Here is a 144,179-nt window from a genome sequence, read left to right as displayed (position 1 = left end):
TTCTCATACTTGTTGAGCAGATCCTGGGATTTTTCTGGTTTGGAACACGTAGTAATGTGGTACCACACTGAAACTGTCCACTAAACCTGGGTTCGGCCAATATTTTAGAGGATAACTCATGTTAGGTCTAGGCCAGGCCTGGGATATGCCCCCATCAGGCTCATACTTTCGCATATTACTCGTTCTTGTTGGCCAGATTCTGGGCTTTTTTTGGTTTGGATCACGCAGTAATGTGGTACCACACTGATACAGTCAATTAAACCTGGTTTCCATCAATATTTTAGAGGATAACGCATGTGAGGTCTGGGTTAGGCCTGGGATATACCCTCACCAGACTCATACTTTCGCATTCTTCACATACTTGTTGAACAGATCCCGGATTTTTTCTGGTTCGGATCACGTTGTAATGTGGTACCACACTGAAACAGTCCATTATACCAAGTTTCGATCAATATTTTAGAGGATAACTCATGTTAGGACTAGGTCAGGCCTGGGATATGCCCTCATCAGCCTCATACTATCGCATATTTCTCATACTTGATGGCCAGATTCTGGGCTTTTTTTGGTTTGGATCACGTAGTAATGTGGTGCCACACTGAAACAGTCCATTAAACCTTGTTTCGATCAATATTTTAGAGGATAACACATGTCAGGTCAGGGTCAGGTCTGTGATTTGCCTCCATGGGGCTAATACTTTCGCATATTTCTCATACTTGTTGGCAAGATCCTGGGCTTCTTCTGGTTTGGATCAGGTAGTAATGTGGGACCACACTAAAACAGTCGATTAAACCTGGTCTCGATCAATATTTTAGAGGATAACGCATGTTAGGTCTGGGTTAGGTCTGGGATTTGCCCTCATCAGTCTCATACTGCCTCATTCTTCACATAGTTCTTGAACAGATCCTGGGTTTTCACTGCTTTGGATCACGTAGTAATGTGGTACCACACTGAAACATCCCATTAAACCTGGTTTCGATCAATATTTTAGAGGATAACGCATGTTAGGTCTAGGTTAGGTCTGGGATTTGCTCTCATAAGGCTCCTACTTTAGCATATTTCTCGTACTTGTTGGCCAGATCATTTGCTTTTTCTGGTTTGGATCACGTAGTAATGTGGTACCACACTGAAACAGTCAATTAAACCTGGATTCGATCAATATTTTAGAGGATAACGCATGTTACGTCTTGGTTAGGCCTTGGATTTGCCCTCATCAGGCTCACGCTTTCGCATTCTTCACATACCTGTTGAACAGATCCTGGGCTTTTTCTGGATTGCATCACGTAGTAATGTGGTACCACATTGAAACAGTCGTCTAAACCTGGTCTCGATCAATATTTTAGAGGATAACGCATGTTAGGTCTAGGTTAGGACTGGGAATTGCTCTCATCAGGCTCGAACTTTCGCATGTTTCACATACTTGTTGGCCAGATCCTGGGTTTTTTCTGGTTTGGATCACGTGGTAATATGTTACCGCACTGAAACAGACCATTAAACCTGGTTTCGATCAATACTTTAGAGGATAACGCATGTTAGGTCTATGCTAGGTCTGGGATTTGCACCCATCAGGCTCATACTTTCGCATATTTCTCATACTTGTTGAACAGATCCTGGGCTTTTTTTGGTTTGGATCACGCGGTAATGTGGATCCACACTGAAACAGTTCATTAAACCTGGTTTCGATCAATATTTTAGAGGATAACGCATGTTAGGTCTAGGTTAGGTCTGGGATTTGCTCTCATCAGGCTCATACTTTCGCATATTTCTCATACTTGTTGAACAGATCCTGGGTTTTTTCTGGTTTGGATCACGTAGTAATGTGGTACCACACTGAGACAGTCGGTTAAACCTGGTTTAGATCAATATTTTTGAGGATAACGCATGTTAGGTCTGGGTTAGGCTTGCGATTTGCCCTTATCAGGGTCATACTTTCGTATATTTCTCATACTTGATGGCCAGATTCAGGGCTTTTTCTGGTTTGGATCACGTAGTAATGTGGTGCCACACTGAAAGTGTCGATTTAACCTGGTTTCGGTCAATATTTTAGAGGATAACGCAAGTTATGTCTGGGATAGGTCTGGGATTTGCCCTCATCAGGCTCACACTTTCACGTTTTTCACATACTTGTTAACAGATCCTGGGTTTTTTCCGGTATGGATCACGTAGTAATGTGACACCACACTGAAACAGTCGATTAAACCTGGTCTCGATCAATATTTTAGAGGATAACGCAAGTAATGTCTGGGATAGGTCTGGGATTTGCCCTCATCAGGCTCATACTTCCGCGTTTTTCACATACTGGTTGAACAGATCCTTGGCTTTTTTTGGTTTGGATCACGTAGTAATGCGGTACCACACTGAAACAGTCCATTAAACCTGGTTTCGATCAATATTTTATAGGATAACGCATGTTAGGTCTAGGTTAGGCCTTGGATTTGCCCTCATCAGACTCATACTTTCGCATTCTTCACACACTTGTTGAACAGATCCCGGGCTTTTCTGGTTTGGATCACGTGGTAATGTGGTACCACAACGAAACAGTCGACTAACCCTGGTCTCGATCAATATTTTAGAGGATAACGCATGTTAGGTCTAGGTTAGGACTGGGAATTGCTCTCATCAGGCTCGTACTTTCGCATGTTTCTCATACTTGATGGCCAGATTCTTGGTATCCTCGGCATTGGATCACGCACTAATGTGATACCACACTGAAACAGTCAATTAAACCTGGTTTCAATCAATGTTTTACAGGATATCGCATGTTAGGTCTGCGTTAGGTCTGGGATTTGCTCTCATCAGGCTCATACTTTCGCATATTTCTCATACTTGTTGAGCAGATCCTGGGCTTTTTTTGGTTTGGATCACGTAGTAATGTGGTACCACACTGAGACAGTCAATTAAACTTGGTTTCGATCAATATTTTAGAGGATAACGCATGCTAGGTCTAGGTTAGGCCTTGGGTTTGCCCTCATCAGACTCATACTTTCGCATTCTTCACACACTTGTTGAACAGATCCCGGGTTTTTTCTGGTTCGGATCACGTAGTAATGTGGTACCACACTGAAACAGTTCATTAAACCTGGTTTCGATCAATATTTTAGAGGATAACGCATGTTAGGTCTAGGTTAGGTCTGGGATTTGCTCTCATCAGGCTCATACTTTCGCATATTTCTCATACTTGTTGAGCAGATCCTGGGATTTTTCTGGTTTGGAACACGTAGTAATGTGGTACCACACTGAAACTGTCCACTAAACCTGGGTTCGGCCAATATTTTAGAGGATAACGCATGTTATGTCTAGGTTAGGCCTGGGATTTTCCCTCATCAGACTCATACTTTCGCATACTTCACATACTTGTTGAACAGATCCTGGGTTTTTTCTGGTTTGGATCACGTAGTAATGTGGTACCACACTGAGACAGTCGGTTAAACCTGGTTTAGATCAATATTTTTGAGGATAACGCATGTTAGGTCTGGGTTAGGCTTGCGATTTGCCCTTATCAGGGTCATACTTTCGTATATTTCTCATACTTGATGGCCAGATTCAGGGCTTTTTCTGGTTTGGATCACGTAGTAATGTGGTGCCACACTGAAAGTGTCGATTTAACCTGGTTTCGGTCAATATTTTAGAGGATAACGCAAGTTATGTCTGGGATAGGTCTGGGATTTGCCCTCATCAGGCTCACACTTTCACGTTTTTCACATACTTGTTAAGAGATCCTGGGTTTTTTCCGGTATGGATCACGTAGTAATGTGACACCACACTGAAACAGTCGATTAAACCTGGTCTCGATCAATATTTTAGAGGATAACGCAAGTAATGTCTGGGATAGGTCTGGGATTTGCCCTCATCAGGCTCATACTTCCGCGTTTTTCACATACTGGTTGAACAGATCCTTGGCTTTTTTTGGTTTGGATCACGTAGTAATGCGGTACCACACTGAAACAGTCCATTAAACCTGGTTTCGATCAATATTTTATAGGATAACGCATGTTAGGTCTAGGTTAGGCCTTGGATTTGCCCTCATCAGACACATACTTTCGCATTCTTCACACACTTGTTGAACAGATCCCGGGCTTTTCTGGTTTGGATCACGTGGTAATGTGGTACCACAACGAAACAGTCGACTAACCCTGGTCTCGATCAATATTTTAGAGGATAACGCATGTTAGGTCTAGGTTAGGACTGGGAATTGCTCTCATCAGGCTCGTACTTTCGCATGTTTCTCATACTTGATGGCCAGATTCTTGGTATCCTCGGCATTGGATCACGCACTAATGTGATACCACACTGAAACAGTCAATTAAACCTGGTTTCGATCAATGTTTTACAGGATATCGCATGTTAGGTCTGCGTTAGGTCTGGGATTTGCTCTCATCAGGCTCATACTTTCGCATATTTCTCATACTTGTTGAGCAGATCCTGGGCTTTTTTTGGTTTGGATCACGTAGTAATGTGGTACCACACTGAGACAGTCAATTAAACTTGGTTTCGATCAATATTTTAGAGGATAACGCATGCTAGGTCCAGGTTAGGCCTTGGGTTTGCCCTCATCAGACTCATACTTTCGCATTCTTCACACACTTGTTGAACAGATCCCGGGTTTTTTCTGGTTCGGATCACGCAGTAATGTGGTACCACACTGAAACAGTCCATTAAACCTAGTTTCGATCAATATTTTAGAGGATAACTCATGTTAGGTCTAGGCCAGGCCTGGGATATGCCCTCATCGGGCTCATACTTTCGCATTTTTCACATACTTGTTGTACAGATCCCTGGGTTTCTCTGGTTTGGATCACGTAGTAATGAGGTACCACACTGAAACAGTCAATTAAAACTGGTTTCGATCAATATTTTAGAGTATAGCACATGTTAGGTCTAGGTTAGGCCTTGGATTTGCCCTCATCAGGCTCACGCTTTCGCATTCTTCACATACCTGTTGAACAGATCCTGGGCTTTTTCTGGATTGCATCACGTAGTAATGTGGTACCACATTGAAACAGTCGTCTAAACCTGGTCTCGATCAATATTTTAGAGGATAACGCATGTTAGGTCTAGGTTAGGACTGGGAATTGCTCTCATCAGGCTCGAACTTTCGCATGTTTCACATACTTGTTGGCCAGATCCTGGGTTTTTTCTGGTTTGGATCACGTGGTAATATGTTACCGCACTGAAACAGACCATTAAACCTGGTTTCGATCAATACTTTAGAGGATAACGCATGTTAGGTCTATGCTAGGTCTGGGATTTGCACCCATCAGGCTCATACTTTCGGATATTTCTCATACTTGTTGAACAGATCCTGGGCTTTTTTTGGTTTGGATCACGCGGTAATGTGGATCCACACTGAAACAGTTCATTAAACCTGGTTTCGATCAATATTTTAGAGGATAACGCATGTTAGGTCTAGGTTAGGTCTGGGATTTGCTCTCATCAGGCTCATACTTTCGCATATTTCTCATACTTGTTGAGCAGATCCTGGGATTTTTCTGGTTTGGAACACGTAGTAATGTGGTACCACACTGAAACAGTCCATTAAACCTAGTTTCGATCAATATTTTAGAGGATAACTCATGTTAGGTCTAGGCCAGGCCTGGGATATGCCCCCATCAGGCTCATACTTTCGCATATTTCTCGTTCTTGTTGGCCAGATTCTGGGCTTTTTTTGGTTTGGATCACGCAGTAATGTGGTACCACACTGATACAGTCAATTAAACCTGGTTTCGGTCAATATTTTAGAGGATAACGCATGTGAGGTCTGGGTTAGGCCTGGGATATACCCTCACCAGACTCATACTTTCGCATTCTTCACATACTTGTTGAACAGATCCCGGGTTTTTTCTGGTTCGGATCACGTTGTAATGTGGTACCACACTGAAACAGTCCATTATACCAAGTTTCGATCAATATTTTAGAGGATAACTCATGTTAGGACTAGGTCAGGCCTGGGATATGCCCTCATCAGCCTCATACTATCGCATATTTCTCATACTTGATGGCCAGATTCTGGGCTTTTTTTGGTTTGGATCACGTAGTAATGTGGTGCCACACTGAAACAGTCCATTAAACCTTGTTTCGATCAATATTTTAGAGGATAACACATGTCAGGTCAGGGTCAGGTCTGTGATTTGCCTCCATGGGGCTAATACTTTCGCATATTTCTCATACTTGTTGGCAAGATCCTGGGCTTCTTCTGGTTTGGATCAGGTAGTAATGTGGGACCACAATAAAACAGTCGATTAAACCTGGTCTCGATCAATATTTTAGAGGATAACGCATGTTAGGTCTGGGTTAGGTCTGGGATTTGCCCTCATCAGTCTCATACTGCCTCATTCTTCACATACTTCTTGAACAGATCCAGGGTTTTCACTGCTTTGGATCACGTAGTAATGTGGTACCACACTGAAACATCCCATTAAACCTGGTTTCGATCAATATTTTAGAGGATAACGCATGTTAGGTCTAGGTTAGGACTGGGAATTGCTCTCATCAGGCTCGAACTTTCGCATGTTTCACATACTTGTTGGCCAGATCCTGGGTTTTTTCTGGTTTGGATCACGTGGTAATATGTTACCGCACTGAAACAGACCATTAAACCTGGTTTCGATCAATACTTTAGAGGATAACGCATGTTAGGTCTATGCTAGGTCTGGGATTTGCACCCATCAGGCTCATACTTTCGCATATTTCTCATACTTGTTGAACAGATCCTGGGCTTTTTTTGGTTTGGATCACGTAGTAATGTGGTACCACACTGAGACAGTCAATTAAACTTGGTTTCGATCAATATTTTAGGGGATAACGCATGCTAGGTCTAGGTTAGGCCTTGGGTTTGCCCTGATCAGACTCATACTTTCGCATTCTTCACACACTTGTTGAACAGATCCCGGGTTTTTTCTGGTTCGGATCACGTAGTAATGTGGTACCACACTGAAACAGTCCATTAAACCTAGTTTCGATCAATATTTTAGAGGATAACTCATGTTAGGTCTAGGCCAGGCCTGGGATATGCCCTCATCGGGCTCATGCTTTCGCATTTTTCACATACTTGTTGTACAGATCCCTGGGTTTCTCTGGTTTGGATCACGTAGTAATGAGGTACCACTCAGAAACAGTCCATTAAATCTGGTTTCTATCAATATTTTAGAGGATAACGCATGTTAGGTCTAGGTTAGATCCGGGATTCGCTCTCATGAGGCTCATACTTTCGCATATTTCTCATACTTGATGGCCAGATTCTGGGCTTTATTTGGTTTGGATCACGTAGTAATGTCGTACCACACTGAAACAGTCGATTAAACCTGGACTCGATCAATATTTTAGAGGATAACGCATGTTAGGTCTTGGTTAGGTCTGGGATTTGCCCTCATCAGTCTCATACTGCCTCATTCTTCACATACTTCTTGAACAGATCCTGGGTTTTCACTGCTTTGGATCACGTAGTAATGTGGTACCACACTGAAACATCCCATTAAACCTGGTTTCGATCAATATTTTAGAGGATAACGCATGTTAGGTCTAGGTTAGGTCTGGGTTTTGCTCTCATAAGGCTCCTACTTTAGCATATTTCTCGTACTTGTTGGCCAGATCATTTGCTTTTTCTGGTTTGGATCACGTAGTAATGTGGTACCACACTGAAACAGTCGTCTAAACCTGGTCTCGATCAATATTTTAGAGGATAACGCATGTTAGGTCTAGGTTAGGACTGGGAATTGCTCTCATCAGGCTCACGCTTTCGCATTCTTCACATACCTGTTGAACAGATCCTGGGCTTTTTCTGGATTGCATCACGTAGTAATGTGGTACCACATTGAAACAGTCGTCTAAACCTGGTCTCGATCAATATTTTAGAGGATAACGCATGTTAGGTCTAGGTTAGGACTGGGAATTGCTCTCATCAGGCTCGAACTTTCGCCTGTTTCTCATACTTGTTGGCCAGATCCTGGGTTTTTTCTGGTTTGGATCACGTGGTAATATGTTACCGCACTGAAACAGACCATTAAACCTGGTTTCGATCAATACTTTAGAGGATAACGCATGTTAGGTCTATGCTAGGTCTGGGATTTGCACCCATCAGGCTCATACTTTCGCATATTTCTCATACTTGTTGAACAGATCCTGGGCTTTTTTTGGTTTGGATCACGCGGTAATGTGGATCCACACTGAAACAGTTCATTAAACCTGGTTTCGATCAATATTTTAGAGGATAACGCATGTTATGTCTAGGTTAGGCCTGGGATTTTCCCTCATCAGACTCATACTTTCGCATACTTCACATACTTGTTGAACAGATCCTTGGTTTTTTCTGGTTTGGATCACGTAGTAATGTGGTACCACACTGAGACAGTCGGTTAAACCTGGTTTAGATCAATATTTTTGAGGATAACGCATGTTAGGTCTGGGTTAGGCTTGCGATTTGCCCTTATCAGGGTCATACTTTCGTATATTTCTCATACTTGATGGCCAGATTCAGGTCTTTTTCTGGTTTGGATCACGTAGTAATGTGGTGCCACACTGAAAGTGTCGATTTAACCTGGTTTCGGTCAATATTTTAGAGGATAACGCAAGTTATGTCTGGGATAGGTCTGGGATTTGCCCTCATCAGGCTCACACTTTCACGTTTTTCACATACTTGTTAACAGATCCTGGGTTTTTTCCGCTATGGATCACGTAGTAATGTGGTACCACACTGAAACTGTCCACTAAACCTGGGTTCGGCCAATATTTTAGAGGATAACGCATGTTATGTCTAGGTTAGGCCTGGGATTTTCCCTCATCAGACTCATACTTTCGCATACTTCACATACTTGTTGAACAGATCCTGGGTTTTTTCTGGTTTGGATCACGTAGTAATGTGGTACCACACTGAGACAGTCGGTTAAACCTGGTTTAGATCAATATTTTTGAGGATAACGCATGTTAGATCTGGGTTAGGCCTTGGATTTGCCCTCATCAGACTCATACTTTCGCATTCTTCACACACTTGTTGAACAGATCCCGGGCTTTTCTGGTTTGGATCACGTGGTAATGTGGTACCACAACGAAACAGTCGACTAACCCTGGTCTCGATCAATATTTTAGAGGATAACGCATGTTAGGTCTAGGTTAGGACTGGGAATTGCTCTCATCAGGCTCGTACTTTCGCATGTTTCTCATACTTGATGGCCAGATTCTTGGTATCCTCGGCATTGGATCACGCACTAATGTGATACCACACTGAAACAGTCAATTAAACCTGGTTTCGATCAATGTTTTACAGGATATCGCATGTTAGGTCTGCGTTAGGTCTGGGATTTGCTCTCATCAGGCTCATACTTTCGCATATTTCTCATACTTGTTGAGCAGATCCTGGGCTTTTTTTGGTTTGGATCACGTAGTAATGTGGTACCACACTGAGACAGTCAATTAAACTTGGTTTCGATCAATATTTTAGAGGATAACGCATGCTAGGTCTAGGTTAGGCCTTGGGTTTGCCCTCATCAGACTCATACTTTCGCATTCTTCACACACTTGTTGAACAGATCCCGGGTTTTTTCTGGTTCGGATCACGTAGTAATGTGGTACCACACTGAAACAGTTCATTAAACCTGGTTTCGATCAATATTTTAGAGGATAACGCATGTTAGGTCTAGGTTAGGTCTGGGATTTGCTCTCATCAGGCTCATACTTTCGCATATTTCTCATACTTGTTGAGCAGATCCTGGGATTTTTCTGGTTTGGAACACGTAGTAATGTGGTACCACACTGAAACTGTCCACTAAACCTGGGTTCGGCCAATATTTTAGAGGATAACGCATGTTATGTCTAGGTTAGGCCTGGGATTTTCCCTCATCAGACTCATACTTTCGCATACTTCACATACTTGTTGAACAGATCCTGGGTTTTTTCTGGTTTGGATCACGTAGTAATGTGGTACCACACTGAGACAGTCGGTTAAACCTGGTTTAGATCAATATTTTTGAGGATAACGCATGTTAGATCTGGGTTAGGCTTGCGATTTGCCCTTATCAGGGTCATACTTTCGTATATTTCTCATACTTGATGGCCAGATTCAGGGCTTTTTCTGGTTTGGATCACGTAGTAATGTGGTGCCACACTGAAAGTGTCGATTTAACCTGGTTTCGGTCATTATTTTAGAGGATAACGCAAGTTATGTCTGGGATAGGTCTGGGATTTGCCCTCATCAGGCTCACACTTTCACGTTTTTCACATACTTGTTAACAGATCCTGGGTTTTTTCCGGTATGGATCACGTAGTAATGTGACACCACACTGAAACAGTCGATTAAACCTGGTCTCGATCAATATTTTAGAGGATAACGCAAGTAATGTCTGGGATAGGTCTGGGATTTGCCCTCATCAGGCTCATACTTCCGCGTTTTTCACATACTGGTTGAACAGATCCTTGGCTTTTTTTGGTTTGGATCACGTAGTAATGCGGTACCACACTGAAACAGTCCATTAAACCTGGTTTCGATCAATATTTTATAGGATAACGCATGTTAGGTCTAGGTTAGGCCTTGGATTTGCCCTCATCAGACTCATACTTTCGCATTCTTCACACACTTGTTGAACAGATCCCGGGCTTTTCTGGTTTGGATCACGTGGTAATGTGGTACCACAACGAAACAGTCGACTAACCCTGGTCTCGATCAATATTTTAGAGGATAACGCATGTTAGGTCTAGGTTAGGACTGGGAATTGCTCTCATCAGGCTCGTACTTTCGCATGTTTCTCATACTTGATGGCCAGATTCTTGGTATCCTCGGCATTGGATCACGCACTAATGTGATACCACACTGAAACAGTCAATTAAACCTGGTTTCGATCAATGTTTTACAGGATATCGCATGTTAGGTCTGCGTTAGGTCTGGGATTTGCTCTCATCAGGCTCATACTTTCGCATATTTCTCATACTTGTTGAGCAGATCCTGGGCTTTTTTTGGTTTGGATCACGTAGTAATGTGGTACCACACTGAGACAGTCAATTAAACTTGGTTTCGATCAATATTTTAGAGGATAACGCATGCTAGGTCTAGGTTAGGCCTTGGGTTTGCCCTCATCAGACTCATACTTTCGCATTCTTCACACACTTGTTGAACAGATCCCGGGTTTTTTCTGGTTCGGATCACGCAGTAATGTGGTACCACACTGAAACAGTCCATTAAACCTAGTTTCGATCAATATTTTAGAGGATAACTCATGTTAGGTCTAGGCCAGGCCTGGGATATGCCCTCATCGGGCTCATACTTTCGCATTTTTCACATACTTGTTGTACAGATCCCTGGGTTTCTCTGGTTTGGATCACGTAGTAATGAGGTACCACACTGAAACAGTCAATTAAAACTGGTTTCGATCAATATTTTAGAGTATAGCACATGTTAGGTCTAGGTTAGGCCTTGGATTTGCCCTCATCAGGCTCACGCTTTCGCATTCTTCACATACCTGTTGAACAGATCCTGGGCTTTTTCTGGATTGCATCACGTAGTAATGTGGTACCACATTGAAACAGTCGTCTAAACCTGGTCTCGATCAATATTTTAGAGGATAACGCATGTTAGGTCTAGGTTAGGACTGGGAATTGCTCTCATCAGGCTCGAACTTTCGCATGTTTCACATACTTGTTGGCCAGATCCTGGGTTTTTTCTGGTTTGGATCACGTGGTAATATGTTACCGCACTGAAACAGACCATTAAACCTGGTTTCGATCAATACTTTAGAGGATAACGCATGTTAGGTCTATGCTAGGTCTGGGATTTGCACCCATCAGGCTCATACTTTCGGATATTTCTCATACTTGTTGAACAGATCCTGGGCTTTTTTTGGTTTGGATCACGCGGTAATGTGGATCCACACTGAAACAGTTCATTAAACCTGGTTTCGATCAATATTTTAGAGGATAACCCATGTTAGGTCTAGGTTAGGTCTGGGATTTGCTCTCATCAGGCTCATACTTTCGCATATTTCTCATACTTGTTGAGCAGATCCTGGGATTTTTCTGGTTTGGAACACGTAGTAATGTGGTACCACACTGAAACAGTCCATTAAACCTAGTTTCGATCAATATTTTAGAGGATAACTCATGTTAGGTCTAGGCCAGGCCTGGGATATGCCCTCATCAGCCTCATACTATCGCATATTTCTCATACTTGATGGCCAGATTCTGGGCTTTTTTTGGTTTGGATCACGTAGTAATGTGGTGCCACACTGAAACAGTCCATTAAACCTTGTTTCGATCAATATTTTAGAGGATAACACATGTCAGGTCAGGGTCAGGTCTGTGATTTGCCTCCATGGGGCTAATACTTTCGCATATTTCTCATACTTGTTGGCAAGATCCTGGGCTTCTTCTGGTTTGGATCAGGTAGTAATGTGGGACCACAATAAAACAGTCGATTAAACCTGGTCTCGATCAATATTTTAGAGGATAACGCATGTTAGGTCTGGGTTAGGTCTGGGATTTGCCCTCATCAGTCTCATACTGCCTCATTCTTCACATACTTCTTGAACAGATCCTGGGTTTTCACTGCTTTGGATCACGTAGTAATGTGGTACCACACTGAAACATCCCATTAAACCTGGTTTCGATCAATATTTTAGAGGATAACGCATGTTAGGTCTAGGTTAGGTCTGGGATTTGCTCTCATAAGGCTCCTACTTTAGCATATTTCTCATACTTGTTGGCCAGATCATTTGCTTTTTCTGGTTTGGATCACGTAGTAATGTGGTACCACACTGAAACAGTCAATTAAACCTGGATTCGATCAATATTTTAGAGGATAACGCATGTTACGTCTTGGTTAGGCCTTGGATTTGCCCTCATCAGGCTCACGCTTTCGCATTCTTCACATACCTGTTGAACAGATCCTGGGCTTTTTCTGGATTGCATCACGTAGTAATGTGGTACCACATTGAAACAGTCGTCTAAACCTGGTCTCGATCAATATTTTAGAGGATAACGCATGTTAGGTCTAGGTTAGGACTGGGAATTGCTCTCATCAGGCTCGAACTTTCGCATGTTTCACATACTTGTTGGCCAGATCCTGGGTTTTTTCTGGTTTGGATCACGTGGTAATATGTTACCGCACTGAAACAGACCATTAAACCTGGTTTCGATCAATACTTTAGAGGATAACGCATGTTAGGTCTATGCTAGGTCTGGGATTTGCACCCATCAGGCTCATACTTTCGCATATTTCTCATACTTGTTGAACAGATCCTGGGCTTTTTTTGGTTTGGATCACGCGGTAATGTGGATCCACACTGAAACAGTTCATTAAACCTGGTTTCGATCAATATTTTAGAGGATAACGCATGTTAGGTCTAGGTTAGGTCTGGGATTTGCTCTCATCAGGCTCATACTTTCGCATATTTCTCATACTTGTTGAGCAGATCCTGGGCTTTTTTTGGTTTGGATCACGTAGTAATGTGGTACCACACTGAGACAGTCAATTAAACTTGGTTTAGATCAATATTTTTGAGGATAACGCATGTTAGGTCTGGGTTAGGCTTGCGATTTGCCCTTATCAGGGTCATACTTTCGTATATTTCTCATACTTGATGGCCAGATTCAGGTCTTTTTCTGGTTTGGATCACGTAGTAATGTGGTGCCACACTGAAAGTGTCGATTTAACCTGGTTTCGGTCAATATTTTAGAGGATAACGCAAGTTATGTCTGGGATAGGTCTGGGATTTGCCCTCATCAGGCTCACACTTTCACGTTTTTCACATACTTGTTAACAGATCCTGGGTTTTTTCCGCTATGGATCACGTAGTAATGTGACACCACACTGAAACAGTCGATTAAACCTGGTCTCGATCAATATTTTAGAGGATAACGCAAGTAATGTCTGGGATAGGTCTGGGATTTGCCCTCATCAGGCTCATACTTCCGCGTTTTTCACATACTGGTTGAACAGATCCTTGGCTTTTTTTGGTTTGGATCACGTAGTAATGCGGTACCACACTGAAACAGTCCATTAAACCTGGTTTCGATCAATATTTTATAGGATGACGCATGTTAGGTCTAGGTTAGGCCTTGGATTTGCCCTCATCAGACTCATACTTTCGCATTCTTCACACACTTGTTGAACAGATCCCGGGCTTTTCTGGTTTGGATCACGTGGTAATGTGGTACCACAACGAAACTGTCGACTAACCCTGGTCTCGATCAATATTTTAGAGGATAACGCATGTTAGGTCTAGGTTAGGACTGGGAATTGCTCTCATCAGGCTCGTACTTTCGCATGTTTCTCATACTTGATGGCCAGATTCTTGGTATCCTCGGCATTGGATCACGCACTAATGTGATACCACACTGAAACAGTCAATTAAACCTGGTTTCGATCAATGTTTTACAGGATATCGCATGTTAGGTCTGCGTTAGGTCTGGGATTTGCTCTCATCAGGCTCATACTTTCGCATATTTCTCATACTTGTTGAGCAGATCCTGGGCTTTTTTTGGTTTGGATCACGTAGTAATGTGGTACCACACTGAGACAGTCAATTAAACTTGGTTTCGATCAATATTTTAGAGGATAACGCATGCTAGGTCTAGGTTAGGCCTTGGGTTTGCCCTCATCAGACTCATACTTTCGCATTCTTCACACACTTGTTGAACAGATCCCGGGTTTTTTCTGGTTCGGATCACGTAGTAATGTGGTACCACACTGAAACAGTTCATTAAACCTGGTTTCGATCAATATTTTAGAGGATAACGCATGTTAGGTCTAGGTTAGGTCTGGGATTTGCTCTCATCAGGCTCATACTTTCGCATATTTCTCATACTTGTTGAGCAGATCCTGGGATTTTTCTGGTTTGGAACACGTAGTAATGTGGTACCACACTGAAACTGTCCACTAAACCTGGGTTCGGCCAATATTTTAGAGGATAACGCATGTTATGTCTAGGTTAGGCCTGGGATTTTCCCTCATCAGACTCATACTTTCGCATACTTCACATACTTGTTGAACAGATCCTGGGTTTTTTCTGGTTTGGATCACGTAGTAATGTGGTACCACACTGAGACAGTCGGTTAAACCTGGTTTAGATCAATATTTTTGAGGATAACGCATGTTAGGTCTGGGTTAGGCTTGCGATTTGCCCTTATCAGGGTCATACTTTCGTATATTTCTCATACTTGATGGCCAGATTCAGGGCTTTTTCTGGTTTGGATCACGTAGTAATGTGGTGCCACACTGAAAGTGTCGATTTAACCTGGTTTCGGTCATTATTTTAGAGGATAACGCAAGTTATGTCTGGGATAGGTCTGGGATTTGCCCTCATCAGGCTCACACTTTCACGTTTTTCACATACTTGTTAACAGATCCTGGGTTTTTTCCGGTATGGATCACGTAGTAATGTGACACCACACTGAAACAGTCGATTAAACCTGGTCTCGATCAATATTTTAGAGGATAACGCAAGTAATGTCTGGGATAGGTCTGGGATTTGCCCTCATCAGGCTCATACTTCCGCGTTTTTCACATACTGGTTGAACAGATCCTTGGCTTTTTTTGGTTTGGATCACGTAGTAATGCGGTACCACACTGAAACAGTCCATTAAACCTGGTTTCGATCAATATTTTATAGGATAACGCATGTTAGGTCTAGGTTAGGCCTTGGATTTGCCCTCATCAGACTCATACTTTCGCATTCTTCACACACTTGTTGAACAGATCCCGGGCTTTTCTGGTTTGGATCACGTGGTAATGTGGTACCACAACGAAACAGTCGACTAACCCTGGTCTCGATCAATATTTTAGAGGATAACGCATGTTAGGTCTAGGTTAGGACTGGGAATTGCTCTCATCAGGCTCGTACTTTCGCATGTTTCTCATACTTGATGGCCAGATTCTTGGTATCCTCGGCATTGGATCACGCACTAATGTGATACCACACTGAAACAGTCAATTAAACCTGGTTTCGATCAATGTTTTACAGGATATCGCATGTTAGGTCTGCGTTAGGTCTGGGATTTGCTCTCATCAGGCTCATACTTTCGCATATTTCTCATACTTGTTGAGCAGATCCTGGGCTTTTTTTGGTTTGGATCACGTAGTAATGTGGTACCACACTGAGACAGTCAATTAAACTTGGTTTCGATCAATATTTTAGAGGATAACGCATGCTAGGTCTAGGTTAGGCCTTGGGTTTGCCCTCATCAGACTCATACTTTCGCATTCTTCACACACTTGTTGAACAGATCCCGGGTTTTTTCTGGTTCGGATCACGCAGTAATGTGGTACCACACTGAAACAGTCCATTAAACCTAGTTTCGATCAATATTTTAGAGGATAACTCATGTTAGGTCTAGGCCAGGCCTGGGATATGCCCTCATCGGGCTCATACTTTCGCATTTTTCACATACTTGTTGTACAGATCCCTGGGTTTCTCTGGTTTGGATCACGTAGTAATGAGGTACCACACTGAAACAGTCAATTAAAACTGGTTTCGATCAATATTTTAGAGTATAGCACATGTTAGGTCTAGGTTAGGCCTTGGATTTGCCCTCATCAGGCTCACGCTTTCGCATTCTTCACATACCTGTTGAACAGATCCTGGGCTTTTTCTGGATTGCATCACGTAGTAATGTGGTACCACATTGAAACAGTCGTCTAAACCTGGTCTCGATCAATATTTTAGAGGATAACGCATGTTAGGTCTAGGTTAGGACTGGGAATTGCTCTCATCAGGCTCGAACTTTCGCATGTTTCACATACTTGTTGGCCAGATCCTGGGTTTTTTCTGGCTTGGATCACGTGGTAATATGTTACCGCACTGAAACAGACCATTAAACCTGGTTTCGATCAATACTTTAGAGGATAACGCATGTTAGGTCTATGCTAGGTCTGGGATTTGCACCCATCAGGCTCATACTTTCGGATATTTCTCATACTTGTTGAACAGATCCTGGGCTTTTTTTGGTTTGGATCACGCGGTAATGTGGATCCACACTGAAACAGTTCATTAAACCTGGTTTCGATCAATATTTTAGAGGATAACGCATGTTAGGTCTAGGTTAGGTCTGGGATTTGCTCTCATCAGGCTCATACTTTCGCATATTTCTCATACTTGTTGAGCAGATCCTGGGATTTTTCTGGTTTGGAACACGTAGTAATGTGGTACCACACTGAAACAGTCCATTAAACCTAGTTTCGATCAATATTTTAGAGGATAACTCATGTTAGGTCTAGGCCAGGCCTGGGATATGCCCTCATCAGCCTCATACTATCGCATATTTCTCATACTTGATGGCCAGATTCTGGGCTTTTTTTGGTTTGGATCACGTAGTAATGTGGTGCCACACTGAAACAGTCCATTAAACCTTGTTTCGATCAATATTTTAGAGGATAACACATGTCAGGTCAGGGTCAGGTCTGTGATTTGCCTCCATGGGGCTAATACTTTCGCATATTTCTCATACTTGTTGGCAAGATCCTGGGCTTCTTCTGGTTTGGATCAGGTAGTAATGTGGGACCACAATAAAACAGTCGATTAAACCTGGTCTCGATCAATATTTTAGAGGATAACGCATGTTAGGTCTGGGTTAGGTCTGGGATTTGCCCTCATCAGTCTCATACTGCCTCATTCTTCACATACTTCTTGAACAGATCCTGGGTTTTCACTGCTTTGGATCACGTAGTAATGTGGTACCACACTGAAACATCCCATTAAACCTGGTTTCGATCAATATTTTAGAGGATAACGCATGTTAGGTCTAGGTTAGGTCTGGGATTTGCTCTCATAAGGCTCCTACTTTAGCATATTTCTCGTACTTGTTGGCCAGATCATTTGCTTTTTCTGGTTTGGATCACGTAGTAATGTGGTACCACACTGAAACAGTCAATTAAACCTGGATTCGATCAATATTTTAGAGGATAACGCATGTTACGTCTTGGTTAGGCCTTGGATTTGCCCTCATCAGGCTCACGCTTTCGCATTCTTCACATACCTGTTGAACAGATCCTGGGCTTTTTCTGGATTGCATCACGTAGTAATGTGGTACCACATTGAAACAGTCGTCTAAACCTGGTCTCGATCAATATTTTAGAGGATAACGCATGTTAGGTCTAGGTTAGGACTGGGAATTGCTCTCATCAGGCTCGAACTTTCGCATGTTTCACATACTTGTTGGCCAGATCCTGGGTTTTTTCTGGTTTGGATCACGTGGTAATATGTTACCGCACTGAAACAGACCATTAAACCTGGTTTCGATCAATACTTTAGAGGATAACGCATGTTAGGTCTATGCTAGGTCTGGGATTTGCACCCATCAGGCTCATACTTTCGCATATTTCTCATACTTGTTGAACAGATCCTGGGCTTTTTTTGGTTTGGATCACGCGGTAATGTGGATCCACACTGAAACAGTTCATTAAACCTGGTTTCGATCAATATTTTAGAGGATAACGCATGTTAGGTCTAGGTTAGGTCTGGGATTTGCTCTCATCAGGCTCATACTTTCGCATATTTCTCATACTTGTTGAGCAGATCCTGGGCTTTTTTTGGTTTGGATCACGTAGTAATGTGGTACCACACTGAGACAGTCAATTAAACTTGGTTTCGATCAATATTTTAGGGGATAACGCATGCTAGGTCTAGGTTAGGCCTTGGGTTTGCCCTGATCAGACTCATACTTTCGCATTCTTCACACACTTGTTGAACAGATCCCGGGTTTTTTCTGGTTCGGATCACGTAGTAATGTGGTACCACACTGAAACAGTCCATTAAACCTAGTTTCGATCAATATTTTAGAGGATAACTCATGTTAGGTCTAGGCCAGGCCTGGGATATGCCCTCATCGGGCTCATGCTTTCGCATTTTTCACATACTTGTTGTACAGATCCCTGGGTTTCTCTGGTTTGGATCACGTAGTAATGAGGTACCACTCAGAAACAGTCCATTAAATCTGGTTTCTATCAATATTTTAGAGGATAACGCATGTTAGGTCTAGGTTAGATCCGGGATTCGCTCTCATGAGGCTCATACTTTCGCATATTTCTCATACTTGATGGCCAGATTCTGGGCTTTATTTGGTTTGGATCACGTAGTAATGTCGTACCACACTGAAACAGTCGATTAAACCTGGACTCGATCAATATTTTAGAGGATAACGCATGTTAGGTCTTGGTTAGGTCTGGGATTTGCCCTCATCAGACTCATGCTTTCGCTTTCTTCACACACTTGTTGAACAGATCCCGGATTTTTTCTGGTATGGATCACGTGGTAATGTGGTACCACGCTGAATTAGTCAATTAACCCTGGTTTTGATCAACATTTTAGAGGATAACGCATGTTAGGTCTAGGTTAGGTCTGGGATTTGCTCTCATCAGGCTCATACTTTCGCATATTTCTCATACTTGTTGAGCAAATCCTGGGCTTTTTTTGGTTTGGATCACGCGGTAATGTGGATCCACACTGAAACAGTCCATTAAACTTGGTTTCGATCAATATTTTAGAGGATAACGCATGTTATGTCTAGCTTAGGTCTGCGATTTGCTCTCATCAGGCTCATACTTTCGCATGTTTCTCATACTTGTTGAGCAGATCCTGGGATTTTTCTGGTTTGGATCACGTAGTAATGTGGTACCACACTGAGACAGTCAATTAAACTTGGTTTCGATCAATATTTTAGAGGATAACGCATGTTATGTCTAGCTTAGGTCTGCGATTTGCTCTCATTAGGCTCATACTTTCGCATATTTCTCATACTTGTTGGCCAGATCCTGGGTTTTTTCTGGTTTGGATCACGTGGTAATATGTTACCACACTGTAACAGACCCTTAAACCTGGTTTCGAATCAATATTTTAGAGGATAACGCATGTTAGGTCTAGGTTAGGTCTGCGATTTGCTCTCATCAGGCTCATACTTTCGCATATTTCTCATACTTGTTGAGCAGATCCTGGGATTTTTCTGGTTTGGATCACGTAGTAATGTGGTACCACACTGAAACAGTCAATTAAAACTGGTTTCGATCAATATTTTAGAGTATAGCACATGTTAGGTCTAGGTTAGGCCTGGGAATTGCTCTCATCAGGCTCGAACTTTCGCATGTTTCACATACTTGTTGGCCAGATCCTGGGTTTTTTCTGGTTTGGATCACGTGGTAATATGTTACCGCACTGAAACAGACCATTAAACCTGGTTTCGATCAATACTTTAGAGGATAACGCATGTTAGGTCTATGCTAGGTCTGGGATTTGCACCCATCAGGCTCATACTTTCGCATATTTCTCATACTTGTTGAACAGATCCTGGGCTTTTTTTGGTTTGGATCACGCGGTAATGTGGATCCACCCTGAAACAGTTCATTAAACCTGGTTTCGATCAATATTTTAGAGGATAACGCATGTTAGGTCTAGGTTAGGTCTGGGATTTGCTCTCATCAGGCTCATACTTTCGCATATTTCTCATACTTGTTGAGCAGATCCTGGGATTTTTCTGGTTTGGAACACGTAGTAATGTGGTACCACACTGAAACTGTCCACTAAACCTGGGTTCGGCCAATATTTTAGAGGATAACGCATGTTATGTCTAGGTTAGGCCTGGGATTTTCCCTCATCAGACTCATACTTTCGCATACTTCACATACTTGTTGAACAGATCCTGGGTTTTTTCTGGTTTGGATCACGTAGTAATGTGGTACCACACTGAGACAGTCGGTTAAACCTGGTTTAGATCAATATTTTTGAGGATAACGCATGTTAGGTCTGGGTTAGGCTTGCGATTTGCCCTTATCAGGGTCATACTTTCGTATATTTCTCATACTTGATGGCCAGATTCAGGGCTTTTTCTGGTTTGGATCACGTAGTAATGTGGTGCCACACTGAAAGTGTCGATTTAACCTGGTTTCGGTCAATATTTTAGAGGATAACGCAAGTTATGTCTGGGATAGGTCTGGGATTTGCCCTCATCAGGCTCACACTTTCACGTTTTTCACATACTTGTTGAACAGATCCTGGGTTTTTTCCGGTATGGATCACGTAGTAATGTGACACCACACTGAAACAGTCGATTAAACCTGGTATCGATCAATATTTTAGAGGATAACGCAAGTAATGTCTGGGATAGGTCTGGGATTTGCCCTCATCAGGCTCATACTTCCGCGTTTTTCACATACTGGTTGAACAGATCCTTGGCTTTTTTTGGTTTGGATCACGTAGTAATGCGGTACCACACTGAAACAGTCCATTAAACCTGGTTTCGATCAATATTTTATAGGATAACGCATGTTAGGTCTAGGTTAGGCCTTGGATTTGCCCTCATCAGACTCATACTTTCGCATTCTTCACACACTTGTTGAACAGATCCCGGGCTTTTCTGGTTTGGATCACGTGGTAATGTGGTACCACAACGAAACAGTCGACTAACCCTGGTCTCGATCCATATTTTAGAGGATAACGCATGTTAGGTCTAGGTTAGGACTGGGAATTGCTCTCATCAGGCTCGTACTTTCGCATGTTTCTCATACTTGATGGCCAGATTCTTGGTATCCTCGGCATTGGATCACGCACTAATGTGATACCACACTGAAACAGTCAATTAAACCTGGTTTCGATCAATGTTTTACAGGATATCGCATGTTAGGTCTGCGTTAGGTCTGGGATTTGCTCTCATCAGGCTCATACTTTCGCATATTTCTCATACTTGTTGAGCAGATCCTGGGCTTTTTTTGGTTTGGATCACGTAGTAATGTGGTACCACACTGAGACAGTCAATTAAACTTGGTTTCGGGCAATATTTTAGGGGATAACGTATGCTAGGTCTAGGTTAGGCCTTGGGTTTGCCCTCATCAGACTCATACTTTCGCATTCTTCACACACTTGTTGAACAGATCCCGGGTTTTTTCTGGTTCGGATCACGTAGTAATGTGGTACCACACTGAAACAGTCCATTAAACCTAGTTTCGATCAATATTTTAGAGGATAACTCATGTTAGGTCTAGGCCAGGCCTGGGATATGCCCTCATCGGGCTCATACTTTCGCATTTTTCACATACTTGTTGTACAGATCCCTGGGTTTCTCTGGTTTGGATCACGTAGTAATGAGGTACCACTCAGAAACAGTCCATTAAATCTGGTTTCTATCAATATTTTAGAGGATAACGCATGTTAGGTCTAGGTTAGATCCGGGATTCGCTCTCATGAGGCTCATACTTTCGCATATTTCTCATACTTGATGGCCAGATTCTGGGCTTTATTTGGTTTGGATCACGTAGTAATGTCGTACCACACTGAAACAGTCGATTAAACCTGGACTCGATCAATATTTTAGAGGATAACGCATGTTAGGTCTTGGTTAGGTCTGGGATTTGCCCTCATCAGACTCATGCTTTCGCTTTCTTCACACACTTGTTGAACAGATCCCGGATTTTTTCTGGTATGGATCACGTGGTAATGTGGTACCACGCTGAATTAGTCAATTAACCCTGGTTTTGATCAACATTTTAGAGGATAACGCATGTTAGGTCTAGGTTAGGTCTGGGATTTGCTCTCATCAGGCTCATACTTTCGCATATTTCTCATACTTGTTGAGCAGATCCTGGGCTTTTTTTGGTTTGGATCACGCGGTAATGTGGATCCACACTGAAACAGTCCATTAAACTTGGTTTCGATCAATATTTTAGAGGATAGCACATGTTAGGTCTAGGTTAGGCCTTGGATTTGCGCTCATCAGACTCATACTTTCGCATATTTCTCATACTTGTTGAGCAGATCCTGGGATTTTTCTGGTTTGGATCACGTAGTAATGTGGTACCACACTGAAACAGTCAATTAAAACTGGTTTCGATCAATATTTTAGGGTATAGCACATGTTAGGTCTAGGTTAGGCCTTGGATTTGCCCTCATCAGGCTCACGCTTTCGCATTCTTCACATACCTGTTGAACAGATCCTGGGCTTTTTCTGGATTGCATCACGTAGTAATGTGGTACCACATTGAAACAGTCGTCTAAACCTGGTCTCGATCAATATTTTAGAGGATAACGCATGTTAGGTCTAGGTTAGGACTGGGAATTGCTCTCATCAGGCTCGAACTTTCGCATGTTTCACATACTTGTTGGCCAGATCCTGGGTTTTTTCTGGTTTGGATCACGTGGTAATATGTTACCGCACTGAAACAGACCATTAAACCTGGTTTCGATCAATACTTTAGAGGATAACGCATGTTAGGTCTATGCTAGGTCTGGGATTTGCACCCATCAGGCTCATACTTTCGCATATTTCTCATACTTGTTGAACAGATCCTGGGCTTTTTTTGGTTTGGATCACGCGGTAATGTGGATCCACACTGAAACAGTTCATTAAACCTGGTTTCGATCAATATTTTAGAGGATAACGCATGTTAGGTCTAGGTTAGGTCTGGGATTTGCTCTCATCAGGCTCATACTTTCGCATATTTCTCATACTTGTTGAGCAGATCCTGGGATTTTTCTGGTTTGGAACACGTAGTAATGTGGTACCACACTGAAACTGTCCACTAAACCTGGGTTCGGCCAATATTTTAGAGGATAACGCATGTTATGTCTAGGTTAGGCCTGGGATTTTCCCTCATCAGACTCATACTTTCGCATACTTCACATACTTGTTGAACAGATCCTGGGTTTTTTCTGGTTTGGATCACGTAGTAATGTGGTACCACACTGAGACAGTCGGTTAAACCTGGTTTAGATCAATATTTTTGAGGATAACGCAAGTAATGTCTGGGATAGGTCTGGGATTTGCCCTCATCAGGCTCATACTTCCGCGTTTTTCACATACTGGTTGAACAGATCCTTGGCTTTTTTTGGTTTGGATCACGTAGTAATGCGGTACCACACTGAAACAGTCCATTAAACCTGGTTTCGATCAATATTTTATAGGATAACGCATGTTAGGTCTAGGTTAGGCCTTGGATTTGCCCTCATCAGACTCATACTTTCGCATTCTTCACACACTTGTTGAACAGATCCCGGGCTTTTCTGGTTTGGATCACGTGGTAATGTGGTACCACAACGAAACAGTCGACTAACCCTGGTCTCGATCAATATTTTAGAGGATAACGCATGTTAGGTCTAGGTTAGGACTGGGAATTGCTCTCATCAGGCTCGTACTTTCGCATGTTTCTCATACTTGATGGCCAGATTCTTGGTATCCTCGGCATTGGATCACGCACTAATGTGATACCACACTGAAACAGTCAATTAAACCTGGATTCGATCAATGTTTTACAGGATATCGCATGTTAGGTCTGCGTTAGGTCTGGGATTTGCTCTCATCAGGCTCATACTTTCGCATATTTCTCATACTTGTTGAGCAGATCCTGGGCTTTTTTTGGTTTGGATCACGTAATAATGTGGTACCACACTGAGACAGTCAATTAAACTTGGTTTCGATCAATATTTTAGGGGATAACGTATGCTAGGTCTAGGTTAGGCCTTGGGTTTGCCCTCATCAGACTCATACTTTCGCATTCTTCACACACTTGTTGAACAGATCCCGGGTTTTTTCTGGTTCGGATCACGTAGTAATGTGGTACCACACTGAAACAGTCCATTAAACCTAGTTTCGATCAATATTTTAGAGGATAACTCATGTTAGGTCTAGGCCAGGCCTGGGATATGCCCTCATCGGGCTCATACTTTCGCATTTTTCACATACTTGTTGTACAGATCCCTGGGTTTCTCTGGTTTGGATCACGTAGTAATGAGGTACCACTCAGAAACAGTCCATTAAATCTGGTTTCTATCAATATTTTAGAGGATAACGCATGTTAGGTCTAGGTTAGATCCGGGATTCGCTCTCATGAGGCTCATACTTTCGCATATTTCTCATACTTGATGGCCAGATTCTGGGCTTTATTTGGTTTGGATCACGTAGTAATGTCGTACCACACTGAAACAGTCGATTAAACCTGGTCTCGATCAATATTTTAGAGGATAACGCATGTTAGGTCTTGGTTAGGTCTGGGATTTGCCCTCATCAGACTCATGCTTTCGCTTTCTTCACACACTTGTTGAACAGATCCCGGATTTTTTCTGGTATGGATCACGTGGTAATGTGGTACCACGCTGAATCAGTCAATTAACCCTGGTTTTGATCAACATTTTAGAGGATAACGCATGTTAGGTCTAGGTTAGGTCTGGGATTTGCTCTCATCAGGCTCATACTTTCGCATATTTCTCATACTTGTTGAGCAGATCCTGGGCTTTTTTTGGTTTGGATCACGCGGTAATGTGGATCCACACTGAAACAGTCCATTAAACTTGGTTTCGATCAATATTTTAGAGGATAGCACATGTTAGGTCTAGGTTAGGCCTTGGATTTGCGCTCATCGGACTCATACTTTCGCATTCTTCACATTCTTGTTGAACAGATCCCGGGTTTTTTCTGGTTCGGATCACGTAGTAATGTGGTACCACACTGAAACAGTCCATTAAACCTAGTTTCGATCAATATTTTAAAGGATAACTCATGTTAGGTCTAGGCCAGGCCTGGGATATGCCCTCATCAGGCTCATACTTTCGCATATTTCTCGTTCTTGTTGGCCAGATTCTGGGCTTTTTTTGGTTTGGATCACGCAGTAATGTGGTACCACACTGAAACAGTCCACTAAACCTGGTTTCGAACAATGTTTTAGCGGATAACGCATGTTAGGTCTAGGTTACGCCTTGGATTTGCCCTCATCAGACTCATGCTTTCGCTTTCTTCACACACTTGTTGAACAGATCCCGGATTTTTTCTGGCGTGGATCACGTGGTAATGTGTTACCACACTGTAACAGACCATTAAACTTAAAAAATTGCCACGTTAGGGCTAGGTTAGGTCTGGGATTTGCACACATCAGGCTCATACTTTCGCATATTTCTCATACTTGATGGCCAGATTCTGGGCTTTTTTTGGTTTGGATCACGTAGTAATGTGGTGCCACACTGAAACAGTCCACTAATCATGATTTCGATCAATGTTTTAGAGGATAACGCATATTAGGTCTAGGTTAGGCCTTGGATTTGCCCTCATCAGACGCATGCTTACGCTTTCTCCACACACTTGTTGAACAGATCCCGGATTTTTTCTGGTTTGGATCACGTAGTAATGTGGTACCACACTGAAACAGTCCACTAAACCTAGTTTCGATCAATGTTTTAGAGGACAACGCATGTGAGGTCTAGGTTAGGCCTTGGATTTGCCCTCATCAGTCTCATACTTCCTCATTCCGCACATACTTCTTGAACAGATCCTGGGTTTTTTCTGGTTTGGATCACATAGTAGTGTGGTACCACACTGTAGCAGACCATTAAACCTGGTTTCGAATCAATATTTTAGAAGTTAACGCACGTTAGGTCTAGGTTAGGTCTGGGATTTGCTCTCATCAGGCTCATACTTTCGCATATTTCTGATACTTGATGGCCAGATTCTGGTCTTTTTCTGGTTTGGATCACGTAGTAATGTGGTACCACACTGAAACAGTCGAATAAACCTGGTCTCGATCAATATTTTTGAGGATAACGCATGTTAGGTCTGGATTAGGTCTGGGATTTGCCCTCATCAGTCTCATACTTCCTCGTTCTTCACATACTTCTTGAACAGATCCTGGGCTATCACAGCTTTGGATCACGTAGTAATGTGGTACCACACTGAAACAGTCCATTAAACCTGGTTTCGATCAATATTTTAGAGGATAAACTCATTTTAGGTCTAGGACAGGCCTGGGATTTGCCCTCATCAGACTCATACCTTCGCATTCTTCACATAATTGTTGAACAGATCCCGGGTTTTATCTGGTTTCGATCACGTAGTAATGTGGTACCACACTGAAACAGTCCATTAAACCTAGTTTCGATCAACATTTTCGAGGATAACACATGTTAGGTCTAGGTTAGGTCTGGGATTTGCACACATCAGGCTCATACTTTCGCATATTTCTCATACTTGATGGCCAGATTCTGGTCTTTTTCTGGTTTGGATCACATCGTAGTGTGGTACCACACTGAAACAGACGACTAAACCTGGTCTCGATCAATATTTTAGTGGATAACACATGTTAGGTCTGGGTCAGGTCTGTGATTTGCCCCTATGAGGCTAATACTTTCGCATATTACACATAGTTGTTGGCCAGATCCTGTGCTTCTTCTGGTTTGGATCACGTAGTAATCTGGGACCACACTGAAACAGTCGATTAAACCTGGTTTCGATCAATATTTTAGAGGATAACGCGTGTTAGGTCTATGCTAGGTCTGGGATTTGCACCCATCAGGCTCATACTTTCGCTTATTTCTCATACTTGATGTCCAGATCCTGGGCTTTTTTTGGTTTGGATCACGTAGTACTGAGTAACCACACTGAAACAGTCCACTAAACCTGGTTTCGATCAATGTTTTATTGGATAACGCATGTTAGGTCTGGATTAGGTCTAGCATTTGCCCTCGTCAGTCTCATACTTCCTCATTCTTCACATACTTCTTGTACAGATCCTGGGATTTTTCTGGTTTGGATCACATAGTAGTGTGGTACCACACTGAGACAGTCAATTAAACTTGGTTTCGATCAATATTTTAGAGGATAACGCATGCTAGGTCTAGGTTAGGCCTTGGATTTGCCCTCATCAGACTCATACTTTCGCATTCTTCACACACTTGTTGAACAGATCCCGGGTTTTTTCTGGTTCGGATCACGTAGTAATGTGGTACCACACTGAAACAGTCCATTAAACCTAGTTTCGATCAATATTTTAGAGGATAACTCATGTTAGGTCTAGGCCAGGCCTGGGATATGCCCTCATCGGGCTCATACTTTCGCATTTTTCACATACTTGTTGTACAGATCCCTGGGTTTCTCTGGTTTGGATCACGTAGTAATGAGGTACCACTCAGAAACAGTCCATTAAATCTGGTTTCTATCAATATTTTAGAGGATAACTCATGTTAGGTCTAGGTTAGATCCGGGATTCGCTCTCATGAGGCTCATACTTTCGCATATTTCTCATACTTGATGGCCAGATTCTGGGCTTTATTTGGTTTGGATCACGTAGTAATGTCGTACCACACTGAAACAGTCGATTAAACCTGGTCTCGATCAATATTTTAGAGGATAACGCATGTTAGGTCTTGGTTAGGTCTGGGATTTGCCCTCATCAGACTCATGCTTTCGCTTTCTTCACACACTTGTTGAACAGATCCCGGACTTTTTTCTGGTATGGATCACGTGGTAATGTGGTACCACGCTGAATCAGTCAATTAACCCTGGTTTCGATCAACATTTTAGAGGATAACGCATGTTAGGTCTAGGTTAGGTCTGGGATTTGCTCTCATCAGGCTCATACTTTCGCATATTTCTCATACTTGTTGAGCAGATCCTGGGCTTTTTTTGGTTTGGATCACGCGGTAATGTGGATCCACACTGAAACAGTCCATTAAACTTGGTTTCGATCAATATTTTAGAGGATAACGCATGTTATGTCTAGCTTAGGTCTGCGATTTGCTCTCATCAGGCTGATACTTTCGCATATTTCTCATACTTGTTGAGCAGATCCTGGGATTTTTCTGGTTTGGATCACGTAGTAATGTGGTACCACACTGAGACAGTCAATTAAACTTGGTTTCGATCCATATTTTAGAGGATAACGCATGCTAGGTCTAGGTTAGGCCTTGGGTTTGCCCTCATCAGACTCATACTTTCGCATTCTTCACACACTTGTTGAACAGATCCCGGGCTTTTCTGGCTTGGATCACGTTGTAATGTGGTAGCACAATGAAACAGTCGACTAAACCAGGTTTCGATCAACATTTTAGAGGATAACGCATGTTATGTCTAGCTTAGGTCTGCGATTTGCTCTCATTAGGCTCATACTTTCGCATATTTCTCATACTTGTTGAGCAGATCCTGGGATTTTTCTGGTTTGGATCACGTAGTAATGTGGTACCACACTGAAACAGTCCACTAAACCTGGTTTCGATCAATGTTTTAGCGGATAACGCATGTTAGGTCTAGGTTAGGCCTTGGATTTGCCCTCATCAGACTCATGCTTTCGCTTTCTTCACACACTTGTTGAACAGATCCCGGATTTTTTCTGGCGTGGATCACGTGGTAATGTGTTACCACACTGTAACAGACCATTAAACTTAAAAAATTGCCACGTTAGGGCTAGGTTAGGTCTGGGATTTGCACACATCAGGCTCATACTTTCGCATATTTCTCATACTTGATGGCCAGATTCTGTCCTTTTTTTGGTTTGGATCACGTGGTAATGTGGTACCACGCTGAATTAGTCAATTAACCCTGGTTTTGATCAACATTTTAGAGGATAACGCATGTTAGGTCTAGGTTAGGTCTGGGATTTGCTCTCATCAGGCTCATACTTTCGCATATTTCTCATACTTGTTGAACAGATCCCGGATTTTTTCTGGTTTGGATCACGTAGTAATGTGGTACCACACTGAAACAGTCCACTAAACCTGGTTTCGATCAATGTTTTAGAGGATAACGCATGTGAGGTCTAGGTTAGGCCTTGGATTTGCCCTCATCAGTCTCATACTTTCTCATTCCGCTCATACTTCTTGAACAGATCCTGGGTTTTTTCTGGTTTGGATCACATGGTAGTGTGGTACCACACTGTAGCAGACCATTAAACCTGGTTTCGAATCAATATTTTAGAAGTTAACGCACGTTAGGTCTAGGTTAGGTCTGGGATTTGCTCTCATCAGGCTCATACTTTCGCATATTTCTGATACTTGATGGCCAGATCCTGGGATTTTTCTGGTTTGGATCACATAGTAGTGTGGTACCACACTTAAACAGTCCATTAAACCTGGTTTCGATCAATATTTTAGAGGATAACGAATGTGAGGTTTAGGTTAGGCCTTGGATTTGCCCTCATCAGTCTCATACTTCCTCATTCCTCACATACTTCTTGAACAGATCCTGGGTTTTTTCTGATTTGGATCACATAGTAGTGTGGTACCACACTGAAACAGTCGATTAAACATGGTTTTGATCAATATTTTAGAGGATAACACATGTTAGGTCAGGGTCAGGTCTGTGATTTGCCCCCATGAGGCTAATACTTTCGCATATTTCACATACTTGTTGGCCAGATCCTGGGCTTCTTCTGGTTTGGATCACGTAGTAATGTGGGACCACACTGAAACAGTCGATTAAACCTGGTTTCGATCAATATTTTAGAGGATAACGCATGTTAGGTCTATGCTTGGTCTGGGATTTGCACCCATCAGGCTCATACTTTCGCTTATTTCTCATACTTGATGTCCAGATCGTGGGCTTTTTGTGGTTTGGATCACGTAGTACTGAGTTACCACACTGAAACAGTCTACTAAACCTGGTTTCGATCAATGTTTTAGAGGATAACGCATGTTAGGTCTAGGTTAGGCCTTGAATTTGCCCTCATCAGACTCATGGTTTCGCTTCCTTCACACACTTGTTGAACAGATCCCGCATTTTTTCTGGTGTGGATCACGTGGTAATGAGTTACCACACTGTAACAGACCATTAAACGTGGTTTCGATCAATATTTTAGAAGTTAACACACGTTAGGTCTAGGTTAGGTCTGGGATTTGCTCTCATCAGGCTCATACTTTCGCATATTTCTCATACTTGATGTCCAGATTCTGGGCTTTTTTTGGTTTGGATCACGTAGTAATGTGGTGCCACACTGAAACAGTCCACTAAACCTGGTTTCGATCAATGTTTTAGAGGATAACGCATGTTAGGTCTAGGTTAGGCCTTGGATTTGCCCTCATCAGACTCATGCTTTCGCTTTCTTCACACACTTGTTGAACAGATCCCCGATTTTTTCTGGTGTGGATCACGTGATAATGTGTTACCACACTGTAACAGACCATTAAACATGGTTTCGATCAATATTTTAGAAGTTAACGCACGTTAGGTCTAGGTTAGGTCTGGGATTTGCACACATCAGGCTCATACTTTCGCATATTTCTCATACTTGATGTCCAGATTCTGGGCTTTTTTTGGTTTGGATCACGTAGTTATGTGGTGCCACACTGAAACAGTCCACTAAACCTGGTTTCGATCAATGTTTTAGAGGATAACGCATGCTAGGTCTAGGTTAGGCCTTGGATTTGCCCTCATCAGACTCATGCTTTCGCTTTCTTCACACACTTGTTGAACAGATCCCGGATTTTTTCTGGTGTGAATCACGTGGTAATGTGTTACCACACTGTAACAGACCATTAAACATGGTTTCGATCAATATTTTAGAAGTTAACGCACGTTAGGTCTAGGTTAGGGCTGCGATTTGCACACATCAGGCTCATACTTACGCATGTTTCTCATACATGATGACCAGATTCTGGCTTTTTTTGGTTTGGATCACGCAGTAATGTGGATCTACACTGAAACAGTCCATTAAACCTGGTTTCGATCAATATTTTAGAGGATAACGCATGTTATGTCTAGGTTATGTCTGGGATTTGCTCTTATCAGGATCATACTTTCGCATATATCTCATACTTGTTGAACAGATCCCGGGCTTTTCTGGTTTGGATCAAGTGGTAATGTGGTACCACAATGAAACACGACTAAACCTGGTCTCGAACAATATTTTAGTGGATAACGCATGTTAGGTCTGGATTAGGTCTAGGATTTGCCCTCATCAGTCTCATACTTCCTCATTCTTCACATACTTCTTGTACAGATCCTGGGTTTTTTCTGGTTTGGATCACATAGTAGTGTGGTACCACACTTAAACAGTCCATTAAACCTGGTTTTGATCAATATTTTAGAGGATAACACATGTTAGGTCTGGGTCAGGTCTGTGATTTGCCCCCATGAGGCTAATACTTTCTGATATTTCACATACTTGTTGGCCAGATCCTGGGCTCCTTCTGGTTTGGATCACGTAGTAATGTGGGACCACACTGAAGCAGTCGATTAAACCTGGTTTCGATCAATATTTTAGAGGATAACGCATGTTAGGTCTTGGTTAGGTCTGGGATTTGCCCTCTTCAGTCTCATACTTCCACATTTTTCACATATTTGTTGGCCAGATCCTGGGTTTTTTCTGGTTTGGATCACGTGGTAATATGTTACCGCACTGAAACAGACCATTAAACCTGTTTCGATCAATATTTTAGAGGATAACGCATGTTAGGTCTATGCTAGGTCTGGGATTTGCACCCATCAGGCTCATACTTTCGCATATTTCTCATACTTGATGTCCAGGTTCTGGGCTTTTTTGGTTTGGATCACGTAGTAATGTGGTGCCGCACTGAAACAGTCCACTAAACCTGGTTTCAACCAATGTTTTAGAGGATAACGCACGTTAGGTCTAGGTTAGGCCTTGGATTTGCCCTCATCAGACTCATGTTTTCGCCTTCTCCACACACTTGTTGAACAGATCCCGGATTTTTTCTGGTGTGGATCACGTGGTAATGTGTTACCACACTGTAACAGACAATTAAACATGGTTTCGATCAATATTTTAGAAGTTAACGCACGTTAGGTCTAAGTTAAGTCTGGGATTTGCTCTCATCAGGCTCATACTTTCGCATATTTCTCATACTTGATGGCCAGATTCTGGGCTTTTTTTGGTTTGGATCACGTAGTAATGTGGTGCCACACTGAAACAGTCCACTAATCATGATTTCGATCAATGTTTTAGAGGATAACGCATATTAGGTCTAGGTTAGGCCTTGGATTTGCCCTCATCAGACTCATGCTTACGCTTTCTCCACACACTTGTTGAACAGATCCCGGATTTTTTCTGGTTTGGATCACGTAGTAATGTGGTACCACACTGAAACAGTCCACTAAACCTGGTTTCGATCAATGTTTTAGAGGATAACGCATGTGAGGTCTAGGTTAGGCCTTGGATTTGCCCTCATCAGTCTCATACTTTCTCATTCCGCACATACTTCTTGAACAGATCCTGGGTTTTTTCTGGTTTGGATCACATGGTAGTGTGGTACCACACTGTAGCAGACCATTAAACCTGGTTTCGAATCAATATTTTAGAAGTTAACGCACGTTAGGTCTAGGTTAGGTCTGGGATTTGCTCTCATCAGGCTCATACTTTCGCATATTTCTGATACTTGATGGCCAGATTCTGGTCTTTTTCTGGTATGGATCACGTAGTAATGTGGTACCACACTGAAACAGTCGAATAAACCTGATCTCGATCAATATTTTTGAGGATAACGCATGTTAGGTCTGGATTAGGTCTGGGATTTGCCTTCATCAGTCTCATACTTCCTCGTTCTTCACATACTTCTTGAACAGATCCTGGGCTATCACAGCTTTGGATCACGTAGTAATGTGGTACCACACTGAAACAGTCCATTAAACCTGGTTTCGATCAATATTTTAGAGGATAAACTCATTTTAGGTCTAGGACAGGCCTGGGATTTGCCCTCATCAGACTCATACCTTCGCATTCTTCACATAATTGTTGAACAGATCCAGGGTTTTATCTGGTTTCGAACACGTAGTAATGTGGTACCACACTGAAGCAGTCCATTAAACCTAGTTTCGATCAACATTTTCGAGGATAACACATGTTAGGTCTAGGTTAGGTCTGGGATTTGCACACATCAGGCTCATACTTTCGCATATTTCTCATACTTGATGGCCAGATTCTGGTCTTTTTCTGGTTTGGATCACATAGTAGTGTGGTACCACACTGAAACAGACGACTAAACCTGGTCTCGATCAATATTTTAGTGGATAACACATGTTAGGTCTGGGTCAGGTCTGTGATTTGCCCCCATGAGGCTAATACTTTCGCATATTACACATAGTTGTTGGCCAGATCCTGTGCTTCTTCTGGTTTGGATCACGTAGTAATCTGGGACCACACTGAAACAGTCGATTAAACCTGGTTTCGATCAATATTTTAGAGGATAACGCGTGTTAGGTCTATGCTAGGTCTGGGATTTGCACCCATCAGGCTCATACTTTCGCTTATTTCTCATATTTGATGTCCAGATCCTGGGCTTTTTTTGGTATGGATCACGTAGTACTGAGTAACCACACTGAAACAGTCCACTAAACCTGGTTTCGATCAATGTTTTAGAGGATAACGCATGTTAGGTCTAGGTTAGGCCTTGAATTTGCCCTCATCAGACTCATGGTTTCGCTTCCTTCACACACTTGTTGAACAGATCCCGCATTTTTTCTGGTGTGGATCACGTGGTAATGAGTTACCACACTGTAACAGACCATTAAACATGGTTTCGATCAATATTTTAGAAGTTAACGCACGTTAGGTCTAGGTTAGGTCTGGGATTTGCACACATCAGGCTCATACTTTCGCATATTTCTCATACTTGATGTCCAGATTCTGGGCTTTTTTTGGTTTGGATCACGTAGTAATGTGGTGCCACACTGAAACAGTCCACTAAACCTGGTTTCGATCAATGTTTTAGAGGATAACGCATGCTAGGTCTAGGTTAGGCCTTGGATTTGCCCTCATCAGACTCATGCTTTCGCTTTCTTCACACACTTGTTGAACAGATCCCGGATTTTTTCTGGTGTGAATCACGTGGTAATGTGTTACCACACTGTAACAGACCATTAAACATGGTTTCGATCAATATTTTAGAAGTTAACGCACGTTAGGTCTAGGTTAGGGCTGCGATTTGCACACATCAGGCTCATACTTACGCATGTTTCTCATACTTGATGACCAGATTCTGGCTTTTTTTGGTTTGGATCACGCAGTAATGTGGATCTACACTGAAACAGTCCATTAAACCTGGTTTCGATCAATATTTTAGAGGATAACGCATGTTATGTCTAGGTTATGTCTGGGATTTGCTCTTATCAGGATCATACTTTCGCATATATCTCATACTTGTTGAACAGATCCCGGGCTTTTCTGGTTTGGATCAAGTGGTAATGTGGTACCACAATGAAACACGACTAAACCTGGTCTCGATCAATATTTTAGTGGATAACGCATGTTAGGTCTGGATTAGGTCTAGGATTTGCCCTCATCAGTCTCATACTTCCTCATTCTTCACATACTTCTTGTACAGATCCTGGGTTTTTTCTGGTTTGGATCACATAGTAGTGTGGTACCACACTTAAACAGTCCATTAAACCTGGTTTTGATCAATATTTTAGAGGATAACACATGTTAGGTCTGGGTCAGGTCTGTGATTTGCCCCCATGAGGCTAATACTTTCTGATATTTCACATACTTGTTGGCCAGATCCTGGGCTCCTTCTGGTTTGGATCACGTAGTAATGTGGGACCACACTGAAGCAGTCGATTAAACCTGGTTTCGATCAATATTTTAGAGGATAACGCATGTTAGGTCTTGGTTAGGTCTGGGATTTGCCCTCTTCAGTCTCATACTTCCACATTTTTCACATATTTGTTGGCCAGATCCTGGGTTTTTTCTGGTTTGGATCACGTGGTAATATGTTACCGCACTGAAACAGACCATTAAACCTGTTTCGATCAATATTTTAGAGGATAACGCATGTTAGGTCTATGCTAGGTCTGGGATTTGCACCCATCAGGCTCATACTTTCGCATATTTCTCATACTTGATGTCCAGGTTCTGGGCTTTTTTGGTTTGGATCACGTAGTAATGTGGTGCCGCACTGAAACAGTCCACTAAACTTGGTTTCAACCAATGTTTTAGAGGATAACGCACGTTAGGTCTAGGTTAGGCCTTGGATTTGCCCTCATCAGACTCATGTTTTCGCCTTCTCCACACACTTGTTGAACAGATCCCGGATTTTTTCTGGTGTGGATCACGTGGTAATGTGTTACCACACTGTAACAGACAATTAAACATGGTTTCGATCAATATTTTAGAAGTTAACGCACGTTAGGTCTAAGTTAAGTCTGGGATTTGCTCTCATCAGGCTCATACTTTCGCATATTTCTCATACTTGATGGCCAGATTCTGGGCTTTTTTTGGTTTGGATCACGTAGTAATGTGGTGCCACACTGAAACAGTCCACTAATCATGATTTCGATCAATGTTTTAGAGGATAACGCATATTAGGTCTAGGTTAGGCCTTGGATTTGCCCTCATCAGACTCATGCTTACGCTTTCTCCACACACTTGTTGAACAGATCCCGGATTTTTTCTGGTTTGGATCACGTAGTAATGTGGTACCACACTGAAACAGTCCACTAAACCTGGTTTCGATCAATGTTTTAGAGGATAACGCATGTGAGGTCTAGGTTAGGCCTTGGATTTGCCCTCATCAGTCTCATACTTTCTCATTCCGCACATACTTCTTGAACAGATCCTGGGTTTTTTCTGGTTTGGATCACATGGTAGTGTGGTACCACACTGTAGCAGACCATTAAACCTGGTTTCGAATCAATATTTTAGAAGTTAACGCACGTTAGGTCTAGGTTAGGTCTGGGATTTGCTCTCATCAGGCTCATACTTTCGCATATTTCTGATACTTGATGGCCAGATTCTGGTCTTTTTCTGGTATGGATCACGTAGTAATGTGGTACCACACTGAAACAGTCGAATAAACCTGATCTCGATCAATATTTTTGAGGATAACGCATGTTAGGTCTGGATTAGGTCTGGGATTTGCCTTCATCAGTCTCATACTTCCTCGTTCTTCACATACTTCTTGAACAGATCCTGGGCTATCACAGCTTTGGATCACGTAGTAATGTGGTACCACACTGAAACAGTCCATTAAACCTGGTTTCGATCAATATTTTAGAGGATAAACTCATTTTAGGTCTAGGACAGGCCTGGGATTTGCCCTCATCAGACTCATACCTTCGCATTCTTCACATAATTGTTGAACAGATCCAGGGTTTTATCTGGTTTCGAACACGTAGTAATGTGGTACCACACTGAAGCAGTCCATTAAACCTAGTTTCGATCAACATTTTCGAGGATAACACATGTTAGGTCTAGGTTAGGTCTGGGATTTGCACACATCAGGCTCATACTTTCGCATATTTCTCATACTTGATGGCCAGATTCTGGTCTTTTTCTGGTTTGGATCACATAGTAGTGTGGTACCACACTGAAACAGACGACTAAACCTGGTCTCGATCAATATTTTAGTGGATAACACATGTTAGGTCTGGGTCAGGTCTGTGATTTGCCCCCATGAGGCTAATACTTTCGCATATTACACATAGTTGTTGGCCAGATCCTGTGCTTCTTCTGGTTTGGATCACGTAGTAATCTGGGACCACACTGAAACAGTCGATTAAACCTGGTTTCGATCAATATTTTAGAGGATAACGCGTGTTAGGTCTATGCTAGGTCTGGGATTTGCACCCATCAGGCTCATACTTTCGCTTATTTCTCATATTTGATGTCCAGATCCTGGGCTTTTTTTGGTTTGGATCACGTAGTACTGAGTAACCACACTGAAACAGTCCACAAAACCTGGTTTCGATCAATGTTTTATTGGATAACGCATGTTAGGTCTGGATTAGGTCTAGCATTTGCCCTCGTCAGTCTCATACTTCCTCATTCTTCACATACTTCTTGTACAGATCCTGGGATTTTTCTGGTTTGGATCACATAGTAGTGTGGTACCACACTTAAACAGTCCATTAAACCTGGTTTCGATCAATATTTTAGAGGATAACGAATGTGAGGTTTAGGTTAGGCCTCGGATTTGCCCTCATCAGTCTCATACTTCCTCATTCCTCACATACTTCTTGAACAGATCCTGGGTTTTTTCTGATTTGGATCACATAGTAGTGTGGTACCACACTGAAACAGTCGATTAAACATGGTTTTGATCAATATTTTAGAGGATAACACATGTTAGGTCAGGGTCAGGTCTGTGATTTGCCCCCATGAGGCTAATACTTTCGCATATTTCACATACTTGTTGGCCAGATCCTGGGCTTCTTCTGGTTTGGATCACGTAGTAATGTGGGACCACACTGAAACAGTCGATTAAACCTGGTTTCGATCAATATTTTAGAGGATAACGCATGTTAGGTCTATGCTTGGTCTGGGATTTGCACCCATCAGGCTCATACTTTCGCTTATTTCTCATACTTGATGTCCAGATCCTGGGCTTTTTGTGGTTTGGATCACGTAGTACTGAGTTACCACACTGAAACAGTCTACTAAACCTGGTTTCGATCAATGTTTTAGAGGATAACGCATGTTAGGTCTAGGTTAGGCCTTGAATTTGCCCTCATCAGACTCATGGTTTCGCTTCCTTCACACACTTGTTGAACAGATCCCGCATTTTTTCTGGTGTGGATCACGTGGTAATGAGTTACCACACTGTAACAGACCATTAAACGTGGTTTCGATCAATATTTTAGAAGTTAACACACGTTAGGTCTAGGTTAGGTCTGGGATTTGCTCTCATCAGGCTCATACTTTCGCATATTTCTCATACTTGATGTCCAGATTCTGGGCTTTTTTTGGTTTGGATCACGTAGTAATGTGGTGCCACACTGAAACAGTCCACTAAACCTGGTTTCGATCAATGTTTTAGAGGATAACGCATGTTAGGTCTAGGTTAGGCCTTGGATTTGCCCTCATCAGACTCATGCTTTCGCTTTCTTCACACACTTGTTGAACAGATCCCCGATTTTTTCTGGTGTGGATCACGTGATAATGTGTTACCACACTGTAACAGACCATTAAACATGGTTTCGATCAATATTTTAGAAGTTAACGCACGTTAGGTCTAGGTTAGGTCTGGGATTTGCACACATCAGGCTCATACTTTCGCATATTTCTCATACTTGATGTCCAGATTCTGGGCTTTTTTTGGTTTGGATCACGTAGTAATGTGGTGCCACACTGAAACAGTCCACTAAACCTGGTTTCGATCAATGTTTTAGAGGATAACGCATGCTAGGTCTAGGTTAGGCCTTGGATTTGCCCTCATCAGACTCATGCTTTCGCTTTCTTCACACACTTGTTGAACAGATCCCGGATTTTTTCTGGTGTGAATCACGTGGTAATGTGTTACCACACTGTAACAGACCATTAAACATGGTTTCGATCAATATTTTAGAAGTTAACGCACGTTAGGTCTAGGTTAGGGCTGCGATTTGCACACATCAGGCTCATACTTACGCATGTTTCTCATACTTGATGACCAGATTCTGGCTTTTTTTGGTTTGGATCACGCAGTAATGTGGATCTACACTGAAACAGTCCATTAAACCTGGTTTCGATCAATATTTTAGAGGATAACGCATGTTATGTCTAGGTTATGTCTGGGATTTGCTCTTATCAGGATCATACTTTCGCATATATCTCATACTTGTTGAACAGATCCCGGGCTTTTCTGGTTTGGATCAAGTGGTAATGTGGTACCACAATGAAACACGACTAAACCTGGTCTCGATCAATATTTTAGTGGATAACGCATGTTAGGTCTGGATTAGGTCTAGGATTTGCCCTCATCAGTCTCATACTTCCTCATTCTTCACATACTTCTTGTACAGATCCTGGGTTTTTTCTGGTTTGGATCACATAGTAGTGTGGTACCACACTTAAACAGTCCATTAAACCTGGTTTTGATCAATATTTTAGAGGATAACACATGTTAGGTCTGGGTCAGGTCTGTGATTTGCCCCCATGAGGCTAATACTTTCTGATATTTCACATACTTGTTGGCCAGATCCTGGGCTCCTTCTGGTTTGGATCACGTAGTAATGTGGGACCACACTGAAGCAGTCGATTAAACCTGGTTTCGATCAATATTTTAGAGGATAACGCATGTTAGGTCTTGGTTAGGTCTGGGATTTGCCCTCTTCAGTCTCATACTTCCACATTTTTCACATATTTGTTGGCCAGATCCTGGGTTTTTTCTGGTTTGGATCACGTGGTAATATGTTACCGCACTGAAACAGACCATTAAACCTGTTTCGATCAATATTTTAGAGGATAACGCATGTTAGGTCTATGCTAGGTCTGGGATTTGCACCCATCAGGCTCATACTTTCGCATATTTCTCATACTTGATGTCCAGGTTCTGGGCTTTTTTGGTTTGGATCACGTAGTAATGTGGTGCCGCACTGAAACAGTCCACTAAACCTGGTTTCAACCAATGTTTTAGAGGATAACGCACGTTAGGTCTAGGTTAGGCCTTGGATTTGCCCTCATCAGACTCATGTTTTCGCCTTCTCCACACACTTGTTGAACAGATCCCGGATTTTTTCTGGTGTGGATCACGTGGTAATGTGTTACCACACTGTAACAGACAATTAAACATGGTTTCGATCAATATTTTAGAAGTTAACGCACGTTAGGTCTAAGTTAAGTCTGGGATTTGCTCTCATCAGGCTCATACGTTCGAATATTTCTCATACTTGATGTCCAGATTCTGGGCTTTCTCTGGTTTGGATCACGTGGTAATGTGGTACCACAGTGAAACAGACGACTAAACCTGGTCTCGATCAATATTTTAGCGGATAACGCATGTTAGGTCTGGATTAGGTCTATGATTTGCCCTCGTCAGTCACATACTTCCTCATTCTTCACATACTTCTTGAACAGATCCCGGGTTTTGTCTGGTTAGGATCATGTAGTAATGCGGTAACACACTGAAACAGACCATTAAACCTGGTTTCGATCAATATTTTAGAGGATAACGCATGTTAGGTCTAGGTTAGGCCTTGGATTTGCCCTCATCAGACTCATGTTTTCGCCTTCTCCACACACTTGTTGAACAGATCCCGGATTTTTTCTGGTGTGGATCACGTGGTAATGTGTTACCACACTGTAACAGACAATTAAACATGGTTTCGATCAATATTTTAGAAGTTAACGCACGTTAGGTCTATGCTAGGTCTGGGATTTGCTCCCATCAGGCTCATTCTTTCGCATATTTCTCATACTTGTTGGACAGATCCCGGGCGTTTCTGGTTTGGATCACGTGGTAATGTGGTACCACAGTGAAACAGACGACTAAACCTGGTCTCGATCAATGTTTTAGAGGATAACGCATGTTAGGTCTAGGTTAGGCCTTGAATTTGCCCTCATCAGACTCATGGTTTCGCTTCCTTCACACACTTGTTGAACAGATCCCGCATTTTTTCTGGTGTGGATCACGTGGTAATGTGTTACCACACTGTAACAGACCATCAAACATGGTTTCGATCAATATTTTAGATGTTAACGCACGTTAGGTCTAGGTTAGGTCTGGGATTTGCACTCATCACGCTCATACTTTCGCATATATGTCATACTTGATGGCCAGATTCTGGGGTTTCTCTGGTTTGGATCACGTGGTAATGTGGTACCACAGTGAAACAGACGACTAAACCTGGTCTCGATCAATTTTTTAGTGGATAACGCATGTTAGGTCTGGGTTAGGTCTGGGATTTCCACTCTTCAGTCTCATAATTTCGCATTTTTCACGTAGTTGTTGGCCAGATCCTGGGTTTTTCCTGGTTTGGACCATGTGGTAATATGTTACCGCACTGAAACAGACCATTTAACCTGGTTTCGATCAATATTTTAGAGGATAACGCATGTTAGGTCTATGCTAGGTCTGAGATTTGCACCCATCAGTCTCATACTTCCTCATCCCTCACATACTTCTTGAACAGATCCTGGGTTTTCTCTGGTTTGGATCACATAGTAGTGTGGTACCACAGTGAAACAGACGACTAAACCTGGTCTCGATCAATGTTTTAGAGGATAACGCATGTTAGGTCTAGGTTAGGCCTTGAATTTGCCCTCATCAGACTCATGGTTTCGCTTCCTTCACACACTTGTTGAACAGATCCCGCATTTTTTCTGGTGTGGATCACGTGGCAATGTGTTACCACACTGTAACAGACCATTAAACATGGTTTCGATCAATATTTTAGAAGTTAACGCACGTTAGGTCTAGGTTAGGTCTGGGATTTGCTCTCATCAGGCTCATACTTTCGCATATTTCTCATACTTGCTGGCCAGATTGTGGACTTTTTTTGGTTTGGATCACGTAGTAATGAGGTACCACACTGAAACATTCCATTAAACCTGGTTTCGATCAATATTTTAGAGGATAACGCATGTTAGGTCTATGCTAGGTCTGGGATTGGCACTCATCAGGCTCATACCTTCGCATATTTCTCATACTTGATGTCCAGATTCTGGGCTTTTTCTGGTTTGGATCACGTAGTAGTGTGGTACCACAATGAAACAGTCAATTCAACCTGGTCTCGATAAATATTTTAGAGGATAACGCATGTTAGGTCTGGGTTAGGTCTAGGATTTGCCCTCATCAGGCTCATACTTTCGAATTTTTCGCGTACTCGTTGACCAGATACTGGGCTTTTTCTGGTTTGGAACACGTGGTAATGTGGTACCACACTGAAACAGTCAATTAAACCTAGTCTGGGTCAACATTACAAAGGATAATACATGTTAGGTTTGGGTTAGGTCTGTCATTTGCCCTCATGAGGGTAATACTTTCGCATATTTCTCATACTTGTTGGCCAGATCGTGGACTTTTACTGGTTTGGATCACATGGTAATGTGGTACCACACTGAAACGGTCAATTACACCTGGTTTCGATCAATATTTTAGAGGACAACGCATGTTAGGTCTAGGTTAGGCCTTGGATTTGCTCTCATCAGGCTCATACTTTCGCATATTTCTGATCCTTGATGGCCAGATTCTGGTCTTTTTCTGGTTTGGATCACGTAGTAATGTGGATCTACACTGAAACAGTCCATTAAACCTGGTTTCGACCAATATTTTAGAGGATAACGCATGTTAGGTCTAGGTTAAGTCTGGGATTTACTCTCATCAGGCTCATACTTTCGCGTATTTCTCATACTTGTTGGACAGATCCCGGGCTTTTCTAGTTTGGATCACGTGGTAATGTGGTACCACAATGAAACAGACGACTAAACCTGGTCTCGATCAATATTTTAGTGGATAACACATGTTAGGTCTGGGTCAGGTCTGTGATTTGCCCCCATGAGGCTAATACTTTCGCATATTTCACATAGTTGTTGGCCAGATCCAGGGCTTCTTCTGGTTTGGATCACGTAGTAATGTGGATCTACACTGAAACAGTCCATTAAACCTGGTTTCGACCAATATTTTAGAGGATAACGCATGTTAGGTCTAGGTTAAGTCTGGGATTTGCCCTCATCAGTCTCATACTTCCTCGTTCTTCACATACTTCTTGAACAGATCCTGGGCTTTATCTGGTTTCGATCACGTAGTAATGTGGTGCCACACTGAAACAGTCCATTAAACCTGGTTTCGATCAATATTTTAGAGGATAACTCATGTCAGGTCTAGGACAGGCCTGGGATTTGCTCTCATCAGACTCATACCTTCGCATTCTTCACATAATTGTTGAACAGATCCCGGATTTTTTCTGGTGTGGATCACGTGGTAATGAGTTACCACACTGTAACAGACCATTAAACCTGGTTTCGATCAATATTTTAGAAGTTAACGCACGTTAGGTCTAGGTTAGGTCTGGGATTTGCACACATCAGGCTCATACTTTCGCATATTTCTCATACTTGATGGCCAGATTCTGGCTTTTTTTGGTCTGGATCACGCAGTAATGTGGATCTACACTGAAACAGTCCATTAAACCTGGTTTCGACCAATATTTTAGAGGATAACGCATGTTAGGTCTAGGTTAAGTCTGGGATTTACTCTCATCAGGCTCATACTTTCGCGTATTTCTCATACTTGTTGGACAGATCCCGGGCTTTTCTAGTTTGGATCACGTGGTAATGTGGTACCACAATGAAACAGACGACTAAACCTGGTCTCGATCAATATTTTAGTGGATAACACATGTTAGGTCTGGGTCAGGTCTGTGATTTGCCCCCATGAGGCTAATACTTTCGCATATTTCACATAGTTGTTGGCCAGATCCAGGGCTTCTTCTGGTTTGGATCACGTAGTAATGTGGGACCACATTGTAACAGTCGCCTAAACCTGGTCTCGATCAATATTTTAGAGGGTAACGCATGTTAGGTCTAGGTTAGGACTGGGAATTGCTCTCATCAGGCTCGTACTTTCGCATGTTTCTCATACTTGATGGCCAGATTCTTGGTTTCCTCGGCATTGGATCACGCACTAATGTGATACCACACTGAAACAGTCAATTAAACCTGGATTCGATCAATATTTTAGAGGATAACGCATGTTAGTTCTAGGTTAGGTCTGGAATTTGCTCTCATCAGGCTCATACTTTCGCATATTTCTCATACTTGATGGCCAGATTGTGGGCTTTTTTTGGTTTGGATCACGTAGTAATGTGGTACCACACAGAAATAGTCAACTCAACCTGGATTCGATCAATATTTTAGAGGATAACTCATATTAGGTCTAGGACAGGCCTGGGATTTGCCCTCATCAGACTCATACCTTCGCATTTTTCATATAATTGTTGAACAGATCCCGGGTTTGTTCTGGTTTCGATCACGTAGTAATGTGGTACCACACGGAAACAGTCCATTAAACCTAGTTTCGATCAACATTTTCGAGGATAGCGCATGTTTGGCCTAAGTTAGGTCTGGGATATACTCCAATCGGGCTCATACTTTCGTATATTTGTCATTCTTGTTGGCCAGATTCTGGTCTTTTTCTGGCTTGGATCACGTAGTGATGTGGTACCACACTGAAACGGTCCATTAAACCTAGTTTCGATCAATATTTTAGAGGATAACACATGTTAGGTCTAGGTTAGGTCTGGGATTTGCACACATCAGGCTCATACTTTCGCATATTTCTCATTCTTGATGGTCAGATTCTGGCTTTTTTTGGTATGGATCACGCAGTTATGTGGTTCTACACTGAAACAGTCCATTAAACCTGGTTTCGATCAATATTTTAGAGGATAACGCATGTTATGTCTAGGTTATGTCTGGGATTTGCTCTCATCAGGCTCATACCTTCGCATATTTCTCATACTTGTTGAACAGATCCCGGGCTTTTCTGGTTGCCATCACGTGGTAATGTGGTACCACAATGAAACAGACGACTAAACCTGGTCTCGATCAATATTTTAGTGGATAACGCATGTTAGGTCTGGATTAGGTCTAGGATTTGCCCTCATCAGACTCATACTTCCTCATTCATCACATACTTCTTGTACAGATCCTGGGTTTTTTCTGGTTTGGATCACGCAGTAATGTGAATCTACACTGAAACAGTCCATTAAACCTGGTTTCGATCAATATTTTAGAGAATAACGCAGGTTATGTCTAGGTTATGTCTGGGATTTGCTCTTATCAGGCTCATACTTTCGCATATTTCTCATACTAGTTGAACAGATCCCGGGCTTTTCTGGTTTGGATCACGTGGTAATGTGGTACCACAATGAAACAGACGACTAAACCTGGTCTCGATCAATATTTTAGTGGATAACGCATGTTAGGTCTGGATTAGGTCTATGATTTGCCCTCGTCAGTCTCATACTTCCTCATTCTTCACATACTTCTTGAACAGATCCTGGGTTTTCTCTGGTTTGGATCACATAGTAGTGTGGTACCACACTGAAACAGTCCATTAAACCTGGTTTCGAACAATATTTTAGAGGTTAACGCATGTGAGGTCTAGGTTAGGCGTTGGATTTGCCCTCATCAGTCTCATACTTCGTCATTCCTCACATACTTCTTGTACAGATCCTGGGTTTTTTCTGGTTTGGATCACATAGTAGTGTGGTACCACACTGAAACAGTCCATTAAACCTGGTTTCGATCAATATTTTAGAGGATAACGCAGGTTATGTCTAGGTTATGTCCGGGATTTGCTATTATCAGACACATACTTTCGCATTCTTCACATACTTGTTCAACAGATCCCGGGTTTTTTCTGGTTCGGATCACGTAGTAATGTGGTACCACACTGAAACAGTCCATTAAACCTAGTTTCGATCAATATTTTAGAGGATAACTGTTGTTAGGTCTAGGTTAGGTCTGGGATTTGCTCTCATCAGGCTCATACTTTCGCATATTTCTCATACTTGATGTCCAGATTCTGGGCTTTTTTTGGTTTGGATCTCGTAGCAATGAGTTGCCACACTGAAACAGTCCACTAAACCTGATTTCGATCAATGTTTTAGAGGATAACACATGTTAGGTCTGGTTTAGGTCTATGATTTGCCCTCGTCAGTCTCATACTTCCTCATTCTTCACATACTTCTTGAACAGATCCTGGGTTTTCTCTGGTTTGGATCACATAGTAGTGTGGTACCACACTGAAACAGTCCATTAAACCTGGTTTCGAACAATATTTTAGAGGTTAACGCATGTGAGGTCTAGGTTAGGCGTTGGATTTGCCCTCATCAGTCTCATACTTCGTCATTCCTCACATACTTCTTGAACAGATCCTGGGTTTTCTCTGGTTTGGATCACATAGTAGTGTGGTACCACACTGAAACAGACGACTAAACCTGGTCTCGATCAATATTTTAGTGGATAACACATGTTAGGTCTGGGTCAGGTCTGGGATTTCCACTCTTCAGTCTCATAATTTCGCATTTCTCACGTAGTTGTTGGCCAGATCCTGGGTTTTTACTGGTTTGCACCACGTGGTAATATGTTACCGCACTGAAACAGACCATTAAACCTGGTTTCGATCAATGTTTTAGAGGATAACGCATGTTAGGTCTAGGTTAGGCCATGGATTTGCCCTCATCAGACTCATGCTTTCGCTTTCTTCACACACTTGTTGAACAGATCCCGCATTTTTTCTGGTGTGGATCACGTGGTAATGTGTTACCACACTGTAACAGACCATTAAACATGGTTTCGATGAATATTTTAGAAGTTAACGCACGTTAGGTCTAGGTTAGGTCTGGGATTTGCTTTCATCAGGCTCATACTTTCGCATATTTCTCATACTTGATGGCCAGATTGTGGGCTTTTTTTGGTTTGGATCACGTAGTAATGTGGTACAACACTGAAACAGTCCATTAAACCTGGTTTCGATCAATATTTTAGATGATAACGCATGTTAGGTCTATGCTAGGTCTGGGATTTGCACTCATCAGGCTCATACTTTCGCATATTTCTCATACTTGATGTCCAGATTCTGGGCTTTTTCTGTTTTGGATCACGTAGTAGCGTGGTACCACAATGAAACAGTCAATTAAACCTAGTCTGGGTCAACATTACAAAGGATAATGCATGTTAGGTCTGGGTTAGGTCTGTGATTTGCCCTCATGAGGCTAATACTTTCGCATATTTTTCATACTTGTTGGCCAGATCGTCGACTTTTACTGGTTTGGATCACATGGTAATGTGGTACCACACTGAAACGGTCAATTAAACCTGGTTTCGATCAATATTTTAGAGGATAACGCATGTTAGGTCTAGGTTAGGCCTTGGATTTGCCCTCATCAGAATCAAACTTTCGCATTCATCACACACTTGTTGTACAGATCCCGGATTTTCTCTGGTTTGGATCACGTAGTAATGTGGCACCACACTGAAACAGTCCATTAAACCTGGTTTCGATAAATAATTTAGAGGATAACGCATGTTAGGTCTGGGTTAGGTCTAGGATTTGCCTTCATCGGGCTCATACTTTCGCATATTTCTCATACTTGATGGCCAGAATCTGGGCCTTTTTTGGTTTGGATCACGTGGTAATGTGGTACCACAATGAAACAGACGACTAAACCTGGTCTCGATCAATATTTTTGAGGATAACGCATGTTAGGTCTGGATTAGGTCTGGGATTTGCCCTCATCAGTCTCATACTTTCGCATTCTTCACATACTTGTTGAACAGATCCTGGGTTTTTTCTGGTTTGGATCACGTAGTAATGCGGTAACACACTGAAACACACCATTAAACCTGGTTTCGATCAATATTTTTGAGGATAACGCATGTTAGGTCTATGCTAGGTCTGGGATTTGCTCCCATCAGGCTCATACTTGCGCATATTTCTCATACTTGTTGGACAGATCCCGGGCTTTTCTGGTTTGGATCACGTGGTAATGTGGTACCACAATGAAACAGACGACTAAACCTGGTCTCGATCAATATTTTAGTGGATAACGCATGTTAGGTCTGGTTTAGGTCTATGATTTGCCCTCGTCAGTCTCATACTTCCTCATTCCTCACATACTTCTTGAACAGATCCTGGGTTTTCTCTGGTTTGGGTCACATAGTAATGTGGTGCCGCACTGAAACAGTCCACTAAACCTGGTTTCGATCAATGTTTTAGAGGATAACGCATGTTAGGTCTATGCTAGGTCTGGGATTTGCACCCACCAGGCTCATACTTTCGCATATATCTCATACTTGCTGTCCAGATCCTGGGTTTTCTCTGGTTTGGATCACATAATATTGTGGTACCACACTGAAACAGACGACTAAACCTAGTCTCGATCAATATTTTAGTGGATAACACATGTTAGGTCTGGGTCAGGTCAGGGATTTCCACTCTTCAGTCTCATAATATCGCATTTTTCACGTAGTTGTTGGCCAGATCCTGGGTTTTTACTGGTTTGGACCACGTGGTAATATGTTACCGCACTGAAACAGACCATTAAACCTGGTTTCGATCAATATTTTAGAGGATAACGCATGTTAGGTCTATGCTAGGTCTGAGATTTGCACCCATCAGGCTCATACTTTCGCATATTTCTCATACTTGATGCCGAGATTCTGGACTTTTTTTGGTTTGGATCACGTAGTAATGTGGTACCACACTGAAACAGTCCACTAAACCTGGTTTCGATCAATGTTTTAGAGGATAACGCATGTTAGGTCTAGGTTAGGCCTTGGATTTGCCCTCATCAGACTTATGCTTTCGCTTTCTTCACACACTTGTTGAACAGATCCCGCATTTTTTCTGGTGTGGATCACGTGGTAATGTGTTACCACACTGTAACAGACCATTAAACATGGTTTCGATCAATATTTTAGAAGTTAACGCACGTTAGGTCTAGGTTAGGTCTGGGATTTGCTTTCATCAGGCTCATACTTTCGCATATTTCTCATACTTGATGGCCAGATTGTGGGCTTTTTTTGGTTTGGATCACGTAGTAATGTGGTACCACACTGAAACAGTCCATTAAACCTGGTTTCGATCAATATTTTAGAGGTTAACGCATGTGAGGTCTAGGTTAGGCCTTGGATTTGCCCTCATCAGTCTCATACTTCCTCATTCCTCACATACTTCTTGAACAGATCCTGGGTTTTTTCTGATTTGGATCACATAGTAGTGTGGTACCACACTGAAACAGACGACTAAACCTGGTCTCGATCAATATTTTTGTGGATAACACATGTTAGGTCTGGGTCAGGTCTGTGATTTGCCCCCATGAGGCTAATACTTTCGCATATTTCACATACTTGTTGGCCAGATCCTGGGTTTTTTCTGGTTTGGATCACATAGTAGTGTGGTACCACACTGAAACAGACGACTAAACCTGGTCTCGATCAATATTTTAGTGGATAACGCATGTTAGGTCGTGGTTAGGTCTGGGATTTGCCCTCTTCAGTCTCATACTTCCACATTTTTCACATAGTTGTTGGCCAGATCCTGGGTTTTTTCTGGTTTGCATCACGTGGTAATATGTTACCGCACTGAAACAGACCATTAAACCTGGTTTCGATCAATTTTTTAGAGGATAATGCATGTTAGGTCTATGCTAGGTCTGGGATTTGCACCCATCAGGCTCATACTTTCGCATATTTCTCATACTTGATGTCCAGATTCTGGGCTTTTTTTGGTTTGGATCACGTAGTAATGTGGTGCCGCACTGAAACAGTCCACTAAACCTGGTTTCGATCAATGTTTTAGAGGATAACGCATATTAGGTCTAGGTTAGGCCTTGGATTTGCCCTCATCAGACTCATGCTTTCGCTTTCTCCACACACTTGTTGAACAGATCCCGGATCTGGTGTGGATCACGTGGTAATGTGTTACCACACTGTAACAGACCATTAAACATGGTTTCGATCTATATTTTAGAAGTTAACGCACGTTAGGTCTAAGTTAGGTCTGTGATTTGCCCTCATGAGGCTAATACTTTCGCATATTTCTCATACTTGTTGGCCAGATCGTGGACTTTTACTGGTTTGGATCACATGGTAATGTGGTACCACTCTGAAACGGTCAATTAAACCTGGTTTCGATCAATATTTTAGAGGATAACGCATGTTAGGTCTAGGTTAGGTCTTGGATTTGCCCTCATCAGAAACAAACTTTCGCATTCATCACACACTTGTTGAACAGATCCCGGATTTTCTCTGGTTTGGATCACGTAGTAATGTGGCACCGCACTGAAACAGTCCATTAAACCTGGTTTCGATAAATAATTTAGAGGATAACGCATGTTAGGTCTGGGTTAGGTCTAGGATTCGCCTTCATCAGACTCATGCTTTCGCATATTTCTCATACTTGTTGGACAGATCCCGGGCCTTTCTGGTTTGGATCACGTGGTAATGTGGTACCACAATGAAACAGACGACTAAACCTGGTCTCGATCAATATTTTAGTGGATAACGCATGTTAGGTCTGGATTAGGTCTAGGATTTGCCCTCATCAGTCTCATACTTCCTCATTCTTCACATACTTCTTGAACAGATCCCGGGTTTTTTCTGGTTTGGATCACATAGTTGTGTGGTACCACACTTAAACAGTCCATTAACCCTGGTTTCGATGAATATTTTAGAGGTTAACGCATGTGAGGTCTAGGTTAGGCCTTGGATTTGCCCTCATCAGTCTCATACTTCCTCATTCCTCACATACTTCTTGAACAGATCCTGGGTTTTTTCTGGTTTGGATCACATAGTAGTGTGGTACCACACTGAAACAGACGACTAAACCTGGTCTCGATCAATATTTTTGTGGATAACACATGTTAGGTCTGGGTCAGGTCTGTGATTTGCCCCCATGAGGCTAATACTTTCGCATATTTCTCATACTTGGTGGCCAGATCGTGGACTTTTACTGGTTTGGATCACGTAGTAATGAGGGACCACACCGAAACAGTCGATTAAACTTGGTTTTGATCAATATTTTAGAGGATAACACATGTTAGGTCTGAATAGGGTCAAGGATTTGCCCTCATCAGGCTCATACTTTTGCATATTTCTCTTACGTGTTAGCCAGATCCTTTGCTTTTTCTGGTTTGGATCACATAGAAATGTGGTACCACTAAGAAAAAGTCCATGAAACCTAGATTCGATCAATATTTTAGAGGATAACTCATGTTAGGTCTAGGCCAGGCCTGGGATATGCCCTTATCAGACTCATACCTTCGCATTCTTCACATACTTGTTGAACTGATCCCGGGTTTTTTCTGGTTTGGATCTCGTAGTAATGTGCTACCACAATGAAACAGTCCATTAAACCTAGTTTCGAACAACATTTTAGAGGATAGCGCATGTTTGGCCTAGGTTAGATCTGGGATATGCTTCCATCAGCCTCATACTTTCGCATATTTCTCGTTCGTGTTGTCCAGATTCTGGTCTTTTTCTGGTTTGGATCACGTAGTAATGTGGTACCACACTGAAACGGTCCAGTAAACCTAGATTCGATCAATATTTTAGAGGATAACACATGTTAGGTCTAGGTTAGGTCTGGAATTTGCTCTCATCAGGCTCATACTTTCGCATATTTCTCATACTTGATGGCCAGATTCTGGGCTTTTTCTGGTTTGGATCACGTAGTAATGTGGTACCGCACAGAAATAGTCAACTCAACCTGGATTCGATCAATATTTTAGAGGATAACACCGGTTATGTCTGGGTTAGGTCTGGGATTTGCCCTCATCAGGCACTTACGTTCGCATTTTTCGCATACTCGTTGACCAGATGCTGGGCTTTTTCTGGTTTGGATCACGTGGTAATGTGGTACCACACTGAAACAGTCAATTAAACCCAGTCTGAGTCAACATTTCAAAGTGTGATGCATGTTAGGCCTGGGTTAGGTCTGTGATTTGCCCTCATCAGACTCATACTTTCGCATTCTTCACACACTTGTTGAACAGATCCCGGGCTTTTCTGGCTTGGATCACGAGGTAATGTGGTACCACAATGAAACAGTCGACTAAACCTGGTCTCGATCAATATTTTAGAGGATACCGCATGTTAGGTCTGGATTAGTTCTAGCATTTGCCCTCATCAGTCTCATACTTCCTCATTCTTCACATACTACTTGAACAGATCCTGGATTAGTTCTGGTTTGGATCACATAGTAGTGTGGTACCACACTGAAACAGTCCATTAAACCTGGTTTCGATCAATGTTTTAAAGGTTAACGCATGTTAGGTCTAGGTTGGGTCTGGGATTTGCACCCATCAGGCTCATACTTTTGCATATTTCTCATACTTGATAGCCAGTTTCTGGACTTTTTCTGGTTTGGATCACGTAGTAATGTGGTACCACACTGAAACAGTCAATTCAACCTGGTCTCGATAAATATTTTAGAGGATAACGCATGTTAGGTCTGGGTTAGGTCTAGGATTTGCCCTCATCAGGCTCATACTTTCGCATTTTTCGCATGCTCGTTGACCAGATAGTGCTCCTATTCTGGTTTGGATCACGTGGTAATGTGGTACCACACTGAAACAGTCAATTAAACCTAGTCTGGGTCAACATTTCAAAGGATAATGCATTTTATGTCTGGGTTGGGTTTGCGATTTGCCCACATGAGGCTCATACTTTCGCATATTTCTCATACTTGTTGGCCAGATCGTGGACTTTTACTGGTTTGGATCACGTAGTAATGCGGGACCACACTGAAACAGTCGACTAAACCTGGTCTCGATCAATATTTTAGAGGATAACGCATGTTAGGCCTGGGTTAGGTCTGGGATTTGCCCTCTCCAGACTCATACTTTCGCATTCTTCGAATACTTGTTGAACAGATCCTGGGTTTTTTCTGCTTTGGATCACGTAGTAATATGGTACCACACTGAAACGGTCGATTAAATCTGGTTCCGGTCAATATTTTTGAGGAAAACACATGTTATGGTCTCGGTCAGGTCTAGGATTTGCCCTCAGCTGGGTCATACCTTCGCATATTGCTGATACTTTTTGGCCAGATCCTGGGCTTTCACTGCTTTGGATCACCTAGCATTGTGGTACCACACTGAAACAGTCGATTAAACCTGGTTTCGATCGATATTTTAGACGTTAACTCATGTGTGGTCTAGGCCAGGCCTGGGATATGCCCTCATCAGACTCATACTTTCGCATTCTTCACATACTTGTTGAACAATTCCCGGGTTTTTTCTAGTTTGGATCACGTAGTTTTGTGGTACCACACTGAAACAGTCCATTAAACCTAGTTTCGAACAACATTTTAGAGGATAGCGCATGTTTGGCCTAGGTTAGATCTGGGATATACTCCCATCAGGCTCATACTTTCGCATATTTCTCGTTCTTGTTAGCCAGATTCTGGGCTTTTTCTGGTTTGGATCACGTAGTAATGTGGTACCACACTGTAACGGTCCATCAAACCTAGATTCGATCAATATTTTAGAGGATATCGCATGTTAGGTCTATGTTAGGTCTGGGATTTCCTCTCATCAGGCTCATACTTTCGCTTATATCTCATACTTGATGGCCAGATTCTGGGCTTTTTTTGGTTTGGATAATGTAACAATGTGGTACAACACTGAAACAGTCCATTAAACCTGGTTTCGATCAATATTTTAGAGGATAACGCATGTTAGGTCTATGTTATGTCTGGGATTTGCTCTCATCAGGCTCATACTTTCGCATATTTCTCATACTTGATGGCCAGATTCTGGGCTTTTTTTGGTCTTGTTAACGTAGTAATGTGGTACCACACTGAAACAGTCCATTAAACCTGGTTTCGATTAATATTTTAGAGGATAACGCATGTTAGGTCTAGGTTAGGTCTGGGATTTGCTCTCATCAGGCTCATACATTCGCATATTTCTCATACTTGTTGTGCAGATCCTGGGATTTTTCTGGTTTGGATCACGTAGTAACGTGGTACCACACTGAAACTGTCAATTAAACCTGGTTTCGATCAATATTTTATAGGATAACGCATGTTAGGGTTAGGTCTAGGATTTGCCCTCATCAGACTCATACTTTCGCATTCTTCACACACTTGTTGAACAGATCCCGGGCTTTTCTGGCTTGGATCACGAGGTAATGTGGTACCACAATGAAACAGTCGACTAAACCTGGTCTCGATCAATATTTTAGAGGATACCGCATGTTAGGTCTGGATTAGTTCTAGCATTTGCCCTCATCAGTCTCATACTTCCTCATTCTTCACATACTACTTGAACAGATCCTGGATTAGTTCTGGTTTGGATCACATAGTAGTGTGGTACCACACTGAAACAGTCCATTAAACCTGGTTTCGATCAATGTTTTAAAGGTTAACGCATGTTAGGTCTAGGTTGGGTCTGGGATTTGCACCCATCAGGCTCATACTTTTGCATATTTCTCATACTTGATAGCCAGTTTCTGGACTTTTTCTGGTTTGGATCACGTAGTAATGTGGTACCACACTGAAACAGTCAATTCAACCTGGTCTCGATAAATATTTTAGAGGATAACGCATGTTAGGTCTGGGTTAGGTCTAGGATTTGCCCTCATCAGGCTCATACTTTCGCATTTTTCGCATGCTCGTTGACCAGATAGTGCTCCTATTCTGGTTTGGATCACGTGGTAATGTGGTACCACACTGAAACAGTCAATTAAACCTAGTCTGGGTCAACATTTCAAAGGATAATGCATTTTATGTCTGGGTTGGGTTTGCGATTTGCCCACATGAGGCTCATACTTTCGCATATTTCTCATACTTGTTGGCCAGATCGTGGACTTTTACTGGTTTGGATCACGTAGTAATGCGGGACCACACTGAAACAGTCGACTAAACCTGGTCTCGATCAATATTTTAGAGGATAACGCATGTTAGGCCTGGGTTAGGTCTGGGATTTGCCCTCTCCAGACTCATACTTTCGCATTCTTCGAATACTTGTTGAACAGATCCTGGGTTTTTTCTGCTTTGGATCACGTAGTAATATGGTACCACACTGAAACGGTCGATTAAATCTGGTTCCGGTCAATATTTTTGAGGAAAACACATGTTATGGTCTCGGTCAGGTCTAGGATTTGCCCTCAGCTGGGTCATACCTTCGCATATTGCTGATACTTTTTGGCCAGATCCTGGGCTTTCACTGCTTTGGATCACCTAGCATTGTGGTACCACACTGAAACAGTCGATTAAACCTGGTTTCGATCGATATTTTAGACGTTAACTCATGTGTGGTCTTGGCCAGGCCTGGGATATGCCCTCATCAGACTCATACTTTCGCATTCTTCACATACTTGTTGAACAATTCCCAGGTTTTTTCTAGTTTGGATCACGTAGTTTTGTGGTACCACACTGAAACAGTCCATTAAACCTAGTTTCGAACAACATTTTAGAGGATAGCGCATGTTTGGCCTAGGTTAGGTCTGGGATATACTCCCATCAGGCTCATACTTTCGCATATTTCTCGTTCTTGTTAGCCAGATTCTGGGCTTTTTCTGGTTTGGATCACGTAGTAATGTGGTACCACACTGTAACGGTCCATCAAACCTAGATTCGATCAATATTTTAGAGGATATCGCATGTTAGGTCTATGTTAGGTCTGGGATTTCCTCTCATCAGGCTCATACTTTCGCTTATATCTCATACTTGATGGCCAGATTCTGGGCGTTTTTTGGTTTGGATAATGTAACAATGTGGTACAACACTGAAACAGTCCATTAAACCTGGTTTCGATCAATATTTTAGAGGATAACGCATGTTAGGTCTATGTTAGGTCTGGGATTTGCTCTCATCAGGCTCATACTTTCGCATATTTCTCATACTTGCTGGCCAGATTCTGGGCTTTTTTTGGTCTTGTTAACGTAGTAATGTGGTACCACACTGAAACAGTCCATTAAACCTGGTTTCGATTAATATTTTAGAGGATAACGCATGTTAGGTCTAGGTTAGGTCTGGGATTTGCTCTCATCAGGCTCATACATTCGCATATTTCTCATACTTGTTGTGCAGATCCTGGGATTTTTCTGGTTTGGATCACGTAGTAACGTGGTACCACACTGAAACTGTCAATTAAACCTGGTTTCGATCAATATTTTATAGGATAACGCATGTTAGGGTTAGGTCTAGGATTTGCCCTCATCAGACTCATACTTTCGCATTCTTCACACACTTGTTGAACAGATCCCGTATTTTTTCTGGTTTGGATCACGTAGTAATGTGGTACCACTATGAAACAGTCGACTAAACCTGGTCTCGATCAATATTTTAGAGGATAACGCATGCTAGGTTTAGGTTAGGTCTGGGATTTGCACTCATCAGGCTCATACTTTCGCATATTTTTCATACTTGTGGGCCAGATCGTGGACTTTTACTTGTTTGGATAACGTAGTAATGTGGTACCACACTGAGACAGTCCATTAAACCTGGTTTCGATCAATATTTTAGAGGATAACGCATGTTATGGTCTCGGTCAGTTCTAGGATTTGCCCACAGCTGGGTCATACCTTCGCATATTTCTCATACTTTTGGGCCAGATCCTGGGCTTTCACTGCTTTGATCACGTAGTACTGTGGTACCACACTGAAACTGTCGACTAAACCTGGTCTCGATCAATATTTTAGAGGATGACGCATGTTAGGTCTGGATTAGGTCTGGGATTTGCCCTTATCAGTCTCATACTTCCTCATTCTTGACATACTTCTTGAACAGATCCTGGGTCTCTTCTGGTTTGGATCACATAGTAGTGTGGTACCACACTGAAACAGTCGATTAAACCAGGTTTCGATCAATATTTTAGATGATAACGCATGTTAGGGTTAGGTCTAGGATTTGCCCTCATCAGACTCAAACTTTCGCATTCTTCGAATACTTGTTGAACAGATCCTGGGTTTTTTCAGCTTTGGATCACGTAGTAATGTGGTACCACACAGAAACAGTCGATTAAATCTGGTTCCGATCAATATTTTTGAGGAAAACACATGTTATGGTCTCGGTCAGGTCTAGGATTTGCCCTCAGCTGGGTCATACCTTCGCATATTTCTCATACTTTTTGGCCAGATCCTGGGCTTTCACTGCTTTGGATCACGTAGTAATGTGGTAACACACTGAAACAGTCGATTAAATCTGGTTCCGATCAATATTTTTGAGGAAAACACATGTTATGGTCTCGGTCAGGTCTAGGATTTGCCCTCAGCTGGGTCATACTTTCGCATATTTCTCATACTTGATGGCCAGATTCTGGGCTTTTTCTGGTTTGGATCACGTAGTAATGTGGTACCACACAGAAATAGTCAACTCAACCTGGATTCGATCAATATTTTAGAGGATAACACCGGTTATGTCTGGGTTATGTCTGGGATTTGCCCTCATCAGGCTCTTACGTTCGCATTTTTCGCATACTCGTTGCCCAGATGCTGGGCTTTTTCTGGTTTGGATCACGTGGTAATGTGGTACCACACTGAAACAGTCAATTAAACCTAGTCTGAGTCAACATTTCAAAGGGTAATGCATGTTAGGTCTGGGTTAGGTCTGTGATTTGCCCTCATGAGGCTAATCCTTTCGCATATTTCTCATACTTGTTGGCCAGATCGTGGAATTTTACTGGTTTGGATCACGTAGTAATGTGGGACCACACTGAAACAGTCGATTAAACCTAGATTCGATCAATATTTTAGAGGATATCGCATGTTAGGTCTAGGTTAGGCCTTGGATTTGCCCTCATCAGACTCATACTTTCGCATTCTTCACACACTTGTTGAACAGATCCCGGGCTTTTCTGGCTTGGATCACGTGGTAATGTGGTACCACAATGAAACAGTCGACTAAACCTGGTTTCGATCAATATTTTAGAGGATAACGCATGTTAGGTCTAGGTTAGGTCTGGGATTTGCTCTCATCAGGCTCATACATTCGCATATTTCTCATACTTGTTGTGCGGATCGTGGACTTTTACTGGTTTGGATAACGTAGTAATGTGGTACCACACTGAAACAGTCCATTAAACCTGGTCTCGATAAATATTTTAGAGGATAACGCATGTTAGGTCTGGGTTAGGTCTAGGATTTGCCCTCATCTGGCTCATACTTTCGCATTTTTCGCATACTCGTTGACCAGATACAGGTCTTATTCTGGTTTGGATCAGGTGGTAATGTGGTACCACACTGAAACACCCAATTAAACCTAGTCTGGGATTACATTTCAAAGGATAATGCATTTTAGGTCTGGGTTAGGTCTGCGATTTGCCCACATGAGGCTCATCCTTTCGCAAATTTCTCATACTTGTAGGCCAGATCCTGGGCTTTTTCTGGTTTGGATCACGTAGTAATGTGGTACCACTCTGAAACTGTCGACTAAACCTGGTCTCGATCAATATTTTAGTGGATGACGCATGTTAGGTCTGGATTAGGTCTGGGATTTGCCCTCATCAGTCTCATACTTCCTCATTCTTCACATACTTCTTGAACAGATCCTGGGTCTTTTCTGGTTTGGATCACATAGTAGTGTGGTACCACATTGAAACAGTCGATTAAACCTGGTTTCGATCAATATTTTAGATGATAACGCATGTTATGGTCTCGGTCAGGTCTAGGATTTGCCATCAGCTGGGTCATACTTTCGCATATTTCTCATACATGATGGCCAGATCCTGGGCTTTCACTGCTTTGGATCAGGTAGTAATGTGGTACCACACTGAAACAGTCGATTAAACCTGGTTTCGATCAATATTTTAGAGGATAACGCATCGTAGGTCTAGGTTAGGCCTTGGATTTGCCCTCATCAGACTCATACTTTCGCATTCTTCGCACAGTTGTTGAACAGATCCCGGGTTTATTCTGGTTTGGATCACGTAGTAATGTGGTACCACACTGAAACGGTCCATTAAACCTAGATTCGATCAATATTTTAGAGGATAACTCATGTTAGGTCTAGGCCAGGCCTGGGATATGCCCTTATCAGACTCATACTTTCGCATTCTTCACATACTTGTTGAACAGATCCCGGGTTTATTCTGGTTTAGATCACGTAGTTATGTGGTACCACACTGAAACAGTCCATTAAACCTAGATTCGATCAATATTTTAGAGGATAACTCATGTTAGGTCTAGGTTAGGCCTTGGATTTGCCCTCATCAGACTGATACTTTCGCATTCTTCACACACTCGTTGAACAGATCCCGGGCTTTTCTGGCTTGGATCACGTGGTGATGTGGTACCACAATGAAACAGTCCATTAAACCTAGTTTCGAACAACATTTTAGAGGATAGCGCATGTTTGGCCTAGGTTAGATCTGGGATATGCTTCCATCAGCCTCATACTTTCGCATATTTCTCGTTCGTGTTGTCCAGATTCTGGTCTTTTTCTGGTTTGGATCACGTAGTAATGTGGTACCACACTGAAATGGTCCAGTAAACCTAGATTCGATCAATATTTTAGAGGATAACACATGTTAGGTCTAGGTTAGGTCTGGGATTTGCACTCACCAGGCTCATACTTTCGCATATTTCTCATATTTGATGGCCAGATTCTGGGCTTTCTTTGGTTTGAATCACGCAGTAATGTGGATCCACACTGAAACAGTCCATTAAACCTAGTTTCGGTCAATATTTTAGAGGATAACGCATGTTTTGTCTAGGTTAGGTCCGGGATTTGCTCTCATCAGGCTCATACTTTCGCATATTTCTCATACTTGTTGAGCAGATCCTGGGATTTTTCTGGTTTGGACCACGTAGTCATGTGGTACCACCCTGAAACAGTCAATTAAACCTGGTTTCGATCAATATTTTAGAGGATAACGTATGTTAGGTCTGGGTTAGGCCTTGGATTTGCCCTCATCTGACTCATACTTTCGCATTCTTCACACACTTGTTGAACAGATCCCGGGCTTTTCTGGCTTGGATCACGTGGTAATGTGGTACCACAATGAAACAGTCGACTAAACCTGGTCTCGATCAATATTTTAGAGGATAACGCATGTTAGGTCTGGATTAGGTCTGGGATTTGCCCTCATCAGTCTCATACTTCCTCATTCTTCACATACTTCTTGAACAGATCCTGGGTTTTTTCTGGTTTGGATCACATAGTAGTGTGGTACCACACTGAAACAGTCGATTAAACCAGGTTTCGATCAATGTTTTAGATGATAACGCATGTTAGGTCTGGGTTAGGTCTGGGATTTGCCCTCATGAGGCTAATACTTTCGCATATTTCTCATACTTGTTGGCCAGATCGCGGACTTTTACTGGTTTGGATCACATGGTAATGTGGTACCACACTGAAACGGTCAATTAAACCTGGTTTCGATCAATATTTTAGAGGATAACGCATGTTAGGTCTAGGTTAGGTCTTGGATTTGCCCTCATCAGGCTCATACTTTCGCATATTTCTCATACTTGATGGCCAGATTCTGGGCCTTTTTTGGTTTCCATCACGTAGTAATGCGGTACCACACTGAAGCAGACCACTAAACCTGGTTTCGATCATTGTTTTAGAGGATAACGCGTGTTAGGTCTAGGTTAGGCCTTGGATTTGCCCGCATCAGACTCATGCTTTCGCATATTTCTCATACTTGTTGGTCAGATCCCGGGCTTTTCTGGTTTGGATCACATGGTAATGTGGTACCACAACGAAACAGACGACTAAACCTGGTCTCGATCAATATTTTGGTGGATAACGCATGTTAGGTCTGGATTAGGTCTAGGATTTGCCCTCATCAGTCTCATACTTCCTCATTCTTCACATACTTCTTGAACAGATCCCGGGTTTTTTCTGGTTTGGATCACATAGTAGTGTGGTACCACACTTAAACAGTCCATTAAACCTGGTTTCGATCAATATTTTAGAGGTTAACGCATGTGAGGTCTAGGTTAGGCCTTGGATTTGTCCTCATCAGTCTCATACTTCCTCATTCCTCACATACTTCTTGAACAGATCCTGGGTTTTTTCTGGTTTGTTATCACATAGTAGTGTGGTACCACACTGAAACAGACGACTAAACCTGGTCTCGATCAATATTTTTGTGGATAACACATGTTAGGTCTGGGTCAGGTCTGTGATTTGCCCCCATGAGGCTAATACTTTCGCATATTTCACATACTTGTTGGCCAGATCCTGGGTTTTTTCTGGTTTGGATCACATAGTAGTGTGGTACCAAACTGAAACAGACGACTAAACCAGGTCTCGATCAATATTTTAGTGGATAACGCATGTTAGGTCTTGGTTAGGTCTGGGATTTGCCCTCTTCAGTCTCATACTTCCACATTTTTCACGTAGTTGTTGGCCAGATCCTGGGTTTTTTCTGGTTTGCATCACGTGGTAATATGTTACCGCACCGAAACAGACCATTAAACCTGGTTTCGATCAATTTTTTAGAGGATAACGCATGTTAGGTCTATGCTAGGTATGGGATTTGCACCCATCAGGCTCATACTTTCGCATATTTCTCATACTTGATGTCCAGATTCTGGGCTTTTTTTGGTTTGGATCACGTAGTAATGTGGTGCCGCACTGAAACAGTCCACTAAACCTGGTTTCGATCAATGTTTTAGAGGATAACGCATATTAGGTCTAGGTTAGGCCTTGGATTTGCCCTCATCAGACTCATGCTTTCGCTTTCTCCACACACTTGTTGAACAGATCCCGGATCTGGTGTGGATCACGTGGTAATGTGTTACCACACTGTAACAGACCATTAAACATGGTTTCGATCTATATTTTAGAAGTTAACGCACGTTAGGTCTAAGTTAGGTCTGGGATTTGCTCTCATCAGGCTCATACTTTCGAATATTTCTCATACTTGTTGGACAGATCCCGGGCTTTTCTGGTTTGGATCACGTGGTAATGTGGTACCACAATGAAGGAGACGACTAAACCTGGTCTCGATCAATATTTTAGTGGATAACGCATGTTAAGTCTTGGTTAGGTCTGGGATTTGCACTCATCAGGCTCTTACTTTCTCATTCTTCACACACTTGTTGATCAGATCCCGGATTTTTTCTGGTTTGGATCACGTGGTAATGTGTTACCACACTGAAACAGACCATTAAACCTGGTTTCGATCAATATTTTAGAGGACAACGCATGTTAGTTCTAGGTTAGGTCTGGAATTTGCTCTCATCAGGCTCATACTTTCGCATATTTCTCATACTTGATGGCCAGATTCTGGGCTTTTTCTGGTTTGGATCACGTAGTAATGTGGTACCGCACAGAAATAGTCAACTCAACCTGGATTCGATCAATATTTTAGAGGATAACACCGGTTATGTCTGGGTTAGGTCTGGGATTTGCCCTCATCAGGCACTTACGTTCGCATTTTTCGCATACTCGTTGACCAGATGCTGGGCTTTTTCTGGTTTGGATCACGTGGTAATGTGGTACCACACTGAAACAGTCAATTAAACCCAGTCTGAGTCAACATTTCAAAGTGTGATGCATGTTAGGCCTGGGTTAGGTCTGTGATTTGCCCTCATCAGACTCATACTTTCGCATTCTTCACACACTTGTTGAACAGATCCCGGGCTTTTCTGGCTTGGATCACGAGGTAATGTGGTACCACAATGAAACAGTCGACTAAACCTGGTCTCGATCAATATTTTAGAGGATACCGCATGTTAGGTCTGGATTAGTTCTAGCATTTGCCCTCATCAGTCTCATACTTCCTCATTCTTCACATACTACTTGAACAGATCCTGGATTAGTTCTGGTTTGGATCACATAGTAGTGTGGTACCACACTGAAACAGTCCATTAAACCTGGTTTCGATCAATGTTTTAAAGGTTAACGCATGTTAGGTCTAGGTTGGGTCTGGGATTTGCACTCATCAGGCTCATACTTTTGCATATTTCTCATACTTGATAGCCAGTTTCTGGACTTTTTCTGGTTTGGATCACGTAGTAATGTGGTACCACACTGAAACAGTCAATTCAACCTGGTCTCGATAAATATTTTAGAGGATAACGCATGTTAGGTCTGGGTTAGGTCTAGGATTTGCCCTCATCAGGCTCATACTTTCGCATTTTTCGCATGCTCGTTGACCAGATAGTGCTCCTATTCTGGTTTGGATCACGTGGTAATGTGGTACCACACTGAAACAGTCAATTAAACCTAGTCTGGGTCAACATTTCAAAGGATAATGCATTTTATGTCTGGGTTGGGTTTGCGATTTGCCCACATGAGGCTCATACTTTCGCATATTTCTCATACTTGTTGGCCAGATCGTGGACTTTTACTGGTTTGGATCACGTAGTAATGCGGGACCACACTGAAACAGTCGACTAAACCTGGTCTCGATCAATATTTTAGAGGATAACGCATGTTAGGCCTGGGTTAGGTCTGGGATTTGCCCTCTCCAGACTCATACTTTCGCATTCTTCGAATACTTGTTGAACAGATCCTGGGTTTTTTCTGCTTTGGATCACGTAGTAATATGGTACCACACTGAAACGGTCGAATAAATCTGGTTCCGGTCAATATTTTTGAGGAAAACACATGTTATGGTCTCGGTCAGGTCTAGGATTTGCCCTCAGCTGGGTCATACCTTCGCATATTGCTGATACTTTTTGGCCAGATCCTGGGCTTTCACTGCTTTGGATCACCTAGCATTGTGGTACCACACTGAAACAGTCGATTAAACCTGGTTTCGATCGATATTTTAGAGGTTAACTCATGTGTGGTCTAGGCCAGGCCTGGGATATGCCCTCATCAGACTCATACTTTCGCATTCTTCACATACTTGTTGAACAATTCCCGGGTTTTTTCTAGTTTGGATCACGTAGTTTTGTGGTACCACACTGAAACAGTCCATTAAACCTAGTTTCGAACAACATTTTAGAGGATAGCGCATGTTTGGCCTAGGTTAGGTCTGGGATATACTCTCATCAGGCTCATACTTTCGCATATTTCTCATACTTGATGGCCAGATTCTGGGCTTTTTTTGGTCTTGTTAACGTAGTAATGTGGTACCACACTGAAACAGTCCATTAAACCTGGTTTCGATTAATATTTTAGAGGATAACGCATGTTAGGTCTAGGTTAGGTCTGGGATTTGCTCTCATCAGGCTCATACATTCGCATATTTCTCATACTTGTTGTGCAGATCCTGGGATTTTTCTGGTTTGGATCACGTAGTAACGTGGTACCACACTGAAACTGTCAATTAAACCTGGTTTCGATCAATATTTTATAGGATAACGCATGTTAGGGTTAGGTCTAGGATTTGCCCTCATCAGACTCATACTTTCGCATTCTTCACACACTTGTTGAACAGATCCCGTATTTTTTCTGGTTTGGATCACGTAGTAATGTGGTACCACTATGAAACAGTCGACTAAACCTGGTCTCGATCAATATTTTAGAGGATAACGCATGCTAGGTTTAGGTTAGGTCTGGGATTTGCACTCATCAGGCTCATACTTTCGCATATTTTTCATACTTGTGGGCCAGATCGTGGACTTTTACTTGTTTGGATAACGTAGTAATGTGGTACCACACTGAGACAGTCCATTAAACCTGGTTTCGATCAATATTTTAGAGGATAACGCATGTTATGGTCTCGGTCAGTTCTAGGATTTGCCCACAGCTGGGTCATACCTTCGCATATTTCTCATACTTTTGGGCCAGATCCTGGGCTTTCACTGCTTTGATCACGTAGTAATGTGGTACCACACTGAAACTGTCGACTAAACCTGGTCTCGATCAATATTTTAGAGGATGACGCATGTTAGGTCTGGATTAGGTCTGGGATTTGCCCTTATCAGTCTCATACTTCCTCATTCTTGACATACTTCTTGAACAGATCCTGGGTCTCTTCTGGTTTGGATCACATAGTAGTGTGGTACCACACTGAAACAGTCGATTAAACCAGGTTTCGATCAATATTTTAGATGATAACGCATGTTAGGGTTAGGTCTAGGATTTGCCCTCATCAGACTCAAACTTTCGCATTCTTCGAATACTTGTTGAACAGATCCTGGGTTTTTTCAGCTTTGGATCACGTAGTAATGTGGTACCACACAGAAACAGTCGATTAAATCTGGTTCCGATCAATATTTTTGAGGAAAACACATGTTATGGTCTCGGTCAGGTCTATGATTTGCCCTCAGCTGGGTCATACCTTCGCATATTTCTCATACTTTTTGGCCAGATCCTGGGCTTTCACTGCTTTGGATCACGTAGTAATGTGGTACCACACTGAAACAGTCGATTAAATCTGGTTCCGATCAATATTTTTGATCTAGGTCTAGGATTTGCCCTCAGCTGGGTCATACTTTCGCATATTTCTCATACTTGATGGCCAGATTCTGGGCTTTTTCTGGTTTGGATCACGTAGTAATGTGGTACCACACAGAAATAGTCAACTCAACCTGGATTCGATCAATATTTTAGAGGATAACACCGGTTATGTCTGGGTTATGTCTGGGATTTGCCCTCATCAGGCTCTTACGTTCGCATTTTTCGCATACTCGTTGCCCAGATGCTGGGCTTTTTCTGGTTTGGATCACGTGGTAATGTGGTACCACACTGAAACAGTCAATTAAACCTAGTCTGAGTCAACATTTCAAAGGGTAATGCATGTTAGGTCTGGGTTAGGTCTGTGATTTGCCCTCATGAGGCTAATCCTTTCGCATATTTCTCATACTTGTTGGCCAGATCGTGGACTTTTACTGGTTTGGATCACGTAGTAATGTGGGACCACACTGAAACAGTCGATTAAACCTAGATTCGATCAATATTTTAGAGGATATCGCATGTTAGGTCTAGGTTAGGCCTTGGATTTGCCCTCATCAGACTCATACTTTCGCATTCTTCACACACTTGTTGAACAGATCCCGGGCTTTTCTGGCTTGGATCACGTGGTAATGTGGTACCACAATGAAACAGTCGACTAAACCTGGTTTCGATCAATATTTTAGAGGATAACGCATGTTAGGTCTAGGTTAGGTCTGGGATTTGCTCTCATCAGGCTCATACATTCGCATATTTCTCATACTTGTTGTGCGGATCGTGGACTTTTACTGGTTTGGATAACGTAGTAATGTGGTACCACACTGAAACAGTCCATTAAACCTGGTCTCGATAAATATTTTAGAGGATAACGCATGTCAGGTCTGGGTTAGGTCTAGGATTTGCCCTCATCTGGCTCATACTTTCGCATTTTTCGCATACTCGTTGACCAGATACAGGTCTTATTCTGGTTTGGATCAGGTGGTAATGTGGTACCACACTGAAACACCCAATTAAACCTAGTCTGGGATTACATTTCAAAGGATAATGCATTTTAGGTCTGGGTTAGGTCTGCGATTTGCCCACATGAGGCTCATCCTTTCGCAAATTTCTCATACTTGTAGGCCAGATCCTGGGCTTTTTCTGGTTTGGATCACGTAGTAATGTGGTACCACTCTGAAACTGTCGACTAAACCTGGTCTCGATCAATATTTTTGTGGATGACGCATGTTAGGTCTGGATTAGGTCTGGGATTTGCCCTCATCAGTCTCATACTTCCTCATTCTTCACATACTTCTTGAACAGATCCTGGGTCTTTTCTGGTTTGGATCACATAGTAGTGTGGTACCACATTGAAACAGTCGATTAAACCTGGTTTCGATCAATATTTTAGATGATAACGCATGTTAGGGTTAGGTCTAGGATTTGCCCTCATCAGACTCATACTTTCGCATTCTTCGAATACTTGTTGAACAGATCCTGGGTTTTTTCTGCTTTGGATCACGTAGTAATGTGGTACTACACTAAAACAGTCGATTAAATCTGGTTCCGATCAATATTTTTGAGGAAAGCACATGTTATGGTCTCGGTCAGGTCTAGGATTTGCCCTCAGCTGGGTCATACTTTCGCATATTTCTCATACATGATGGCCAGATCCTGGGCTTTCACTGCTTTGGATCACGTAGTAATGCGGTACCACACTGAAACAGTCGATTAAACCTGGTTTCGATCAATATTTTAGAGGATAACGCATCGTAGGTCTAGGTTAGGCCTTGGATTTGCCCTCATCAGACTCATACTTTCGCATTCTTCGCACAGTTGTTGAACAGATCCCGGGTTTATTCTGGTTTGGATCACGTAGTAATGTGGTACCACACTGAAACGGTCCATTAAACCTAGATTCGATCAATATTTTAGAGGATAACTCATGTTAGGTCTAGGCCAGGTCTGGGATATGCCCTTATCAGACTCATACTTTCGCATTCTTCACATACTTGTTGAACAGATCCCGGGTTTATTCTGGTTTAGATCACGTAGTTATGTGGTACCACACTGAAACAGTCCATTAAACCTAGATTCGATCAATATTTTAGAGGATAACTCATGTTAGGTCTAGGTTAGGCCTTGGATTTGCCCTCATCAGACTGATACTTTCGCATTCTTCACACACTCGTTGAACAGATCCCGGGCTTTTCTGGCTTGGATCACGTGGTGATGTGGTACCACAATGAAACAGTCGACTAAACCTGGTCTCGATCAATATTTTAGAGGATAACGCATGTTAGGTCTGGATTAGGTCTGGGATTTGCCCTCATCAGACTCTTACTTTCGCATTCTTCACATACTTGTTGAACAGATCCCGGGATTTTTCTGGTTTGGATCACGTAGTAATGTGGTACCACACTGAAACAGTCCATTAAACCTGGTTTCGATCATTATTTTAGAGGATAACTCATGTTAGGTCTAGGTTAGGCCTTGGATTTGCCCTCATCAGGCTCATACTTTCGCATATTTCTCATTCCTGTTGGCCAGATTCTGGGCTTTTTCTGGTTTGGATCACGTAGTAATGTGGTACCACACTGAAACGGACCATTAAACCTAGTTTCGATCAATATTTTAGAGGATAACACATGTTAGGTCTAGATTAGGTCTGGGATTTGCACTCATCAGACTCATACTCTCGCATACTTCTCATACTTAATGCCCAGATTCTGGGCTATTCTTGGTTTGGATCGCGCAGTAATGTGGATCTACACTGAAACAGTCCATTAAACCTGGTTTCGATCAACATTTTAGAGGATAACGCATGTTAGGTCTAGGTTAGGTCTGGGATTTGCTCTCATCAGGCTCATACTTTCGCATATTTCTCATACTTGTTGAACAGATCCCGGGATTTTCTGGTTAGGATCACGCGGTAATGTTGTACCACAATGAAACAGTCGACTAAAACTGGTCTCGATCAATATTTTAGAGGATAACGCATGTTAGGTCTGGATTAGGTCTGGGATTTGCCCTCATCAGACTCTTACTTTCGCATTCTTCACATACTTGTTGAACAGATCCCGGGATTTTTCTGGTTTGGATCACGTAGTAATGTGGTACCACACTGAAACAGTCCATTAAACCTAGTTTCGATCAACATTTTAGAGGATAGCGCATGTTTGGCCTAGGTTAGGTCACGGATATGCTCCCATCAGGCTCATACTTTCGCATATTTCTCATTCCTGTTGGCCAGATTCTGGGCTTTTTCTGGTTTGGATCACGTAGTAGTGTGGTACCACACTTAGACAGTCCATTAAACCTGGTTTCGATCAATGTTTTAAAGGTTAACGCATGTTAGGTCTAGGTTAGGTCTGGGATTTGCTCTCATCAGGCTCATACTTTTGCATATTTCTCATACTTGATCGCCAGATTGTGGTCTTTTTTTGGTTTGGATTACGTAGTAATGTGGTACCACACTGAAACAGTCCATTAAACCTGGTTTCGATCAATGCTTTAAAGGTTAACGCTTGTTAGGTCTAGGTTAGGTCTGGGATTTGCTCTCATCAGGCTCATACTTTTGCATATTTCTCATACTTGATCGCCAGATTGTGGTCTTTTTTTGGTTTGGATCACGTAGTAATGTGGTACCACACTGAAACAGTCCATTAAACCTGGTTTCGATCAATATTTTAAAGGATAACGCATGTTAGGTCTATGCTAGGTCTGGGATTTGCACTCATCAGGCTCATACTTTCGCATATTTCTCATACTTGATGGCCAGTTTCTTGACATTTTCTGGTTTGTATCACGTATTAATGTGGGACCACACTTAAACAGTCGATTAAACCTGGTCTCGATCAATATTTTAGAGGATAACGCATGTTAGGTCTGGATTAGGTCTAGGATTTGCCCTCATCAGACTCATACTTTCGCATTCTTCGAATACTTGTTGAACAGATCCTGGGTTTTTTCTGGTTAGGATCACATAGTAGTGTGGTACCACACTTAAACAGTCCATTAAACCTGGTTTCGATCAATGTTTTAAAGGTTATCGCAAGTTAGGTCTATGCTAGGTCTGGGATTTGCACTCATCAGGCTCATACTTTCGCATATTTCCCTTACTTGTTGAGCAGATCTTGGGATTTTTCTGGTTTGGATCACGTAGTAATGTGGTACCACACTGAAAATGTTAATTAAACCTGGTTTCGATCAATACTTTATATGATAACGCATGTTAGGTCTAGGATAGGCCTTGGATTTGCCCTCATTAGACTCATACTTTCGCATTCTACACACACTTGTTGAACAGATCCCGGGCTTTTCTGGCTTGGATCACGTGGTAATGTGGTACCACAATGAAACAGTCGACTATACCTGGTCTCGATAAATATTTTAGAGGATAACGCATGTTAGGTCTGGATTAGGTCTGGGATTTGCCCTCATCAGTCTCATACTTCCTCATTCTTCACATACTTCTTGAACAGATCCTGCGTTCTTTCTGGTTTGGATCACATAGTAGTGTGGTACCACACTGAAACAGTCGATTAAATCTGGTTCCGATCAATATTTTAAAGGATAACGCATGTTAGGTCTATGCTAGGTGTGGGATTTGCACTCATCAGGCTCATACTTTCGCATATTTCTCATACTTGATGGCCAGATTGTGGGCTTTTTTTGGTTTGGATAATGTAGCAATGTGGTACAACACTGAAACAGTCCATTAAACCTGGTTTCGATCAATATTTTAGAGGATAACGCATGTTAGGTCTATGTTAGGTCTGGGATTTGCTCTCATCAGGCTCATACTTTCGCATATTTCTCATACTTGATGGCCAGATTCTGGGCTTTTTTTGGTTTTGTTAACGTAGTAATGTGGTACCACACTGAAACAGTCCATTAAACCTGGTCACGATCAATATTTTAGAGGATAACGCATGTTAGGTCTAGGTTAGGTCTGGGATTTGCTCGCATCAGGCTCATAATTTCGCATATTTCTCATACTTGATGGCCAGATTCTGGGCTTTTTCTGGTTTGGATCACGTAGTAATGTGGTACCACATTGAAACAGTCAATTCAACCTGGTCTCGATAAATATTTTAGAGGATAACGCATGTTAAGTCTAGGCCAGGCCTGGGATATGCCCTCATCAGACACATACTTTCGCATTCTTCACATACTTGTTGAACAATTCCCGGGTTTTTTCTGGTTTGGATCACATAGTAGTGTGGTACCACACTGAAACAGTCGATTAAACCAGGTTTCGATCAATATTTAAGATGATAACGCATGTTAGGGTTAGGTCTAGGATTTGCCCTCATCAGACTCATACTTTCGCATTCTTCGAATACTTGTTGAACAGATCCTGGGTTTTTTCTGCTTTGGATCACGTAGTAATGTGGTACCACACTGAAACTGTCGATTAAATCTGGTTCCGATCAATATTTTTGAGGAAAACACATGTTATGGTCTCGGTCAGGTCTAGGATTTGCCCTCAGCTGGGTCATACCTTCGCATATTTCTCATACTTTTTGGCCAGAACCTGGGCTTTCACTGCTTTGGATCACGTAGTATTGTGGTACCACACTGAAACAGTCGATTAAACCAGCTTTCGATCAATATTTTAGAGGATATCGCATGTTAGGTCTAGGACAGGCATGGGATTTGCCCTCATCAGACTCATCCTTTCGCATGCTTCACATACTTGTTGAACAGATCCCGGGTTTATTCTGGTTTAGATCACGTAGTTATGTGGTACCACACTGAAACAGTCCATTAAACCTAGATTCGATCAATATTTTAGAGGATAACTCATGTTAGGTCTAGGTTAGGCCTTGGATTTGCCCTCATCAGACTGATACTTTCGCATTCTTCACACACTCGTTGAACAGATCCCGGGCTTTTCTGGCTTGGATCACGTGGTGATGTGGTACCACAATGAAACAGTCGACTAAACCTGGTCTCGATCAATATTTTAGAGGATAACGCATGTTAGGTCTGGATTAGGTCTGGGATTTGCCCTCATCAGACTCTTACTTTCGCATTCTTCACATACTTGTTGAACAGATCCCGGGATTTTTCTGGTTTGGATCACGTAGTAATGTGGTACCACACTGAAACAGTCCATTAAACCTGGTTTCGATCATTATTTTAGAGGATAACTCATGTTAGGTCTAGGTTAGGCCTTGGATTTGCCCTCATCAGGCTCATACTTTCGCATATTTCTCATTCCTGTTGGCCAGATTCTGGGCTTTTTCTGGTTTGGATCACGTAGTAATGTGGTACCACACTGAAACGGACCATTAAACCTAGTTTCGATCAATATTTTAGAGGATAACACATGTTAGGTCTAGATTAGGTCAGGGATTTGCACTCATCAGACTCATACTCTCGCATACTTCTCATACTTAATGCCCAGATTCTGGGCTATTCTTGGTTTGGATCGCGCAGTAATGTGGATCTACACTGAAACAGTCCATTAAACCTGGTTTCGATCAACATTTTAGAGGATAACGCATGTTAGGTCTAGGTTAGGTCTGGGATTTGCTCTCATCAGGCTCATACTTTCGCATATTTCTCATACTTGTTGAACAGATCCCGGGATTTTTCTGGTTTGGATCACGTAGTAATGTGGTACCACACTGAAACAGTCCATTAAACCTGGTTTCGATCAATATTTTAAAGGATAACGCATGTTAGGTCTATGCTAGGTCTGGGATTTGCACTCATCAGGCTCATACTTTCGCATATTTCTCATACTTGATGGCCAGTTTCTTGACATTTTCTGGTTTGTATCACGTATTAATGTGGGACCACACTTAAACAGTCGATTAAACCTGGTCTCGATCAATATTTTAGAGGATAACGCATGTTAGGTCTGGATTAGGTCTAGGATTTGCCCTCATCAGACTCATACTTTCGCATTCTTCGAATACTTGTTGAACAGATCCTGGGTTTTTTCTGGTTAGGATCACATAGTAGTGTGGTACCACACGTAAACAGTCCATTAAACCTGGTTTCGATCAATGTTTTAAAGGTTATCGCAAGTTAGGTCTATGCTAGGTCTGGGATTTGCACTCATCAGGCTCATACTTTCGCATATTTCCCTTACTTGTTGAGCAGATCCTGGGATTTTTCTGGTTTGGATCACGTAGTAATGTGGTACCACACTGAAAATGTCAATTAAACCTGGTTTCGATCAATACTTTATATGATAACGCATGTTAGGTCTAGGATAGGCCTTGGATTTGCCCTCATCAGACTCATACTTTCGCATTCTTCACACACTTGTTGAACAGATCCCGGGCTTTTCTGGCTTGGATCACGTGGTAATGTGGTACCACAATGAAACAGTCGACTATACCTGGTCTCGATAAATATTTTAGAGGATAACGCATGTTAGGTCTGGGTTAGGTCTGGGATTTGCCCTCTTCAGACTCATACTTTCGCATTCTTCGAATAATTGTTGAACAGATCCCCGGTTTTTTCTGGATTGGATCACGTAGTAATGTGGTACCACACTGAAACAGTCGATTAAATCTGGTTCCGATCAATATTTTAAAGGATAACGCATGTTAGGTCTATGCTAGGTGTGGGATTTGCACTCATCAGGCTCATACTTTCGCATATTTCTCATACTTGATGGCCAGATTGTGGGCTTTTTATGGTTTGGATAATGTAGCAATGTGGTACAACACTGAAACAGTCCATTAAACCTAGTTTCGATCAATATTTTAGAGGATAACGCATGTTAGGTCTATGTTAGGTCTGGGATTTGCTCTCATCAGGCTCATACTTTCGCATATTTCTCATACTTGATGGCCAGATTCTGGGCTTTTTTTGGTTTTGTTAACGTAGTAATGTGGTACCACACTGAAACAGTCCATTAAACCTGGTCGCGATCAATATTTTAGAGGATAACGCATGTTAGGTCTAGGTTAGGTCTGGGATTTGCTCTCATCGGGCTCATACTTTCGCATGTTTCTGATACTTGATGGCCAGATTCTGAACTTTTTCTGGTTTGGATAACGTCATAATGTGGGACCACACTGAAACAGTCGATTAAACCTGGTCTCGATCAATATTTTAGAGGATAACGCATGTTAGGTCTGGGTTAGGTCTGGGATTTGCCCTCTTCAGACTCATACTTTCGCATTCTTCGAATAATTGTTGAACAGATCCCCGGTTTTTTCTGCATTGGATCACGTAGTAATGTGGTACCACACTGAAACAGTCGATTAAATCTGGTTCCGATCAATATTTTTGAGGAAAACACATGCTATGGTCTCGGTTAGGTCTAGGATTTGCCCTCAGCTGGGTCATACTTTCGCATATTTCTCATACTTTTTGGCGAGATCCTGGGCTTTCAGTGCTTTGGATCACGTAGTAATGTGGTAACTCACTGAAACAGTCCATTAAACCTGGTTTCAATCAATATTTTAGAGGATAACTCATGTTAGGTCTGGGTTAGGTCTTGGATTTGCCCTCATCAGACTCATACTTTCGCATATTTCTCTTAATGTTGGCCAGAGCCTGGGCTTTTTCTGGTTTGGATCACGTAGTAATGTGGGGCCACACTGAAACAGTCGATTAAACTTGGTCTCGATCAATATTTTAGAGGATAACGCATGTTAGGTCTAGGTTAGGCCTTGGATTTGCCCTCATCAGACTCATACTTTCGCATTCTTCACACACTTGTTGAACAGATCCCGGGCTTTTCTGGTTAGGATCACATAGTAGTGTGGTACCACACTTAAACAGTCCATTAAACCTGGTTTCGATCAATGTTTTAAAGGTTAACGCATGTTAGGTCTAGGTTAGGTCTGGGATTTGCTCTCATCAGGCTCATACTTTTGCATATTTCTCATACTTGATCGCCAGATTGTGGTCTTTTTCTGGTTTGGATCACGTATTAATGTGGGACCACACTGAAACAGTCGATTAAACCTGGTCTCGATCAATATGTTAGAGGATAACGCATGTTAGGTCTATGCTAGGTCTGGGATTTGCACTCATCAGGCTCATACTTTCGCATATTTCTCTTACTTGTTGAGCAGATCCTGGGATTTTTCTGGTTTGGATCACGTAGTAATGTGGTACCACACTGAAAATGTCAATTAAACCTGGTTTCGATCAATATTTTATATGATAACGCAAGTTAGGTCTAGGATAGGCCTTGGATTTGCCCTCATCAGACTCATACTTTCGCATTCTTCACACACTTGTTGAACAGATCCCGGGCTTTTCTGGCTTGGATCACGTGGTAATGTGGTACCACAATGAAACAGTCGACTATACCTGGTCTCGATCAATATTTTAGAGGATAACGCATGTTAGGTCTGGATTAGGTCTGGGATTTGCCCTCACCAGTCTCATACTTCCTCATTCTTCACATACTTCTTGAACAGATCCTGCGTTTTTTCTGGTTTTGATCACATAGTAGTGTGGTACCACACTGAAACAGTCGATTAAATCTGGTTCCGATCAATATTTTTGAGGAAAACACATGTTATGGCCTCGGTCAGGTCTAGGATTTGCCCTCAGCTGGGTCATACCTTCGCATATTTCTCATACTTTTTGGCCAGATCCTGGGCTTTCACTGCTTTGTATCACGTAGTAATGTGGTACCACACTGAAACAGTCGATTAAACCTGGTTTCGATCAATATTTTAAAGGATAACGCATGTTAGGTCTATGCTAGGTCTGGGATTTGCACTCATCAGGCTCATACTTTCGCATATTTCTCATACTTGATGGCCAGATTGTGGGCTTTTTCTGGTTTGGATAACGTCATAATGTGGGACCACACTGAAACAGTCGATTAAACCTGGTCTCGATCAATATTTTACAGGATAACGCATGTTAGGTCTGGGTTAGGTCTGGGATTTGCCCTCTTCAGACTCATACTTTCGCATTCTTCGAATAATTGTTGAACAGATCCCGGGTTTTTTCTGCATTGGATCACGTAGTAATGTGTACCACACTGAAACAGTCGATTAAATCTGGTTCCGATCAATATTTTTGAGGAAAACACATGCTATGGTCTCGGTTAGGTCTAGGATTTGCCCTCAGCTGGGTCATACTTTCGCATATTTCTCATACTTTTTGGCGAGATCCTGGGCTTTCACTGCTTTGGATCACGTAGTAATGTGGTAACTCACTGAAACAGTCCATTAAACCTGGTTTCAATCAATATTTTAGAGGATAACTCATGTTAGGTCTGGGTTAGGTCTTGGATTTGCCCTCATCAGACTCATACTTTCGCATATTTCTCTTACTTGTTGGCCAGAGCCTGGGCTTTTTCTGGTTTGGATCACGTAGTAATGTGGGGCCACACTGAAACAGTCGATTAAACTTGGTCTCGATCAATATTTTAGAGGATAACGCATGTTAGGTCTAGGTTAGGCCTTGGATTTGCCCTCATCAGACTCATACTTTCGCATTCTTCACACACTTGTTGAACAGATCCCGGGCTTTTCTGGTTAGGATCACATAGTAGTGTGGTACCACACTTAAACAGTCCATTAAACCTGGTTTCGATCAATGTTTTAAAGGTTAACGCATGTTAGGTCTAGGTTAGGTCTGGGATTTGCTCTCATCAGGCTCATACTTTTGCATATTTCTCATACTTGATCGCCAGATTGTGGTCTTTTTCTGGTTTGGATCACGTATTAATGTGGGACCACACTGAAACAGTCGATTAAACCTGGTCTCGATCAATATTTTAGAGGATAACGCATGTTAGGTCTATGCTAGGTCTGGGATTTGCACTCATCAGGCTCATACTTTCGCATATTTCTCTTACTTGTTGAGCAGATCCTGGGATTTTTCTGGTTTGGATCACGAAGTAATGTGGTACCACACTGAAAATGTCAATTAAACCTGGTTTCGATCAATATTTTATATGATAACGCATGTTAGGTCTAGGATAGGCCTTGGATTTGCCCTCATCAGACTCATACTTTCGCATTCTTCACACACTTGTTGAACAGATCCCGGGCTTTTCTGGCTTGGATCACGTGGTAATGTGGTACCGCAATGAAACAGTCGACTATACCTGGTCTCGATCAATATTTTAGAGGATAACGCATGTTAGGTCTGGATTAGGTCTGGGATTTGCCCTCACCAGTCTCATACTTCCTCATTCTTCATATACTTCTTGAACAGATCCCGCGTTTTTTCTGGTTTTGATCACATAGTAGTGTGGTACCACACTGAAACAGTCGATTAAATCTGGTTCCGATCAATATTTTTGAGGAAAACACATGTTATGGCCTCGGTCAGGTCTAGGATTTGCCCTCAGCTGGGTCATACCTTCGCATATTTCTCATACTTTTTGGCCAGATCCTGGGCTTTCACTGCTTTGTATCACGTAGTAATGTGGTACCACACTGAAACAGTCGATTAAACCTGGTTTCGATCAATATTTTAAAGGATAACGCATGTTAGGTCTATGCTAGGTCTGGGATTTGCACTCATCAGGCTCATACTTTCGCATATTTCTCATACTTGATGGCCAGATTGTGGGCTTTTTTTGGTTTGGATAATGTAGCAATGTGGTACAACACAGAAACAGTCCATTAAACCTGGTTTCGATCAATATTTTAGAGGATAACGCATGTTAGGTCTATGTTAGGTCTGGGATTTGCTCTCATCAGGCTCATACTTTCGAATATTTCTCATACTTGATGGCCAGATTCTGGGCTTTTTTTGGTTTTGTTAACGTAGTAATGTGGTACCACACTGAAACAGTCCATTAAACCTGGTCACGATCAATATTTTAGAGGATAACGCATGTTAGGTCTAGGTTAGGTCTGGGATTTGCCCTCATCAGACTCATACTTTCGCATATTTCTCTTACTTGTTGGCCAGAGCCTGAGCTTTTTCTGGTTTCGATCACGTAGTAATGTGGGGCCACACTGAAACAGTCGATTAAACTTTGTCTCGATCAATATTTTAGAGGATAACGCATGTTAGGTCTAGGCCAGGCCTGGGGTTAGCCCTCATCAGACTCTTACTTTCGCATTCTTCACATACATGTTGAACAGATCCCGGGATTTTTCTGGTTTGGATCACGTAGTAATGTGGTACCACACTGAAACAGTCCATTAAACCTAGTTTCGATCAACATTTTAGAGGGTAGCGCATGTTTGGCGTTGTTTAGGTCACGGATATGCTCCCATCAGGCTCATACTTTCGCATATTTCTCATTCGTGTTGGCCAGATTCTGGGCTTTTTCTGGTTTGGATCACGTAGTAATGTGGTACCACACTGAAACGGACCATTAAACCTAGTTTCGATCAATATTTTAGAGGATAACACATGTTAGGTCTAGGTTAGGTCTGGGATTTGCACTCATCAGGCTCATACTCTCGCATACTTCTCATACTTGATGCCCAGATTCTGGGCTATTCTTGGTTTGGATAATGTAGCAATGTGGTACAACACTGAAACAGTCCATTAAACCTGGTTTCGATCAATATTTTAGAGGATAACGCATGTTAGGTCTATGTTAGGTCTGGGATTTGCACTCATCAGGCTCATACTTTCGCATATTTCTCATAATTGTTGAGCAGATCCTGGGATTTTTCTAGTTTGGATCACGTAGTAATGTGGTACCACACTGAAACAGTCAATTAAACCTGGTTTCGCTCAATATTTTAGAGGATAACTCATGTTAGGTCTAGGTTAGGCCTTGGATTTGCCCTCATCAGACTCATACTTTCGCATTCTTCACACACTTGTTGAACAGATCCCGGGCTTTTCTGGTTAGGATCACATAGTAGTGTGGTACCACACTTAAACAGTCCATTAAACCTGGTTTCGATCAATGTTTTAAAGGTTAACGCATGTTAGGTCTAGGTTAGGTCTGGGATTTGCTCTCATCAGGCTCATACTTTTGCATATTTCTCATACTTGATCGCCAGATTGTGGTCTTTTGTTGGTTTGGATCACGTAGTAATGTGGTACCACACTGAAACAGTCCATTAAACCTGGTTTCGATCAATATTTTAAAGGATAACGCATGTTGGGTCTATGTTAGGTCTGGGATTTGCTCGCATCAGGCTCATACTTTCGCATATTTCTCGTACTTGATGGCCAGTTTCTGGACTTTTTCTGGTTTGTATCACGTATTAATGTGGGACCACACTGAAACAGTCGATTAAACCTGGTCTCGATCAATATTTTAGAGGATAACGCATGTTAGGTCTGGATTAAGTCTAGGATTTGCCCTCATCAGACTCATACTTTCGCATTCTTCGAATACTTGTTGAACAGATCCTGGGTTTGTTCTGCTTTGGATCACGTAGTAATGTGGTACCACACTGAAACAGTCGATTAAATCTGGTTCCGATCAATATTTTTGAGGAAAACACATGTTATGGTCTCGGTCAGGTCTAGGATTTGCCCTCAGCTGGGTCATACCTTCGCATATTTCTCATACTTTTTGGCCAGATCCCGGGCTTTCACTGCTTTGGATCACGTAGTAATGTGGTACCACACTGAAACAGTCGATTAAACCTGGTTTCGATCAATATTTTAAAGGATGACGCATGTTAGGTCTGGATTAGGTCTGGGATTTGCCCTCATCAGTCTCATACTTCCTCATTCTTCACATACTTCTTGAACAGATCCTGGGTCTTTTCTGGATTGGATCACATAGTAGTGTGGTACCACACTGAAAGGTTCGATTAAACATGGTTTTGAACAATATTATAGAGGATATCACATGTTAGGGCTGGGTCAGGTCTGTGATTTGCCACCATGAGGCTAATACTTTCGCACATTTCTCATACTTGTTGGCCAGATCCTGGGTTCTTTCTGGTTTGGATCACGTGGTAATATGTTACCATACTGAAACAGACCATTAAACCTGGTTTCGAACAATACTTTTGAGGATAACGCTTGCTAGGTTTAGGCTAGGTCTGGGATTTGCACTCATCAGGCTCATAGTTTCGCATATTTCTCATACTTGACGGTCAGATTCTGGGCCTTTTTTGGTTTGGATCACGTAGTAATGTGGCACCACACTGAAACAGTCAATTCAACCTGGTCTCGATAAATATTTTAGAGGATAACCCATGTTAGGTCTAGGTTAGGTGTGGGATTTGCTCTCATCAGGCTCATACTTTCGCATATTTCTCATACTTGTTGAGCAGATCCTGGGCTTCTTCTGGTTTGGATCACGTAGTAATGTGGGACCACACTGAAACAGTCGATTAAACCAGGTTTCGATCAATACTTTAGATGATAACGCATGTTAGGTCTAGGTTAGGCCTTGGATTTGCCCTCATCAGACTCATACTTTCGCATTCATCACACACTTGTTGAACAGATCCCGGATTTTTTCTGGTTTGGATCAGGTAGTAATGTGGTACCACACTAAAACAGTCAATTAAACCTGGTTGCGATCAATATTTTAGAGGATGACGCATGTTAGGTCTGGATTAGGACTGGGATTTGCCCTCATCAGTCTCATACTTTTTTTTTTTTTTTTTTTTTTTGTCGTGGGGAAAATCTTCGAAAGACTCCCTCCCACCTCCTTGGGGAGAGGTGGGAGGCGTGTGTGGGATTCCCCGCGCCCGTACAACGACAGGCGCGGGACCTACCCACTAAAAACCCCACGGTGACCCTTCGGCACGCTTTGGGAGGATACCGGGAATCGCTCGAAGCATTCTTCCGGTATCCTCCCCGTGCCCGCGCTTTCGCGCCCATCCCCCGGGGGGACAATCGGTCCCCTCAGTAGACACACTGCCTCATAGCGGCGGGACGGGGCCACTCCATCCCGCCGCTATCCGTCCCGGGGCCGCGTTTAGTGGCGGCTGCGAGCCCCAACTCGCAACCGCCCGCGACCCCGTTTCCATCCCTCGGCGGCCGGGCGTTCATGGCCGCACCAGACCGCCGAGGGTGCCTCCCCTTGCGTCGGACCGGTAGGGGAAGGCACTCCTACTCCCAACCGGTCCGACCCGGCGCCGCCTGGCGGGAGGAGGGTCCCCTCAGGACCCCCCTCCCAGCCTAGGTCATCCGCCACGCCTCGCGACCGGGCGACGACCTCGGGCCACCGCACGAGCGCGCGCTTCAGCACGCCGCTGAAGCTCGCGCTCCCTCCCCGCGGCCTCCTTCTGCAACATTACGTTCTCGCAGAAGGAGGCCACGGCCCTCCACTTCTCCTCGCTGCCGAGCATGGCGCGCACCACGCCCGGCAGCGAGACATCCCGCCCGACGACGCCGACCAGGACACGGCGCTCCCCCTCCCACGCGGGGCATACCTCCAGGGTATGATCCGCCGTGTCCTGCTCAGCGTCGCAGTGGCAGCAACGCGCCGTCGGCTCCTTCCCTATCCGGCACAGGTATCTTCCAAAGCTGCCATGCCCGGAAAATACCTGTGCCATCCGGTAGGTGAGGCTGCCATGGCCTCTGTCCAGCCACTCCTTCAGGAGTGGCCGAACAGCCCCGACAGTCCGGTGCCCCGCGGTTGGCAGAGCCAGCCGCTCCTGCCACGCGAGCAACACGGACTGCCGGGCCTGGCGCTTCAAATCGCCCCAAGGAGGTTCCTGCCCGCCCGGGACCGCCCCCACCCCCGCGCGACGGTCGACGCGGTGCCGGTACATCACCGCGTGCGACCGCGCGAGCAGGTCCATGGGCGGCATCCCCGCTAGAACCGTCGCCGCCTCATGTGACATGGTCCGATACCCGCGGACGACCCTGTGCGCCATGCGCCTCTGCACCCGACGCAGCATAGTCATGCTGCGCCGGGAGGCAGCCAGGTCGTCCGCCCAGACGGGGGCCCCGTATAGGGCCACCGACTGGACCATTGCCACATAGAGGCGACGAACTCGGCCCGCCGGGCCCCCCAGGTTGGGCAGGATCCGGCCCAGAGCCGCAACCATCCTTTCCAACCGGGGGACCAGGCAGCGGAAATGCTTCTCGAAACGCCAGTGGCTATCGAGGATCAGCCCTAGATACCTGATCTGGGGCTTCACCTCGATGTCAGCCCCACCCACCCGAATCAGAGGGGGTGGCGGATCCTGCCGAGGTGAATGAAACGCAATCACCTCGGTCTTATGGACCGCCACCGTCATCCCCATCCCCCTGATCCGGTCGACGACGCGTTGCGACCCCTCCTCCGCGCGACGCATGGCCCTCCCCCAGTGCGCCCCGACGGCCAGCACCAGTGTGTCATCCGCATAACACACCGTGCTGACGCCGTCGGGGAGGCCGGCCCGCAACACTGAGTCGTACGCGATGTTCCACAGGAGTGGCCCGAGGACCGACCCCTGCGGAACACCGCAGTACACCTCCCTCCGCATATCACCATCCCGGCCCGGATACTCGATCCACCTGCCGCGGAGATAATCCCCGACGACCGCCCTGAGACAAGGGGGGACTCGATGATATTCGAGTCCCCTCCTTATCTCTTCCCAGGGGAGGGTGGGTAACATCCAAGGATATTGCCAATGCCACCCCTCCCCGGGAGACGGCCGCCTCCGAGAGGGCCCTCACACGACCTATCGCGTCGATAGTCGATCGGCCCCCCCGGAAACCGAACTGGCAGTCGGCCAGACCGGGATCACCCCGCGACAGGTGCTCGACGAGGCGGGCAGCAATCACACGCTCGAAGAGCTTGCCCACCTCGTCGAGGAGACAAATGGGCCGGTATGCGGAGGGAGACTCCGCGGGCCGACCCTCCTTCCGGAGGAGGACCATCCTCGCCACCTTCCAACTGGGGGGGAATCGCCCGTCCCTCAGGCAGCGGTCGAACAACCGCCTGAGGTCGGCCCCAAGGACGCCCTGGGTCAAGACCCAAACCCGGCCGGGCACACCATCCGGACCCGGGGCCGTGTTACGAACCCCGAGCCGTCTGATGGCCGCTGCCAGCTCCTCCTGCGTGACCCCCAGCTCGGCCGTCCACTCCACTGGGACAGCCGCCGCCGCCGGAGGACGCGGTCCCCTCTCCCCAATTGGGAAGAGTGTATTGACCACGTCCTCCAGCAGCCGGGGGTCAAGACCCTCGGTGACGGGGGGCGCCCACGGGCGGAGCTTATTCAGCACCACCTTATATGGGCGCCCCCATGGATCATCATCAAGGGTCTGGCGGAGCTCCTTCCATGCCTGGGTCTTGGCCCGTTTGATGGCGACCTGCAGAGCAACCCGCGCCACGCGGTATGCTCCATACAGGTCATCAGCTGCCCTCGCTTGCGCCACGCCGTCGTCTGTACGTTGACGACGGCGCGCGCAGGTGTACTGGCGTCGGGCGCGGACAGTCGCGACTCGCAACTCCGCGATCGCGTCCGACCACCAGTACACCGCCCGGCGAGGAGAAGCCCGCCCGACCCGAGGCATCGCCGCGTCGCAAATACCCGCGACCAATGCTCCGAGCCGGGCGACCTCCTCCTCTATGCTCGGCAACTCGGCCGCTCCCTGCGGCCAAGTTGCAGCGAGGGCAGCTGCCATCAGGGCGTCCTTGTCCAGGCGCCGAAGCGCCCAGCGGCGTGGTGGGGTGCCACGCAGGCGGCCGTGTCGGGATGCACTCGCGGCGGCAGAGACCTCCATCCGGATGTACCGGTGATCGGAGAGTGTCTCTGCCCCCGCGACCACGTGCCAACCCGACACCATGCGCACGGCGTTGGGGGTCGCGAATCCAACATCCACGATGGACCCCCCATATCGCCGCACGCATGTGTTCTCCGACCCCCGGTTCAATACCCGGAGGTCGAGCCCCGCCGCCCAATCGCCCAGGATCCCGCCGCGAACGGAGGTCCTGGGGGATCCCCAAGCCACCGACTTGGCATTAAAATCCCCCAGGACCAGCACCGGCCGGGCCGCGTAGCGCTGCACGCATGCCGCGACCTCGGCCAAGTACAGCTCGAACGCAGCGTGACCGCTACGGGGCGAAATGTAGCACCCCACCACAGCGACTCCCCCCCAGTCCACGGCGACGAATCCCCGACCGCGCTCCAACAAGGAGAACGGTGGGGACCCGTCGCCCCCTCCCCATACCGTCGCCACCAAGCCGTCTGCGTCGCCCACCCAATGAGGGTGATCAGGGACGCGGTACGGCTCGGCGGCGACCGCCAGGCCAACCCCCCACTCCGCGAGGACTTGGGACATCAAGTCCTGTGCCGCGCGGCAGTGGTTGAGGTTGGCCTGGAGGAGGAGGCGGGGCGGCATTAATTAATGGCCGCGCCAGCCTCCTCCCGGCCGTCCGTCCCCGTAGCACCGTCCACCTCCATGGAGGACGATGCCACCGCCCTCGGCACCGGAGCCGGTGCAGCCCGCCTCTTCCTCTCCTTCCGGGAGGGGGGGGAGCACTTCTTGCTCCCCACCCTGTGATCGGCTGGCCTCCCCATGTCCGCACACAGCGGGCAGTGGGGGGCCGCCGAGCACTGGCTCGCACGGTGCTCTTTGGCACCGCAGCGGTAACACTGACCGCTGCGGTCCACCGGCGAGGTGCACCACTGCCTCACGTGCCCCAATTCGAGGCAGCGGTGACACTGGAGCGGGCGCGGCGCGAGGATTTCCACTCGCGCCGAAACCCACCCCACCAACACCCTCCCGGATTCCGCCACCTTACGGGCGGCGGAGAAGGGGCACCGGGCCCACACCGACCCGAGGCCGGAGGGCGACCTGCGGATCTCTCCGATCCGCAGGTCCTCCACAGGACAGTCCCCCGCCCTCGCAAGGGCACGGGACACATCCTGTGCGCTGACCGAGTCGTCCAGCCCACAAATGCGCATCTCCGTGCGCTTCGTGGGCCGGGCGACCCGGACACCTCGCTCGCCCAGCTGCTCCCGGAGCCTCTGGGCGAGACGATCCGCCTTCGCGCCGCCTTCTGCACCGGGGATCTCCAGCAAGAGACCCCCGGTCACGGCTCTCTTCGCCCTCACGGAGGCGATGCCCAGCTCTTCCAGGGAGATATTCTCCCTGGCGAGCCGCATCGCCTCCGCGAGGGTCAGGTCGCCCCCCTGCGCAACGGTCACGTCACCGCTGCCGTTTTTGGGAGACGACCTGGTCGTGCCTTCCCGACCTTCGCGGCCTTTACCTTGGCCGCCGGCGGCGGAGGCGGAGGCTGCGGTTGCGAGGCCTTCCTCGCCGCCCGCTTCGCCTTCTGCCCCACCACCTCACTCCACGCCACCCCCCCTTGGGAGGGTGCTGTGGAGGACGCGACCACCGCGACCACGGGTACACCACCCCCCTTGGGGGTCGCGACCCGGGGCCCTGGTGCCGCAACGCTGGGCGGAGCCTTCACTCCGCCCTTCTTTGCCTTCCCCGACTGTACCGGAACAGGTCGGGGAGGCACCGCCTTCCTGCTGACCGCTCTTCCGGCGAGGAGCTCCTCCCGGAAGGCGGCCAGCTTGCCATCAATCATGTCCCCAATCCTCCTCAGAAGATCGTCTTCTGAGGAGGACGGGGACTTCTTCACGGGCGGAGTGCGGGTGGAGGGGCCCGCGGTGCCCCGCACCACTGCCGCCGCACACCGCTTATTTACCTCCGCCGAGGGACGCGGCGGTGGAGGAGGAGGGAGGATGGGAGGGAGGGCCGCGCTGTTCCACAGCGCCTCTGCCCTCCTCCTCCCCTGTCGCTCCTCCTCCAACAGGAGCTGCAGACGGGCGTTCCGCCCTCTGAGCTCCCGCGCCGCCTCCCTCATTTCCTCCGCCGCGGCCTTCAGGGCCTCCGCGCCACCGCCTTTCTGCCCCTTAAAGGCGCAGGCAGCGGCGACTTTCTCCACCCGCCTCAGGGACGAGGAGATCCTCTCCGATATCTCCTCGGTCACCTCGTCCCTGAGGCAACTCAGCCTCACCGACGGGCTCATCGCCCCGCCCACCTCGACGACGGCCTGCCCCGTCCTCTTCCTCTTAGAGCCTATGTGGCTCGTGCTGGAGGAGAAGGACGAGACCGACGCCGTCTCGTCGTCCTCCTCCACCCTCCACGAAGCCGGACCTGGCGCTGAGTGTGGCGCGAGCGCCGCCACCCTAACCCCAACCCCGTCTCCGTCCTCCCCAACCGACAAAACCCGCCCCATCCCCATTTTATTTTCTGTGTCCATAATAGTCCCACGAGATGGTCGGAAATAAAGGTCCACCCGGGCAGAGCCGCCTTACCCGGGTAAGCCTAATACTCCGGGGGTTCGGCAGGTTCCCCGGAGGTGGTCGCTTGGGATTGGGCCTTCTCCCCCAACCATGCATCCCATCGCCGCGCACCATAGCTTAGGATTGGAGGGCGATTTTATAGAGTCGCCATACTCGTGGCCCAGGCGGTTAAGCCAAGACCCCCGTTCCTCCTGCCGTCACGTACCATTCACAAAACCAATACGGAATTGTGAATGGGTCGTTGTGACGACCAACAGGAGGCTTACGGTGTGTGTATGACTCGGGTACCCCGGGTTCGTTAAGCCCGTACTGCAGCTGAAAGGCTGGCAGCCCCTGAGGGAATCAGTCTCATACTTCCTCATTCTTCACATACTTCTTGAACAGATCCTGGGTCTTTTCTGGTTTGGATCACATAGTAGTGTGGTACCACACTGAAACTGTCGATTAAACCTGGTTTCGATCAATATTTTAGATGATAACGCATGTTAGGTCTGGATTAGTTCTAGGATTTGCCCTCATAAGACTGATACTTCCTCATTCTTCACATATTTCTTGAACAGATCCTGGGTTTTTTTTTGTTTCGATCACGTAGTAATGCGGTACCACACTGAAACAGTCCATTAAACCTGGTTTCGATCAATGTGTTAGAGGATAACGCATGTTAGGTCTAGGTTAGGCCTTGGATTTGCCCTCATCAGACTGATACTTTCGCATTCATCACACACTTGTTGAACAGATCCCGGATTTTTTCTGGTTTGGATCACGTAGTAATGTGGTACCACACTGAAACAGTCAACTAAACCTGGTTTCGATCAATATTTTATAGGATAACGCATGTTAGAACTAGGTTAGTTCTGGGATTTGCTCACATCAGGCTCATACTTTCGCATATTTCTGATACTTCATGGCCAGAATCAGGACTTTTTCTGGTTTGGATCACTTAGTAATGTGGTACCACACTGAAACAGTCGACTAAACCTGGTCTCGATCAATACTTTAGAGGATGACGCATGTTAGGTCTGGATTAGGTCTGGGATTTGCCCTCATCAGTCTCGTACTTCCTCATTCTTCACATACTTCTTGAACAGATCCTGGGTCTTTTCTGGTTGGGATCATATAGTAATGTGGTACCACACTGAGACAGTCGATTAAACCCAGTTTCGATGAATACTTTAGAGGATAACTCATGTTAGGTCTAGGCCAGGCCTGGGATTTGCCCTCATCAGACTCATACTTTCGCATTCTTCACATATTTGTTGAACAGATCCCGGGTTTTTTCTGGTTTGAATCACGTAGTAATGTGGCACCACACTGTAACAGTCCATTAAACCTTGTTTCGATCAATATTTTAGAGGATAACTCGTGTTAGGTCTAGGCCAGGCCTGGGATTTGCCCTCATCAGACTCATACTTTCGCATTCTTCAAATACTTGTAGAACAGATGCCGGGTTTTTTCTGGTTTCGATCACGTAGTAATGCGGTACCACACTGAAACAGTCCATTAAACCTGGTTTCGATCAATATTTTAGAGGGTAACGCATGTTAGGTCTATGTTTGGTCTGGGATTTGCTCTCATCAGGCTCATACTTTCGCATATTTCTCATACTTGAGGGCCAGATTCTGGGCTTTTTTTGGTTTGGATCACGTAGTATTGTGGTACCACACTGAAACTGTCCATTAATCCTGGTTTCGATCAATATTTTAGATGATAACGCAAGTTATGTCTGGATTAGGTCTAGGATTTGCCCTCATCAGACTCATACTTTCGCATTCTTCACACACTTGTTGAACAGATCCTGGGATTTTTCTGGTTTGGATCACGTAGTAATGTGGTACCACACTGAAACAGTCAATTAAACCTGGTTTCGATCAATATTTTAGAGGATAACGCATGGTAGGTCTAGGTTAGGCCTTGGATTTGCCCTCATCAGACTCATACTTTCGCATTCTTCACACACTTGTTGAACAGATCCCGGGCTTTTCTGGTTTGGACCACGTGGTAATGTGGTACCACAATGAAACAGTCGACTAAACCTGGTCTCGATCATTATTTTAGAGGATAACGCATGTTAGGTCTGGATTAGTTCTAGGATTTGCCCTCATCAGTCTGATACTTCCTCATTCTTCACATATTTCTTGAACAGATCCTGGGTTTTTTCTGGTTTGGATCACATAGTAGTGTGGTACCACACTTAAACAGTCCATTAAACCTGGTTTCAATCAATATTTTAGAGGTTAACGCATGTTAGGTCTAGGTTAGGTCTGGGATTTGCTGTCATCGGGCTCATATCTTCGCATATTTCTCATACTTGATGGCCAGATTGTGGGCTTTTTTTGGTTTGGATCACGTAGTAATTTGGTACCACACTGAAACAGATCATTAAACCTGGTTTCGATCAATATTTTAGAGGATAACGCATGTTAGGTCTGGGTTAGGACTGGGAATTGCCCACTTCAGTCTCATACTTTCGCATTCTTCACACACATGTTGGCGAGATCCTGGGTTTTTTCTTGTTAGGATCACATAGTAATGTGGTACCACACTGAGACAGTCGACTAAGCCTGGTCATGATCAATATTTTAGAGGATAACGCATGTTAGGTCTGGGTTAGGCCTTGGATTTGCCCTCATCAGACTGATACTTTCGCATATTTCTCATACTTGATGGCCAGATTCTGGGCCTTTTTTATTTTCGATCACGTAGTAATATGGTACCACACTGCAACAGTCCATTAAACCTTGTTTCGATCAATATTTTAGAGGATAACGCATGTTAGGTCTATGTTAGGTCAGGGATTTGCTCTCATCAGGCTCATACTTTCGCATTCTTCGCATACTTGATGGCCACATTCTGGGCTTTTTTTGGTTTGGATCACATAGAAATGTGGTACCACACTGAAAAAGTCCATTAAACCTGGTTTCGATCAATATTTTAGATGATAACGCATGTTAGGTCTATGTTAGATACGGGATCTGCTCTCATCAGGCTCATACTTTCGCATATTTCTCACACTTGATGGACAGACTCCGGGCTTTTTCTGGTTTGGATCACGTAGTAATGTGGTACCACACTGAAACAGTCGACTAAACCTGGTCTCGATAAATATTTTAAAGGATAACGCATGTTAGGTCTGGGTTAGGACTGGGATTTGCCCACTTCAGTCTCATACTTTCGCATTCTTCGCATACTTGTTGGCGAGATCCAGGGTTTTTTCTTGTTAGGATCACATAGTAATGTGGTACCACACTGAGACAGTCGACTAAACCTGGTCACGATCAATATTTTAGAGGATAACACATGTTAGGTCAGTGTTAGGTCTGGGATTTGCCCTCATGAGGCTCATACTTTCGCATATATGTCATACTTGTTGGCCAGGTCGTGGGCTTCCACTGGTTTGGATCACGTAGTAATGTGGCACCACACTGAAACAGTCAATTCTACCTGGTCTCGATAAATATTTTAGAGGATAACGCATGTTAGGTGTGGGTTAGGTCTAGGATTTGCCCTCATCAGGCTAATACTTTCGCACATTTCTCATACTTCATGGCCAGATTCTGGGCTTTTTTGGTTTGAATCACGCAGTAATGTGGTACCACACTGAAACAGTCTATTAAACCTGGTTTCGATCAATATTTTAGAGGATAACGCATGTTAGGTCTATGTTAGGTCTGGGATTTGCTCTCATCAGGCTCACACTTTCGCATATTTCTCATACTTGATGGCCAGATTCTGGGTTTTTTCTGGTTTGTATCACGTGGTAATGTGGTACCACACTGAAACAGACCATTAAACCTGGTTTCGATCAATATTTTAGAGAATAACACATGATAGCTCCAGGTTAGGTCTGGGTTTTGCACTCATCAGGCTAATACTTTCGCATATTTCTCATACTTCATGGCCAGATTCTGGGCTTTCTTGGTTTGAACCACGCAGTAATGTGCTACCACACTGAAACAGTCTATTAAACCTGGTTTCGATCAATATTTTAGAGGATAACGCATGTTAGGTCTGTGTTAGGTCTGGGATTTGCTCTCATCAGGCTCACACTTTCGCATATTTCTCATACTTGATGGCCAGATTCTGGGTTTTTTCTGGTTTGCACCACATAGTAATGTGGTACCACACTGAGACAGTCGTCTAAACCTGGTCACGATCATTATTTTAGAGGATAACGCATGTTAGGTCTAGGTTAGGTCTGGGATTTGCTCTCATCAGGCTCACACTTTCGCATATTTCTCCTACTTGATGGCCAGATTCTGGGCTTTTGCTTGTTTGGATCACTTAGTAATGTGGCACCACACTGAAACAGTCAATTAAACCTTGTCTGGGTCAACATTTCAAAGGATAACGTATGTTAGGTCTGGGTTAGGTCTGTGATTTGCCTTCATGAGGTTAATACTTTCCCATATTTCTCATACTTGTTGGCCAGGTCGTGGGGTTTTACTGGTTTGGATCACGTAGTAATGTGGGACAACACTGAAACCGACGATTAAACCTGGTCCCGATCAATATTTCAGAGGACAACGCATGTTAGGTCTGGGTTAGGACTGGGATTTGCCCACTTCAGTCTCATACTTTCGCATTCTTCACATGCATGTTGGCCAGATCCTGGGTTCTTTCTGGTTTGGATCACGTAGAAATGAGGTACCTCACTGAAAAAGTCCATGAAACCTGGTTTCGATCAATATTTTAGATGATAACGCATTGTGGGTCTATGTTAGATACGGGATCTGCACTCATCAGGCTCATACTTTCGCATATTTCTCACACTTGATGGCCAGACTCCGGGCTTTTTCTGGTTTGGATCACGTAGTAATGTGGTACCACACTGAAACAGTCGACCAAACCTGGTCTCGATAAATATTTTAAAGGATAACGCATGTTAGGTCTGGGTTAGGTCTGGGATTTGCCCTCTTCAGTCTCATACTTTCGCATTCTTCACATACTTGTTGGCCAGATCCTGGGTTTTTTCTGGTTTGGATCACGTAGTAATGTGGTACCACACTGAAACAGATCATTAAACCTGGTTTCGATCAATATTTTTTAGAGGATAACGCATGTTAGGTCTAGGTTAGGTCTGGGATTTGCTCTCATCAGGCTCACACTTTCGCATTCTTCACATACTTGTTGGCCAGATCCTGGGTTTTTTCTGGTTTGGATCACATGGTAATGTGGTACCACACTTAAACAGTCCATTAAACCTGGTTTCGATCAATATTTTAGAGGTTAATGCATGTTAGGTCCAGGTTAGGTCTGGGATTTGCTCTCATCAGGCTCATACTTTCGCATATTTCTCATACTTGATGGCCAGATTGTGGGCTTTTTTTGGTTTGGATCACGTAGTAATTTGGTACCACACTGAAAAAGTCCATTAAACGTGGTTTCGATCAATATTTTAGGGGATAACGCATGTTAGGTCTATGTTAGGTCTGGGATTTGCTCTCATCAGGCTCATACTATCGCATATTTCTCATACTTGATGGCCAGATTCTGGGCTTTTTTTGGTTTGGATCACGTAGTATTGTGGTACCACACTGAAACAGTCCATTAATCCTGGTTTCGATCAATATTCTAGAGGATGACGCATGTTAGGTCCATGTCAGGTCAGGGATTTGCTCTCATCAGGCTCATACTATCGCATATTTCTCATACTTGATGGCCACATTCTGGGCTTTTTTTGGTTTGCATCACGTAGTAATTTGGTACCACACTGAAAAAGTCCATTAAACCTGGTTTCGATCAATATTTTAGAGGTTAATGCATGTTAGGTCCAGGTTAGTTCTGGGATCTGCTTTCATCAGGCTCATACTTTCGCATATTTCGGATACTTGATGACCAGATTCTGGTCTTTTTCTGGTTTGGATCACGTAGTAATGTGGTACCCCACTGAAACAGTCGACTAAACCTGGTGTCGATCATTATTTTAGAGGATAACGCATGTTAGGTCTGGGTTAGGCCTTGGATTTGCCCTCATCAGACTGATACTTTCGCATATTTCTCATACTTAATGGCCAGATTCTGGGCCTTTTTTATTTTCGATCACGTAGTAATGTGGTACCACACTGCAACAGTCCATTAAACCTGGTTTCGATCAATATTTTAGAGGATAACGCATGTTAGGTCTATATTAGGTCTGGGATTTGCTCTCATCTGGCTCATACTTTCGCATATTTCTCATTCTTGTTGGCCAGATCCTGGGCTTTCACAGGTTTGGATCACGTAGTAATGTGGTAACACACTGAAACAGACGACTAAACTTGGTCTCGATAAATATTTTAAAGGGTAACGCATGTTAGGTCTGGGTTAGGTCTGGGATTTGCCCTCTTCAGTCTCATACTTTCGCATTCTTCACATACTTGTTGGCCAGATCCTGGGTTTTTTCTGCTTTGAATCACATGGTAATGTGGTACCACACTGAAACAGTCAATTCAACCTGGTCTCGATCAATACTTTAGAGGATTATGCATGTTAGGACTAGGTTAGGTCTGGGATTTGCTCTCATCAGGCTCATACATTCGCATATTTCTCATACTTGTTGAGCAGATCCTGGGATTTTTCTGGTTTGGACCACGTGGTAATGTGGTACGACAATGAAACAGTGGACTAAACCTGGTCTCGATCATTATTTTAGAGGATAACGCATGTTAGGTCTGGATTAGTTCTAGGATTTGCCCTAATCAGTTTGATACTTCCCCATTCTTCACATATTTTTTGAACAGATCCTGGGTTTTTTCTGGTTTGGATCACATAGTAGTGTGGTACCACACTTAAACAGTCCATTAAACCTGGTTTCGATCAATATTTTAGAGGGTATCGCATGTTAGGTCCAGGTTAGGTCTGGGATTTGCTCTCATCAGGCTCATACTTTCGCATATTTCTCATACTTGATGGCCACATTCTGGGCTTTTTTTGGTTTGGATCACGTAGAAATGTGGTACCACACTGAAAAAGTCCATTAAACCTGGTTTCGATCAATATTTTAGATGATAACGCATGTTAGGTCTATGTTAGATACGGGATCTGCTCTCATCAGGCTCATACTTTCGCATATTTCTCACACTTGATGGACAGACTCTGGGCTTTTTCTGGTTTGGATCACGTAGTAATGTGGTACCACACTGAAACAGTCGACTAAACCTGGTCTCGATAAATATTTTAAAGGATAACGCATGTTAGGTCTGGGTTAGGACTGGGATTTGCCCACTTCAGTCTCATACTTTCGCATTCTTCGCATACTTGTTGGCGAGATCCTGGGTTTTTTCTTGTTAGGATCACATAGTAATGTGGTACCACACTGAGACAGTCGACTAAACCTGGTCACGATCAATATTTTAGAGGATAACACATGTTAGGTCAGTGTTAGGTCTGGGATTTGCCCTCATGAGGCTCATACTTTCGCATATTTCTCATACTTGTTGGCCAGGTCCTGGGCTTCCACTGGTTTGGATCACGTAGTAATGTGGCACCACACTGAAACAGTCAATTCTACCTGGTCTCGATAAATATTTTAGAGGATAACGCATGTTAGGTCTGGGTTAGGACTGGGATTTGCCCACTTCAGTCTCATACTTTCGCATTCTTCACATACTTGTTGGCGAGATCCTGGGTTTTTTCTTGTTAGGATCACATAGCAATGTGGTACCACACTGAGACAGTCAATTCAACCTGGTCTCGATAAATATTTTAGAGGATAATGCATGTCAGGACTGGGTTAGGTTTGTGATTTGCCCTCATGAGCCTCATACTTTCGCATATTACTCATGCTTGTTGGCCAGATCCTGGGCTTCCACTGGTTTGGATCGCGTAGTAATGTGGTACCACACTGAAACAGATCATTAAGCCTGGTTTCGATCAATATTTTAGAGGATAACGCATGTTAGGTCTGGGTTAGGTCTGTGATTTGCCCTCATGAGGCTCACACTTTCGCATATTTCTCATACATGATGGCCAGATTCTGGGTTTTTTCTGGTTTGTATCACATAGTAATGTGGTACCACACTGAGACAGTCGTCTAAACCAGGTCACGATCATTATTTTAAAGAATAACGCATGCTAGGTCAAGGTCAGGTCTGGGATTTGCTCTCATCAGGCTCATACTTTCGTATATTTCTCATACTTGATGGCCAGAGTGTGGGCTTTTTTTGGTTTGGATCACGTAGTAATTTGGTACCACACTGAAACAGTCCATTAAACCTGGTTTCGATCAATATTTTAGAGGATAACGCATGTTAGGTCTAGGTTAGGTCTGGGATTTGCTCTCATCAGGCTCACACTTTCGCATTCTTCACATACTTGTTGGCCAGATCCTGGGTTTTTTCTGGTTTGGATCACATGGTAATGTGGTACCACACTTAAACAGTCCATTAAACCTGGTTTCGATCAATATTTTAGAGGTTAATGCATGTTAGGTCCAGGTTAGTTCTGGGATTTGCTCTCATCAGGCTCATACTTTCGCATATTTCTCATACTTGATGGCCAGATTGTGGGCTTTTTTTGGTTTGGATCACGTAGTAATTTGGTACCACACTGAAAAAGTCCATTAAACGTGGTTTCGATCAATATTTTAGGGGATAACGCATGTTAGGTCTATGTTAGGTCTGGGATTTGCTCTCATCAGGCTCATACTATCGCATATTTCTCATACTTGATGGCCAGATTCTGGGCTTTTTTTGGTTTGGATCACGTAGTATTGTGGTACCACACTGAAACAGTCCATTAATCCTGGTTTCGATCAATATTCTAGAGGATGACGCATGTTAGGTCCATGTCAGGTCAGGGATTTGCTCTCATCAGGCTCATACTATCGCATATTTCTCATACTTGATGGCCACATTCTGGGCTTTTTTTGGTTTGCATCACGTAGAAATGTGGTACCACACTGAAAAAGTCCATTAAACCTGGTTTCGATCAATATTTTAGATGATAACGCATGTTAGGTCTATGTTAGATACGGGATCTGCTTTCATCAGGCTCATACTTTCGCATATTTCGGATACTTGATGACCAGATTCTGGTCTTTTTCTGGTTTGGATCACGTAGTAATGTGGTACCCCACTGAAACAGTCGACTAAACCTGGTGTCGATCATTATTTTAGAGGATAACGCATGTTGGGTCTGGGTTAGGCCTTGGATTTGCCCTCATCAGACTGATACTTTCGCATATTTCTCATACTTGATGGCCAGATTCTGGGCCTTTTTTATTTTCGATCACGTAGTAATGTGGTACCACACTGCAACAGTCCATTAAACCTGGTTTCGATCAATATTTTAGAGGATAACGCATGTTAGGTCTATGTTAGGTCTGGGATTTGCTCTCATCTGGCTCATACTTTCGCATATTTCTCATTCTTGTTGGCCAGATCCTGGGCTTTCACAGGTTTGGATCACGTAGTAATATGGTAACACACTGAAACAGACGACTAAACTTGGTCTCGATAAATATTTTAAAGGGTAACGCATGTTAGGTCTGGGTTAGGTCTGGGATTTGCCCTCTTCAGTCTCATACTTTCGCATTCTTCACATACTTGTTGGCCAGATCCTGGGTTTTTTCTGCTTTGAATCACATGGTAATGTGGTACCACACTGAAACAGTCCATTAAACCTGGTTTCGATCAATATTTTAGAGGATAACGCATGTTAGGTCTATGTTAGGTCTGGGATTTGCTCTCATCTGGCTCATACTTTCGCATATTTCTCATTCTTGTTGGCCAGATCCTGGGCTTTCACTGGTTTGGATCACGTAGTAATGTGGTAACACACTGAAACAGTCGACTAAACTTGGTCTCGATCAATATTTTAGAGGATAACACATGTTAGGTCAGTGTTAGGTCTGGGATTTGCCCTCATGAGGCTCATACTTTCGCATATTTCTCATACTTGTTGGCCAGGTCGTGGGCTTCCACTGGTTTGGATCACGTAGTAATGTGGCACCACACTGAAACAGTCAATTCTACCTGGTCTCGATAAATATTTTAGAGGATAACGCATGTTAGGTCTGGGTTAGGACTGGGATTTGCCCACTTCAGTCTCATACTTTCGCATTCTTCACATACTTGTTGGCGAGATCCTGGGTTTTTTCTTGTTAGGATCACATAGCAATGTGGTACCACACTGAAAAAGTCCATTAAACGTGGTTTCGATCAATATTTTAGGGGATAACGCATGTTAGGTCTATGTTAGGTCTGGGATTTGCTCTCATCAGGCTCATACTATCGCATATTTCTCATACTTGATGGCCACATTCTGGGCTTTTTTTGGTTTGGATCACGTAGAAATGTGGTACCACACTGAAAAAGTCCATTAAACCTTGTTTCGATCAATATTTTAGATGATAACGCATGTTAGGTCTATGTTAGATACGGGATCTGCTCTCATCAGGCTCATACTTTCGCATATTTCTCACACTTGATGGACAGACTCCGGGCTTTTTCTGGTTTGGATCACGTAGTAATGTGGTACCACACTGAAACAGTCGACTAAACCTGGTCTCGATAAATATTTTAAAGGATAACGCATGTTAGGTCTGGGTTAGGACTGGGATTTGCCCACTTCAGTCTCATACTTTCGCATTCTTCGCATACTTGTTGGCGAGATCCTGGGTTTTTTCTTGTTAGGATCACATAGTAATGTGGTACCACACTGAGACAGTCGACTAAACCTGGTCACGATCAATATTTTAGAGGATAACACATGTTAGGTCAGTGTTAGGTCTGGGATTTGCCCTCATGAGGCTCATACTTTCGCATATTTCTCATACTTGTTGGCCAGGTCGTGGGCTTCCACTGGTTTGGATCACGTAGTAATGTGGCACCACACTGAAACAGTCAATTCTACCTGGTCTCGATAAATATTTTAGAGGATAACGCATGTTAGGTCTGGGTTAGGACTGGGATTTGCCCACTTCAGTCTCATACTTTCGCATTCTTCACATACTTGTTGGCGAGATCCTGGGTTTTTTCTTGTTAGGATCACATAGCAATGTGGTACCACACTGAGACAGTCAATTCAACCTGGTCTCGATAAATATTTTAGAGGATAATGCATGTCAGGACTGGGTTAGGTTTGTGATTTGCCCTCATGAGCCTCATACTTTCGCATATTACTCATGCTTGTTGGCCAGATCCTGGGCTTCCACTGGTTTGGATCGCGTAGTAATGTGGTACCACACTGAAACAGATCATTAAGCCTGGTTTCGATCAATATTTTAGAGGATAACGCATGTTAGGTCTGGGTTAGGTCTGTGATTTGCCCTCATGAGGCTCACACTTTCGCATATTTCTCATACATGATGGCCAGATTCTGGGTTTTTTCTGGTTTGTATCACATAGTAATGTGGTACCACACTGAGACAGTCGTCTAAACCAGGTCACGATCATTATTTTAAAGAATAACGCATGCTAGGTCAAGGTCAGGTCTGGGATTTGCTCTCATCAGGCTCATACTTTCGTATATTTCTCATACTTGATGGCCAGAGTGTGGGCTTTTTTTGGTTTGGATCACGTAGTAATTTGGTACCACACTGAAAAAGTCCATTAAACGTGGTTTCGATCAATATTTTAGGGGATAACGCATGTTAGGTCTATGTTAGGTCTGGGATTTGCTCTCATCAGGCTCATACTATCGCATATTTCTCATACTTGATGGCCAGATTCTGGGCTTTTTTTGGTTTGGATCACGTAGTATTGTGGTACCACACTGAAACAGTCCATTAATCCTGGTTTCGATCAATATTCTAGAGGATGACGCATGTTAGGTCCATGTCAGGTCAGGGATTTGCTCTCATCAGGCTCATACTATCGCATATTTCTCATACTTGATGGCCACATTCTGGGCTTTTTTTGGTTTGCATCACGTAGAAATGTGGTACCACACTGAAAAAGTCCATTAAACCTGGTTTCGATCAATATTTTAGATGATAACGCATGTTAGGTCTATGTTAGATACGGGATCTGCTTTCATCAGGCTCATACTTTCGCACATTTCTCACACTTGATGGCCAGACTCCGGGCTTTTTCTGGTTTGGATCACGTAGTAATGTGGTACCACACTGAAACAGTCAATTAAACCTGGTTTGGATCAATATTTTAGAGGATAACGCATGTTAGGTCTGTGTTAGGTCTGGGATTTGCTCTCATCAGGCTCACACTTTCGCATATTTCTCATACTTGATGGCCAGATTCTGGGTTTTTTCTGGTTTGCACCACATAGTAATGTGGTACCACACTGAGACAGTCGTCTAAACCTGGTCACGATCATTATTTTAGAGGATAACGCATGTTAGGTCTAGGTTAGGTCTGGGATTTGCTCTCATCAGGCTCACACTTTCGCATATTTCTCCTACTTGATGGCCAGATTCTGGGCTTTTGCTTGTTTGGATCACTTAGTAATGTGGCACCACACTGAAACAGTCAATTAAACCTTGTCTGGGTCAACATTTCAAAGGATAACGTATGTTAGGTCTGGGTTAGGTCTGTGATTTGCCTTCATGAGGTTAATACTTTCCCATATTTCTCATACTTGTTGGCCAGGTCGTGGGGTTTTACTGGTTTGGATCACGTAGTAATGTGGGACAACACTGAAACCGACGATTAAACCTGGTCTCGATCAATATTTCAGAGGACAACGCATGTTAGGTCTGGGTTAGGACTGGGATTTGCCCACTTCAGTCTCATACTTTCGCATTCTTCACATGCATGTTGGCCAGATCCTGGGTTTTTTCTGGTTTGGATCACGTAGAAATGAGGTACCTCACTGAAAAAGTCCATGAAACCTGGTTTCGATCAATATTTTAGATGATAACGCATTGTGGGTCTATGTTAGATACGGGATCTGCACTCATCAGGCTCATACTTTCGCATATTTTTCACACTTGATGGCCAGACTCCGGGCTTTTTCTGGTTTCGATCACGTAGTAATGTGGTACCACACTGAAACAGTCGACCAAACCTGGTCTCGATAAATATTTTAAAGGATAACGCATGTTAGTTCTGGGTTAGGACTGGGATTTGCCCACTTCAGTCTCATACTTTCGCATTCTTTACATACTTGTTGGCGAGATCCTGGGTTTTTTCTTGTTAGGATCACATAGCAATGTGGTACCACACTGAGACAGTCAATTCAACCTGGTCTCGATAAATATTTTAGAGGATAATGCATGTCAGGACTGGGTTAGGTTTGTGATTTGCCCTCATGAGCCTCATACTTTCGCATATTACTCATGCTTGTTGGCCAGATCCTGGGCTTCCACTGGTTTGGATCGCGTAGTAATGTGGTACCACACTGAAACAGATCATTAAGCCTGGTTTCGATCAATATTTTAGAGGATAACGCATGTTAGGTCTGGGTTAGGTCTGTGATTTGCCCTCATGAGGCTCACACTTTCGCATATTTCTCATACATGATGGCCAGATTCTGGGTTTTTTCTGGTTTGTATCACATAGTAATGCGGTACCACACTGAGACAGTCGTCTAAACCAGGTCACGATCATTATTTTAAAGAATAACGCATGCTAGGTCAAGGTCAGGTCTGGGATTTGCTCTCATCAGGCTCATACTTTCGTATATTTCTCATACTTGATGGCCAGAGTGTGGGCTTTTTTTGGTTTGGATCACGTAGTAATTTGGTACCACACTGAAACAGTCCATTAAACCTGGTTTCGATCAATATTTTAGAGGATAACGCATGTTAGGTCTAGGTTAGGTCTGGGATTTGCTCTCATCAGGCTCACACTTTCGCATTCTTCACATACTTGTTGGCCAGATCCTGGGTTTTTTCTGGTTTGGATCACATGGTAATGTGGTACCACACTTAAACAGTCCATTAAACCTGGTTTCGATCAATATTTTAGAGGTTAATGCATGTTAGGTCCAGGTTAGGTCTGGGATTTGCTCTCATCAGGCTCATACTTTCGCATATTTCTCATACTTGATGGCCAGATTGTGGGCTTTTTTTGGTTTGGATCACGTAGTAATTTGGTACCACACTGAAAAAGTCCATTAAACGTGGTTTCGATCAATATTTTAGGGGATAACGCATGTTAGGTCTATGTTAGGTCTGGGATTTGCTCTCATCAGGCTCATACTATCGCATATTTCTCATACTTGATGGCCAGATTCTGGGCTTTTTTTGGTTTGGATCACGTAGTATTGTGGTACCACACTGAAACAGTCCATTAATCCTGGTTTCGATCAATATTCTAGAGGATGACGCATGTTAGGTCCATGTCAGGTCAGGGATTTGCTCTCATCAGGCTCATACTATCGCATATTTCTCATACTTGATGGCCACATTCTGGGCTTTTTTTGGTTTGCATCACGTAGAAATGTGGTACCACACTGAAGCAGTCCATTAATCCTGGTTTCGATCAATATTTTAGATGATAACGCATGTTAGGTCTATGTTAGATACGGGATCTGCTTTCATCAGGCTCATACTTTCGCACATTTCTCACACTTGATGGCCAGACTCCGGGCTTTTTCTGGTTTGGATCACGTAGTAATGTGGTACCACACTGAAACAGTCAATTAAACCTGGTTTGGATCAATATTTTAGAGGATAACGCATGATAGGTCTAGGTTAGGTCTGGGATTTGCTCTCATCAGGCTCATACATTCGCATATTTCTCATACCTGATGGCCAGATAGTGGGCCTTTCTTGGTTTCGATCACGTAGTGATGAGGTACCACACTGAAACAGATCATTAAACCTGGTTTCGATCAATATTTTAGAGGATAACGGATGTTAGGTCTGGGTTAGGTCTGGGATTTGCCCACTTCAGTCTCATACTTTCGCATTCTTCACATACTTGTTGGCGAGATCCTGGGTTTTTTCTTGTTAGGATCACATAGTAATGTGGTACCACACTGAGACAGTCGACTAAACCTGGCTTCGATCAATATTTTAGAGGTTAACGCGTGTTAGGTCCAGGTTAGGTCTGGGATTTGCTCTCATCAGGCTCATACTTTCGCATATTTCTCATACTTGATGGCCAGATTCTGGGCCTTTTTTGGTTTCGATCACGTAGTGATGAGGTACCACACTGAAACAGATTATTAAACCTGGTTTCGATCAATATTTTAGAGGATAACGCATGTTAGGTCTATGTTAGATCCGGGATTTGCTTATCATCAGGCTCATACTTTCGCATATTTCTGATACTTGATGGCCAGATTCTGGTCTTTTTCTGGTTTGGATCACGTAGTAATGTGATACCACACTGAAAAAGTCCATTAAACCTGGTTTCGATCAATATTTTAGAGGATAACTCATGTTAGGTCTGGATTAGTTCTAAGATTTGCCCTCATCAGTCTGATACTTCCTCATTCTTCACATATTTCTTGAACAGATCCTGTGTTTTTTCTGGCTTGGATCTCATAGTAGTGTGGTACCACACTTAGACAGTCCATTAAACCTGGTTTCGATCAATATTTTAGAGGTTAACGAATGTTAGGTCCATGTTAGGTCTGGGATTTCCTTTCATCGGGCTCAAACTTTCGCATATTTCTCATTCTTGGTAGCCAGATTCTGGGCTTTTTTTGGTTTGGATCACGTAGTATTGTGGTACCACACTGAAGCAGTCCATTAATCCTGGTTTCGATCAATATTCTAGAGGATAACGCATGTTAGGTCTATGTTAGGTCAGGGATTTGCTCTCATCAGGCTCATACTTTCGCATATTTCTCACACTTGATGGCGAGATCCTGGGTTTTTTCTTGTTAGGATCACATAGTAATGTGGTACCACACTGAGACAGTCGACTAAACCTGGTCACGATCAATATTTTAGAGGATAACACATGCTAGGTCTGGGTTAGGTCTGGGATTTGCCCTCTTCAGTCTCATACTTTCGCATTCTTCACATACTTGTTGGCCAGATCCGGGGTTTTTTCTGGTTTGGATCACATAGTAATGTGGTACCACACTGAGACAGTCGACTAAACCTGGTCACGATCAATATTTTAGAGGATAACACATGTTAGGTCACTGTTAGATCTGGGATTTGCCCTCATGAGGCTCATACTTTCACATATTTCTCATACTTGTTGGCCAGGTCGTAGGCCTCCACTGGTTTGGATCACGTAGTAAGGTGGCACCACACTGAAACAGTCAATTCTACCTGGTCTCGATAAATATTTTAGAGGATAACGCATGTTAGGTCTGGGTTAGGACTGGGATTTGCCCACTTCAGTCTCATACTTTCGCATTCTTCACATACTTGTTGGCGAGATCCTGGGTTTTTTCTTGTTAGGATCACATAGTAATGTGGTACCACACTGAGACAGTCGACTAAACCTGGTCACGATCAATATTTTAGAGGATAACACATGTCAGGTCAGTGTTAGGTCTGGGATTTGCCCTCATGAGGCTCATACTTTCGCATATTTGTCATACTTGTTGGCCAGGTCGTGGGCTTCCACTGGTTTGGATCACGTAGTAATGTGGCACCACACTGAAACAGTCAATTCTACCTGGTCTCGATAAATATTTTAGAGGATAACGCATGTTAGGTGTGGGTTAGGTCTAGGATTTGCCCTCATCAGGCTAATACTTTCGCACATTTCTCATACTTCATGGCCAGATTCTGGGCTTTTTTGGTTTGAATCACGCAGTAATGTGGTACCACACTGAAACAGTCTATTAAACCTGGTTTCGATCAATATTTTAGAGGATAACGCATGTTAGGTCTATGTTAGGTCTGGGATTTGCTCTCATCAGGCTCACACTTTCGCATATTTCTCATACTTGATGTCCAGATTCTGGATTTTTTCTGGTTTGTATCACGTGGTAATGTGGTACCACACTGAAACAGACCATTAAACCTGGTTTCGATCAATATTTTAGAGAATAACACATGATAGCTCCAGGTTAGGTCTGGGTTTTGCACTCATCAGGCTAATACTTTCGCATATTTCTCATACTTCATGGCCAGATTCTGGGCTTTCTTGGTTTGAACCACGCAGTAATGTGCTACCACACTGAAACAGTCTATTAAACCTGGTTTCGATCAATATTTTAGAGGATAACGCATGTTAGGTCTGTGTTAGGTCTGGGATTTGCTCTCATCAGGCTCACACTTTCGCATATTTCTCATACTTGATGGCCAGATTCTGGGTTTTTTCTGGTTTGCACCACATAGTAATGTGGTACCACACTGAGACAGTCGTCTAAACCTGGTCACGATCATTATTTTAGAGGATAACGCATGTTAGGTCTAGGTTAGGTTTGGGATTTGCTCTCATCAGGCTCACACTTTCGCATATTTCTCCTACTTGATGGCCAGATTCTGGGCTTTTTTGGTTTGAATCACGCAGTAATGTGGTACCACACTGAAACAGTCTATTAAACCTGGTTTCGATCAATATTTTAGAGGATAACGCATGTTAGGTCTATGTTAGGTCTGGGATTTGCTCTCATCAGGCTCACACTTTCGCATATTTCTCATACTTGATGTCCAGATTCTGGATTTTTTCTGGTTTGTATCACGTGGTAATGTGGTACCACACTGAAACAGACCATTAAACCTGGTTTCGATCAATATTTTAGAGAATAACACATGATAGCTCCAGGTTAGGTCTGGGTTTTGCACTCATCAGGCTAATACTTTCGCATATTTCTCATACTTCATGGCCAGATTCTGGGCTTTCTTGGTTTGAACCACGCAGTAATGTGCTACCACACTGAAACAGTCTATTAAACCTGGTTTCGATCAATATTTTAGAGGATAACGCATGTTAGGTCTGTGTTAGATACGGGATCTGCACTCATCAGGCTCATACTTTCGCATATTTCTCACACTTGATGGCCAGACTCCGGGCTTTTTCTGGTTTGGATCACGTAGTAATGTGGTACCACACTGAAACAGTCGACTAAACCTGGTCTCGATAAATATTTTAAAGGATAACGCATGTTAGGTCTGGGTTAGGTCTGGGATTTGCCCTCTTCAGTCTCATACTTTTGCATTCTTCACATACCTGTTGGCCAGATCCTGGGTTTTTTCTGGTTTGGATCACATGGTAATGTGGTACCACACTGAAACAGTCAATTCAACCTGTTCTCGATCAGTACTTTAGAGGATAATGCATGTTAGGACTAGGTTAGGTCTGGGATTTGCTTTCATCAGGCTCATACATTCGCATATTTCTCATACTTGTTGAGCAGATCCTGGGATTTTTCTGGTTTGGATCACGTAGTAATGTGGTACCACACTGAAACAGTCAATTAAACCTGGTCTCGATCAATATTTTAGAGGATAACGCATGTTAGGTCTAGGTAAGGCCTTGGATTTGCCCTCATCAGACTCATACTTTCGCATATTTCTCATACTTGTTGAGCAGATCCTGGGATCTTTCTGGTAGGATCACGTAGTAATGTGGTACCACACTGAAACAGTCAATTAAACCTGGTTTTGATCAATATTTTAGAGGATAACAAATGTTAGGTCTAGGTTAGGTCTGGGATTTGCACTGATCAGGCTCATACTTTCGCATATTTCTCATACTTGATGGCCAGATTCTGGGCTTTTTTTGGATTGGATCACGTAGTAATGTGGTACCACACTGAAACAGACTATTAAACCTGGTTTCGATCACTATTTTAGAGGCTAACGCATGTTAGGTCTATGTTTGATCTGGGATTTGCTCTCATCAGGCTCACACTTTCGCATATTTCTCATACTTGATGGCCAGATTCTGGGCTTTTTTTGGATTGGATCACGTAGTAATGTGGTACCACACTGAAACAGTCAATTAAACCTGGTTTCGATCAATATTTTTTAGAGGATAACGCATGTTAGTTCTGGGTTAGGACTGGGATTTGCCCACTTCAGTCTCATACTTTCGCATTCTTTACATACTTGTTGGCGAGATCCTGGGTTTTTTCTTGTTAGGATCACATAGTAATGTGGTACCACACTGAGACAGTCAATTCAACCTGGTCTCGATAAATATTTTAGAGGATAATGCATGTCAGGACTGGGTTAGGTTTGTGATTTGCCCTCATGAGCCTCATACTTTCGCATATTTCTCATGCTTGTTGGCCAGATCCTGGGCTTCCACTGGTTTGGATCGCGTAGTAATGTGGTACCACACTGAAACAGATCATTAAGCCTGGTTTCGATCAATATTTTAGAGGATAACGCATGTTAGGTCTGGGTTAGGTCTGTGATTTGCCCTCATGAGGCTCACACTTTCGCATATTTCTCATACATGATGGCCAGATTCTGGGTTTTTTCTGGTTTGTATCACATAGTAATGTGGTACCACACTGAGACAGTCGTCTAAACCAGGTCACGATCATTATTTTAAAGAATAACGCATGCTAGGTCAAGGTTAGGTCTGGGATTTGCTCTCATCAGGCTCATACTTTCGTATATTTCTCATACTTGATGGCCAGAGTGTGGGCTTTTTTTGGTTTGGATCACGTAGTAATTTGGTACCACACTGAAACAGTCCATTAAACCTGGTTTCGATCAATATTTTAGAGGATAACGCATGTTAGGTCTAGGTTAGGTCTGGGATTTGCTCTCATCAGGCTCACACTTTCGCATATTTCTCATACTTGATGGCCAGATTCTGGGTTTTTTCTGGTTTGTATCACATAGTAATGTGGTACCACACTGAGACAGTCGTCTAAACCAGGTCACGATCATTATTTTAAAGAATAACGCATGCTAGGTCTAGGTTAGGTCTGGGATTTGTTCTCATCAGGCTCACACTTTCGCATATTTCTCCTACTTGATGGCCAGATTCTGGGCTTTTTCTGGTTTGGATCACGTGGTAATGTGGTACCACACTGAAACAGACCATTAAACCTGGTTTCGATCAATATTTTAGAGAATAACACATGATAGCTCCAGGTTAGGTCTGGGATTTGCACTCATCAGGCTCACACTTTCGGATATTTCTCATTCTTGTTGGCCAGAGCCTGGGCTTTTTTGGTTTGAATCACGCAGTAATGTGGTACCACACTGAAACAGACTATTAAACCTGGTTTCGATCACTATTTTAGAGGCTAACGCATGTTAGGTCTATGTTTGATCTGGGATTTGCTCTCATCAGGCTCACACTTTCGCATATTTCTCATACTTGATGGCCAGATTCTGGGTTTTTTCTGGTTTGTATCACATAGTAATGTGGTACCACACTGAGACAGTCGTCTAAACCAGGTCACGATCATTATTTTAAAGAATAACGCATGCTAGGTCTAGGTTAGGTCTGGGGTTTGCTCTCATCAGGCTCACACTTTCGGATATTTCTCATTCTTGTTGGCCAGATCCTGGGCTTTTTTGGTTTGAATCACTTAGTAATGTGGTACGACACTGAAACAGTCAATTCAACCTGGTCTCGATAAATATTTTAGAGGATAACGCTTGTTAGGCCTGGGTTAGGTTAAGGATTAAGCCCTCATCAGGGTCATACTTTCGCATTTTTCGCATACTCGTTGACCAGATCCTGGGCTTTTTCTGGTTTGGATGACGTCGTAATGTGGTACCACACTGAAACAGTCAATTAAACCTTGTCTGAGTCAACATTTCAAAGGATAACGTATGTTAGGTCTGGGTTAGGTCTGTGATTTGCCTTCATGAGGTTAATACTTTCGCATATTTCTCATACTTGTTGGCCAGGTCGTGGGCTTTTACTGGTTTGGATCACGTAGTAATGTGGGACAACACTGAAACAGACGACTAAACCTGGTCTCGATCAATATTTCAGAGGACAACGCATGTTAGGTCTGGGTTAGGTCTGGGATTTGCCCACTTCAGTCTCATACTTTCGCATTCTTCACATGCATGTTGGCCAGATCCTGGGTTTTTTCTGGTTTGGATCTCATAGTAATGTGGTACCACACTGAGACAGTCGTCTAAACCTGGTCGCGATCATTATTTTAGAGGTTTACGCATGTTAGGTCTAGGTTAGGTTTGGGATTTGCACTCATAAGGCTCATACTTTCGCATATTTCTGATACTTGATGGCCAGATTCTGGCCTTTTTCTGGTTTGGATCACTTAGTAATGTGGTACCACACTGAAACAGTCGAGTAAACCTGGTGTCGATCAATATTTTAGAGGATAACGCATGTTAGGTCTGGGTTAGGTCTGTGATTTGCCCTCATGAGGCTAATACTTTCGCATATTTCTCTTACTTGTTAGCCAGATCCTTTGCTTTTTCTGGTTTGCATCACGTAGTTATGTGGGACCACACTGAAACAGTGGATTAAACCTGGTCTCGATCAATATTTTAGAGGATAACGCATGTTAGGTCTAGGTAAGGCCTTGAATTTGCCCTCATCAGACTCATACTTTCGCATATTTCTCATACTTGATGACCAGATTCTGGGCCTTTTTTGGTTTCGATCACGTAGTGATGAGGTACCACACTGAAACAGACCATTAAACCTGGTTTCGATCAATATTTTAGAGGAGAACGCATGTTAGGTTTAGGTTAAGCCTTGGATTTGCCCTCATAAGGCTCATACTTTCGCATATTTCTGATACTTGATGGCCAGATTCTGGCCTTTTTCTGGTTTGGATCACTTAGTAATGTGGTACCACACTGAAACAGACCATTAAACCTGGTTGCGATCTATATTTTAGAGGATAACGCATGTTAGATCTATGTTAGATCCGGGATTTGCTCTCATTTGGCTCATACTTTCGGATATTTCTCTGTCTTGTTGGCCAGATCCTGGGCTTTCACTGGTTTGGATCACGTAGTAATGTGGTACCACACTGAAACAGTCAATTCAAACTGGTCTCGATAAATATTTTAGAGGACAACGCATGTTAGGTGTGGGTTAGGTCTAGGATTTGCCCTCATCAGGCTCATACTTTCGCATATTTCTCATACTTGATGGCCAGATTCTGGGCTTTTTTGGATTGGATCACGTAGTAATGTGGTACCCCACTGAAACAGTCAATTAAACCTTGTCTGGGTCAACATTTCAAAGGATAACGTATGTTAGGTCTGGGTTAGGTCTGTGATTTGCCTTCATGAGGTTAATACTTTCGCATATTTCTCATACTTGTTGGCCAGGTCGTGGGCTTCCACTGGTTTGGATCACGTAGTAATGCGGTACCACACTGAAACAGTCGACTAAACCTGGTTGCGATCACTATTTTAGAGGACAACGCATGTTAGGCCTATGTTAGATCCGGGATTTGCTCTCATCAGGCTCATACTTTCGGATATTTCTCATACTTGGTGGCCAGATTCTGGGCTTTTTTTGGTTTGGATCACGTAGTAATGTGGTACCACACTGAAACAGTCCATTAAACCTGGTTTCGAACAATATTTTAGAGGATAACGCATGTTAGGTCTATGTTAGGTCTGGGATTTGCTCTCATCAGGCTCATACTTTCGCATATTTCTCATTCTTGTTGGCCAGATCCTGGGCTTTCACTGGTTTGGATCACGTAGTAATGCGGTACCACACTGAAACAGTCTATTCAACCTGGTCTCGATAAATATTTTAGAGGATAACTCATGTTAGGTCTGGATTAGTTTTAGGATTTGCCCTCATCAGTCTGATACTTCCTCATTCTTCACATATTTCTTGAACAGATCCTGGGTTTTTTCTGGTTTGGATCACATAGTAGTGTGGTACCACACTTAAACAGTCCATTAAACCTGGTTTCGATCAATATTTTAGAGGTTAACGCATGTTAGGTCCATGTTAGGTCTGGGATTTGCTCTCATCAGACACATACTTTCGCATATTTCTCATACTTGATGGCCAGATTCTGAGCTTTCTTTGGATTGGATCACGTAGTAATGTGGCACCACACTGAAACAGTCTATTAATCCTGGTTTCAATCAATATAGTAGAGGATAACACATGATAGCTCCAGGTTAGGTCTGGGTTTTGCACTCATCAGGCTAATACTTTCGCACATTTCTCATACTTCATGGCCAGATTCTGGACTTTTTTGGTTTGAATCACGCAGTAATGTGGTACCACACTGAAACAGTCCATTAAACCTGGTTTCGATCAATATTTTAGATGATAACGCATGTTAGGTCTATGTTAGGTCTGGGATTTGCTCTCAGCAGGCTCACACTTTCGCATATTTCTCATTCTTGATGGCCAGATTCTGGGTTTTTTCTGGTTTGTATCACGTGGTAATGTGGTTCCACACTGAAACAGACCATTAAACCTGGTTTCGGTCAATATTTTAGAGAATAACACATGATAGCTCCAGGTTAGGTCTGGGTTTTGCACTCATCAGGCTAATACTTTCGCATATTTCTCATACTTCATGGCCAGATTCTGGACTTTTTTGGTTTGAATCACGCAGTAATGTGGTATCACTCTGAAACAGTCCATTAAACCTGGTTTCGATCAATATTTTAGAGGTTAACGCATGTTAGGTCCATGTTAGGTTTGAGATTTGCTCTCACCAGGCTCATACTTTCGCATATTTCTCATTCTTGTTGGCCAGATCCTGGGCTTTTTCTGGTTTGCATCACGCAGTTATGTGGGACCACACTGAAACAGACCATTAAACCTGGTTTCGATCAATATTTTAAAGGAGAACGCATGTTAGGTCTAAGTTAAGCCTTGGATTTGCCCTCATCAGACTCATACTTTCGCATATTTCTCATACTTGATGGCCAGATTCTGAGCTTTCTTTGGATTGGATCACGTAGTAATGTGGCACCACACTGAAACAGTCCATTAATCCTGGTTTCGATCAATATTCTAGAGGATAACGCATGTTAGGTCTATGTTAGGTCTGGGATTTGCTCTCATCAGGCTCATACTATCGCAAATTTCTCATACTTGATGGCCAGATTCTGGGCCTTTTTTGGTTTCGATCACGTAGTGATGAGGTACCACACTGAAACAGATTATTAAACCTGGTTTCGATCAATATTTTAGAGGATAACGCATGTTAGGTCTATGTTAGATCCGGGATTTGCTTATCATCAGGCTCATACTTTCGCATATTTCTGATACTTGATGGCCAGATTCTGGTCTTTTTCTGGTTTGGATCACGTAGTAATGTGATACCACACTGAAAAAGTCCATTAAACCTGGTTTCGATCAATATTTTAGAGGATAACTCATGTTAGGTCTGGATTAGTTCTAAGATTTGCCCTCATCAGTCTGATACTTCCTCATTCTTCACATATTTCTTGAACAGATCCTGTGTTTTTTCTGGCTTGGATCTCATAGTAGTGTGGTACCACACTTAGACAGTCCATTAAACCTGGTTTCGATCAATATTTTAGAGGTTAACGAATGTTAGGTCCATGTTAGGTCTGGGATTTCCTTTCATCAGGCTCAAACTTTCGCATATTTCTCATTCTTGGTAGCCAGATTCTGGGCTTTTTTTGGTTTGGATCACGTAGTATTGTGGTACCACACTGAAGCAGTCCATTAATCCTGGTTTCGATCAATATTCTAGAGGATAACGCATGTTAGGTCTATGTTAGATCTGGGATTTGCCCCCATGAGGCTCATACTTTCACATATTTCTCATACTTGTTGGCCAGGTCGTAGGCCTCCACTGGTTTGGATCACGTAGTAATGTGGCACCACACTGAAACAGTCAATTCTACCTGGTCTCGATAAATATTTTAGAGGATAACGCATGTTAGGTCTGGGTTAGGACTGGGATTTGCCCACTTCAGTCTCATACTTTCGCATTCTTCACATACTTGTTGGCGAGATCCTGGGTTTTTTCTTGTTAGGATCACATAGTAATGTGGTACCACACTGAGACTGTCGACTAAACCTGGTCACGATCAATATTTTAGAGGATAACACATGTCAGGTCAGTGTTAGGTCTGGGATTTGCCCTCATGAGGCTCATACTTTCGCATATTTGTCATACTTGTTGGCCAGGTCGTGGGCTTCCACTGGTTTGGATCACGTAGTAATGTGGCACCACACTGAAACAGTCAATTCTACCTGGTCTCGATAAATATTTTAGAGGATAACGCATGTTAGGTGTGGGTTAGGTCTAGGATTTGCCCTCATCAGGCTAATACTTTCGCACATTTCTCATACTTCATGGCCAGATTCTGGGCTTTTTTGGTTTGAATCACGCAGTAATGTGGTACCACACTGAAACAGTCTATTAAACCTGGTTTCGATCAATATTTTAGAGGATAACGCATGTTAGGTCTATGTTAGGTCTGGGATTTGCTCTCATCAGGCTCACACTTTCGCATATTTCTCATACTTGATGTCCAGATTCTGGATTTTTTCTGGTTTGTATCACGTGGTAATGTGGTACCACACTGAAACAGACCATTAAACCTGGTTTCGATCAATATTTTAGAGAATAACACATGATAGCTCCAGGTTAGGTCTGGGTTTTGCACTCATCAGGCTAATACTTTCGCATATTTCTCATACTTCATGGCCAGATTCTGGGCTTTCTTGGTTTGAACCACGCAGTAATGTGCTACCACACTGAAACAGTCTATTAAACCTGGTTTCGATCAATATTTTAGAGGATAACGCATGTTAGGTCTGTGTTAGGTCTGGGATTTGCTCTCATCAGGCTCACACTTTCGCATATTTCTCATACTTGATGGCCAGATTCTGGGTTTTTTCTGGTTTGCACCACATAGTAATGTGGTACCACACTGAGACAGTCGTCTAAACCTGGTCACGATCATTATTTTAGAGGATAACGCATGTTAGGTCTAGGTTAGGTTTGGGATTTGCTCTCATCAGGCTCACACTTTCGCATATTTCTCCTACTTGATGGCCAGATTCTGGGCTTTTGCTTGTTTGGATCACTTAGTAATGTGGTACCACACTGAAACAGTCAATTAAACCTTGTCTGGGTCAACATTTCAAAGGATAACGTATGTTAGGTCTGGGTTAGGTCTGTGATTTGCCTTCATGAGGTTAATACTTTCCCATATTTCTCATACTTGTTGGCCAGGTCGTGGGCTTTTACTGGTTTGGATCACGTAGTAATGTGGGACAACACTGAAACCGACGATTAAACCTGACCTCGATCAATATTTCAGAGGACAACGCATGTTAGGTCTGGGTTAGGACTGGGATTTGCCCACTTCAGTCTCATACTTTCGCATTCTTCACATGCATGTTGGCCAGATCCTGGGATTTTTCTGGTTCGGATCACGTAGAAATGAGGTACCTCACTGAAAAAGTCCTTTAAACCTGGTTTCGATCAATATTTTAGATGATAACGCATGTTGGGTCTATGTTAGATACGGGATCTGCACTCATCAGGCTCATACTTTCGCATATTTCTCACACTTGATGGCCAGACTCCGGGCTTTTTCTGGTTTGGATCACGTAGTAATGTGGTACCACTCTGAAACAGTCGACTAAACCTGGTCTCGATAAATATTTTAAAGGATAACGCATGTTAGGTCTGGGTTAGGTCTGGGATTTGCCCTCTTCAGTCTCATACTTTTGCATTCTTCACATACCTGTTGGCCAGATCCTGGGTTTTTTCTGGTTTGGATCACATGGTAATGTGGTACCACACTGAAACAGTCAATTCAACCTGTTCTCGATCAGTACTTTAGAGGATAATGCATGTTAGGACTAGGTTAGGTCTGGGATTTGCTTTCATCAGGCTCATACATTCGCATATTTCTCATACTTGTTGAGCAGATCCTGGGATTTTTCTGGTTTGGATCACGTAGTAATGTGGTACCACACTGAAACAGTCAATTAAACCTGGTCTCGATCAATATTTTAGAGGATAACGCATGTTAGGTCTAGGTAAGGCCTTGGATTTGCCCTCATCAGACTCATACTTTCGCATATTTCTCATACTTGTTGAGCAGATCCTGGGATCTTTCTGGTAGGATCACGTAGTAATGTGGTACCACACTGAAACAGTCAATTAAACCTGGTTTTGATCAATATTTTAGAGGATAACAAATGTTAGGTCTAGGTTAGGTCTGGGATTTGCACTGATCAGGCTCATACTTTCGCATATTTCTCATACTTGATGGCCAGATTCTGGGCTTTTTTTGGATTGGATCACGTAGTAATGTGGTACCACACTGAAACAGACTATTAAACCTGGTTTCGATCACTATTTTAGAGGCTAACGCATGTTAGGTCTATGTTTGATCTGGGATTTGCTCTCATCAGGCTCACACTTTCGCATATTTCTCATACTTGATGGCCAGATTCTGGGCTTTTTTTGGATTGGATCACGTAGTAATGTGGTACCACACTGAAACAGTCAATTAAACCTGGTTTCGATCAATATTTTTTAGAGGATAACGCATGTTAGTTCTGGGTTAGGACTGGGATTTGCCCACTTCAGTCTCATACTTTCGCATTCTTTACATACTTGTTGGCGAGATCCTGGGTTTTTTCTTGTTAGGATCACATAGTAATGTGGTACCACACTGAGACAGTCAATTCAACCTGGTCTCGATAAATATTTTAGAGGATAATGCATGTCAGGACTGGGTTAGGTTTGTGATTTGCCCTCATGAGCCTCATACTTTCGCATATTTCTCATGCTTGTTGGCCAGATCCTGGGCTTCCACTGGTTTGGATCGCGTAGTAATGTGGTACCACACTGAAACAGATCATTAAGCCTGGTTTCGATCAATATTTTAGAGGATAACGCATGTTAGGTCTGGGTTAGGTCTGTGATTTGCCCTCATGAGGCTCACACTTTCGCATATTTCTCATACATGATGGCCAGATTCTGGGTTTTTTCTGGTTTGTATCACATAGTAATGTGGTACCACACTGAGACAGTCGTCTAAACCAGGTCACGATCATTATTTTAAAGAATAACGCATGCTAGGTCAAGGTTAGGTCTGGGATTTGCTCTCATCAGGCTCATACTTTCGTATATTTCTCATACTTGATGGCCAGAGTGTGGGCTTTTTTTGGTTTGGATCACGTAGTAATTTGGTACCACACTGAAACAGTCCATTAAACCTGGTTTCGATCAATATTTTAGAGGATAACGCATGTTAGGTCTAGGTTAGGTCTGGGATTTGCTCTCATCAGGCTCACACTTTCGCATATTTCTCATACTTAATGGCCAGATTCTGGGTTTTTTCTGGTTTGTATCACATAGTAATGTGGTACCACACTGAGACAGTCGTCTAAACCAGGTCACGATCATTATTTTAAAGAATAACGCATGCTAGGTCTAGGTTAGGTCTGGGATTTGTTCTCATCAGGCTCACACTTTCGCATATTTCTCCTACTTGATGGCCAGATTCTGGGCTTTTTCTGGTTTGGATCACGTGGTAATGTGGTACCACACTGAAACAGACCATTAAACCTGGTTTCGATCAATATTTTAGAGAATAACACATGATAGCTCCAGGTTAGGTCTGGGATTTGCACTCATCAGGCTCACACTTTCGGATATTTCTCATTCTTGTTGGCCAGAGCCTGGGCTTTTTTGGTTTGAATCACGCAGTAATGTGGTACCACACTGAAACAGACTATTAAACCTGGTTTCGATCACTATTTTAGAGGCTAACGCATGTTAGGTCTATGTTTGATCTGGGATTTGCTCTCATCAGGCTCACACTTTCGCATATTTCTCATACTTGATGGCCAGATTCTGGGTTTTTTCTGGTTTGTATCACATAGTAATGTGGTACCACACTGAGACAGTCGTCTAAACCAGGTCACGATCATTATTTTAAAGAATAACGCATGCTAGGTCTAGGTTAGGTCTGGGGTTTGCTCTCATCAGGCTCACACTTTCGGATATTTCTCATTCTTGTTGGCCAGATCCTGGGCTTTTTTGGTTTGAATCACTTAGTAATGTGGTACGACACTGAAACAGTCAATTCAACCTGGTCTCGATAAGTATTTTAGAGGATAACGCTTGTTAGGCCTGGGTTAGGTTAAGGATTAAGCCCTCATCAGGGTCATACTTTCGCATTTTTCGCATACTCGTTGACCAGATCCTGGGCTTTTTCTGGTTTGGATGACGTCGTAATGTGGTACCACACTGAAACAGTCAATTAAACCTTGTCTGAGTCAACATTTCAAAGGATAACGTATGTTAGGTCTGGGTTAGGTCTGTGATTTGCCTTCATGAGGTTAATACTTTCGCATATTTCTCATACTTGTTGGCCAGGTCGTGGGCTTTTACTGGTTTGGATCACGTAGTAATGTGGGACAACACTGAAACAGACGACTAAACCTGGTCTCGATCAATATTTCAGAGGACAACGCATGTTAGGTCTGGGTTAGGTCCGGGATTTGCCCACTTCAGTCTCATACTTTCGCATTCTTCACATGCATGTTGGCCAGATCCTGGGTTTTTTCTGGTTTGGATCTCATAGTAATGTGGTACCACACTGAGACAGTCGTCTAAACCTGGTCGCGATCATTATTTTAGAGGTTTACGCATGTTAGGTCTAGGTTAGGTTTGGGATTTGCACTCATAAGGCTCATACTTTCGCATATTTCTGATACTTGATGGCCAGATTCTGGCCTTTTTCTGGTTTGGATCACTTAGTAATGTGGTACCACACTGAAACAGTCGAGTAAACCTGGTGTCGATCAATATTTTAGAGGATAACGCATGTTAGGTCTGGGTTAGGTCTGTGATTTGCCCTCATGAGGCTAATACTTTCGCATATTTCTCTTACTTGTTAGCCAGATCCTTTGCTTTTTCTGGTTTGCATCACGTAGTTATGTGGGACCACACTGAAACAGTGGATTAAACCTGGTCTCGATCAATATTTTAGAGGATAACGCATGTTAGGTCTAGGTAAGGCCTTGAATTTGCCCTCATCAGACTCATACTTTCGCATATTTCTCATACTTGATGACCAGATTCTGGGCCTTTTTTGGTTTCGATCACGTAGTGATGAGGTACCACACTGAAACAGACCATTAAACCTGGTTTCGATCAATATTTTAGAGGAGAACGCATGTTAGGTTTAGGTTAAGCCTTGGATTTGCCCTCATAAGGCTCATACTTTCGCATATTTCTGATACTTGATGGCCAGATTCTGGCCTTTTTCTGGTTTGGATCACTTAGTAATGTGGTACCACACTGAAACAGACCATTAAACCTGGTTGCGATCTATATTTTAGAGGATAACGCATGTTAGATCTATGTTAGATCCGGGATTTGCTCTCATTTGGCTCATACTTTCGGATATTTCTCTGTCTTGTTGGCCAGATCCTGGGCTTTCACTGGTTTGGATCACGTAGTAATGTGGTACCACACTGAAACAGTCAATTCAAACTGGTCTCGATAAATATTTTAGAGGACAACGCATGTTAGGTGTGGGTTAGGTCTAGGATTTGCCCTCATCAGGCTCATACTTTCGCATATTTCTCATACTTGATGGCCAGATTCTGGGCTTTTTTGGATTGGATCACGTAGTAATGTGGTACCCCACTGAAACAGTCAATTAAACCTTGTCTGGGTCAACATTTCAAAGGATAACGTATGTTAGGTCTGGGTTAGGTCTGTGATTTGCCTTCATGAGGTTAATACTTTCGCATATTTCTCATACTTGTTGGCCAGGTCGTGGGCTTCCACTGGTTTGGATCACGTAGTAATGCGGTACCACACTGAAACAGTCGACTAAACCTGGTTGCGATCACTATTTTAGAGGACAACGCATGTTAGGCCTATGTTAGATCCGGGATTTGCTCTCATCAGGCTCATACTTTCGGATATTTCTCATACTTGGTGGCCAGATTCTGGGCTTTTTTTGGTTTGGATCACGTAGTAATGTGGTACCACACTGAAACAGTCCATTAAACCTGGTTTCGAACAATATTTTAGAGGATAACGCATGTTAGGTCTATGTTAGGTCTGGGATTTGCTCTCATCAGGCTCATACTTTCGCATATTTCTCATTCTTGTTGGCCAGATCCTGGGCTTTCACTGGTTTGGATCACGTAGTAATGCGGTACCACACTGAAACAGTCTATTCAACCTGGTCTCGATAAATATTTTAGAGGATAACTCATGTTAGGTCTGGATTAGTTTTAGGATTTGCCCTCATCAGTCTGATACTTCCTCATTCTTCACATATTTCTTGAACAGATCCTGGGTTTTTTCTGGTTTGGATCACATAGTAGTGTGGTACCACACTTAAACAGTCCATTAAACCTGGTTTCGATCAATATTTTAGAGGTTAACGCATGTTAGGTCCATGTTAGGTCTGGGATTTGCTCTCATCAGACACATACTTTCGCATATTTCTCATACTTGATGGCCAGATTCTGAGCTTTCTTTGGATTGGATCACGTAGTAATGTGGCACCACACTGAAACAGTCTATTAATCCTGGTTTCAATCAATATAGTAGAGGATAACACATGATAGCTCCAGGTTAGGTCTGGGTTTTGCACTCATCAGGCTAATACTTTCGCACATTTCTCATACTTCATGGCCAGATTCTGGACTTTTTTGGTTTGAATCACGCAGTAATGTGGTACCACACTGAAACAGTCCATTAAACCTGGTTTCGATCAATATTTTAGATGATAACGCATGTTAGGTCTATGTTAGGTCTGGGATTTGCTCTCAGCAGGCTCACACTTTCGCATATTTCTCATTCTTGATGGCCAGATTCTGGGTTTTTTCTGGTTTGTATCACGTGGTAATGTGGTTCCACACTGAAACAGACCATTAAACCTGGTTTCGGTCAATATTTTAGAGAATAACACATGATAGCTCCAGGTTAGGTCTGGGTTTTGCACTCATCAGGCTAATACTTTCGCATATTTCTCATACTTCATGGCCAGATTCTGGACTTTTTTGGTTTGAATCACGCAGTAATGTGGTATCACTCTGAAACAGTCCATTAAACCTGGTTTCGATCAATATTTTAGAGGTTAACGCATGTTAGGTCCATGTTAGGTTTGAGATTTGCTCTCACCAGGCTCATACTTTCGCATATTTCTCATTCTTGTTGGCCAGATCCTGGGCTTTTTCTGGTTTGCATCACGCAGTTATGTGGGACCACACTGAAACAGACCATTAAACCTGGTTTCGATCAATATTTTAAAGGAGAACGCATGTTAGGTCTAAGTTAAGCCTTGGATTTGCCCTCATCAGACTCATACTTTCGCATATTTCTCATACTTGATGGCCAGATTCTGAGCTTTCTTTGGATTGGATCACGTAGTAATGTGGCACCACACTGAAACAGTCCATTAATCCTGGTTTCGATCAATATTCTAGAGGATAACGCATGTTAGGTCTATGTTAGGTCTGGGATTTGCTCTCATCAGGCTCATACTATCGCAAATTTCTCATACTTGATGGCCAGATTCTGGGCTTTTTTTGGTTTGGATCACGTAGTATTGTGGTACCACACTGAAACAGTCCATTAATCCTGGTTTCGATCAACATTCTAGAGGATAACGCATGTTAGGTCTATGTTGGGTCAGGGATTTGCTCTCATCAGGCTCATACTTTCGCATATGTCTCATACTTGATGGCCACATTCTGGGCTTCTTTTGGTTTGGATCACGTAGAAATGTGGTACCTCACTGAAAGAGTCCTTTAAACCTGGTTTCGATCAATATTTTAGATGATAACGCATGTTGGGTCTATGTTAGATACGGGATCTGCACTCATCAGGCTCATACTTTCGCATATTTCTCATACTTGTTGGCCAGATCCTGGGATTTTTCTGGTAGGATCACGTAGTAATGTGGTACCACACTGAAACAGATCATTAAACCTGGTTTCGATCAATATTTTAGAGGATAACGCATGTTAGGTCTGGGTTAGGTCTGGGATTTGCCCACTTCAGTCTCATACTTTCGCATTCTTCACATACTTGTTGGCGAGATCCTGGGTTTTTTCTTGTTAGGATCACATAGTAATGTGGTACCACACTGAGACAGTCGACTAAACCTGGTTTCGATCAATATTTTAGAGGTTAACGCATGTTAGGTCAGTGTTAGGTCTGGGATTTGCCCTCATGAGGCTCACACTTTCGCATATTTCTCATACTTGTTGGCCAGGTCGTGGGCTTTTACTGGTTTGGTTCACGTAGTAATGTGGGACAACACTGAAACAGACGATTAAACCTGGTCTCGATCAATATTTCAGAGGACAACGCATGTCAGGACTGGGTTAGGTTTGTAATTTGCCCTCATGAGCCTCATACTTTCGTATATTTCTCATGCTTGTTGGCCAGATCCTGGGCTTCCACTGGTTTGGATCACGTAGTAATGTGGCACCACACTGAAACAGTCAATTCTACCTGGTCTCGATAAATATTTTAGAGGATAACGCATGTTAGGTGTGGGTTAGGTCTAGGATTTGCCCTCATCAGGCTCATACTTTCGCATATTTCTCATACTTGATGGCCAGATTCTGGGCTTGTTTGGATTGGATCACGTAGTAATGTGGTACCCCACTGAAACAGTCCATTAAACCTGGTCTCGATCAATATTCTAGAGGATAACGCATGTTAGGTCTAGGTTAGGTCTGAGATTAGCTCTCATCAGGCTCATACATTCAAATTTTCCGCATTCTTGTTTGCCAGATCCCGGGCTTTTTCTGGTTTGAATCACGTGGTAATGTGGTATCACACTGAAACAGTCCTTTAAACCTGGTTTCGATCAATATAGTAGAGGATAACACATGATAGCTCCAGGTTAGGTCTGGGTTTTGCACTCATCAGGCTAATACTTTCGCACATTTCTCATACTTCATGGCCAGATTCTGGGCTTTTTTGGATTGAATCACGCAGTAATGTGGTACCACACTGAAACAGTCTATTAAACCTGGTTTCGATGAATATTTTAGAGGATAACGCATGTTAGGTCTATGTTAGGTCTGGGATTTGCTCTCATCAGACTCATACTTTCGCATATTTCTCATACTTGATGGCCAGATTCTGAGCTTTCTTTGGATTGGATCACGTAGTAATGTGGCACCACACTGAAACAGTCCATTAATCCTGGTTTCGATCAATATTCTAGAGGATAACGCATGTTAGGTCTATGTTAGGTCTGGGATTTGCTCTCATCAGGCTCATACTATCGCAAATTTCTCATACTTGATGGCCAGATTCTGGGCTTTTTTTGGTTTGGATCACGTAGTATTGTGGTACCACACTGAAACAGTCCATTAATCCCGGTTTCGATCAACATTCTAGAGGATAACGCATGTTAGGTCTATGTTGGGTCAGGGATTTGCTCTCATCAGGCTCATACTTTCGCATATTTCTCATACTTGATGGCCAGATTCTGGGCTTGTTTGGATTGGATCACGTAGTAATGTGGTACCCCACTGAAACAGTCCATTAAACCTGGTCTCGATCAATATTCTAGAGGATAACGCATGTTAGGTCTAGGTTAGGTCTGAGATTAGCTCTCATCAGGCTCATACATTCAAATTTTCCGCATTCTTGTTTGCCAGATCCCGGGCTTTTTCTGGTTTGAATCACGTGGTAATGTGGTATCACACTGAAACAGTCCTTTAAACCTGGTTTCGATCAATATAGTAGAGGATAACACATGATAGCTCCAGGTTAGGTCTGGGTTTTGCACTCATCAGGCTAATACTTTCGCACATTTCTCATACTTCATGGCCAGATTCTGGGCTTTTTTGGATTGAATCACGCAGTAATGTGGTACCACACTGAAACAGTCTATTAAACCTGGTTTCGATGAATATTTTAGAGGATAACGCATGTTAGGTCCATGTTAGGTCTGGGATTTGCTCTCATCAGGCTCATCCTTTCGCATATTTCTCATACTTGATGGCCAGATTGTGGGCTTTTTTTGGTTTGGATCACGTAGTAATTTGGTACCACACTGAAGCAGTCCATTAAACCTGGTTTCGATCAATATCTTAGAGGATAACGAATGTTAGGTCTATGTTAGGTCTGGGATTTGCTCTCATCAGGCTCATACTTTCGCATATTTCTCATACTTGATGGCCAGATTGTGGGCTTTTTTTGGTTTGGATCACGTAGTAATTTGGTACCACACCGAAGCAGTCCATTAAACCTGGTTTCGATCAATATTTTAGAGGATAACGAATGTTAGGTCTATGTTAGGTCTGGGATTTGCTCTCATCAGGCTCATACTTTCGCATATTTCTCATACTTGATGGCCAGATTCTGAGCTTTCTGTGGATTGGATCACGTAGTAATGTGGCACCACACTCAAACAGTCCATTAATCCTGGTTTCGATCAATATTCTAGAGGATAACGCATGATAGGTCTATGTTAGGTCTGGGATTTGCTCTCATCAGGCTCATACTATCGCATATTTCTGATACTTGATGGCCAGATTCTGGGCTTTTTCTGGTTTGGATCACGTGGTAATGTGGTACCACACTGAGACAGTCGTCTAAACCTGGTCACGATCATTATTTTAGAGGTTAACGCATGTTAGGTCTAGGTTAGGTCTGGGATTTGCTCTCATAAGGCTCATACTTTCGCATATTTCTGATACTTGATGGCCAGATTCTGGGCTTTTTCTGGTTTGGATCACGTGGTAATGTGGTACCACACTGAAACAGACCATTAAACCTGGTTTCGATCAATATTTTAGAGGATAACGCATGATAGCTCTAGGTTAGGTCTGGGTTTTGCCCTCATCAGGCTAATACTTTCGCATATTTCTCATACTTCATGGCCAAATTCTGGGCTTTTTTGGTTTGGATCACGCAGTAATGAGGTACCACACTGAAACAGTCTATTAAACCTGGTTTCGATCAATAATTTAGGGGATAACGCATGTTAGGTCTAAGTTAGGTCTGGGATTTGCTCTCTTCAGGATTATACTTTCGCATATTTCTCCTATTTGTCAGCCAGATCCTTTGCTTTTTCTGGTTTGGAACACACAGTTATGTGGTACCACACTGAAACAGTCGATGAAACCTGGTTTCGATCAATATTTTAGAGGATAACGCATGTTAGGTCTATGTTAGGTCTGGGATTTGCTCTCACCAGGCTCATACTATCGCAAATTTCTCATACTTGATGGCCAGATTCTGGGCTTTTTTTGGTTTGGATCACGTAGTATTGTGGTACCACACTGAAACAGTCCATTAATCCTGGTTTCGATCAACATTCTAGAGGATAACTCATGTTAGGTCTGGATTAGTTCTAGGATTTGCCCTCATCAGTCTGATACTTCCTCATTCTTCACATATTTCTTGAACAGATCCTGGGTTTTTTCTGGTTGGGGTCACATAGTAGTGTGGTACCACACTTAAACAGTCCATTAAACCTGGTTTCGATCAATATTTTATAGGTTAACGCATGTTAGGTCCATGTTAGGTCTGGGATTTGCTCTCATCAGACTCATACTTTCGCATATTTCTCATACTTGATGGCCAGATTCTGAGCTTTCTTTGGATTGGATCACGTAGTAATGTGGCACCACACTGAAACAGTCCATTAATCCTGGTTTCGATCAATATTCTAGAGGATAACGCATGTTAGGTCTATTTTAGGTCTGTGATTTGCTCTCATCAGGCTCATACTATCGCAAATTTCTCATACTTGATGGCCAGATTCTGGGTTTTTTTTGTTTGGATCACGTAGTATTGTGGTACCACACTGAAACAGTCCATTAATCCTGGTTTCGATCAACATTCTAGAGGATAACGCATGCTAGGTCTATGTTAGGTCAGGGATTTGCTCTCATCAGGCTCATACTATCGCAAATTTCTCATACTTGATGGCCAGATTCTGGGCTTTTTTTGGTTGGATCACGTAGTAATGTGGTACCACACTGAAACAGTCGACTAAACCTGGTCTCGATAAATATTTTAGAGGATAACGCTTGTTAGGCCTGATTTAGGTCTAGGATTTGCCCTCATCAGGGTCATACTTTCGCATTTTTCGCATACTCGTTGACCAGATCCTGGGCATTTTCTGGTTTGGATGACGTCGTAATGTGGTACCACACTGAAACAGTCAATTAAACCTTGTCTGGGTCAACATTTCAAAGGATAACGTATGGTAGGTCTGGGTTAGGTCTGTGATTTGCCTTCATGAGGTTAATACTTTCGCATATTTCACATACTTGTTGGCCAGGTCGTGGGCTTTTACTGGTTTGGATCACGTAGTAATGTGGGACAACACTGAAACAGACGATTAAACCTGGTCTCGATCAATATTTCAGAGGACAACGCATGTTAGGTCTGGGTTAGGTCTGGGATTTGCCCACTTCAGTCTCATACTTTCGCATTCTTCACATGCATGTTGGCCAGATCCTGGGTTTTTTCTGGTTTGGATCACATAGTAATGTGGTACCACACTGAGACAGTCGTCTAAACCTGGTCACGATCATTATTTTAGAGGTTAACGCATGTTAGGACTAGGTTAGGTCTGGGATTTGCTCTCATAAGGCTCATACTTTCGCATATTTCTGATACTTGATGGCCAGATTCTGGTCTTTTTCTGGTTTGGATCACTTAGTAATGTGGTACCACACTGAAACAGTCGAGTAAACCTGGTGTCGATCAATATTTTAGAGGATAACGCATGTTAGGTCTGAGTTAGGTCTGTGATTTGCCCTCATGAGGCTAATACTTTCGCATATTTCTCTTACTTGTTAGCCAGATCCTTTGCTTTTTCTGGTTTGGATCACGTGGTAATGTGGTACCACACTGAAACAGACCATTAAACCTGGTTTCGATCAATATTTTAGAGGATAACACATGATAGCTCTAGGTTAGGTCTGGGTTTTGCCCTCATCAGGCTAATACTTTCGCATATTTCTCATACTTCATGGCCAAATTCTGGGCTTTTTTGGTTTGGATCACGCAGTAATGTGGTACCACACTGAAACAGTCTATTAAACCTGGTTTCGATCAATATTTTAGAGGATAACGCATGTTAGGTCTAAGTTAGGTCTGGGATTTGCTCTCATCAGGATTATACTTTCGCATATTTCTCCTATTTGTCAGCCAGATCCTTTGCTTTTTCTGGTTTGCAACACACAGTTATGTGGTACCACACTGAAACAGTCGATGAAACCTGGTTTCGATCAATATTTTAGAGGATAACGCATGTTAGGTCTATGTTAGGTCTGGGATTTGCTCTCACCAGGCTCATACTATCGCAAATTTCTCATACTTGATGGCCAGATTCTGGGCTTTTTTTGGTTTGGATCACGTAGTATTGTGGTACCACACTGAAACAGTCCATTAATCCTGGTTTCGATCAACATTCTAGAGGATAACTCATGTTAGGTCTGGATTAGTTCTAGGATTTGCCCTCATCAGTCTGATACTTCCTCATTCTTCACATATTTCTTGAACAGATCCTGGGTTTTTTCTGGTTTGGATCACATAGTAATGTGGTACCACACTGAGACAGTCGTCTAAACCTGGTCACGATCATTATTTTAGAGGTTAACGCATGTTAGGTCTAGGTTAGGTCTGGGATTTGCTCTCATAAGGCTCATACTTTCGCATATTTCTGATACTTGATGGCCAGATTCTGGGCTTTTTCTGGTTTGGATCACGTGGTAATGTGGTACCACACTGAAACAGACCATTAAACCTGGTTTCGATCAATATTTTAGAGGATAACACATGATAGCTCTAGGTTAGGTCTGGGTTTTGCCCTCATCAGGCTAATACTTTCGCATATTTCTCATACTTCATGGCCAAATTCTGGGCTTTTTTGGTTTGGATCACGCAGTAATGAGGTACCACACTGAAACAGTCTATTAAACCTGGTTTCGATCAATATTTTAGGGGATAACGCATGTTAGGTCTAAGTTAGGTCTGGGATTTGCTCTCTTCAGGATTATACTTTCGCATATTTCTCCTATTTGTCAGCCAGATCCTTTGCTTTTTCTGGTTTGGAACACACAGTTATGTGGTACCACACTGAAACAGTCGATGAAACCTGGTTTCGATCAATATTTTAGAGGATAACGCATGTTAGGTCTATGTTAGGTCTGGGATTTGCTCTCACCAGGCTCATACTATCGCAAATTTCTCATACTTGATGGCCAGATTCTGGGCTTTTTTTGGTTTGGATCACGTAGTATTGTGGTACCACACTGAAACAGTCCATTAATCCTGGTTTCGATCAACATTCTAGAGGATAACTCATGTTAGGTCTGGATTAGTTCTAGGATTTGCCCTCATCAGTCTGATACTTCCTCATTCTTCACATATTTCTTGAACAGATCCTGGGTTTTTTCTGGTTGGGGTCACATAGTAGTGTGGTACCACACTTAAACAGTCCATTAAACCTGGTTTCGATCAATATTTTATAGGTTAACGCATGTTAGGTCCATGTTAGGTCTGGGATTTGCTCTCATCAGACTCATACTTTCGCATATTTCTCATACTTGATGGCCAGATTCTGAGCTTTCTTTGGATTGGATCACGTAGTAATGTGGCACCACACTGAAACAGTCCATTAATCCTGGTTTCGATCAATATTCTAGAGGATAACGCATGTTAGGTCTATTTTAGGTCTGTGATTTGCTCTCATCAGGCTCATACTATCGCAAATTTCTCATACTTGATGGCCAGATTCTGGGCTTTTTTTGGTTTGGATCACGTAGTATTGTGGTACCACACTGAAACAGTCCATTAATCCTGGTTTCGATCAACATTCTAGAGAATAACGCATGCTAGGTCTATGTTAGGTCAGGGATTTGCTCTCATCAGGCTCATACTATCGCAAATTTCTCATACTTGATGGCCAGATTCTGGGCTTTTTTTGGTTGGATCACGTAGTAATGTGGTACCACACTGAAACAGTCGACTAAACCTGGTCTCGATAAATATTTTAGAGGATAACGCTTGTTAGGCCTGGGTTAGGTCTAGGATTTGCCCTCATCAGGGTCATACTTTCGCATTTTTCGCATACTCGTTGACCAGATCCTGGGCATTTTCTGGTTTGGATGACGTCGTAATGTGGTACCACACTGAAACAGTCAATTAAACCTTGTCTGGGTCAACATTTCAAAGGATAACGTATGGTAGGTCTGGGTTAGGTCTGTGATTTGCCTTCATGAGGTTAATACTTTCGCATATTTCACATACTTGTTGGCCAGGTCGTGGGCTTTTACTGGTTTGGATCACGTAGTAATGTGGGACAACACTGAAACAGACGATTAAACCTGGTCTCGATCAATATTTCAGAGGACAACGCATGTTAGGTCTGGGTTAGGTCTGGGATTTGCCCACTTCAGTCTCATACTTTCGCATTCTTCACATGCATGTTGGCCAGATCCTGGGTTTTTTCTGGTTTGGATCACATAGTAATGTGGTACCACACTGAGACAGTCGTCTAAACCTGGTCACGATCATTATTTTAGAGGTTAACGCATGTTAGGACTAGGTTAGGTCTGGGATTTGCTCTCATAAGGCTCATACTTTCGCATATTTCTGATACTTGATGGCCAGATTCTGGTCTTTTTCTGGTTTGGATCACTTAGTAATGTGGTACCACACTGAAACAGTCGAGTAAACCTGGTGTCGATCAATATTTTAGAGGATAACGCATGTTAGGTCTGTGATTTGCCCTCATGAGGCTAATACTTTCGCATATTTCTCTTACTTGTTAGCCAGATCCTTTGCTTTTTCTGGTTTGGATCACGTGGTAATGTGGTACCACACTGAAACAGACCATTAAACCTGGTTTCGATCAATATTTTAGAGGATAACACATGATAGCTCTAGGTTAGGTCTGGGTTTTGCCCTCATCAGGCTAATACTTTCGCATATTTCTCATACTTCATGGCCAAATTCTGGGCTTTTTTGGTTTGGATCACGCAGTAATGTGGTACCACACTGAAACAGTCTATTAAACCTGGTTTCGATCAATATTTTAGAGGATAACGCATGTTAGGTCTAAGTTAGGTCTGGGATTTGCTCTCATCAGGATTATACTTTCGCATATTTCTCCTATTTGTCAGCCAGATCCTTTGCTTTTTCTGGTTTGGAACACACAGTTATGTGGTACCACACTGAAACAGTCGATGAAACCTGGTTTCGATCAATATTTTAGAGGGTAACGCATGTTAGGTCTATGTTAGGTCTGGGATTTGCTCTCACCAGGCTCATACTATCGCAAATTTCTCATACTTGATGGCCAGATTCTGGGCTTTTTTTGGTTTGGATCACGTAGTATTGTGGTACAACACTGAAACAGTCCATTAATCCTGGTTTCGATCAACATTCTAGAGGATAACTCATGTTAGGTCTGGATTAGTTCTAGGATTTGCCCTCATCAGTCTGATACTTCCTCATTCTTCACATATTTCTTGAACAGATCCTGGGTTTTTTCTGGTTTGGATCACATAGTAGTGTGGTACCACACTTAAACAGTCCATTAAACCTGGTTTCGATCAATATTTTATAGGTTAACGCATGTTAGGTCCATGTTAGGTCTGGGATTTGCTCTCATCAGACTCATTCTTTCGCATATTTCTCATACTTGATGGCCAGATTCTGAGCTTTCTTTGGATTGGATCACGTAGTAATGTGGCACCACACTGAAACAGTCCATTAATCCTGGTTTCGATCAATATTCTAGAGGATAACGCATGTTAGGTCTATGTTAGGTCTGGGATTTGCTCTCATCAGGCTCATACTATCGCAAATTTCTCATACTTGATGGCCAGATTCTGGGCTTTTTTTGGTTTGGATCACGTAGTATTGTGGTACCACACTGAAACAGTCCATTAATCCTGGTTTCGATCAACATTCTAGAGGATAACGCATGCTAGGTCTATGTTAGGTCAGGGATTTGCTCTCATCAGGCTCATACTATCGCAAATCTCTCATACTTGATGGCCAGATTCTGGGCTTTTTTTGGTTGGATCACGTAGTAATGTGGTACCACACTGAAACAGTCGACTAAACCTGGTCTCGATAAATATTTTAGAGGATAACGCTTGTTAGGCCTGGGTTAGGTCTAGGATTTGCCCTCATCAGGGTCATACTTTCGCATTTTTCGCATACTCGTTGACCAGATCCTGGGCATTTTCTGGTTTGGATGACGTCGTAATGTGGTACCACACTGAAACAGTCAATTAAACCTTGTCTGGGTCAACATTTCAAAGGATAACGTATGTTAGGTCTGGGTTAGGTCTGTGATTTGCCTTCATGAGGTTAATACTTTCGCATATTTCACATACTTGTTGCCCAGGTCGTGGGCTTTTACTGGTTTGGATCACGTAGTAATGTGGGACAACACTGAAACAGACGATTAAACCTGGTCTCGATCAATATTTCAGAGGACAACGCATGTTAGGTCTGGGTTAGGTCTGGGATTTGCCCACTTCAGTCTCATACTTTCGCATTCTTCACATGCATGTTGGCCAGATCCTGGGTTTTTTCTGGTTTGGATCACATAGTAATGTGGTACCACACTGAGACAGTCGTCTAAACCTGGTCACGATCATTATTTTAGAGGTTAACGCATGTTAGGTCTAGGTTAGGTCTGGGATTTGCTCTCATAAGGCTCATACTTTCGCATATTTCTGATACTTGATGGCCAGATTCCGGTCTTTTTCTGGTTTGGATCACTTAGTAATGTGGTACCACACTGAAACAGTCGAGTAAACCTGGTGTCGATCAATATTTTAGAGGATAACGCATGTTAGGTCTGAGTTAGGTCTGTGATTTGCCCTCATGAGGCTAATACTTTCGCATATTTCTCTTACTTGTTAGCCAGATCCTTTGCTTTTTCTGGTTTGCATCACGTAGTTATGTGGGACCACACTGAAACAGTGGATTAAACCTGGTCTCGATCAATATTTTAGAGGATAACGCATGTTAGGTCTAGGTAAGGCCTTGGATTTGCCCTCATCAGACTCATACTTTCGCATATTTCTCATACTTGATGGCCAGATTCTGGGCCTTTTTTGGTTTCGATCACGTAGTGATGAGGTACCACACTGAAGCGGACCATTAAATCTGGTTTCGATCAATATTTTAGAGGAGAACGCATGTTAGGTCTAGGTTAAGCCTTGGATTTGCCCTCATCAGACTCATACTTTCGCATATTTTTCATACTTGATGGCCAGATTTTGGGCCTTTTTTCGTTTCGATCACGTAGTGATGAGGTACCACACTGAAACAGACCATTAAACCTGGTTGCGATCAATATTTTAGAGGATAACGCATGTTAGATCTATGTTAGATCCGGGATTTGCTCTCATTTGGCTCATACTTTCGCATATTTCTCATACTTGATGGCCAGATTGTGGGCTTTTTTTGGTTTGGATCACGTAGTAATTTGGTACCACACTGAAGCAGTCCATTAAACCTGGTTTCGATCAATATCTTAGAGGATAACGAATGTTAGTTCTATGTTAGGTCTGGGATTTGCTCTCATCAAGCTCATACTTTCGCATATTTCTCATACTTGATGGCCAGATTGTGGGCTTTTTTTGGTTTGGATCACGTAGTAATTTGGTACCACACCGAAGCAGTCCATTAAACCTGGTTTCGATCAATATTTTAGAGGATAACGAATGTTAGGTCTATGTTAGGTCTGGGATTTGCTCTCATCAGGCTCATACTTTCGCATATTTCTCATACTTGATGGCCAGATACTGAGCTTTCTGTGGATTGGATCACGCAGTAATGTGGCACCACACTCAAACAGTCCATTAATCCTGGTTTCGATCAATATTCTAGAGGATAACGCATGTTAGGTCTATGTTAGGTCTGGGATTTGCTCTCATCAGGCTCATACTATCGCATATTTCTCATACTTGATGGCCAGATTCTGGGCTTTTTTTGGTTTGGATCACGTAGTATTGTGGTACCACACTGAAACAGTCCATTAATCCTGGTTTCGATCAATATTCTAGAGGATAACGCATGTTAGGTCTATGTTAGGTCAGGGATTTGCCCTGATCAGACTCATACCTTCGCATTCTTCACACACTTGTTGAACAGATCCCGGGCTTTTCTGGTTTGGACCACGTGGTAAAGTGGTACCACAATGAAACAGTCGACTAAACCTGGTCTCGATCATTATTTTAGAGGATAACGCATGTTAGGTCTGGATTAGTTCTAGGATTTGCCCTCATCAGTCTGATACTACCTCATTCTTCACATATTTCTTGAACAGTTCCTGGGATTTTTCTGGTAGGATCACGTAGTAATGTGGTACCACACTGAAGCAGTCCATTAAACCTGGTTTCGATCAATATCTTAGAGGATAACGAATGTTAGACCTATGTTAGTTCTGGGATTTCCTCTCATCAGGCTCATACTTTCGCATATTTCTCATACTTGATGGCCAGATTGTGGCCCTTTTTTGATTTGGATCACGTAGTTATTTGGTACCACACCGAAGCAGTCCATTAAACCTGGTTTCGGTCAATATTTTAGAGGATAGCGAATGTTAGGTCTATGTTAGGTCTGGGATTTGCTCTCATCAGGCTCATACTTTCGCATATTTCTCATACTTGATGGCCAGATTCTGAGCTTTCTGTGGATTGGATCACGTTGTAATGTGGCACCACACTCAAACAGTCCATTAATCCTGGTTTCGATCAATATTTTAGAGGATAACGCATGTTAGGTCTATGTTAGGTCTGGGATTTGCTCTCATCAGGCTCATACTATCGCATATTTCTCATACTTGATGGCCAGATTCTGGGCTTTTTTTGGTTTGGATCACGTAGTATTGTGGTACCACACTGAAACAGTCCATTAATCCTGGTTTCGATCAATATTCTAGAGGATAACGCATGTTAGGTCTATGTTAGGTCAGGGATTTGCCCTGATCAGACTCATACCTTCGCATTCTTCACACACTTGTTGAACAGATCCCGGGCTTTTCTGGTTTGGACCACGTGGTAAAGTGGTGCCACAATGAAACAGTCGACTAAACCTGGTCTCGATCATTATTTTAGAGGATAACGCATGTTAGGTCTGGATTAGTTCTAGGATTTGCCCTCATCAGTCTGATACTACCTCATTCTTCACATATTTCTTGAACAGTTCCTGGGGTTTTTCTGGTTTGGATCACATAGTAATATGGTACCACACTGAGACAGTCGTCTAAACCTGGTCACGATCATTATTTTAGAGGTTAACGCATGTTAGGTCTAGGTAAGGCCTTGGATTTGCCCTCATCTGACTCATAATTTCGCATATTTCTCATACTTGATGGCCAGATTCTGGGCCTTTTTTGGTTTCGACCACGTAGTGATGAGGTACCACACTGAAACAGACCATTAAACCTGGTTTCGATCAATATTTTAGAGGAGAACGCATGTTAGGTTTAGGCTAAGCCTTGGATTTGCCCTCATCAGACTCATACTTTCGCATATTTCTCATACTTGATGGCCAGACTTTGGGCGTTTTTCCGTTTCGTTCACGTAGTGATGAGGTACCACACTGAAACAGACCATTAAACCTGGTTGCGATCAATATTTTAGAGGATAACGCATGTTAGGTCTATGTTAGATCCGGGATTTGCTCTCATCAGGCTCTTACTATCGCATATTTCTCATTCGTGTTGGCCAGATCCTGGGCTTTTTCTGGTTTGCATCACGTAGTTATGTGGGACCACACTGAAACAGTCGATTAAACCTGGTCTCGATCAATATTTTAGAGGATAACGCATGCTAGGTCTGGATTAGGTCTGGGATTTGCCCTCATCAGTCTCATACTTTCGCATTCTTCACATACTTCTTGAACAGATCCTGGGTTTTTTCTGGTTTGGATCACATAGTAGTGTGGTACCACACCGAAACTTTTGATTAAACTTGACCTCGACCAATATTTTAGAGGATAACGCATGTTAGGTCCAGGTTAGGTTTGGGATTTGCTCTCATCAGGCTCATACATTCAAAATTTTCCGCATTCTTGTTGGCCAGAACCCGGGATTTTTCCGGTTTGAATCACGTGGTAATGTGGTATCACAACGAAACAGTCCTTTAAACCTGGTTTCGATCAACATATTAGAGGATAACACATGTTAAGTCTTAGTTGGGTCTAGGATTTGCCCTCATCAGGCTCATACTTTCGCATATTTCTCCTACTTGATGGCCAGATTCTGGGCTTTTTCTGATTTGGATCACGTGGTAATGTGGTACCACACTGAAACAGACCATTAAACCTGGTTTCGATCAATATTTTAGAGGATAACTCATGATAGCTCTAGGTTAGGTCTGGGTTTTGCCCTCATCAGGCTAATACTTTCGCATATTTCTCACACTTCATGGCCAAATTCTGGGCTTTTTCGGTTTGGATCACGCAGTAATGTGGTACCACACTGAAACAGTCTATTAAACCTGGTTTCGATCAATATTTTGGAGGATAAAGCATGTTAGGTCTAAGTTAGGTCTGGGATTTGCTCTCATCAGGATTATACTTTCGCATATTTCTCCTATTTGTCAGCCAGATCCTTTGCTTTTTCTGGTTTGGAACACACAGTTATGTTGTACCACACTGAAACAGTCGATGAAACCTTGTTTCGATCAATATTTTAGAGGATAACGCATGTTAGGTCTATGTTAGGTCTGGGATTTGCCCTCATCAGTCTCATACTTTCGCATTCTTCACATACTTCTTGAACAGATCCTGGGTTTTTTCTGGTTTGGATCACATAGTAATGTGGTACCACACTGAGACAGTCGACTAAACCTGGTCACGATCAATATTTTAGAGGTTAACGCATGTTAGGTCTAGGTTAGGTCTGGGATTTGCCCTCTTCAGGTTCATACTTTCGCATATTTCTCCTACTTGATGGCCAGATTCTGGGCTTTTTCTGGTTTGGATCAGGTGGTAATGTGTTACCACACTGAAACAGACCATTAGACCTGGTTTCGATTAATATTTTAGAGGATAACGCATGTTTGGTCTAGGTTAGGCCTTGGATTTGCCCCCATCAGACTCATACTTTCGCGTATTTCTCATACTTGATAGCCAGATTCTGGACCTTTTTTGATTTCGATCACGAAGTGATGAGGTACCACACTGTAGCAGACCATTAAACCTGGTTTCGATCAATATTTTAGAGGATAACGCATGTTGGGTCTATGTTAGATCCGGGATTTGCTCTCATCAGGCTCTTACTTTCGCATATTTCTCATTCTTGTTGGCCGGATCCTGGGCTTTCACTGGTTTGGATCACGTAGTAATGTGGTACCACACTGAAACAATCATTCAACCTGGTCTCGATAAATATTTTAGAGGATAGCTCATTTTAGGTCAGGGTTAGGTCTAGGATTTGCCCTCATCAGGCTCATACTTTCGCATTTTTCGCATACTCGTTGACCAGATCGAGGGTTTTTCCTGGTTTGGATCAGTTAGTAATTTGGTACCACACTGAAACAGTCGAATAAACCTGGTTTCGATCAATATTTTAGAGGTTAACCCATGTTCGGTCTAGATTAGGTGTGGGATTTGCTCTCATCAGGCTCATACTTTCGCATATTTCTCATTCTTGTTGGACAGATCCTGGGCTTTTTCTGGTTTGCATCACGTAGTTATGTAGGACCACACTGAAACAGTCGATTAAACCTGGCCTCGATCAATATTTTCGAGGATAACGAATGTTAGGTCTGGGTTAGGTCTGGGATTTGCCCACTTCAGTCTCATACTTTCGCATTCTTCACAGTCTTGTTGGCCAGATCCTGGGTTTTTTTCTGGTTTGGATCACATAGTAATGTGGTACCACACTGAGACAGTCGACTAAACCTGGTCACGATCAATATTTTAGAGGTTAACGCATGTTAGGTCTAGGTTAGGTCTGGGATTTGCTCTTATCAGGTTCATACTTTCGCGTATTTCTCATACTTGATGGCCAGATTCTGGACCTTTTTTGGTTTCGATCACGTAGTGATGAGGTACCACACTGAAACAGACCATTAAACCTGGTTTCGATCAATATTTTAGAGGATAACGCATGTTAGGTCTAAGTTAGGTGTGGGATTTGCTCTCATCAGGCTCACACTTTCGCATATTTCTCATACTTGATGGCCAGATTCTGGGCTTTTTCTGGTTTGGATCACGTAGTAATGTGGTACCACACAGAAACAGTCAATTCAACGTGGTCTCGATAAATATTTTAGAGGATAACGCATGTTAGGTCTGAGTTAGGTCTGGGATTTGCCCACTTCAGTCTCATACTTTCGCATTCTTCACATACTTGTTGGCCAGATCCTGGGTTTTTTTCTGGTTTGGATCACATAGTAATGTGGTACCACACTGAGGCAGTCGACTAAACCTGGTCACGATCAATATTTTAGAGGTTAACGCATGTTAGGTCTAGGTTAGGTCTGGGATTTGCTCTCATCAGGTTCATACTTTCGCATATTTCTGATACTTGATGGCCAGGTTCTGGTCTTTTTCTGGTTTGGATCAGGTAGTTATGTGGGACCACACTGAAACAGTGGATTAAACCTGGTCTCGATCAATATTTTAGAGGATAACGCATGTTAGGTCTAGGTAAGGCCTTGGATTTGCCCTCATCTGACTCATACTTTCGCATATTTCTCATACTTGATGGCCAGATTCTGGGGCTTTTTTGGTTTCGACCACGTAGTGATGAGGTACCACACTGAAACAGACCATTAAACCTGGTTTCGATCAATATTTTAGAGGAGAACGCATGTTAGGTCTAGGTTAAGCCTTGGATTTGCCCTCATCAGACTCATACTTTCGCATATTTCTCATACTTGATGGCCAGATTTTGGGCCTTTTTTCGTTTCGTTCACGTAGTGATGAGGTACCACACTGAAACAGACCATTAAACTTGGTTGCGATCAATATTTTAGAGGATAACTCATGTTAGATCTAGGTTAAGCCTTGGATTTGCCCTCATCAGACTCATACTTTCGCATATTTCTCATACTTGATGGCCAGATCCTGGGCTTTTTCTGGTTTGCATCACGTAGTTATGTAGGACCACACTGAAACAGTCGATTAAACCTGGTCTCGATCAATATTTTAGAGGATAACGCATGCTAGGTCTGGATTAGGTCTGGGATTTGCCCTCATCAGTCTCATACTTTCGCATTCTTCACATACTTCTTGGACAGATCCTGGGTTTTTTCTGGTTTGGATCACATAGTAGTGTGGTACCACACCGAAACTTTTGATTAAACTTGACCTCGACCAATATTTTAGAGGATAACGCATGTTAGGTCTAGGTTAGGTCTGGGATTTGCTCTCATCAGGCTCATACATTCAAAATTTTCCGCATTCTTGTTGGCCAGAACCCGGGATTTTTCCGGTTTGACTCACGTGGTAATGTGGTATCACAACGAAACAGTCCTTTAAACCTGGTTTCGATCAACATATTAGAGGATAACACATGTTAAGTCTCAGTTGGGTCTAGGATTTGCCCTCATCAGGCTCATACTTTCGCATATTTCTCCTACTTGATGGCCAGATTCTGGGCTTTTTCTGATTTGGATCACGTGGTAATGTGGTACCACACTGAAACAGACCATTAAACCTGGTTTCGATCAATATTTTAGAGGATAACACATGATAGCTCTAGGTTAGGTCTGGGTTTTGCCCTCATCAGGCTAATACTTTCGCATATTTCTCATACTTCATGGCCAAATTCTGGGCTTTTTTGGTTTGAATCACGCAGTAATGTGGTACCACACTGAAACAGTCTATTAAACCTGGTTTCGATCAATATTTTAGAGGATAACGCATGTTAGGTCTAAGTTAGGTCTGGGATTTGCTCTCATCAGGATTATACTTTCGCATATTTCTCCTATTTGTCAGCCAGATCCTTTGCTTTTTCTGGTTTGGAACACACAGTTATGTGGTACCACACTGAAACAGTCGATGAAACCTGGTTTTGATCAATATTTTAGAGGATAACCCATGTTAGGTCAATGTTAGGTCTGGGATTTGCTCTCACCAGGCTCACACTTTCGCATTCTTCACATACTTCATGAACAGATCCTGGGTTTTTTCTGGTTTGGATCACATAGTAATGTGGTACCACACTGAGACAGTCGACTAAACCTGGTCACGATCAATATTTTAGAGGTTAACGCATGTTAGGTCTAGGTTAGGTCTGGGATTTGCCCTCTTCAGGTTCATACTTTCGCATATTTCTCCTACTTGATGGCCAGATTCTGGGCTTTTTCTGGTTTGGATCACGTGGTAATGTGTTACCACACTGAAACAGACCATTAGACCTGGTTTCGATTAATATTTTAGAGGATAACGCATGTTTGGTCTAGGTTAGGCCTTGGATTTACCCCCATCAGACTCATACTTTCGCGTATTTCTCATACTTGATGGCCAGATTCTGGACCTTTTTTGATTTCGATCACGAAGTGATGAGGTACCACACTGAAGCAGACCATTAAACCTGGTTTCGATCAATATTTTAGAGGATAACGCATGTTGGGTCTACGTTAGATCCGGGATTTGCTCTCATCAGGCTCTTACTTTCGCATATTTCTCATTCTTGTTGGCCGGATCCTGGGCTTTCACTGGTTTGGATCACGTAGTAATGTGGTACCACACAGAAACAGTCAATTCAACGTGGTCTCGATAAATATTTTAGAGGATAGCTCATTTTAGGTCAGGGTTAGGTCTAGGATTTGCCCTCATCAGGCTCATACTTTCGCATTTTTCGCATACTCGTTGACCAGATCGAGGGTTTTTCCTGGTTTGGATCAGTTAGTAATTTGGTACCACACTGAAACAGTCGAATAAACCTGGTTTCGATCAATATTTTAGAGGTTAACGCATGTTCGGTCTAGATTAGGTTTGGGATTTGCTCTCATCAGGCTCATACTTTCGCATATTTCTCATTCTTGTTGGCCAGATCCTGGGCTTTTTCTGGTTTGCATCACGTAGTTATGTAGGACCACACTGAAACTGTCGATTAAACCTGGTCTCGATCAATATTTTAGAGGATAACGCATGTTAGGTCTGGATTAGGTCTGGGATTTGCCCTCATCAGTCTCATACTTTCGCATTCTTCACATACTAGTTGGCCAGATCCTAAGTTTTTTTCTGGTTTGGATCACATAGTAATGTGGTACCACACTGAGACAGTCGACTAAACCTGGTCACGATCAATATTTTAGAGGTTAGCGCATGTTAGGTCTAGGTTAGGTCTGGGATTTGCTCTTATCAGGTTCATACTTTCGCGTATTTCTCATACTTGATGGCCAGATTCTGGACCTTTTTTGGTTTCGATCACGTAGTGATGAGGTACCACACTGAAACAGACCATTAAACCTGGTTTCGATCACTATTTTAGAGGATAACGCATGTTAGGTCTAAGTTAGGTGTGGGATTTGCTCTCATCAGGCTCACACTTTCGCATATTTCTCATACTTGATGGCCAGATTCTGGGCTTTTTCTGGTTTGGATCACGTAGTAATGTGGTACCACACAGAAACAGTCAATTCAACGTGGTCTCGATAAATATTTTAGAGGATAACGCATGTTAGGTCTGGGTTAGGTCTGGGATTTGCCCACTTCAGTCTCATACTTTCGCATTCTTCACATACTTGTTGGCCAGATCCTGGGTTTTTTTCTGGTTTGGATCACATAGTAATGTGGTACCACACTGAGACAGTCGACTAAACCTGGTCACGATCAATATTTTAGAGGTTAACGCATGTTAGGTCTAGGTTAGGTCTGGGATTTGCTCTTATCAGGTTCATACTTTCGCGTATTTCTCATACTTGATGGCCAGATTCTGGGCCTTTTTTGGTTTCGATCACGTAGTAATGTGGTACCACACTGAAACAGTCAATTCAACCTGGTCTCGATAAACATTTTAGAGGATAACTCATGTTAGGTCTGGGTTAGGTCTAGGATTTGCCCTCATCAGGCTCATACTTTCGCATTTTTCGCATACTCGTTGACCAGATCGAGGGTTTTTCCTGGTTTGGATCAGGTTGTAATTGGGTACCACACTGAAACAGTCAATTCAACCTGGTCTCGATAAATATTTTAGAGGATAACGCATGTTAGGTCTGGATTAGGTCTGGGTTTTGCCCTCATCGGTCTCATACTTTCGCATATTTCTCATACTTGATGGCCAGATTCTGGGCCTTTTTTGGTTTCGATCACGTAGTAATGTGGTACCACACAGAAACAGTCAATTCAACGTGGTCTCGATAAATATTTTAGAGGATAACGCATGTTAGGTCTGGGTTAGGTCTGGGATTTGCCCACTTCAGTCTCATACTTTCGCATTCTTCACATACTTGTTGGCCAGATCCTGGGTTTTTTTCTGGTTTGGATCACATAGTAATGTGGTACCACACTGAGACAGTCGATTAAACCTGGTTTCGATCAATATTTTAGAGGATAACTCATGTCAGGGCTGGGTTAGGTTTGTGATTTGCCCTCATGAGCCACATACTTTCGCATATTTCTCATACTTGTTGGCCAGATCCTGGGCTTCCACTGGTTTGGATCACGTAGTAAAGTGGTACCACACTGGAACAGTCAATTCAACCTGGTCTCGATAAATATTTTAGAGGATAACTCATGTTAGGTCTGGGTTATGTCTAGGATTTGCCCTTATCAGGCTCATACTTTCGCATTTTTCGCATTCTCGTTGACCAGATCGTGGGGGTCTCTGGTTTGGATCAGGTAGTAATTGGGTACCACACTGAAACAGTCGATTAAACCTGGTTTCGATCAATATTTTAGAGGATAACGCATGTCAGGACTGGGTTAGGTTTGTGATTTGCCCTCATGAGCCACATACTTTCGCATATTTCTCATACTTGTTGGCCAGATCCTGGGCTTCCACTGGTTTGGATCATTTAGTAAAGTTGTACCTCGCTGGAACAGTCAATTCAACCTGGTCTCGATAAATATTTTAGAGGATAACTCATGTTAGGTCTGGGTTAGGTCTAGGATTTGCCCTCATCAGGCTCATACTTTCGCATTTTTCGCATACTCGTTGACCAGATCGTGGGTTTTTCCTGGTTTGGATCAGGTTGTAATTGGGTACCACACTGAAACAGTCAATTCAACCTGGTCTCGATAAATATTTTAGAGGATAACGCATGTTAGGTCTGGATTAGGTCTGGGTTTTGCCCTCATCGGTCTCATACTTTCGCATATTTCTCATACTTGATGGCCAGATTCTGGGCCTTTTATGGTTTCGATCACGTAGTAATGTGGTACCACACTGAAACAGTCAATTCAACCTGGTCTCGATATACATTTTAGAGCATAACTCATGTTAGGTCTGGGTTAGGTCTAGGATTTGCCCTCATCAGGCTCATACTTTCGCATTTTTCGCATACTCGTAGACCAGATCGAGGGTTTTTCCTGGTTTGGATCAGGTAGTAATTTGGTACCACACTGAAACAGTCGATTAAACCTGGTTTCGGTCAATATTTTAGAGGATAACTCATGTCCAGAGCTCTCATGTATCCAGAGCTTTCACTGGTTTGGATCACGTGGTAATGTGGTACCACTCCGAAACAGTCAACTCAACCTGGTCTCGATAAATATTTTAGAGGATAACGCATGTTAGGTCTGGGTTAGGTCTGGGATTTGCCCACATCTGGCTCATATATTCGAATACTTCACATACTTCTTGAACAGATCCTGGGTTTTTTCTGGTTTGGATCACATAGTAGTGTGGTACCACACCGAAACTTTTGATTAAACCTGACCACGACCAATATTATAGAGGATAACGCATGTTAGGTCTAGGTTAGGTCTGGGGTTTTGCTCTCATCAGGCTCATACTTTCGCATATTTCTCAATCTTGTTGGCCAGATCCTGGGCTTCCACTGGTTTGGATCACGTAGTAATGTGGTACCACACTGAAATAGTCGACTAAACCTGGTCTCGACCAATATTTTAGAGGATAACGCATGTTAAGTCTGGATTAGGTCTGGGATTTTCCCTGATCAGTCTCATACTTTTGCATTTTTCGCATACTTGTTGGTCAGTTCCTTGGCGTTTTCTGGGTTGGATCACGTAGTAATGTGGTACCACACTGAAACAGTCGACTAAACCAGGTCTCGATCAATATTTTAGAGGATAACGCATGTTAGGTCTGGATTAGATCTGGGATTTGCCGACCTCAGTCTCATACTTTCGCATTCTTCACATACTTCTTGAACAGATCCTGGGTTTTTTCTGGTTTGGATCACGTAGTAATGTGGTACCACACTGAAACAGTCGATTAAACCAGGTTTCGATCAATATTTTAGATGATAACGCATGTTAGGTCTAGATTAGGTCGAGGATTTGCCCCCATCTGGGTCATACTTTCGCATATTTCTCATACTTGTTGGCCAGATCCTGGGATTTCACTGGTTTGCACAACGTAGTAATGTGGTACCACACTGAAACATTCGATTAAACCCAGTTTCGATCAACATTTTAGAGGATAGCGCATGTTGGGTCTAAGTTAGGTCTGGGATTTGCCCTCATCAGGGTAATACTTTCGCAGTTTTAACATACATGTTGACCTGTTCGAGGGTATTTTTCTGGTTTGGATCACGTTGAAATGTGGTACCACACTGAAACAGTCAATACAACCTGGTTTCGATCAATATTTTAGAGGATAACGCATGTTAGGTCTAGGTTAGGCCTGGGATTTGCCCTCATCAGACTCATACTTTCGCATTCTTCACATACTTGTGGAACAGAATCTGGGTTTTTTCTGGTTTGGATCAGGTGGTAATGAGGTACCACACTGAAACAGACCATTAAACCTGGTTTTGATCAATATTTTAGAGGATAACGCATGTTAGGTCTAGGTTAGGTCTGGGATTTGCTCTCATCAGGCTCATACTTTCGCATATTTCTCATTCTTGTTGGCCAGATCTTGGGCTTTCACTGGTTTGGATCACGAAGTACTGTGGTACCTCACTGAAACAGTCAATTCAACCTGGTCTCGAAACATATTTTAGAGGATAACGCATGTTAGGTCTGTGATAGGTGTGTCATTTGCCTTCATGAGGCACATACTTTCGCATATTTCTCATACTTGTTGGCCAGATCCTGGGCTTCCACTGGTTTGGGTCACTTAGTAAAGTGGTACCACACTGGACCAGTCAATTCAACCTGGTCTCGATAAATATTATAGAGGATAACTCATGTTAGGTCTGGGTTAGGTCTAGGATTTGCCCTCATCAGGCTCATACTTTCGCATTTTTCGCATACTCGTTGACCAGATCGAGGGTTTTTCTTGTTTGGATCAGGTAGTAATTGGGTACCACACTGAAACAGTTAATTCAACCTGGTCTCGATCAACATTTTAGAGGATAACGCATGTTAGGTCTGTGGGATCTTACCTCATCAGGGTCATACTCTCGCAGTTGTAACATACATGTTGACCTGATCGAGGGTTTTTTCTGGTTTGGATCTCGTAGTAATGTGGTACCACACTGAAACAGTCGACTAAACCTGGTCTCGATCAATATTTTAGAGGATAACGCATGTTAGGTCTGGATTAGGTCTGGGATTTGCCCTGATCGGTCTCATACTTTCGCATTTTTCGCATACTTGTCGGCCAGTTCCTTGGCGTTTTCTGGGTTGGATCACGTAGTAATGTGGTACCACACTGAGACAGTCGATTAAACCTGGTCTCGATCAATATTTTAGAGGATAACGCATGTTAGGTCTGGATTAGGTCTGGGATTTGCCCTCATGAGGCTCATACTTTCGCATATTTCTCTTTCTTGTTGGCCAGATCCTGGGCTTTCACTGGTTTGGATCACGAAGTAATGTGGTACCTCACTGAAACAGTCAATTCAACCTGGTCTCGAAACATATTTTAGAGGATAACGCATGTTAGGTCTGTGATAGGTGTGTGATTTGCCCTCATGAGGCTCATACTTTCGCATATTTCTCATACTTGTTGGCCAGATCCTTGGCGTTTTTCTGGATTGGATCACGTAGTTATGTGATACTACACTGAAACTTTTGATTAAACCTGACCTGGACCAATATTTTAGACGATAATGCATGTTAGGTCAAGGTTAGGTCTGGGATTTGCTCCCATCAGGCTCGTACTTTCGCATATTTCTCATTCTTGTTGGCCAGATCCTGGGCTTTCGCTGGTTTCGATCTCGTAGTAATGTGGTACCACTCTGAAACAGTGTATTCAACCTGGTCTCGAAACATATTTTAGAGGATAACACATGTTAGGTCTGGGTTAGGTTTGTGATTTGCCCTCATGAGGCTCATACTTTCGCATTCTTCACATACTTCTTGAACAGATCCTGGGTTTTCTCTGGTTTCGATCACATAGTAATGTGGTACCACGCTGAAACAGTCGATTAAACCAGGTTTCGATCAATATTTTCGAGGATAGCGCATGTTACGTCTAGGTTAGGTCTGGGATTTGCCCTGATCAGGGTCATACTATCGCAGTTTTAACATACATGTTGACCTGGTCGAGGGTTTTTTTCTGATTTGGATCACGTTGAAATGTGGTACCACACTGAAACAGTCCATTAAACCTGGTTTCGATCAATATTTTAGAGGATAACGCATGTTAGGTCTAGGTTAGGCCTGGGATTTGCCCTCATCAGACTCATACTATCGCATTCTTCACATACATGTTGAACAGAATCTGGGTTTTTTCTGGTTTGGATCACGTGGTAATGTGGTACCCCACTGAAACAGACCATTAAACCTTGTTTTGATCAATATTTTAGAGGATTACGCATGTTAGGTCTAGGTTACGTCTGGGATTTGCTCTCATCAGGCTCATACTTTCGCATATTTCTCATTCTTGTTGAACAGAATCTGGGTATTTTCTGGTTTGGCTCACGTGGTAATGTGGTACCACACTGAAACAGTCAATTCAACCTGATCTCGATAAATATTTTAGAGGATAACGCATGTTAGGTCTGGGTTAGATGTGTGATTTGCCCTCATGAGCCTTATACTTTCGCATATCTCTCATACTTGTTGGCCAGATCCTTGGCGTTTTCTGGTTTGGATCACGTAGTTATGTTGTGCCACACTGAAACTTTTGATTAAATCTGACCTCGACCAATATTTTAGACGATAACGCATGTTAGATCAAGGTTAGGTCTGGGATTTGCTCTCATCAGGCTCATACTTTCGATTATTTTTCATTCTTGTTGGCCAGATCCTGGGCTTGCACTGGTTTGGATCACGTAGTAATGTGGTAGTAATGTGAAACAGTCAATTCAACCTGGTCTCGATAAATATTATAGAGGATAACGCATGTTAGGTCTGGGTTAGGTTTGTGACTTGCCCTCAATAGGCTCATGCTTTCGCATATTTCTCATACTTCTTGAACAGAATCTGGGTTTTTTCTGGTTTGGAGCAGGTGGTAATGTGGTACCACACTGAAACAGACCATTAAACCTGACCTCGACCAATATTTTAGACGATAACGCATGTTAGGTCTGGGTTAGGTTTGTGATTTGCCCTCATGAGGCTCATACTTTCGCAACTTTCTCATACTTGTAGGCCAGATCCTGGGCTTTTTCTGGTTTGGATCAGGTAGTTATGTGGGACCACACCGAAACAGTCGATTAAACCTGGTGTCGATCAATATTTTAGAGGATAACGCATGTTAGGTCTGGGTTAGGTGTGTGATTTGCCCTCAAGAGGCTCATCCTTTCGCAAATTTCTCATACTTGTAGGCCAGATCCTGGGCTTTTTCTGGTTTGGATCACGTAGTTATGTGGGACCACAGTGAAACAGTCGATTAAACCTGGTTTCGATCAATATTTTAGAGGATAACGCATGTTAGGTCTAGGTAAGGTGTGGGATTTGCTCTCATCAGGCTCATACTTTCACATATTTCCCATTCTTGTTGGCCAGATCCTGGGCTTTCACTGGTTTGCACCACGTAGTAATGTGCTAGCACACTGAAACAGTCGCCTAAACCTGGTCTCCATCAATATTATAGAGGATAACACATGTTAGGTCAGTGTTAGGTCTGGGGTTTTGCTTTCATCAGGGTCATATTTTCGCAAGTTTAACATACATGTTGACCTGATCGAGCGTTTTTACTGGTTTGGACCACGTAGTTATGTGGTACCACACTGAAACGTTTGATTAAACCTGACCTCGACCAACATTTAAGACGATAACGCATGTTAGGTCTGGGTTAGGTCTAGCATTTGCCCTCATGAGGCTCATACTTTCGCAAATTTCTCATACTTGTAGGCCAGATCCTGGGCTTTTTCTGGTTTGGATCACGTAGTTATGTGGGACCACATTGAAATAGTCGATTAAACCTGGTTTCGATCAATATTTTAGAGGATAACGCATGTTAGGTCTAGGTAAGGTGTGGGATTTGCTCTCATCAGGCTCATACTTTCACATATTTCCCATTCTTGTTGGCCAGATCCTGGGCTTTCACTGGTTTGCACCACGTAGTAATGTGGTACCACACTGAAACAGTCGATTAAACCCAGTTTCGATCAACATCCTACAGGATAGCGCATGTTAGGTCTAGGTTAGGTCTGGGATTTGCCCTCATCAGGGTCATACTTTCGCAGTTTTAACATACATGTTGACCTGGTCGAGTGTTTTTTTCTGGTTTGGATCACGTTGAAATGCGGTACCACACTGCAACAGTCAATTAAACCTGGTTTCGATCAATATTTAAGAGGATAACGCATGTTAGGTCTAGGTTAGGCCTTGGATTTGCCCTCATCAGACTCATACTTTCGCATTCTTCACATACTTGTTGAACAGAACCTGGGTTTTTTCTGGCTTGGATCAGGTGGTAATGTGGTACCACACTGAAACAGACCATTAAACCTGGTTTTGATCAATATTTTAAAGGATAACACATGTTAGGTCTAGGTTAGGTCTGGGATTTGCACTGATCAGGCTCATACTTTCGCATATTTCTCATACTTGATGGCCAGATTCTGGGATTTTTTTGGATTGGATCACGTAGTAATGTGGTAACACACTGAATCAGTCCAATAAACCTGGTTTCGATCAATATGTTAGAGGATAACGCATGTTAGGTCTAGGTTAGGTCTGGGGATTTGCTCTCATCAGGCTCATGCTTTCGCATATTTCTCATACTTGTTGGCCAGATCCTGGGCTTCCACTGGTTTGGATCACGCAGTAATGTGGTACCACACTGAAACAGTCGACTGAACCTGGATCGATCAATATTTTAGAGGATAACACATGT

Source organism: Colletes latitarsis, unplaced genomic scaffold (genome assembly GCF_051014445.1).
Source record: "Colletes latitarsis isolate SP2378_abdomen unplaced genomic scaffold, iyColLati1 scaffold0007, whole genome shotgun sequence".
NCBI classification, from domain to species: Eukaryota; Metazoa; Arthropoda; class Insecta; order Hymenoptera; family Colletidae; genus Colletes; species Colletes latitarsis.
Note: the sequence above shows the minus strand (reverse complement) of the source record.